The sequence below is a fragment of the Lonchura striata genome, chromosome 4 (genome assembly GCF_046129695.1).
Source record: "Lonchura striata isolate bLonStr1 chromosome 4, bLonStr1.mat, whole genome shotgun sequence".
In the NCBI taxonomy this organism is placed as follows: Eukaryota; Metazoa; Chordata; class Aves; order Passeriformes; family Estrildidae; genus Lonchura; species Lonchura striata.
Genome location: NC_134606.1, coordinates 72969601 through 73111391, shown reverse-complemented (window position 1 = coordinate 73111391; position 141791 = coordinate 72969601). Strand labels below are relative to the sequence as shown.

General features: G+C 44.6%; 4 protein-coding genes and 1 long non-coding RNA gene across 14 annotated transcripts in view; 3 read left to right on the top strand and 2 right to left on the bottom strand.

Annotated features, from left to right (window-relative positions):
• AREG (amphiregulin) overlaps window positions 1–2764 on the top strand; it is a 6931-nt gene extending 4167 nt beyond the window's left edge. Inside the window, exons 5-6 of the mRNA XM_021529578.2 lie at window positions 1251–1353; window positions 2280–2764. Of these exons, the coding sequence (XP_021385253.1) occupies window positions 1251–1338 (88 nt within the window). The 3' untranslated portion in view covers window positions 1339–1353; window positions 2280–2764. The remainder of the gene's footprint in view (window positions 1–1250; window positions 1354–2279) is intronic.
• A 60278-nt stretch (window positions 2765–63042) lies between these two features.
• USO1 (USO1 vesicle transport factor) lies at window positions 63043–87985 on the bottom strand. Of its 4 annotated transcripts, none has more exons than XM_021529539.2 (25): window positions 87874–87985; window positions 87561–87647; window positions 87389–87453; window positions 83154–83233; window positions 79943–80043; window positions 78943–79045; window positions 78731–78786; window positions 78404–78524; window positions 76935–77113; window positions 76367–76507; window positions 75487–75575; window positions 74802–74956; window positions 74346–74557; window positions 73566–73586; window positions 71789–71899; window positions 71024–71142; window positions 70636–70817; window positions 69596–69717; window positions 68524–68662; window positions 67656–67819; window positions 67343–67432; window positions 66511–66597; window positions 65050–65148; window positions 64384–64599; window positions 63043–64003 (listed from the first exon to the last, which is right to left on the bottom strand). In XM_021529539.2, exons 1-25 carry the CDS (start codon window positions 87937–87939, stop codon window positions 63896–63898), a joined length of 2913 nt encoding a protein of 970 aa, XP_021385214.2. In that variant the 5' UTR covers window positions 87940–87985; the 3' UTR covers window positions 63043–63895. The 4 variants fall into 4 exon arrangements, with proteins under 4 accessions (XP_021385214.2, XP_077639209.1, XP_021385217.2 ...); XM_077783083.1 differs by having other exon boundaries at window positions 74346–74551; XM_021529542.2 differs by lacking the exon at window positions 73566–73586.
• A 2100-nt stretch (window positions 87986–90085) lies between these two features.
• G3BP2 (G3BP stress granule assembly factor 2) lies at window positions 90086–113811 on the top strand. 2 transcript variants are annotated; one of them, XM_021529543.2, is made up of 12 exons: window positions 90086–90216; window positions 97177–97295; window positions 99458–99539; window positions 100653–100826; window positions 101702–101792; window positions 102735–102837; window positions 104365–104545; window positions 105484–105582; window positions 109375–109477; window positions 109728–109856; window positions 110033–110151; window positions 110891–113811. In XM_021529543.2, the coding sequence occupies exons 2-12, from the start codon at window positions 97201–97203 to the stop codon at window positions 111161–111163; spliced, it is 1449 nt and encodes a 482-aa protein (XP_021385218.2). In that variant the 5' UTR covers window positions 90086–90216; window positions 97177–97200; the 3' UTR covers window positions 111164–113811. The 2 variants fall into 2 exon arrangements, with proteins under 2 accessions (XP_021385218.2, XP_021385219.2); XM_021529544.2 differs by lacking the exon at window positions 105484–105582.
• Window positions 113812–116561: 2750 nt separating this feature from the next.
• Window positions 116562–141137, top strand: LOC110470137 (uncharacterized). Of its 6 annotated transcripts, XR_002465361.2 has the most exons (5): window positions 128576–128811; window positions 128905–128990; window positions 130514–130594; window positions 138049–138192; window positions 138654–141137. It is a non-coding gene; the product is annotated as an uncharacterized LOC110470137 (long non-coding RNA). The 6 variants fall into 6 exon arrangements; XR_013339911.1 differs by lacking the exons at window positions 128576–128811; window positions 138654–141137 and adding an exon at window positions 116562–116583 and having other exon boundaries at window positions 138049–138560; XR_002465363.3 differs by lacking the exons at window positions 128576–128811; window positions 138654–141137 and adding an exon at window positions 116603–116789 and having other exon boundaries at window positions 138049–138560.
• ALB (albumin) lies at window positions 117580–127895 on the bottom strand. Its single transcript, XM_021529545.2, has 15 exons — window positions 127747–127895; window positions 126943–127003; window positions 126005–126137; window positions 124970–125184; window positions 124211–124343; window positions 123941–124038; window positions 123029–123158; window positions 121958–122172; window positions 121701–121833; window positions 120794–120891; window positions 120497–120635; window positions 119648–119871; window positions 119003–119135; window positions 117997–118053; window positions 117580–117759 (listed from the first exon to the last, which is right to left on the bottom strand). Exons 1-14 carry the CDS (start codon window positions 127829–127831, stop codon window positions 118003–118005), a joined length of 1848 nt encoding a protein of 615 aa, XP_021385220.2. The 5' UTR covers window positions 127832–127895; the 3' UTR covers window positions 117580–117759; window positions 117997–118002.
• Window positions 141138–141791: the final 654 nt, after the last annotated feature.

Here is a 141791-nt window from a genome sequence, read left to right as displayed (position 1 = left end):
AGCCCAGAAGGAGCATTAATGCTGACGCAGCACTGCCTTCCCTAATCCTGATGGAGAAACCTGCAAGCAGCAGTGTGATAGCCTCATGCATGGCTATTAGCCAGCAGCTGCATGCACAGGTGGAGAGTAGGAAATTTGGTAATTTATTAAGCCCATTTGTTAATGGATGTTGCTGGGCTTAAATGCTTACACTTGGAGGGGAGGCAAATGCTGGTGGTCCCAAATTCTGCTTGCTGTTAATAGGAAGGGAACACTATTTCAGCTGAACCAGCTGCTGCAGGTCAATGTTGGTGGGTTGTCAGAATCTGGGGTCCTGGTGAGAATAAATTCAAAGAGCTTTCCTGGGTATGTGTTTCAAATCATATAACAAACTGAATACAAACAGTCCTGCAGTTCTGTCACTGCAGCTCCAGCACCATAGAGCTTGGGATATTATAGTAACTCCAAGGTTCAGTCTAATTTTAGATCTTGATGAAGCACATCATCTGAATTGGGTACGTGCTGTACCTTTTCCTGCAATTCAGGAAACAAGGAGCGCTTTGTCATTTCAGTGTTGCTTCATATTTAACTCTGAACTTGAAGAATGCTGGGATGAACACTTGTTCTCTGAACACTGCCTCATTCCTAGGAGAGATAACCAGTTCTGTAGTGCTCTAAGAGCCAATGATTATTGGTAGTTTCTGAAGTGCATTTGCTTCATGTTCTGAACTCTCACAAGGTGGGAGCATGCTAATCTGTACCCTCTCCAGAGAAGCTGCTTGGAATAGTCACTAGAAAACACTGGAGAAACTGGGAGGAAATCAGTAAGGGGCTTCCTTATTATGTATTCAAGGGACGAGGACCAGATTTGAAGCCTGCGGGGCTCTGCTGTGGAGAGGAGGAAGGCAGTGTGGTCTCTGCAGCTATAAGCTCAAGCTGCTAGGAAATCTGTCACCCAGAAAGTCTCCTCATGCTTTGCTCAGTCACAGCAATAACTTCTCTCCATCTTGCTCCCTAATCTAGTTTAAGACAAGAAGTTCTATCTTTGTGGCACAAGTGTTGACATCTAGTTCAGGGGTTCCTTGATTTTATCAGAGGATACTGTTTGATGCTGAATGCTTAAAAACTGTCTTGCTTGAAACTCCCTGATGCCAAGGAGTTGCTTGAGGATTCAAAACATCAGTCTAAATGCTGCAGAGGATGGGGAAGCTGGTGACAACAGGATGTGCATCAGGGTTCAAAATTATCTCTAACATGCCATAATTCCACAGGGTCAGGAAAAAGTGTCCTCAGTATGAAGAGAAAGAAGAAAGGAAAAAACTCCGACAAGAAAACAGAAATGGCCATGTTGGTGTGTAAATGGGGAGAAAACAGGTATGAATGCTGATTTCAAACACCTTTCAGTCCTTCCGGGTTGTATGGGAATTGCATGCTTGTTTTGCAAAGCTAGTGTTTGCTTTTCATGCTCCAGGTGTCTTGAAACACGTAGGTTACATGTGAGCAGCTGGCTTGGTTTTCTCAAAACCACCTTGAGTTGTACAAGTTGTTCAACAGCTCTGTTAATTTTCTGACTGTTGTTAAAGACCAGGTGAGGCTGGGAAGCTGTATTGAGATAAGTGGAACTGTGAAGAAAAAGTTTTGAATATTCGGACAGAGGCAGATGTAGTGCAGGAAACAGCGGTAGACTTCAGTAATGGAAGATGGTGCCACAGCATCATCACCTCTTAGAAGAAAAGTACTGAGCATTTTCATACCTTTTCTGCAATGAGAGTTTCAGGAAGTTTCTGGTGCTCAGAAGCTGCAGACCAAAAAGAAGCTGTGAGTTCTGTGAGCACTACAGATTGCCGCTCAGTCAAGTTTCATACTATCACAGTGACTGAGGCCCAGAGCTCATTGGCATATGTGGATTGCTCCTGGACGTGATCTAGTGGATTTTACTGAGCAGGCAAGTTGGTCTTTTCTGAGGCCAGGCGTATGTAACAGCAGACTCAAGGACCACTACTGGAAAGGAGTTACACTACAAGCTGAGGAGGAAGCCATCAAAGATAGTCCTGAAAAATTCTGCCACATCTGTGAAGTTTTGCTTTGCCACATGTCAGCTATAGATGTTTTCTAGCTTTGTCCAGTGACAATTGGGGCGTTTTGCTCAAAGCTTACTTGAAGCTGAAGAGTGTCTGGCAGTGTCCTTAGATGTGTGCACATCCTTAAACTACCTGCCTTGCTCAGTGGTTTGCCATGGTGCTAGCACAGGGTGCTTGTGTCTTGGGTGGTGATTAATGTGCCTGGTCTGCCCGTTACAGAGCAATTCTGAAGTGGCCATTGCCAAGCTGCAGGGTACCTCTGGCTACCTGACACATCCACCTGGACACTGTGGGCTGGAGCTGTTGCCACTAAGCCCTGATTCATCAAGAGAGAGGCTGCTGCAAGGAGATGTCAACAGGCCACTTGCTGCTGAATCACTTGCTGAGGAGACCAGTTATCACTGCATCTTGGCACAATGATGTGGAAGGAGCTGGCTCATTGGAGGACAGTACCTGTTATCAAGACCTGCTGGAGACTACTGCTACTGAGCCTTCTCTCTCTGCTAGAGCTCCAGTCTCAGCGGCTGTGTGGATGGACTTTGTTCTCTTAGCAAGTCTCCTTTGGCAGCTCTAACTCTGAGGGGGAGAACCTGTTACTGCTTTCAGGACCGGGTAGAAGGGAGAAAATTCCCTTCCTTCCCTCTACCAAAGTGAGAAAGGGAAGAGGTTGGGATGGCTTCTCTCCCTAGACCTCAGTGGACGAAAAACCTAATTCTGTTGTCACTGTGCTTCCTGTCCATATTGGCTTCCAAGAGCTTCATCTGTAGTTGTGACTTGCAGGGCGTTGGTGACAGATCTTTGTCAGCCGCACCTGGGCTGTGTTACTGTGTGTGTGGAAGTAATCCCTCCGAGTTCTGTGGGACTCGTGGTGTGAGTGGAGCTGTCCATTTGCGTGTGTGCTAGCCCAAGTTAATATTAGTCTCCTCAGGATGCTGGACAGTGGATGCAAGATTGGAAGCTTTGTATCTAAAGGAAAAGATCCATGCTCCAACCAACTGATAAGGCTGGAGCCATCTCTTCTAAACACAAAGCTACTTCTGTTAAACAGATACTTGTTGCTGCTTTAAGCAGTGCTTAAATACAAAATGATTCACATCAGATCCCATCAGTTTAACTTGACTAAGAACCTGTTCCTTTGAAGAATTTAATTCAGGCACTGATGCTTTGCAAGCAGTGGGTCTCCTGCACTCTACCTTCAGGCATGAAGAACTCATCTTACCTCAATCTTTTCTGACCCAGGTGTCCTTGGTTTCTTAACTGTCCATGCAGTCTTGAGTACAGAGTATTATTTGAGTTCAGTTTCTGCTTGGAAGAGTGACTATTTTCTGTATAAACAGAGCATAATTCTTCTGGTAGCAGAGAAACACCATTAATTGTCAAGTTGTATCTGTAAATGTGTAAATATTTATTACTATATTTAATATTTAATGTTTCCATAACAAACTTATTTATTTTATAATTAAACTTTTTACATAACCTAATAATGGTAAGGGTTTTTTTCTTGCTCTCAGGAGTACATGTAAACAGTTGAAATTAGAGCTTGGTTTCTCCTCAAAGCAAGAATTTCAACACTTGTGAGCACTAAGTACTGCTGTGAAGATCTGCAACTGTGTGCCAGGCATGGGCTTGGTGCTCTTACAAGAGTGCAAGCTGTTTGTAAACAAGAGGTATAAATGCAAGTACCTGTTTGGGTAAGAAATGCATTTCATTCAGCTAAGAGGGATCTAGTTCTTGAATTAGGGCGAGGCTAAGTCAGCTATCTCATTGGCAGTGAAACCTCAAACTGAGGTTTGAGCAAATGTAGCCCTTTGCACTTGAGTCAAGAGTCGGAATACTGAATGGCAAGAGCCTTTCATCTCTGTGCAGACGGAGAGAATTTGGTCAGCAGCTTGAAACCTGGTCCTAAATAAAGGAGGAAAAGCAGCATAGCCTCAGGCCAGTTACTCCCTAAGCAGAAAGGGAGCCTTCACCTCCACTGTCCGCTTTGAATTTCTTTTCTTCTTTGGTATTTATTAGTCCAACTTTGTGTTAATGTTTCATCTAAGCACTTCTAGCAGTGAGCTGGGGTTTAAGTTCAGATTTGCATAATAAAAAAGTTTCAAGGAGGAGAGTTTGGCTTTATACAGTTAAAAATAAGGGGATGGAGAAGATTGTTTTGAGGCCCTTTTTTCATAAGCATCTTCAAGAGGTGTTGATGGCTGGGACTTAACTTGAAGCAGAGCTGAAGAAAAACCCCAGCCATCAGTTTTAATTAGGATGCAGGCTGTATATCCAGTGTAGGACTAGAGCTCAGTCCTGCCTGGAGCTGCTGAGATGCCTTGGCCTCCTGAGCTCGCCAGGAAGTTCTCAGGCTCTGAGAGCAGCCTGTATGGTATGTACAGGTAAGGTATTGCAACACCTCTTGGGAAGATGGCAAGACTTCATTCCAGGGAACTTGCTTCATTACCAAGGTAAACAGCATTTCTCCAAGTGGCTTTTCCACAAACGTTTGCTATTAGAGCTCTGGCAAGAAAAACTGTTTCTGTCAGTCCTGCCAAGATTTTTTTTTTTTTTTGCTTTGGAGTAAACAAGCTTCATCTCAGTGGTAATGAAGCCATGGCCTAGTGAGACTGGGGATGGATTATAACTCCCTTTTAAAAGCCATTAGACTCTTTTCCAGAAACTTTTCTCTCTATAGTCTGCATTTTGGGGAAAGTAACAAGTTTTTCACTTATTAAACTAAACCAACACTAGCATGGGAGACAGAAGTGTTCTCCCTCTTTCCTCCCCAACTTCTAAGCCTGAGAGGAATGAAGATTCCATCTGTAGTGTACTTTTAACGCTTTTACTGAGTGGGCTGGAAAGTATTTTCCAAAGACGAGGAGATGGGAACTGGAGAGGCAACAGCGGAGGGCAGACTTCATAGAAGACTTTGTCCTCTCTAAGGATATAGGTTACAGCCAGGTTTTCTGAGAGGTTGTGCAGCTGGCAGTTCTACTGCAGAGCTCTTCTTTGTGCTTTGCTATCGGTCAGTCACATCCAGCACTGCTGTAGCTCTTGCTAGCAGAGCTTTGCTGTGCTGAAGAGATGATGCTGTCTCATGCAGAGCAGGGAGTTGCCAGTGTTCCCTGTGGTGGCTTGTTGAGCACTTGGACTGTTTTCTGTATTTGGTAAACTAAGTGGAGGGAGCTAAGGGCAAATCTCCCTGTCCATGAATGGCACAGATAATTATAAATCCAGAACTGATCTATGTAAGAAAGTAAAAATTCCCTTCATTATGCTTTAATCAATTACAAGTTCTGGCAAGCAATTATGTGTTTTTTCTGCTATGGCCCTGCTTAATAACAGCCTGCTCCAAGCTTCTGAACAGAAATATGATGCACAGGCACTGTCTAGACCTACAGTGTCCGGTGGGTTGGTTGCTTGAAAGAACCCACAATAGATGGGTGGAGCTGTGTGTCTGGAAGTCTCTTGCTGTCCAAGATGCTGTGCTTGTGTGACAAGAAAATCTGATTTGCTGCAAGGCAAGGGCTAAGATAATTTTTACTGTTGATCCTCCACAGCAAGGTCTGCTCTTCAGGATGTACATCATCTGGCCTTTGACCTTTTCCCCTCACCATGGAGTTACTTTGGTTTCACTGAGCATGCCTGGATTTCTGGTCGCACATCTTATTAATGAGTTATGCCTCCAGATTTTTCTTGACCTTCCATTGACAATGCTGCTTTGAGAGGAGTGCATCTGTGTCCTTCTCACTTGTAGCTGCTTCAGGTAAGACCTGAGGGAGGAGCCTGATGTGCTTGCACAATTTTCTGCACACAGGGCTGATGTGGCAAGGTATTTTTGATATCCAGATCAGTATCCAGGGATAATGTGATGGTCATGCCTTCTTGCACAATTCCTTCATCGTTCCTGAGTGTTTTGTTCTCTGTGACTGTTGTAGAAAGAATGATAGCTCATTGTGGTGTTTTCTATTGTGCACTCAATGGAGCTTTTGAGTGTTTGCAGTTGTCTATGACCGGAGAGCTTCCTGTCTGCTTCTGGACTTGGCTTCCCTCCTCCTGCCCACCTCCCAGTGTGCCCCTTTTCCCTCAGAGCAGTTGCAGATGTTAGTCTGAATTTAAGAAATTTTCCTTGGTAAATTCAGATGCACATGGACATCTATAGATGTGTTTGTACTGTCAGCGATCCCAGGTAGCTGTGCAGTGGTTTGCTTCACCCACATTTGAGTTGTTTGATGCCATTTCCAATAACTGGTGTAAAGGTTTGAGTCCTTAAAAGACTTTGGGTGTTTTTATAGCAATGTACTTACCTAGCACTACTGATACTTCAGGAAACTCCCTGAGCAAGTATGCCTGAAAACAAGGCTGTGAACTGGGACAGATGCTTGCCTGTCCTGGGAAGGGGGTTTCTTGATGTGCTAACAGTATGTCCTGCTTCAAGGAACAATGCTGCACTCACTTGGCTCTTGAGGCATTCTCTTGGATAGCGAGCTATGGCTGCGTGTCCTTGGTGACTGCTGAGTGCAGTGAGTGAGCATGTGCAAGGAGCAAGGGCTGCTTTTTGCTGTCACTGTTGGACTCTGTTCACATGGGACAGATCAGTGGACAGAAGGGTCAGACAGTTCTTAATAAGCAAACCTAGCTTCCTTCTCATTTTGTGAGTAAAGACGTGCATACCTATCATTCCTCTGCTGGTTACACCTTTCCTGAGCCAGTAATCCTCGCTTGCTGCAGGTCTGGCTTTGTCTATGACTTGGGAGTCGCTCAGCTGAGCCAGCTACGCCTGTGAGTGTCAGAGGGAAACAGCTGTTGTTTGCTTTCTCTAGAGGCCCACAGCCAAGGAAGCAGGATTTGTGCCTTTTTCAGCCAAAGAAGATCCGTGAGGACACATTTGAAGTCCAAAGCAGAGAAATTATTTCAAAATGTATTTTCCTAGTTAGGATTGTCAGTGCATAATTTTTTGAGAAAGAACAAGTTTTCATTTATAGGGTTTTTGTATCATTAAGATGTATCTTTTTGCATAGGGTTCAGAAAAATAGCCAATTTTCAGCTCAGCATTTTTTGACTGAAGTAATACATTCTGTTCTCTTTGCATATTGGGACAAAAAGCAAAGCTCAATAGTCGGGGAGTCTGATCTAATCCACCATTTCCAATATGTCTTAACCTAGACATACTACCCTCATTCCAGCACCATGTGCCCTAAGTCAGAGACCACTGTCATCACTTCTAACTGCTTTTGGGTTCCTGCCTTTTGATGCTTTGTTCCAGAACTTGGAAAATAGTTTCCTTCTTTGGGTGTGTTTTTTCTTTACACTGCTGCAGTGAATTTGTATTTGGGCATCAGACAGCAGTCAGAGGCTGCATTGGTTCATAACTGGTGCTGGAAACCTGCTCTTCAAGAGGATAAAAAAGTGCTGCTGATGTTGTGCCATTAGTTACATTCTTTTTGCTTAGGAAAGGAAATATTTTCAGCACTGCAGGTAAGCAGTTAAAAAAAAAGTGGAAGCAGAAATTACTTTTAGAAGTTTAAAGTGAGGAACATAATTTAAAATGTCTCTATTAGAGCATCCACAGCTCTTGTCAGTGCAGGATCACAGCATCTCAGCAAAATCTCAGGTAGACCAATGTCTTGTCAGGTCTCCCTCCTCTCCTTGCATCCCTGCTGGGATGGTAATGTGAATTGTCGGTGACTGAACAAAGACTGAGCCTGGTAGCTGTCCCAGGTTTTACCGGTAAGACCACCCTTTTCTTGCATTGTTTGCCTTTACCTTTCTAAGTTTATGTTCAGAAGTTATTGGAGGTCCACACACTAATTGCAGGTGAAGAGTTTCAAGTCAATCTTCCAAGCGTAATTTGGGTAGGTAGAGTTACTGTGGCTCCCATTGATACTTGTCTGCATTGCTTTCAGACCATATCTGGCTCTTGCAGTTAAAAGGCACTTCCCTGCCTTATGCCTGGGGATAATTACTGTTGGGGAAGAAAGGCAGACACCTCCTGGGTGGAGCAGAGCACAGCAAAACCAAACCAGGGCTTAGGGCAACAAATGTTCTCACAGGTCTCGGTCCCCCTCATTTATGATGAAAGCCTTTCAAATACATGCACAGTAGTGACGTATGAGATGTTCTAGGGAAGCCTATAACATATTTCCTGGTAAAGACAGCAGCAGTTGGGATTATCAGCCTGAAAGACGAGTGAAGTGGAGGGACAGGGTAGCAGGGCTGAGCAAAGTGGACCAGGGTAAGGACAGGATTTGAACCACTTCTCTCATACCACAGGCATAGCAAGAAATACTAAGGCATATCGAGGCATATTAAGGAATGACCCCTGTGCTAAATCCACATCATAGAGCCAGTGCATACCAGTTCCAGGGCCTTTCACAGGCTCAGCAGGAAGCCTCTCTTCCCTTTCTGTACCAGGGGAAACTGATAGAATGATGTGTGCTGTGTCAATGATAAAGCCAGAAACCATTCACAGAACCTTGGGGAAGCTTGCCTTCACAGCAGTAGGAAGAAAAGGATCCTCTTAGCATGGCTGCGCACTTATTTTTCTCAGTCACATTTACAGTCTTAGAAGGTTATGAGACATCACATAGGAAAGATAGGGTGCTGTTAGCTGTGTTTTATCTTTTAAAAGATAAAGTTAAGATTTGAAAGAAGACCTGATATCCACAGACAAAAAAACTCATTGGTTTTTCAAACTTCTAATTAGGTGCATAGAAACTGCTGTTTGCTGTTTTAGGTGCAAGCTTGGTGACAGTACCTGCAAAAAGGCAGCCCGTGGAATTTTGTATTTGGTATCGTCTTTCTGCAGATGTGAGGGGATTTCTGCTTATAGCAGAAGATAGACAATGGCTGATTATACACTTGGTCCTTGGTTTTCTGTTAAAAAAAAAAAAAGAACTTTAGCACTTCTCTGTTCTATGTCCATCCCAGCAATGCAGACTGGAATTGAACTGGTTTTTCTCTGGGCTGACACAATTTACATGAGAAATCACTTACTGCAATGCTAATGAGCAAGTAGTGCATGACTCAACAATGTGTATCTGTTAGGAAAACTATCACAGGAAAAGTTGGTACCGGGATCCAAAAGTGATGATGAGGTTCTTGGTCATCATCAGCCCTATCTCACCTGGGTCCTAGGAACATCAGCCTGAGTTTTGTCATGGATTTAGTGGGAACTCTAGGAAAACAGCAAGTTCAGAAGATCCCATCTTTTTTCTGGGGTTTGAAAAATTCTGCTTTAAGACATGACTAAAGCATTTCATAATTCTTTTTGTTGAGATGATCTTGGCTTGTGCCAAAAGGACCTTTCATTCAGCAGGCATCCATAGGTAACTGGGGCCTTGTCAGTGCATCAAGAATATTGTTTGAACACATGGCTTGAATTTGCATCTTTCTCTCTCCTAAAACCTTGCTTCTTGTTTTATCTGATTTTGAGTGTACTTAATGTTCACTTGTTAGGCCATTTCATCTTAAGGATGTGTTTCAGTCCCTGCTCTGGTGCAGAGCATGTGACATAAAGCTGTTATACACTGAATCCTGAGTGGGAGTAGGGCGAGTGCTGCCACTGAAATAACTCTGTGCTTTTCCATCTCACACCAGTGTTGCACAAGAGTCTCTAAATGAATCCCACTCAGACATCCCAAGTGACTGCACTATGGTTCAGCACTAAGATTCAACATCCACAGCCTTGCTGGTGCTGGGGAGATGCTACAGAGAATGGTAAACTCAGAGCAGAACTAGGCAGCTTGTGTTTTCTTGGGAGGGGCCAGTTATTAACAACATGATCTCCATCATGTGTTCCTACCATTAATGAAGGCTGAAAGCCTCTTGTCCCCTCACTCAAATTTCGTCACAGCCATCCCATGGGCTCAGTGTGCAAGCCAGTCTGGAGGGAGCTCTTTGGAAAGCAGCCAGCTGGTCTGCCAGGAGATTGGATCCAGTTGCATCAGCATGGGAGCAGGAATGCTCCCAGGGCAGGCAGGACCTGTCCTAACTGGTTTTCCAAAGCTCCTCCCACAGGAGCTCCTGCAAGGACATCCACTTACCTCACCAAAACCTGGGTGATCCGACCATCATGAAAGTAGAGCAGCTGTTAACTGGCAAAAGCAGAGAAGGTTAACCTTTCTCTGGGCTCTGAAGCTGGGGACAGCATGAAGTGATATGTGAAACAGCACAAAAGTGCTGTCAAGCCATACTGTCTTAACTGTAGGACTATCGCAGACTAGCATCTATCAAAACAAGGATGAGCCAGGCCCTTGTTTAGTAGAAGATTAGATCAATTGGTCTGTGATGATTAACAGTTGATGCTGCAGATAATTTTATGGAAAGCACTCCAGCCTTTCAGAAGGGCTGTCTCGGACAGACTGCTTTGTGCAGGGTTATCAGTGCTCATGACTTTACTGTGAACCTTTCTATCAGCCGTGGTGCTCCAGTGAGGAAACAATTGTAGCTTTTGGTCTTTTGCTTGAACAGTGTTTTGGTGTGAAGCTTTAAGGGAGCTTGAAGTTTTGGGTTTTTTGCTTGTGCACATCAGGTCTGTGTGTGTACAGTTGCCTGGTACTGTGAGGCACCCCCTTCAGGGGCCAGTCCCTGGAGATGTTTATTTACACAAAGGACTGACTTCTGGCATGGAGGCATAGCCTGGGAACCTGAAGTTTCACATATTTCTTTGGAGCAAGGGCATTTTTGGCCCCTAGGACCAGTAAGAATGGAGAGGATGGAGTTCAGTGTATGACCTAAATATTGCTATAAAGACTTTAGAAAATAGCAAGACTTAACTTTATTTCCTCTCCTAATTTTGAATCAGTGTCATGATTTGGGAGGTCTGTCTGCCAGCTGTAATGTGGCTTAAGCTGGGAGCCAGAGACCATGAGTGGAAGGCAGCAGCAAAGTTTCCATCTCTCATCCAGACAGCATGGGAGCAGGATATGGGCTGACATTCCAGCCCAGCTGATCTCGTGTGCTCTGAAGGAAGTAGGACAGGCAGCAGACAAACCCTCAGGCCTGTTTATGAAATATTCCTGTGCAGTAGCTCCCAAAGTGAAGTGCAGGGAGACTCACAGTTACCAGGGGAGAGGGGAGCAGGAAGCAGGGCTTGTTAACTAAAGCCACGACCTATGCAAAAAGAAGCCTGGCAATCCCTTCTTCACCCCCCTACCTCGCTAATGACTGCTGGAAAAGCTTTCTCCAATGCAAAGCATCTGGGATGACTTTGTAGCACAGAGAACAGGGATTAAACAGATGGTATCACCCATGAGCACGGCTGAGCGTGGCTTGTACATGTCTTGGGGAGAAACAGGATATGCCACACAAGAGAGTACTTTGCATTGGGTTGCTGTGCCCACACACCTTCTGCGTGACCTGGCGTGGTGTGTCTGCCTGGCCTCCCAGAGTGGGCTCACACGGCTCCCTGCAGCACAGAGGCCTGCCCAATGCCACAGGGGACACCGAGCACGGGGGTACACTGCACTGGAGGTGTTTTTTTCTGTGCTGCTCTGCTGTGAAGGTTTCAGCCTGCTTAGAGTTTAGCCTCTCTTGTTCTTGCTTGCTGTGTCTCTCTGTGGGCACTCTGTGTGAATAGCTGTTCCCCCCAATACATGTGCCCTTCTAAGCTGCGTTTCCTTAGGAACCCTGACCTTCTGCTTTCCCTTTGCTAAGAAGCTGAGATTGGTGGTACTTCACACTTTTAATCGTCCTTTTTCTCAGTACCCCTGTCAGATATATGAAATGTGCTGTGCTCTTCTCAGAGAATCAGCACAGCTGAGTGGGGAATTCATCCCTGGCACAAAGACCTGGTTCTTGCAGGATATCCTGTGAGCCTCAGGTCTGTTTGCACATTTCTAACTGCTGTGATTAATTTGTGGCCATTGACAGTCCTATTAGTGTAGCAGCACTGCTCTCATGTCCTGGCTCAACTGCAGTGGGATGATGATGCCTCTCCAGGATCTCTTTACTGTCTCCTTCAGGATAGTGCTCTCTAAGCTATTCCTGGCTTTTTATCCAAAGCTGTGTGCTCTTGGCTGTTGTGGTGAGGGATGTTTGGCTAGAGGTTCCAGCAAAGTCTAGGCAGTGTCTTGCAGTGTCTGAGGCATTACTTCCCCCTGTGGAGCCCTTCTTGAAGCAATTGAACAACCAAGACCTCACCACACTGCAACAGGAGAGCTTTGTGATATTCTTTCAAAGCAGTAGGAAACCAGCAGCAGGACAATGACCATTGCCTCATGCTTCTGTCAGTCTGCACGGCTCCATGGTTCTCATGGAATTTATAACTTCCAGTGCATAAATTAGCACTAGGTTGTCCTCTCTAAGCAGTATTAGGCTGATCAACTATTGAACCTTAAAGGTTTTTCCAACAGAATCAGAAGATACTAGGAGTACAGGAGTTTGTCTGGAGATTTGATCCTGCTCTGCACAGCCTTCCAGAAAGGTTTCTATCTTCCTCTGGCCAGGTGGGAGCCAAATTCTCCATGAGTGACATGCCTTCAATACAGAACTGTTTCTTCTCCACCTCCCAGCAGATGAGGTGTGAGCTGCAGTGTACAAAGGAGGCACTGAGCCAGGCTTGGAAAGCCGACCTCCCTGTTCTTATTGTCTTCCTGATGCAATCCTTCTTCCCAGTGCTGCTGTGACCAAAGTGTGGCTGCCTGCGAGTCTGAGCCGTATTCCTTAGAAAGGTCCAGCTGTCAGAATTTAGCCCCCAGAAGAGAGAGCCCAGGTGAAGGTCTCAGTCAGCTCTGGCCTTTCTCAGGGGTGTCTCCTGCAGCCCTGTGGGATTTTTGGTGAGTCACTGGAAAATGGGAGGTAAAGAGAATTTGCTGTGAGGAATGCCATGCAGTCATCTATTCCTAGCCTACTGCTGTGGGTTTGTTTCTCTCTGTGCTACCAGGACAATGTGTAGAGGCTCTGCAACTGGTTCTCACCCATCCACTATTTCAGGATCTAGGTGTATCTACTTAGTAGCAGAAATTTATATAGGTTAATTCCCACACTCCCAATGAATGAATCATTAAGGGAACAAAGAAAGGTGCCTCCTTTAAAGTATCACTGCCACCTGCATTATGAACATACGCCCAGGTTTACCTGTATGTATTTAACCCCTTATCAGAGCAAGTAAGTCACAGTCAGCTCTGGCACTGGCTGTGCCTCTGTCATGGATGGCCTGGAGGAAACATGTTCTTGCATTTGGGAGTGATGTGCAAAATGCAAAAGGAAGCTGAAAAGGACCCTCAAGCACCCATGTAGGGAGGTTGAGTATGAAACTGTACCTGGCCAGAGCTATGTTCCATCTCCCAAACCCTTTCCAGACATACTGAGGAGGAGGGATACCCTGCATCTGCTTAGCATCTGGTGGAACTCATCTGGAAAAGTGTCCCTCCCACTAGGAAACCTGAAAGCCTCCTTGCTAGTAACTGATGAGTACTTGCAGGGGTGTAGCTGATGGTCCAAGCCAAAGGATGCAGTAGCTTCCCAGTAGAGCAAATTATTTCCTTCTGGATGCAAGTAAGAACAGCATCCCTTTCAGCTGAGAGCTGCATTTTGGCTCAAGCTGCAAAGGGGAGGAAGAGGACTGCTCTATCTCCTGTGTGTTTTTTCCACTTGGTTGGGTTGTCAGTGTACAGTCTGAAAGAGGTGTGCACCAAGGATTCGAAAGGAGATAAGCCACTGAACTATATTAGCACTTGAAAGAAAAAACGGTGGGAGCTTCCAAAGGATGGCAAAGGTTCAAAACTTGCTCACAGAAGCACATAGTTGTGGATGATTACTGCAGCACACTCCTCCAGCTGGAGGTGTGGCGAGGTAGCATGAGATGAGAACGGAGCACAAAGTGATTAATGCCAGTGCCATTCTTAGTAAGGAATCCTATTTTTAGTACGGATTAGCTTGAAATATGCATGGCTTTAAAATCAAAGAGCCATTGAAAGGAGAACTCCAGAAAAAGATCAAAGTACAGCTTCCTTCTGAAGATGACCCTGAGATGGAGGATGGCAGATGCTGAATAGTGTAGGCCTTTGGTCCAGTGCTCTGTACCAGTGCTGTGCCATTCCCCTTCCTTTCAGGCACCATTAAGGGTAGGATCCTGGGCTTCTCTTTTGGCCTCTGCAATCCAGTAAAGTACTGTGCTTCTAAGGGACTCCAGCACTCAAATGAGAGCCACATAAATAAAACAGGTACTGTCTCTCACAGTGCCAAAGGAACTGATAGTTTGGCTGATGGTTTGTATGTGTGTTACGGACATGGCCGTGATTTCTGAAGAGTTAGTGCCCTAACTCACCTGTAGGACATCTAGAAATCCTGGGCAAAATATCCAGAGGCCTCAAATTCTGCATGGATGCCATTTTCCAGCAGAAGAGGAGGAACAAACTGTGGAAACCCTGGGAATCAGTGGCACCTAATGTGCACTAACTGCTCTGACTGTATCACTTTGCTTCTGTTAACCTAGAAGTGACTTTTCATCTTCTGGTTTTTCATGGTCCTTTAGTGTAAATAAGAACAACAAAAAAAATCTCTTTCTATTGTCATATTGGATCATGTCTGAGATCCAGGGCACCTTTCAGAATGGCCTTTGCTGCAGCAGAAGCTGTTCGGATGTTGAAGATAGAGGCATCTCAGAGGTGGTACCACTCTGGAAAGTCTGTGGTGGAGAGGGAAGGGCTTGAGATCTTGTTGTTTGGTTTTCCCTTTGCTGTACCAGAATAGAGGTACCATTTGGGTTTTCTTTTACTTTCTAATTTTGGGACATGGCACAAAACTAGGAAGTTTAGTCAGATGTGGCAGCCACAAGGCCTGTGGGGAGCACAGGCAGTGTGCTGTGCTGCTCGGGACCCCAGGTGACCTCCCTGCTGTCAGCACACGCAGCTGCAGGAGACAGCGAAGTTCACGTGAGAAGGTTCAGGTATGTGAAGCAATGGGTGTGATCTGAAGGCTTCTGTGTTTGTTTTAGAGGTAAAGAGAAACAGCAAATGTTTGCGTTATTTTTCTTTGATTATGATTAGCACATCATCCATGGGGAGACTGCAGGGGAAATTCTGCCCCAGGATCAGCAGTGAGGCTTATTGGTAAAGTACCTAGCTTTAGTAAAGTACCAGTGACTGCTGGTCTGACTGTGATTACAGGTGAGAGGTTTTTGGGGAGCATGCTGCTTTTCTTTCATCTGATCACAAGGGGTGTCAAGCAGATCTGTGAAATTAGTCCGAGGAAAAAGAAATGTTGCAGTAAAGTCTAATTTCAGTATTTTCAATAAAAAAATATTGTAATTATTTTTTAAATGATAAGTTTTTAAATTTTGTTATTTTTTATTTTCTGTAAAATGAAAAAAGAATCACTCACAGAGTTATTTGTTCTGAATAAAAGGTAACGTGTTGTTTGACCTGGAGTTTTGTGTTTGGGAGTGTTTTCACTTGGCTAAGGTCACAAGAGAATAATTACTGTGAGGTGAGAATTCTCCAGGCTGCCCAGTGGGGACAGGGCACCAAGTATGCGTATGCAGGTACCTGCCTGCTCGTCCTCTCTGCTTTGCACATTAATGAAGATATCTTTGTTTGCAGTGAGGTGACTTGGGTGCCTGGCTATGTCCTTGCTGCTTACCCACCCAAACACACCTCAAAGTACAACGCAAGTGACTATAAATAGTTTGGGATCCTTTAAGGCAAAATATAGGTGCAACGTAACCACATCGTTTGGTCCAAGTTTCACGGATGACAGCAGGAGTCCTACTGAAATCTACACTTGGTTTTCCAAAGCCAGGAGCACGCCCTGAAGTTACTAATTGTGGTGTTTCCCCATTGATCTCCACAGGGCAGAGTTGGGCTCATGCTGAAGACTTCTGAAAATGCTGTTCTGCAGCTGTGGATCTGCTGCCATCACCTCCTGTGAACTCACTGACAGCAAGATCTGGCAGCTCTGCTCGCCTCCAGTGTAAGTGCTTGACAGATACCCATTGGGAAACAAGTATACAGCATAGGTGCAGAAGGGGCCGGCGCTCTTACTAACAAATATGGTCAACATTTCATGAAGTTCTTGTTCTCCACTGGGGATGCAGGGAAATACAGGTAGATAACTGCACTCATGTTTGGGTTTACCTGGGCACTTTGCAGCCTACTGTGTCCTGATGTTTGTTTGTTCTTTGTTTTCCCTGTGATTGTGTCTGTGTACAAATCCCTGGGGTTTTTAAGATGTACTCTAGCAAGATGGTGAGTGAGAGGACCAAGTCCGGCTGGGAGGACAGAAGAAGTTTTAATGGGATCTAGGTTTCAGCAGGAGACAGTGAGGACCTGCCATGAGTCTGGGTGTGGAGGAAATGTCAAGATTCTGAGCCAGGGCTGAGTGCTACTGAAAAGCAGGGAAAGCAGAAGTAGAGTTGGTATGGTCTTGGGGAAGCCACCTCACAAGTACATCTGAGGTGGAGCAAAACAAGCACTGTAAGGCCAGCCCACAGAAAAGGAGTAAGGTAGTGGAGAGGTGGAGTCTACAGAGATAGGCAGAGTTAGGAATGATGCCTCTGCCTGCCAGTGCAAGGCTGCTCTTGTGCAGCCCATAGGTGGGCTTTTGTGCTGGCTTGAATTTAGGAAGTGGAAGGAGAAGGTGTTTTGTGCACAAGCAACCTCCACCTCTATATGCCAAAGCATTCAGTTTATGCTGGACTAACCTGGATGTGTCTATGTTGCTGAGGTACTGTCTGACCTTCCTCTGCTCTAAGGGTTAAACTATGCAGCCAGGCTGTTTTTGGCAGTGCTGCAACCAGACAGCTATGAGTGGTCTGAATGTCCTGCAAGAAGGAGATCAAAGGCTCTGTGTCAGCTACAGGTTGAAATAAGGCTTTTGTCCTGGTCAATCAAAACCATTTGTTTGGGCTCAAACTAACGCCAAACAAATATTCTGTGAACATTAGCATATTGTGAGGCAGTGAAGCAGTTGTTTGACTTCCTTTTCTTCTCTCCCTCCCTTGCCTATTTGCAAAAGAAGGTGTTACTCAGAAGAAAGGAATGAGGAAAGTGCAAGCCATGATCTCCTAATATTAATGACAGGGCTCATCCTATAGGAAGACTAATGCTTTTCCATTGGAGAGGTTGTGTGGGTCTTGGAAGAATAAGATGAGTTAGTAATTGTGGCTGGGGCTAGGCAAAGAATGAACTGTGAAACCCCCAGCCCCTTTCCTCATCAATGGGAAGAACCCAAAACTTTTCCTAAGTTACTGAAACGTGTTGTGAAGTGAGAGGCTGTTCAGAGTGTGGGTGATGGAGCAGGCAGGCTGTGGAATCCTGTTTTATTGCAAGTCTATGTACAGGAATTTAGCCTCTCTGGGGCCCACCTGAGCTGTGCAGGTAGGTAGACGTTGCTGAAGTTACTTGCAAGTAATCTCTGGGTTTTGTTGCTGTTTTACTTTCCCAAGCCCAGTAATTTGTTCATTGGCCAAGGACTCTACAGTTGTCCAGGTTTTGGGCTGTTTTCTCTTTCTGAATCTGAAATCTGTCTGCAAGAGATTTGCATGCAGTGGCACCTCTGTATCTCAGGATGCTTACAGGCACTCTCCATCATGTGTCTGCAGACAGGACTTGTCTGTGTCACAGATTGAACCCAGGGATGGAAAGGCCCTGTGTGCCCCATAACAACGTGGACACTTTCCTGCCCTGTCATGGTTCCGCTCGTCTGCCAAGATGCTTGGCCTTGCTTACAGAGAATGAGCAGGGAGGTGTGTGGGGACTAGCTGGCCTCACCCCTCCAGAACAGCCCCCAGGAGTCTCACAGAGCTGTTGCTAGCTCCAGTGAACAAAGTCAGGAACAGGTCCCTCGGTTCCTTTATCCTGTCTTTACTGAGATATTTCAGGCATGCATGATATAATGACAGTGTGCTGCAGCCCAAAGGTGTGGTGGAAAATCTGGTTAAGCATGCTGGCTGAGCTGCTCCGTGGATCCTCGGCTGGGGCATGCTGTAAGGCACAGCTCAGCACTGTTAGCACAGGAAAGACAAGAGCTGCTCCTCTCTCACTTGAGCCTGAAGAAACCACATTTTTCCATTTTGATTTTTCCATCAGCTCTTGTATCACTACGTAAGTGCTTGCCTATGTGTTTGTATTTCTAGCTGTAGATGCTATTTCATATTTTTACTATGAACATCTCTTGAAGGCCCATTTATACAGATCCACTTGTCTCCTTCAGATGCAGCCTTTGGAGGCAAGTCATTCTCTCTCAGCTGGACTGCCTCTCTAGGCTCAGACTGCTGTGTCTCACTTACCCCAACCTGACACACTTCAGTGCAAGTCAAGTCAAAATTAAGCCAGGTTTTCCCACAGTACATTGCCTTATGTGCCTTGCTTGCCTCCTTGCTATCCTCTCTGACCCAAGGCACCTGACCACAGCAGTCATAAGGTCCCCAAAATCACATGTTCCCATGCTGTACCTTGCAGAGGGATTGGCAGGGCACAGTCAGAAATAATGCCCTGAGAGGTGTATAAGGGATGATGGAGTTCAAAGAGGGGAATGAGGACTTTCCATGTTATTAAATTAAAGGAAAGTCCAGCAGGGAAATCCAGTGGCTTAGTTTGCTCTGTTGGGCAAAGGTTCAGAAAGGAAAAAAAGTATTTTCTTTTCCCAAAATCACAAATAGTTTGTGATTTTTGTGGAAGAATGACTTATGAATCTGCAGAAACTGCATTTGCAATGAGAGCTGCTAAAACTAAAGGATTTTACATTTAAAACCAAAGAATTTCTGAACAAAGGAGAATAAGTGAAACAGAGAGAAGCTGAATATTACAGCCTTTGTGCCTTGCAGTCTGACCTGGCGACTCTGATGTTTCCTTTGATAATGGCTGCAAGTCCAGCGTGGTTTGGTGTTTGTTTTGGGCCAGGGAGCGAGGCCAGCTGTGCCAGAGACACAGCTGCCCCCTTTCCTGCTGCCTGCCCTCTGCTGTCTGGCAGCTGGGGACTCGTTCCTGGAGGACATGGCAGAGGTGCCTGGCATCCCCGCAGACAAGGTTGTGTGGGGAGATCAGAGCAACTCAGATAAAGATTGCAGATAGAGCTGACTCCATTGACATCCGTAGGCTTCTTCTGAAGACTGCTGGGTCTCTGTGGCTCTGTGTTTTTGGGCTGCTCCACCATCTAGGAGTGAGAAATCCAATCATCCTCTCTCCCGGGATTTGGAAAGAGTGCTTCTTGTTCATGCTTGTGATTTTCCATGCACAAAAACCTTCTGGAGGAGGAGAAGCACAACTGCCAGGCCCACTGGCTGGCATGGGTTTTATTACTCCTTTCTTCTTCCTCTTTGCCTCAGTTTCTGTGCCTGCAAAATGTAAGCTCTTTCCTGGAAGAAGAAAAGGATGAGAGTGCAGAGAGCTGTTGATGCTGGAGTAACACACCTGGTGTGCAGCAAGGATGCAGTTACTCCCAGAGTCTGTGCTGGGACACAGGAGTAGATTCCCTTTGCTACTGGGTGCTGGTTTCATATCCATACCCTAAGTGCTACCCTTTTTGCTCTCTTGTCCTAGGAAGACTGTCTCCCCCTCTGTAAACACACCTAAGTTCTTGCATGGGGGAGAATGGCCCACATCAGCATTCCTTACTGTGTGATCTTTGTTTTGATCAGCCTTAATATTTCTTTACCTTCCTCTTCTTGAGCACTTGGGGCTCTTCCCACCTGGGCACTGTGAGCTGTTCCTGCAGAAGTGTTCATGCCCTTTACTCTGGCTTGTCTTCACTTAAGCCACCAGAGTGAATGCTTACATGGGTGACAGGAAAAGGGAAATGCAATACCCAAGCCAGGAAGGGAGAGTTGGAGGAGACCAAATAGCCCCACTTGCTGTAGTTCTGACTGCACACAGGCTGATCTGTGTTAGGGCAGCATTACCTGGTACTGGGAATCAAATTTTGTTTGCATTCAGCTTGGCAGGTGGAGTGCATCAAGGGCAAGCCTCAGAAAACCCTGTTTTAATCGAAGGGCTTTGGTTCAGGCCTGACTGCAGCATGTGACAGGGACTTAGAACAGGAAAGGCCAAGGCCAGCTGTGCACAGCCCAAGATTTGCCTGTACTTGTACCTGGGCGGAAGTTTCTGCTAATGTGAGCAGCAGGAAGGTGATTAGTGATACCAGCCTTTGGCTAGTGAAGTGGAGCAAAACCCCAGAGTCTTCTTATGGATTATATGCAAACAGGGAAATTTTCCTTAGCTCAGGTATTTGGAGCTAGGAATGTGCTTTAAATCACCCACTCAATACAAGGACAATTCAGCAACTTCAGCCATAAAAACTTGATTGAGAATGCTGAAACTGTGGTATAACTCTTAGAAACATGCTTGTGTGATGATTACAGGAGTGGCCAGACTGATGGACATCTGCTCCTATTTATTCCATTCTGGAAGTCACAGTCTCCTGTCACGACAACCATTTCCATAGCACTGCATAATAAATGAGAGCTCCTAGACTGATGTTAAAAGGGAAGGGTATGAACATGCAGGCTTTTTACAACAAATCCTGTGAAACAAGCCCTCTGAGCAACCACGGGTAGAGCAGACACGCAGAAGGGTGGTTTCACATCCAGAAGCTGGAATCGTAGCGTAGGAGCAGATAAATTCTGATCTATTGAGATAGATTTTCAGATATATTGAGACCTTTTGTGGGTCTGCCAAGCCAGATCATTAAAGTTACTCTCTAACCACATACTTGTATCCTAGTGCTGATGATCTAGGTGTTTCAGGCATGGGAGTTGTTCAGAAAAAGATCTCATTTTTGGTGGGTTTCTTTTAGTTGAAATTTCATTGAGGGAACAATTTGTAGGTGACTCCATCTCACTTTCATCATACAATGCCCAGGTACAAGGGGAGGACCCATGTGCCACTTGTAACAAGAGTTTCATTGTGTTACTTGCAGATGGCCAGACACTGGAACTCTTCTGTTGTTTAACTCTAAACTTCAGGTCACTGCTTCCTCTTTATAATCTTTACTAGGCTTAGCAAACATCAAAAAATCAGAGAATAGTTTCGGTTGCAAGGGACTTTGAAGACCATCCAGTTCCAACTCCCTGCCATGGACAACAACACTCCCTCCTGCCCTTTCACTCCATGCTCTTATCCAAAGTCCCTTTTCTCCTCTCTTGGAGCCCTTTTAGGTACTGGAAGATGCTGGAAGGTCTCCCTGCAGACTTAAATCCTGTATCACTAGGAGGAATAGTTATTAAAATCAGTCATTGGATTATTATAGCCTTAACAACATGAGTTGTACTTGTGCATGGAACACCAGTGTCATATTTACATACAAATGAATTTATGTTGTTTATATTGTCTTGTTATTTACTGTGAGCAGTGATAATTGCTAGGCTGGGCTGAAGCTGTGTGGGTCATTTTGAGCCTGGATTGTGGAGGAGGTGAGCCTGCACGAGTGTATTATCTGTCTCATCATTTATCAGTCTGCTCTTAATAACTTTTGAAGGCATTGACTAATTTCATCTGCATTTGACACAGAGGCAGAGGTTTTTGTGGTGGGGAGATTAAGGGACAAAGGACAGAAGTACTTGGTGAGCTAGAACTCATTAATTCCTCTGCTGCTCAAATAGCAGCTTGTTTGGAATTAACCTCAGGAAGTGCTCTTTCACTGGGCCTAAACCTTCCTACAATTATATGGTGATTATCACAATGTTTTACTGGAATCCTGCGAATCTTTCCATTTCAGCTTTCTGGACAAGGATGTTTGTGTTTACTTTCCAAAGCATGTTTCACTTACATGTTTGTTAAATTTTGAGAAGCCAAATCAGATCAAAATTTATGAGCTGCTCCATAGAGGACAGTTGGGAGAGTTGTGCTCTGAGGTGTTAGAGGAGGAACATCAGGAAGGACTTCTAGTCTGGTCTTTAGGATAGTGCAGCCACACAAACGTAACTTTGTCTTTAGGAACTGCCCATCCTGAGTGCTGTTTGTAGTTAGGCAGGACTTGTATAGGCCCCATCCCTCCAGATGAAATCCAATATTCCTCTTTGTCAGTTTGGAAGGTGCGGGTATTCCCAGAGTGGTGCTGCAGAGCTGCTCTCTGCAGTGGCTGTCGTGGCTGAGCTGCAGGATGGTGCCATGCCATCCATGCCCTGCTCTCCCAGGCATGGAAGCAGCCCTTCCCAAGGCTGGGACCTTGGCACAGACAGCCCAGCTGTAGTGAGATGCCTTTGGATGTGAGTGGAGTAGATACAGCACTCCATGTACAATAAAGAACTTGTTTCTGTGGCTCAAGGCTTCCAACAGCTTGCAGCTCCAAGGAGGAGGTTCAGATCACATTGCAGAGCAGTTTCTCATCTCAGGACCATGCAGTTGTCTATGGCCATTACCAGGACAGCAGACAATCAGGTCTCTAGACCTTATCCCTTTCTGTAGCTCTATAAATTCCCAAATAAATATGCCAACACGGTGACAGTCACAAAGTGGAAACTGAACAGAAGTAATGTGAAATACTTGCTTTTGAATGCCAGCATCACACATTTGGAATAATTTAATGAAGTTTTTATGTGAAGAATCTTTTATCTCTGTGTCTGTGGATGTGTCAGATAAATAAGATCGTTTTGACCAGAATAGCTGTAGTGAATGAGGTAACATCTCTAACAAAAACAGTTTTTTCAAGAAAACTTCTGTGCACACACCTGACATAGGGTCGAATTGGTTTGTTAGACAGCTCATGACAATGCACTGAATAGTTCAAATTGATTTCATTCTTTCAAATTCAAAACATAAACTCACTTCACACTTTTTCTTTATAGTTGAGTGTCCTTGTCTCAATTTCCAGTCTAACCAGAAGTGTTCCTGGATGGAAATAGCAGAAGACCAGAAAAGATTAAAAATGAGGCCAAATTACATAAGGGGAGGCAAGCAAAAGAGGGGAACACAATAATTTAAAAAAAAAAAAGCTTATTTTCTTTCCATAAAAGTATTTAAATGAAGTGCTTTTCCCCAACACAAATGTGTTCCCCATGATGTGAGGCAGAAGGAGGGAAAAGGCATTTTATAGGTAAAAATTATGTAAAATAGTTATTATTTATTATCTTGCTGCAGCTATTTTTGTGGCCTTCTCAAAGACGAGATTTGAATGCAGGCCTGTAACTAAATTAAATGCTCCCAGAAGTGAGCCTTTGCCTTGTACTTCTCATCAGTCTAATTCCAAGGAGTGTGAAGTCTATTATTTGACGTTGCCTTGAAGGCAAAGTTTTATGCCAAATTTGGAATAAAAGACTGTGATCTATATTTCCTCCTTCTCATTAGGAACAGGGAATGTGCAAATGAAACAGACCTTCCTGTTTCCAGTCTTCCAGCAAGTGCATGTTGCAGTTCGTCTTCCTCTCCCATTGCAAGAGTGGAAAAAAAAAAAAGGTGCACTTGAAAAAAGATGGATCCTTGCCTTCATATTATGTCTGCAAGAATAAGAATGAAACATGTCTGGACATGACAGGATCTTAGCAAGGGCTTTGATTCACAAGTGGGAGCACCGTGTATTGGGACAGCCGTTGTTATTCCTGCCCGAGCTCCCAGCTCCAGCCCTCAGAGGATCCTGCCTCCGCTGCAGGGGTGTCTCGGTCGGTCACAGAGCAGCTGAACTGCCACAGTTTATAACCAAACAAGTTCAAGTAGCACCCTGCTGGTTTCACCGACCTTACAGTGTGACCAGAGGCACAGGACCTTCATTAGTGTCAGATGTGCAGCTCATGAATATCCCCCTCAGACTTCAGTAGACACAGCTATTCCAGTTACACCAGGTGAGTATCTGGTGCTGGGTGGCCCACCTGTAACAACTACTGTGAGGAACTGTGCAGAAATTAGTTGCTGTAACTCATAGTGGAAGATGAGATTGTAAGAGAGTCAGTGTTCTCAACTGTCTGCTCCTTCTCCACTGTTGAAGGCACACCAGCATGCTAGCCCTTCATTTTAGAGTTGGGTTACCAGTTGTAGTTCTCTTGGGTAAGGGCAAAGTGCTTGGACACTCAAGGTCTAAGCTGAGCTGCCTGATTTTTGGAGTGCACAGAGACAGAAACATGAAGCATAATCGAGGGGGCAAGTCTTGCAAGAGAAAAGCAGCACCAAGTGTGACCAGACCTTGTGGTCATCACAGCCACAGAAGTGGTGGGGATCTGTCTACAGAATGTCCTGCAGCAGCTGGGGATCAGCAGGGGCTCTTAGTGCTTTCAGGAGGAACCACAGCTGATGTGCCGCCTCTTGGTTTTATTTTCTCTTTCAGCCATCCTTTGACACAATCCTGAGCTGCAGAGTTTCTGAGGTGATGTGGCCAAGCCCTCTGGGGCCCCTGCCAGACACTGGCCTTCGTGGCACGTCAAGTATCACCTTGCAGTGGGTCCCACTGCAGTGTGTCCCACAGTGCTTCTGTCCTCCACAGTGCCCTGGGACAGGCATGCCAGAGGCTCAGGATACCTGCTGCTGCTTCATGCCCATCCCAAACTCCAGTGGGATGTCTGAGCTGCCCAGCCAGGCTGTGCATTTCACTGCAGCCATCAGCAGTAGCATGGTTAATAGGCTGCTGTTTAAATGGCTGTAATTAGGCTTCAAAGTAACCATTATGATGAAAGGGGGAAATATGACATTCCTCTCCACTCTATCATTTCAGGGTGTCTGGAAGCACCCCAGAAAGACAAAAGCACATCACTTGATACCACCAGAGCTACCCGTTTGCAAGGAACATGTCACCTTTGCTTTATGAAGACCCTTTTTTCCTGGAAGAAAAATGCATTCACTTGTGAACTCATTCCTCTCTTCTCTCCATTCCTGTGGGTTTTTATCTACCCCATATGTAAGCACTTTGCAAATATTTGACTGGAAATTATGAAAGATAAGACAGGTCTGCCCTTGCTGCAGCAGGCAAGCACCTACCAAGCAGAATAGGAACTGCAGGGATATATTTCAGCTTATCGTATCCTAGAATGAGTATGGTGCTTACTGAGAGGCTGCCTCTTCTATTTGCTTATTTATCCACTACAAATTGTATTTGAATATCTGAAATGCTGGCATTTGTTTATTGCACTGGTCCTCTTTGTTCCACTTTCCGTGTTTCGGACAAACTGGGTTGTGCAGGAGCAATGATAAAGATGAGGCTGCTGATGTCAAATGCCAGCATGGGCTCAGTACTGTCTTATTCTGGAAAAGAACTTCTCCCTTACTGAGCCTTTCCACTCTGGGAGGAGAGCAGGTTGTGGAGTCCTAAGTGGAGTTTTCTGCGCTGTGCTGTTTGTTCCAACTCCATTTTGGAGCATATTAGCAGTTTCCATCGTCCTCCTAATTCCACTGCCATAAAACATCCTTCTTACTCATGAAGCAGAATACCTAGATCCACCTTCTTGCCTCCTGGCTAATTACTGTCATTATCTGGCTAGACAAACTTGTCATGAGATTAGAATCTCCTCACAAAACAGGGTCATCTCAGGAAGTTCTTGCTATCCGGTTTTGTGTAAATCAGTCACCTCTGCAGCTAAACAGCAGCTTGGATTGTTGAGAATTCACACGCTCCCAGGAGGGGAGCAGAGGAGCATTTCCACACCAGAGATGCTTCAAAAGAAACTGGGCGTTCCTACTGACATCAGTGGGGCAAAGCCTACGCCCACTCTTGCACCTGCTCAAGGAGTTCTCCTTTAAAGATACTGAAAAGAACTAACCACTTGCACTAATTTCATTGCCTGGATGGATCATTGCTGTAATAAAGTAGTTATATTCTACCTACTGTATCCTTCACTCCTCTACATTGGCAGTTCACCTCAACTCCACAGCAGACCTCAACATGGACAGAGTCCAGTAAGAAGCCACAAACCAGGCTGGTTGTCTTCTTGTGTTTTTTAAAGCTTCAGGAAATTCCACCTGAAGATCCCAAACTGAAATGAATTCTACTCCCCGTTTAAAACAGAAACTCGGCTTAGTGCTGTAGGCACTGGATGCCCTCAGCTCTTTTCCTCAGAGGCTCTTGGGGCTGGCTGTTTCCGTGCCTGGGGAATGTAGGTCTCCTTGTGCTTAGGCAACCGGAGAGCCAAGCGCCTCTTACCCAATGCCCTTGCTAAGTAGGCGAGCACAGCAGGAATCCTTCCTCCCATAAACCTCTGGTGACTTCACTTCGCACATTAGCGCACACAGGGCCTGCCGTGCCAGAGAGCTCTATGTCACCCATGCACTAAATAACTGTACTGCATTTTAACTGGCCTGTGGCATCAGGAAACCTGTGTTACCCCACCAGTGCTCCAAAACGGAAATGTGCGCAGTTATAGGTGACTGTAACCCTGGCTACAGTTAAACAAAACACTCCCTTCCTCAGCTATTGTAGCAACCTAAATTGCAGGTGGGTCTGGCTGTATGTAGGCCTGTGGTGCTCCTGTGCTTTTCCTTCTCATTCTCTAGTGAGAAACACACAGCTTTACTGGAAGGAGGCTGCTCTGAGCCTTCTTACAGCCTTTGGTGTAAGTTCTCTCTGAGCCTTCTTACAGCCTTTGGTGTAAGTTCTCTCATTTTTCATGTGACTGTGTCTTGAGGCCTTGCTGCAATCCACTCTTCAAATGGTACCCTGCTAACTAAAGCAATGAGATGGTTCTTGAGCTTTTCTGAGCCCTCCACCCCTTGATATCTGTGTATTTGGCAAGTCTTATTGAAAAACTCAGAGACACTGATCCATGTAGTGCAAACTGAACTGAGGTTGGTAAAACACTAAGCTTAAAACCAAACTCATTTCTTCCTTTTGGTGTCTGAATTTGCTGTGTTTCTGCAGGACCAGTGCAAGGCTGTGCAGATGTAAATTCAGAAAAAGGGGTCGTGCACACATTGTTAGTGAGGAACCCCCAACAATTCTGGTTCGTTCCTTTGCACAGCAGGGCAGGAGAGCAGCCAGATCCTCAGGGCAGCAATTGGCTGCTCTAATCCTTCCTCTTCCTACAGTTTCCTGCTTCACTTAGACACTATTGTCCAATTTCAACAGATGTTGAAGCTGGGATGCTACAGACAATAATGTTCTCCTCTGATTCATCTTTGGAGCAGGCCCTGTCCTGTGTAGGAAAGGAGGCAAAAACACAGTATTATCTATGTGTGTAATGAGTCTGTTTCATAATGCATTCACACAGGACAGCCAAATGGGGGTTGTACAGACATGCTATTTCCAAAGGGTACCCAAATAAATGAAACTTTCTATTTGCTCTTTAAGGGCCCTATTTGGACAGATTTGTAAACCAGCCAGCTCTGAGGTGATTCTAGGGTATGCTTGGCAGTCTGTACAGCTGGGAATGAGCACTGTGGGTGAGGGTGCTTGAGTCAGACTGCTGAGCTATTCCTCCAGTAGTCACACCTTTGTGTAGCAGTGCTGTGAATTGTTCTGGGGGGACACAACTGTAAAAGCCTGGACACTAGTCAAAGGATGTGTCAGGATCAATTTGAACAGCCCTAGAAAAGGCTTCTTCCAAACCACTGGTTCTTAAATCTAGTCTGTGTGCCTGGATCATAGCAGCTGTAGCAGATGTTCCTCTGGGTTAATCTCAGTTAAAATTACTTTTTTGTACTGTAGTAACTGGTCTCCAATGCACTATCAAGTGTGCTGGTACAGCCGAGAGGGAACAACATGTTCTAGATGGCTGCAAGGATTGCCAGTCAGCCCTCCAGAAAATGTCCTTGGTGATGTGCAGACTGAGGCCTGAACTGCCTCTTGTTTCTGCAGAGAGCATGTTTGTCTGCAAGCTGCTGAGACAGTGGGAGCCATATTCACATCTCCTTTTCTCTTGTTGAAGTGCTTCTGCTTTGGTGTCGTTTGCTTTCTGAGATTTGAAAGAGGCTCAGGGTAACTTGTGCCACGTTCTCTCAAACCAGGGCCACATGTATCTGAAGTGTTACCCTCAGCTCAGTATTAGTGAAGAGGAAGAGTTAGATTGGAAGACAATCCCCTGAAAATGCCACGTTTGTGAAAGGAGCAGGTTGGTCCTATCCTGTAGTGAGCAGGGACCGTGCTGGCTGTCATGCTCCTGGCAGCTCTGTTGGACTGTGGAGGCAGAGGGTAAAATAGACCCCTAAGCACCTATGGGGAAGGGCAGCTCCAGCAAAAGAGTCTGTGGGGAGAGAAAAAGACCCAGTTTACAGCTCATTGATCTGGGCACCTGTCTGAGATAAAGCACTGCTTCCAAGTCTTGTTCTGCTGGTTTTGGGTCTCAAGTGTTTCATCTCTCCCAGAACCACCTCTCAGTGACATGGAGCTGCTGACCTCCCAGGTTGTGGTGCCCTTCCTCTGTGTGACCTCCAGCTCTTCTGTTGGTGCAGTGATACCATCAGAGGGACGAGGGTTTCAGTGCTGGCTTCTGAAGTGTGTTGCAACTCCCAGCACCTGTGGGCTGTCGGGGCAGCAAGAGCAGGTATTTCATCCTGACAGGGAGGGAGAGGCCCTTGAACAGTGAATGATTAAAGAAAGATTTGGGATCTCTGCTTAGGCATGAGGGGAGACAAAACCATGAACTTAAGTCTTCCATCCTCCTTTAGACTTCTGCTAGCAACATGTCTTATTCCCTCTGATGCAGCTTAGGATGGTGAAGGAGATAGAGAAGATAGAGAAGATGCTTCAAAGTGACCTTTGTCAGAAACCTCCGGCCTGTTCAGCAGTCTCCATATCCTCTGTATTGTATCTCATGATCCATCCAGCTCTGTGACCATTTGGGAAGTCTGGCAGAGCATAAACAAAATATATTGATATACATAGTAACCAAAACCACCTGTAAGATCAACATGTAGGTTTTGCATTGAATATATAGAATAAATTAGACATCAGACTTGTAGTGCTGGATGCACAGTACCCAGATTATAAATTAAACTTCCTAGATATCCTTAATAATCTTGGCTATGACATAGCAATTAAGAGAAAAAGAGATCTGGCATTACTTTGTGTATGCTTGTTTGTGCAGAAGTCTCTACTGGTCTTCCAGTGAAAACAGCAGTTTCTTTTGGTTGCACACCTCACATTTTGTGGAGAAATGAATCATTTTAGGGTTTGCTTGTTTTGTTCAACAAATGCAAAGTAAAAGCACTCTCTAATTCCCTCCTACCTTTTTGGCTAAGCAGGCTCATGCTCACCTGAGAGCCACGAGACCTTGACAGGAAAGTTGCGCCCTTCAGCTGCCTTCCCTCCTCCTTTGCCTTGCCGAGGGATCGCTGCCGCTACCAGAGCCTTTTAGATTTGTGCTGGGAAGCAGCGCCCCAGCACAGCCAGCCTGGTACTGCATTCCCTGCTTTTCTTGCTTGTCTTCTGCGCTGAAGGACCTGCTTCCCCGGAGGAAAACCTCTGTGCGTGTTTTCTCTCCTGCCAGTGGGACCTTCTCGCTGCATTAGTACAGTGACTGAGCCGTGCTGAGTGCTGCGGGGCTGCAGCAGCCACAGTTGCCCTCGTAGCCACAGCACAAGCCTCTTGTGAATGTGCTGATTGCAGACTTGTCCTTCAGCAGCTGAGGGAAACTGCATCGAGTCCGCTCCTCTCACTGCTGAGGCTTCTCTGCTGCATCGAGCTGTTCAAGCAGGACAGGCACTGCAGGTCCTTCACAAAGCTCCTGTGTCTGATTTGTGGCGGAAAGCTCTTCTTTCACCCCTGTTTCTCTTTCTGCTGTGGTAAAGAACAGTCTTGTTTTCCAGTGCTGTCTCAGACAAAACACTTGAGGGTCTTATGGGGTTTTCTCGGTTTTGATATGCTACTTCCTTGTCCTGTCTGGAGGATTTAGAGTTTTGCCCTGGGGCAAGCAATCTCCCTGTGCCCTTTCCACCCTCTCTTATCACTTCCTAAATCTGGGCCCATCTCGGACAAACCCACGGGACGGTGATGGAGATGGCAAAGAGTTAATGTCACTGACGTAAAACCGAAGTATCTTTCAGTGTTTATTTAGTATTTCACAAACTATAAACCACTCTGTAGGGGTGCTGGAAACAGAGATAAATTAGTAACTTAACAAAGATCCTTGTTGATTTTGGTGGGTCTGTGAGAACTCTTCTGCACAGGAAGCCGTATTGCCACACAGCAGATAGCAGGTCTCCCATGTGCTGGACATGGGTGTCTTGTGTACCATGGATCACTTCTGGTAATGACCTCTTCAGTGCAGAGACAGTGGTCAAATGTTTATTAGTTTATGGATCCAGAACCAAGCACTTTCCGATTACATGGTCACATGCCTTTCTAGTGATCTGCAGTACTTGAAATCCAAGACACAGTGATGCACTAAGTTGAAAAATAAAGAAGCATTCAATGAACAAAAAAAACCTTGCAACCCTTAGGAAACACTTTGGACCTGAGCCCACCTGTTTGGGACAATTTATTCTCTCTATTTGTTGTCAATCCATGGTCCTGCCAAGCTTTCTGGTATCTGGAAATCTGTTTTCTGGAGAAAAAAATATCACATCCTAAAACCTCACTATTAACTCCTAACTATAGTGAAATGCAGTTGCACCCTATGGCTGAAAGGCAAAGAAAAGGAGACATCACCTCAAGACCAGGACTAATACAGAAGATGGCTCAGAAGATGGTATATAGTTTTAACAAAGGAAAATGGGAAGGCAGGAAAAGAAGTAGGAAAAAAAAGAAAACAGAAACAATAACATTACATTCACACCAGTATGTCCTCTAGAATTTGATGACCTGTCTTTGAATGCTTTCAGATAGTTTTTGAACCAGTTTATACTTTTGACTTTCACTTTGGACAGTGGCAATGAGTTCCACGGGCACATGGTGGACAAAAAAGGTGAAAAAGAATGCTGACTCCTGTGAACTCATTCAGGCAGCAGCCTCAGAACACATCAGGGGGTGAAACAGCTCTTCCATTTCACACCTGCAGTCTCATAAATACAATTGTTTTTTGCTTACTTCTTGTATTACAGGACAAACTGAAAAATCATTCCCACTTCATATTCTTTGCTTCATTGCAGATTCCCCAGCATGTTCCCCTTCAGTTGCTTCTTTTCAAGTAAAAGGGGCTTCATCTCACCTGCTGCTACAGCCACTTTAAATGTGTCACCTTAGGGTTCTGTAGTTCTGAAGGGAAAAAAGAGCAATGGGATGGGTAAGACTGCAAGTGGATTCAAGATAGTACCACATTATTAAAGTACATTGTGGCACAACTGGGTTTTCTTAATACCTTCTATTATCCTCCTGGCCTTTTTAGCCTCTGCAGGAGGGGGAGGGAGATTTATGCTTCATCCAGGCTGCACAGTTCTAGGAAGGTCTTTGGGGTTTACTGCCACAGTCTGATGAAACTATAAAGGAAGAACAGGCAAAGGTTTGGCAGCTTGGAGAACAGCAGTATCTAAGGGCAGAGAAAATTCTTTTCTAGGAAGACATTTGGGTGAGATTCACAAAGGGAAGGAGTTAAAAACTGAATGAAGCCTTTTGGTTTGGGCTAAAGTAGGGGCTGAACACTAGAGCTTGAATGGGAATGAAAAGCTCAAGTGTACCTCAGGCTCCTCCAGAAGCCTTGAGTAAAAGCTGCCATCCCAAATTGTCCTGTCTAGACTAGTGCTGCCAGAGCACAGCTTGGGCCAAAGAGTAAGGAGTCAGGAGTCTCAAATCACAAGTTACATTTGCATTTCTTTGCTTGTAAATGAAGTGTATTTGATAGGAAATTTCTAGGACAACAAGGACAGTTACACTGTCTTACAGCACAGTGTAATTAAACCCTCATACTCAGAAATCAAAAGTAGAGCCCTCAAAAAACTCTTAGGCTTGGTATAAACTTGATATAACATGGTCTCTTAGACTAAATATTTTGCACTGCATTTATTTGCTAATCATCCTTCAGAATTCAGGGGACAAGCAGTTCAATAGCTTTCTGAAACCCTGTGGGCCATCAAGATATTTCCTTTTTTTTTCTTTCCTTAAAATGAAAAGTGGTAGTCTCAAATAATTGCTGGAGTTGCAACTGTAAAAGGGAAGAATTGCTCCAAGAGCACTGTCACCATAGTCAGTGGCAGTACAGACTGTTCTGTACTACTTCTGTCTGGGAAGTGCTGGACTAGGCCCCTCTTCATCCTTTTGGGAAGCACAAGTTGTTGATTCCTGTTTTTCATTCTGTTTCAGGACACTTCTCTTTTGTGTCTGAAGCCCTGTGTTTTCCAGCCACCCCTGGAACTGGTGACAGTGTCAGCCTGACATGTGGGGAGCAGCAGTAGGCTCCAAGCAAGGTAAGGTAAGCAGACACCCCAATCTATGTTCATTAGTTCTGTCTTCCCTGGCACGAGGATGGATCCTTTCCTAAGGGCATCCCTTTAAGCTGCCACACTGCTGTACTTTAACCAAGAATCATTCCTGTCGTTATGATACCATCCTGCAGCCCAATACCCGGGGCAAGCACGTGTCTGTCTCGGGCTCCTTCTCTGGAGCAAATGAAGCTGCAGCTCCACCTCCATCCCAGGGAGATGTCAGCCTCTGGGAAGGACAGCTGAAGCTTCCCTGGTCACTCAGACAGCTGTCCTGCTGTTCCCTAACCCTCCCCAGCCCCACAGCATGAGGAGTTTGTTTCCAGCTCCTCTCTGTAGCAGAGAGAGTTTGAGGAGCATGGTGGGATGTGTTCTGTTGTCACACATGCTCAGCACCCTCTACAAAATGGGCAGAGTTAGAAACTCAGAACAAAACAACGGGCCCAAGGCTGGTTTCTCTGCAGACAGACTGACAGACATACAGTCTTGCAGAACAAAACCCTTCTCCCTGTCCTCTCAGTCAAACCCGAGCTTCCTCACTCAGCTGAAACTTTCCTTTGTACAGTCAGAGTGACCTCTCACCCGGGGCTTGCCTGTCCAATTTGTAAGCCCTTTAATAATGGTAATCCTTTATCCTACTTTGCACATCAAAACACATGCAGTCTCCTCCCAAACAAGAGAACTTGGCAGGTGAGCCGTGGGTAAAAAGCACAGTAATTTATACAAATTATGCTGTTCAAAGGTGTCATTTCTCTTTCTCCCTAGCAGAAGGGAAAGATTTCTTCCCATCCAAATGTTACAGAAGCAGCATTTATAATTAATCACTGCAGTGGCACAAGACACTCTGCTGTGGATGTACCATATTCTAAGGGTGCAGCTGGCAAAGCCTCAGTGTGTCCCAGTGCCTCTCCAAGACCAGTGCCTGGAGAGGGGGTCTGGGTCAACATTTGCCTTCTGCAGCGTTGCCTATGGTTGTCTGCACTGCATCATGGCCCTTTTTAAGTGCTCTATTTTGTTATTCTCTAAAGAAAGCACGTGCTTCCTGTGATTATGAAGCATCTCACACAAGAAGTCTCTAATTTGAGTTGAGTATTATCTAAGTGTCTGTGTCAAATTCTTCATGGAGAAAATGAAATTGTTGTAATGTGTTCCAGCTTCTCTTAGAGGTGATGGCTTCTGGTATTGTGGAGCGGGGCAGTGAGTTTGTGCACCTTGCTCTCATGAGCCACAAATAATGTTTTTGAGAGCTCCTTTACTTCTGGGTGTGGGGGAGATGCAGTGGATGTGCTGTACACTGCTCAGGACTGAGAAGGTTTGACATTGCAAACACGTGGGCCCTGCTCCACCGGCCATGTCCATTGACACAGCTCGTCATTGCCACGAAGAACCTGCTGGCATCTGTTAGACCTATGTAAATTATGGCATTAATTAATTCAGCAGCTTCCTCTTGAAAACCTTTATTGGGTGACTTTCACACTGCCTCCACAGAGCCTGTTCCTTGAAGTCAATGGGAGATCTGGGTGTGGTGAAAAGTCAAGATCAGACCTGTAAATCAGATGATAAAGAGAAGTGAATCAGTAGGAAATGCTTTTGGAGAGCAACATATTTCTCTCCCATCAATTAAAAGTGCAGGGAATGGCTCAGAAAAAACTTCCCGCTGACATGTAAGGGACTGTATTTCAACAGCTTAATGGTCTAACAGGGCTTTCTAGTAGGCTGAGGACATAAAAGCACATTTGTGCCAAATACTTTGTTCAGGCCATCTAACAAAATACATTTCTGAAGAAGGATATGCCAATCTATGTGGTTCTTCCCGGGATTCATTGAGGCCACTTGTGCAGTATTCACATATCCTGTGCCAGAGCCCAGTCCCCAGCAAACTGACGTGCTGTGTGCTATGGCCCAAAAATGTTTGATGTGGCTGTTCAGGCTCACCTCTAGGGAACATATTCTGCTGTGTCCAGATCTCTTAGGTTCTCTGAAAGCCTCCCTTATTCACTGGCTCCTCCTGAAACATCTGTGGCAGCTCACTGTGAAATTATGTGCCACTTCTGTTGTTTTGGTTGCTGAGTTTATTTAATTACTGCTTTTCCAACTTTCTTCTTGACTTTCTTCTTCCTTCATTGTTTCATAAGCCAGTGGTACCTAGCCTTCTGTGGGTCATAAGTCATCAAAAGGTTGCCTCTGACATCACTGCAAATAAAATAAAAATGCATTAAAACAAGTCTGTGCATGTGGAGAGCCTGAGTGCAGAGACAGAAAAGACAAAGGAACGTGCCAGCTTTCAGTGCTGGCAGCTGCAGGGCTCCTGGTGCCACGCTCAGGCGAGCTGTGCTGGCACAGGGCTTTGTCCCCAGAGGATGAGGTGGGCTTCCATAAAAACACAGACTGGGAAATGCAGTTGCCAGCCCTGGACATCACCACTCCCATTGTCTGTGCTCATAGCATTTCCCGAGGTACTCCCTTGCCCCTGCACCGTGGCTCTGCTTCTGCCACCACCCCATCCTGGCACTTTCTGTGCTTCTGGGGCAGTTTGAGAGCTGAGTGCCTTTTCCTGAGCTGTTTTGTCCTGTTGCTTGAACAACAGCGGAGCTAATAAAAGAACTTTTGAGTGCTCTGCAGATGGAACATGTCATACTGGGAAAATCAATCCACAGATCTGCTCTTTGATGGAATCTAGCTGCAGGCAGATGCTTTCATGTGAAGCAGCATCTTCCCAGACAGATTATTTCCTTGCTCACATTGTGTACAGACGTGCAACTCCTGGCATAAGCAGCTTTGCACTGCAGCACTTTTCTAAACACAACTAGAGTTCCTTTCTCATGCAGACCCTTCCCTTTAGGCGTGTTTTGGAATGGACAAAAGAAAAAACAGACTGGCAGCACATTGGGCTAGGTAAATGTAGTCCCAGGAATAACAAGTGGCAATGCACCAGGGATCACAGATCTACAGTCCCCTTTCAGCCAGCCTGAGCGCAGTGCACAAATATTTGGTGCATCCAGTTGCTCAGAAGAAAAGGCAGGAAGTTGGTCTGTCAGCATTTCCATCTCATTTCCTCAACATTTTTAAAGTGGAAAAAAAGTACAGACACCTCCATTGCAAGGAGCAAAATTATAAGGATCAGCTGGGAGCTCTCTTCAGACAGCTGTGCAGAAATGGTCTGGAGTTCTCCGCAGATGAGACACAGTGGAACATGTGATACTTTGTTCTATTACTCAGTATTGCATTTGTACCTAGAAACAAAGTCCCAACATGCCAAGTGTCCCACATGGCAAACTCCAAAGGACCTCCATAAATAGAGCAAAGGCTCCCTTTATCCATACACTTCTTATACTGCACACTGAAACCACAATAAACCCGACCTGTTAACTTGTTACCTTGTTAATTGTAACATTTTATATTTGGGGCAGGTGTTTCTTTTTAGTGAGATTGTATTTGGTATCCAACAGCTGAGACTAGAAATAGTAAATTGCCACCTAATCTAACCTTGCGTGACTCAGATACTTTCTTCCAGGTCTATTTAGTTTTTATCTCAATGTCAATTATTGACTGTTAACAGCTTTCCACAAGACAACTTCTAGCTAGGTCCAGGGTGAGCACGGAAAATTCAGGGCTTGTGAACTTCGAGACTTGAGCTGATACGACCTCTTGGAGCACCTCCCCACCCCTTCTGCTTTTGTAACTCTCTCCTTGCCATCCATAGTTGTCCTAAACAAACCTTGTGGCAACATGAGAAGTCATTTATTTACATGGAAAAGCAACACTGGAATAGTGCCAGTGTGCTCTGCCTTTGGTAGGAAAAGCAAGCAGGTTTTGGCCTTAAAAAAAAAAAAAAGTAATTTCTTTATTTTTTAAACTTTTCTGTCCTATTTTACACCTCATCACATGTTTTGCTCTTGTCCCTTGCAACCTGCAGCCCTAGAAGCTGGCTTCAATCATGAGGGGCCACTGTGCCTTTCCTGAGCTCTGGCTCTGCTACACATGATGCACGAGAAGGATGGCTAAAGAAGGACAGGCACAGTAAAATTTCACTCAAAGAAAGCAGTTCATTCAGCTGGATTCCCTGTAAGTTTTGCTAAAATTTACTATTTGGCATTTACCTCTGGTTGTGAGGCACAGCACTATCTGTCTATCTATCTATCTATCTATCTATCTCTCTAATAATCTGCCCATTTTTTCTACACAGCACTTCAGTGACTTCCTCATAACAGATTGCTCTCTTATTTGCTCTGCTGTTCATTCTTCCAAAGTGCAGAAAGGTCATTCTGCCTCAGATCTCAGAGTTAATGGCAGACAAAAGGAAGTGGGTGTGAAGTAGCTTATATGTACACTGTGAAAAGCTGGTGCCCTTTCTATTTATAGCCCTGCTTGAACTTTCATTCATTTAGTTGCTATTTTGGTATGGCAAACATTCCATCTCCTGGGGAAAGTACGTGAGCAGTGCACGTGAGCAGGCGGGAAAACACATTGGTCATGCAGGCAAATATGGAAAGGCCTGGAAACCAGTGCCGTTCCCAAAAAGCATATAGACCCAAAGTGATACTGAAGGGAAGCTCGCTCATTCAGCTAACAGGCACAGCACTGCTTTGAGGTAAACCCAGACCTTTTATTGACTTCATGTCTTTTATTCCATTTTCAATCAAAGGAATTGGTAATGTATCTCTTCTCAGTGACATAGATTTGATAAAAGGAACACCCTTGGTGACCCTTGGTCACTTATCTGCTTTCTGGGTAGAGAGCTGGCTGATGAACACTAAAAACCTCAGGGGGGCTTTCTAGTGCTGACCAAGGGGGTTTACTTAGCTGGTCAGTGTCTCACATCTGTCTGTTACAAAAATTTTTTATTCTCACCTCCTTTTCTCTTTTTTATCTGAGTTGCACCCACCAATACAGACTTTGTGCACAAAGTTAAATGAACCCCTTTGTGTATTTCACTGACATTTACCTGCTGAATGGGTAAACAGTCTGGCCACTGGCTTCAATTAAAGCAAATTGATGAAGGAAAATTCTGGGCATGGCCAGATGTAGCCTATACTTTGAGATCTTCCATGAGGCACATGTACAAGAAGGAAGAAGGAAGGTTCATTATGAATTGGGAGGGCTTGGTGTGACAACTTCAGTCTTGTGGAAGGCTGTTAATAGTCAATAATTGACACTGAGATAAAAATCAAGAAAATATGTTATTGATACCTAGTCCTAGCATACCTATCCTATCCTGTTGATACCAACCTAATCCTGTCCATCCTATCTGATGGATACTGAGGACACAGATGGAAATAGTATTTACTTCATGCTGTTAGGTGTTTAATAAAAGAAGTTGGAATCACTCAGTGGTTTTGACCCAGAGGAGGTGCTTTCTATTTAGTACAGGGAGGGTATCCCAGACATTCCATGGGACAGAATGGATGTGCTCAGTTCCTATGACCACTGGAAACAGTGAAGCCACGAGCCTCATTTTAAAGAAAATGGAGAACCCGTTACTTTGACCTCCCTCTAATTGCAGGTGAGTTTATCTGAGAAGGTGGAAGGTCTTCTACTAGATAGAATAACAAAGAGAATTTCCTGAATCCTTCTCTGAATTTGGTTTGCAGAAGCAAATAATTTTGCAAGCTGGTTGTTCAACAGGCATGGTGCTTTCCTTCTGTTCTGGGGTTAAGATCTGAGGGCAGCAGCATTGAGGAGAGTCCTGTGACTATGAAGGAAGATGTGTGTATTGATACTGACATCTCCCCTGGCTTGAGTAATCCTGGACGTGGGGCGAGGTCATTCACACTTTCATGTGCTAGCCAGCAAGCTGGATTCTCACACCCTTATCTATTATACTGGCTAAGGCGTCGCTCTGTTTTCTCTTCTATCTGCATAACCAGGTGTTGAGCAACTGGAATGTCATTCCAGAAATTCTGACTGGCTTGGGTGTGTGCTCCTCGCAGGAATAAGTTCTGGGAATCACTTTGGAGGGCCAAAGAATATGGTTTTCAAAAATTATGTTACTGTACCGTGTGAATTTAAAAGAATTAGGTAATTTACCAAGCACCATCCCTCTATTGCAGAGTAGCAGCCTCCTCTGCCTGCTCTTTCAGAGAGCTCCTAGGAGCTGTGTGCTATTCACATAGTTATAATGTTTATTCATACTGCCTATATGTGCCAGCAGGGAATTGAGATTTATTTCATATTTTCTGTTGTTTCAAATTTGTAACAGCATTCTTCACCCTCTCACAGCCCCACATCTTCATAATTCAGCCTCACCATTCATTTCACTCAGTTACAATCAGGACACATTCCCAAATGGAAGTGACACTGCAGCAGGCACAGAAACTGGAAGGGAGCAACCTTCAATCCAGCTGAGCACTATTTTCTATGGCTCTGGGCAAAACCCTGGCCTCCAGAGCAAAAGGATGATCAGAGTAAGAACAGGAAGGCTTTGCAAGCTAGGGAGCCACCTCCTGATGAGCCCTGATCTCAGGGGGACACGTGTGACAGAATCCCCTGCAAGGGACACAGTCAGGGACGGCTCTGGCCAGAGTGGAGGGCAGGATAAACCCAACATCCCTCTGGGTACCACCATGGCATCAGAGACTGGGGGAAGGTAGGGAGCATCCTCGAGCAGTCAAGTCTGTGTTGTGTGTTATTGCTGCATCGTGTCGAGCTGGCATGGTCAGCTCAAGGGTCAGGACAAAGACAAGTGTCTCCTGACACACTTCTGTGTCCAGGCCACACCTTTGCTGGCAGGGAGCAGGCGGTAGAAAGCTGATTGCTGTAGAAACTCGGGTCTAAGTCCTCCTTGTACATACAGAACTCCATTGGCTATTACCTGATAGCCCTGGGATGCAGCCAGCCTTGGATTTGAAATATGGAGCAAATCTTGTTTATCTAAAGACAGTCAAGGGCATTTCTGCAAGGCAGTGGCAGAAGAGAAACAGGACCTTAAGAAGGCATAGTTAATATTCTCATAGCAAGCCAGCTGTGGATGAGACAGCTACTCTGAGATGTGGGAAGTGACCAAAGCTGCAGAATATGAAATAAGTCAACTCTGCACCTGTATGCAGCACACCAGGCTATAGCAGTTTTAGTAGAGATTTCCATTGTATCTTGGTGCTTCAGGGCTCCCTGAGTGTTTGGAGATATCATGCCATCCTTGATGCTTGATCTCCCTTCCAGTTAGATGCAGTGACTGACCAAGGCCTTTCTGGACATCTGAGGTTTTGCTTCTGAGGTTTTGTACAGAGAGCAAAGACAAGGTGAGCTCACACCTCCTCCCAGGCCATGGATACTCATACAGTGTTTAAGTGGAGAATTATGTTAGAATTGGAAGCACAACTTTTTGATGTCTGGAAATTTGGCCTCTCCAGAGCATTTATCAAAGATAAATTCAGCTGGGATGGTAAGGAAAGCTGCCCATTAGAAACTTTGCCTGGCAATTTTACCTTGTGTAGCTGGGATATGTTTTTAGCTCACTGTACAACCTCATTTCAGCTGTGCATTATGCAACTGCTATTAGCATTAATGAGTTACAAGGCTCATATACCAGTACTGTTCCTAGAAACAGCCTGCCCAGGGATGTACTCCTTTGGATTAGTTTGGGGAGTTAGATGGAGCAGAGTGGCACTGTGTACTTTGGTCCTCTGTTGGATACCTGGATCCAAACCCAGAAAAGGGTCTGGTCTTCAGCTCTGGATTTCAAAAGTAAAAAATAAAGCTGCCTCTGGAGTCAGATTTGGATTCTGGTTAGGAATAGTGTCTCCTAAATGCTTGTGAGTTTGATATCCAGTCTGATATATGAATTGAGGGGACAAAAGCAACTTTTTAAAACCTACTGACTAAAAATCAAAATAAAATTCCTCCCCAGACCACAAAGATAACCTACCATGGAAACCTCATTAAATTCTTATTTTGAGTAAAATGAAAATAACTGTCAAATGCTAAAATTTCTGATACTGTTATATAGGAAATACACTTAGAAGAATGCAGAAAGATCTACAGGGGCTGTGAGTGCAGCTTTACCCATCTCTAATAGATCACTGAAGTCAAGAAATTAGCATTGATTTCTAGTGACTGAATTTCTTACTTGTTTTTGGGCTAGCACAGTAAATCTCAGTTATCTGGGACTGGTAGGCATGAAGTTTGGGTCTTAGGTTTGTGTTGTCTCTCCAGAGGCTGTGCTTGCTCTCACCAAGGACTCCTCCAGACTAGGAGGTGGTGTAGTTGTGGACTTAGCACACAAACTGGTACTGACTTTGCTGGTGCAAAACACAAACCCCCTCAATCACCCCTCGAACATCCTGGCCAAGGCTTGGGATTTGTGATCTGCTTGGATGTGGCACTTCCTATCGTGTTCGCTGGCAGCTGTGCCGGGCTTCCTGGGAGCCTGGAGGAAGACAGGGAGAGGATGTTCGGTGCAGTTGAAAGGCAGCTGGATCAAAGGCCGGTGATTAGCATCAGGACAGGGTGTCTGAGCACAGCCTTCCTCTGGGTGGCACCCAGAGGCGGGTCACTCCTTTGTTTGCAGGAAGCCTTGTGGCTGAGGGGCAGCCTGTGCATGGGGCACACATTAAACAGGCACAGGCAGGAGAGGCTGGGACCAGCAAGATGCCACTGGAGATTCCCAGGACGCTCTTGGCCAAACATGAGAGCAGGAAATAGAAGCCAAGGTTCTCAAGCACATAAACAGGACAAACCACAGAATAGCCACACTTGCTCTGGAAAATGGCACTGCCCTTTTGGGGCCAACAGCTGGCCAGATGCTCAAGCTTGAAAGGCAGTGACTCAAAGCCAGTACCAGCCTGGGATTCGTTGTCTTGCATCAAAAAGCCACGACATCCTCAAAGCTGTCGGAGAGAGGTGCTGAGGAGAAAATTGCCCCGTTGTCTGCATGCCAGGCTGCAATGCTGAGCCTAATGCTGATCTGTGGATATGGATCAGGAAGAGCTTGGGTAAACTATTATTCCAGAGTAAACTGGGAACAAGGAAGAAGTCTGCAGACATCATTCACGCGTTCTCACGGTGTTTTGCAAGCCTGAGCATTCCTGTTCCATAGCCAGACAGCAGAAGGACATTTAGCTGCTTACAGATAACTTGGTCTGTGCCACCCAAGGATCCTGGGCTGTTTTAGGATGTCTATAGAGATTTAAGGAGGAAGGAATAGCCAGGGGAGTCTTTGAAGCACCAGAGCAGGTTAGGCACTTGGAGGTTCATGAAGGGCTGTCTGCCACATCATGCTGTAGAAGGTGGTGCTTAGAGGAGACTCCCTGTGTATATCCACTGCTTCTTGCCTGTTCCCCTTGGGTTAGGAGAAGCATCTTTCAAAAGCTGTGCTGTAAGCATGGCCCCCCAGCTCTGCCTTTCTCCAATTACCTGCTTTAAGCCCTACAGTAATAGTAGTCTTTTCCATATTATTATAAACTGTTATTTATAAATGTGTTGTCAGCCTTAGCCACATTCTGTCACTGTTGGTGTCACCAACTGCTCCACTTTAGAGAGATCAGTGCTGCACCACTGCAAGGATGAAGGGAACTCTGCCCTTCATCATCACCTTCCCCAAAGCTGATTGCCAAAGCATTTAGTGGATACCCCATGATTTCCATACCTGGCACTCACTGTGAGGAGCCTATTTGGAGTTGCAGCTTTGAGTTTTTCAACCTGTGGTGGTAATACAGGGATCCCAGGCAAGTCCTACCACCCCTATTAACTTCAGGCAGCTCTTCACAGAAGTTGCTTCCCTAAACCTTGCCTATTTGTTGAATGCATGGTCTAGTAGTATCACCACTTTGGGGCCTGAGCAAACGCCCTTGCTTCAATAGCAAATGTCCTGTGACTAAGCAATCAGCTGCAATTTTGGAGTGAAGGTGTTTTAAAGATTAGGACTTGTTTGACTACACAGAACATAGACAAGTGTCTCCTCACTCATGGACAGAGCTGCATGTGGCAAATTCTTTTGCTTTGTGTCTCTTGTTTTCTCTTTCATGGTAATAACTGGGCATGAGCTTGTGGGTTTCCTTGTTTGTTTTTAAAGGCAGTGGATGGAGTTGGCAAAAGCTTTCAGTTTAGGAGGTCTGAGCTTATTGGTTTAGCTCTAAATAAGGGGATTATAGAGTCAGAAACATGGGGAAACCCTGTTCTGGTAGATCTTGTAGACATTCCTTCAGACTTGTTTTGGCATCTCTCCAAAAACAATGGTAAATTATGTAAGATGCTGTGAGAGAATGGCAGGAGCGTGAGTATACATATGCCTTTGGGTGAGGGGAAAATATGCTTGCTATTTCTTTCAAGCTCACTCAGAGGGAGAAAAAAAGCAGGCAGGTGTAAAGCTGAGTACTAAGGCAGGTTTTGTCAGTATCCACTGAAGAAGTCAGGATGCTTTCTCCTATTAGCAGTGGCTCCTTCTCTCATTTTCAGCTTGACAATGCCTGAAACAGTAAGAGCTCTGGGAAAGCAGTCTAGTATCAGAGCTCAAAACTGCAATCCTTGGGGACACCTTGGGTTTGCAGGGATACAAAGGCCAAGGCTAGGATCAGCTAGGCCATTCCAGCTGTACCACATGAAGAGGCTTCTGCCCCCGTCACTCAGCTCTATCCTACTCAGGTGGAGGATGCTGGTCCTCTCCAAACTGTTCCCTTGGCTCTAGGAGAAGGCAGGCTGAAATCAGCAATTTCCTTCACAGTCAGGAGCCTGTCTCACCTCTTCTGTGGTCAGATCCCACTCCCCTAGTTTCTCCTTCCACCTTCCTCAAAGAGTGAATGTTGATTTGCATGGTGAGGGTGTTCCCCTCTTTGTGGGCTTGTGAGTTATATGCTACATAAAGGTCTGCTACATTCTGTTTTCTTCCCAACCTGTCTTTGTCCCAAAACACAACTCTCATGGGTTCCATTTTCATCCCTGTACCAAATTTGTTCCCTAGAAAATAGGGAAAGACTAAATACTACACTGCTCCCTGTTCTTGCTTACCCTGTGTATGAGCAGTGATTCTGCTAATCCAAACCTCTTCCAAATTGCCAAACCCATTGATTTTGTCTTTTTAATTGCATTGGTTGTGCATAAATATCCTTTGGGACACACTGGAGTCGGAGAGGCAGTACCTCCTGGGCTGTCAACTGCAGCCAGCCCACCTCTCAGTTGTCCAGGAGGTCTGTGTCTTTTGTGCCCAGCAATCCCTCAGCACCTTTCTCAGGGTGACAGATCTCTGCAAAGCCAAGGAGAAGACTGCCACCTACTGAGTCCCCAGAGCTGGCTCTGGGGACACCTGGCTGTGCCTTTGGGGCTTCCCAGCTGGCAAGCTGCTGGAGGGGAGGATCTCTGTCAGGGTCCCTTGGATCTGAAGTTTTCACAAGCGGATCAATCTCTTGCACTGTATTTGTATTTAGACATATTGCACTTGGATAACAGGACTTTGGGATGAGTTTGCTCCATTGCCAGTGTTTTCTTTTAAGGAAGAATCACGTTCAAAAGCAACCCTAGGATGTTTCTCTATATTAATTGTTCATAGCATGGGGCTCCCCCAGGAACTATGGAAAACTACTGCTGCTGGGAACAATTAAATTGGGTCTGGTGCTGTCCATTCAGTGGGTAAATTGGGTGGGTGAACATGGTCTTAATTTCTACAAATAAGTCAATGTTTCAGAGCCCAGTGAAATTAGAAAAGGCTTCAAGAGATGGACTGATTGTGTTTAGCAGCAGAGATTTAGCAACAGAAGTCTCTAATAGGAGTGGTACTAGAGGCCAGATTTACTAGAATCACATTCTTAAAGCAATTAAGATCTGATTGTATAATGAATGAATTGGAGATCACCACAAGGCTGCGAGTTTCCCACCCTTGATTCAAGTTGCAAAGACCTGGGATCATCTCGTTTAGGCATCTGTTGCAAGTACAATTTATCGTGCTGTTGCTGGGAGGATTATGATAAGGGAACAAAGCTGCAGAGTTAATTAATTAATGGAAGTCGACAGAGGGTGGGGAGGTTCGGAGGCCACAGGGTTCTCTGTCTGCCTTCGTCAGGGCTCTTGTTGCTCTGGAATGTGCTCGTGGCTGCTGCTGTGAGGTGGGATCAGCTTTGATGTGCAGTCACAGACCTGCTCACAGCCAGTGGGTGTGTTAGCGCTCCCCTGTCAGGCTTGGTGGCAGGAGCAATTAAACCCCATTTCTGTAGGAGAGAGCCTCGAAACAAGAGAAGCCAACGCCCCAAAATCTGCGTGACATGGCCTGTGCTGGGCTCGCAAGGGTGGATGGAAGGGTTCTTGGTCTGCAGCTCACATTCACTGGGGGAAAACACACCATAGCTCTTTGTATTAAGATAATGTGTTCAGGAAAAGATTGTTTTCCTTGTTCTATCCAGTGCCTGTTTTCAATCAATGATTGAGTACGCCCAGATGAGTTTTAGATTCAGATGAATGGGAAGTTTAGTCTGACTACCTGCTGACACAGGCAAGGCTGCAGAGCTCTGAGTGACAGCCCTGAAAGGGACTGATAGTGAGGTACTGCCTTCAAAAACTTCAAACATGTCCCTTTTATCACAGTGTGATTCAAGGCATTACTCAGCAAGTTGCTACAGGTGTAAGTTATCATTTGGATACCAAGCAAATTCCAATAACTGCCTCTGAAACCAGAATTTCTCAATATTGGTCAATGTTTCATCCTTCCCCTTTTGAACAGATGGGAGAACCTTTTTGCTTTGCAGAGATGATAGCCCTGGGATCCTCTGCAAGTTCAGGGAACTAGCAGCAGTGTCTAGAAAAAAGAGATCAGCATTTAAATATGTGCCTAGTTGTTTAGAAAAAGAAACATGGAATATTTGCAAAAGCTCCAGCAGTCCAGTGGGGAGTCTGGAGTTCCAGAGGCAGAGGGGAGCCACGGGACCTGCTTCCTCACGAGTGCATATGGACTGGTTTACTTCCTGCTGCCTTCCAGAACAGTCTCCTTGGATTCAAAGCTGAACTGACCAGGGAGTGAACTACATTGGATGGAACTGCAAGAGCACTGTAAGTTCACCTCAGAGAGCCTGCAGGCTCCAGCTCTAGACACCAATCCAGAGGAAACCTGGGATCATGAGTTCCTGGGGAACAAGTCCTTTAAACAAGCATGGAGGGGACAGACAGACAGATTAGAGCAGATAAGAAAACGGTAGGATAAACCCTTTCTAAAGCTCAGCCCATGCTTCCTTCATTCTTGCTCTGATCCCAGTGTTTATGCAAACAGTGTGATAAGCCTCGAGAAGTTGAACCGGTTGGCTGTTGCCATAAGCAGCTGTCAGCGCCCTGTCTGAGGGCACCACTGCTGTGGCAGTGGGGAAGGTCAGTGTGAAACCAAGGGCTGCTGTCACACTCCTGGCCTGTGCTGGCAGCACAAACCAGAGGCAAAGCCAGTGGAGCTTTTCTGGTCACCTCTTTTATTTACAGGAGTCAGGCAGCTCATCTCAGCTGCAAAGCGCTGCTGAAAGAGGTCAAGAGAGCATTTAGCTACAGCTTAATGGACCACACCAGGCATGCAAAAAAATATATGACTCAAAATATTGTCAAACTAGCAACACCTAGAAGTTCTTAGTTTAATACCTTGGAAAAGTCTGCAGGGATTGTGCATCCATGTAGTTAATGCTATGTCAAATATTTTATCTCCTGCCCCGCTTAAAATTTAGTGATGCCTGGAATAGAGCTGCCTGCTCATCTCAGCACAGCTGCTTCAAACATGGCCAACGAGTCCTGGGCACCCAAGGCCTGCAAAGCCCTGGCAAACATCCTCCAGCTCCAGAAGTAGACTGGTGTGAGGTACTTCACCAAGGAACATTAGCTCTCCAATGCTTGTCTGGAGAAGGTACTGGAGCCTTGCTTGTTCTGCTAACATACATGGAAACCCTTGAATTCCTGGAGCTTGCCACTAGAGGCAGATTTTCTAGATCAAGGCTCTTGTCTGTTCTTCTCCTTCAAATTTATGAATAGCAGAAAGCAGCAGCATTCAAACTATGCATTTGGTGGGCGTAAAGGAATGACTCATTAACTTAATGGAGAGTTATCTGGGCAATAAATGCATGAATAAAGATTGTGACAGTGAGTCACTTTTATTGTATGCCTCGGTAGAACATGCAGGTACCATTTTGCTAGGGATTGGTGCAGGGCAGAGTTCAAGATGGGTTCTGGGGAGGTAGGATGCTGTTTTCAGTGCTTAACTAAAGACTTTAGATGTAAAAAAGTTGTCAAGCTTCACTGGAATCACACTTCCCAAATAGGATGAGTCTCACTGGATGGAAAGGTTTTGGAGCTGCTTAGCTGAGTGTGCCCTGCAGGGACTATCTGCAGGATCCCCCAAAGAAAGCCCAGTCTTGTCCAAAGCATGTCCAGAACAGAACTGGCTGCCATCAGACCCTCAGTGTTCAACCCTGCCCTGTGTCCACGTCCCCCTCACATATTGCCAGCTGGTTCTGTGAGCTTCAAAGCTTGGCATGAAGCTGAGAGTGTGTTTTGGTGTTGCCATAAGCCTGTCAGCACTGCCAGGACTTGTAAGCTCTGCCATGGCCCCGAGCGTTCCTAGGCTGTGCCCCTCATGCTTGTGGCACCGCTGCACCTAAAGCTTCCCGTCACTGAGGGAAGGGTGCATATGTTCTCTGAAGGGATCCTGAGCAGGGATCTTCATCTGGGGGTTAGAGCTGACCTTTTGGTTCAGCAGGACCTTTTGTGCCTCATCTTGAACTGTTACTCCACATTACAGCCTTGGTAGGGCTTTTGGGGCAACCCACAGTTTTGATGTCTGTTCTGAGGAAGAGGTTTGGAGAGGAGGACTCTGCATGCTGGCCAAGATGCCTCAGTTGAAATGTTTAGCAGTCATAAGATCCTAAGTCATTAGCTGCTCTTTAAAGCTCTGACCTGGAATTTTTGATGGATGGTAGATGCCAGAAAGTGAAATTGCTCATTTGATCAAATGAATCCTCCCAGTGTGTGAGGGAGTTACAAAACTTCATTGGCACCATTACACAACAAACAGCTGGTTTGGGGAGCAATTGCAGCTGGTTTGGGGAGCAGAGTCTCCACCCTGAAGTATGGTCTGTACCACTGCTCCACTCACATTTTTCTAGGGACTGAACTGGATTTGCAGGTGCTTCTCTATGTGAGGCCATACAACAGTAGGGCTGCAGCTGACCTGGCTGAGTTTGTGGGCCTTCTGAAAAGAGAGCAACCAAACCTGGTGATGCAGATGTGGATGTAACACTTCACTCCTGTAAGGTTACATGGTATTTCTTCCCTCAAGCTCACAGCTGACTTGTAGGACCCCATGTGTGGCCAGTACCAGGGGGCTGGGATGTCTCCTACCCTGGTGCTGTTATCCAGAATCACTGTGCTCCCCACATTAACCCCGTATCATGTTTGGACATCCTTCCCATCATTCTTTTTGGTGCAGCGACGTCATCTTGGAGGATGATCTTCCCCCAAAGCTCCGAGCCACTTGAATGGCAGCAGGGAATAAAGAGGCAGCACAATCCCCTTGTGACTCCGAGCACAGGTGTTTGATGTGGCTCTCGTCCCCAGGGCCAGCCAAATTTCCACCCGCCACAGCATTGGAGTAACAGGACAAACAAGCAGTACCAACACAGCAGCCCTGCCAGGTGTTTTGACACCAGGGAGTTGGGGGAGTTCACAGTGGAAAAACAAAGAGCACCAGTTGAAAAAAATATTTTGCCCTCTAACAGCTCTGGAAAAGGCAGCAGACTGTCAGTCCAGAGGACCACAAGAGTGCTAGGCCTTGGTAAGTGCATGAAATAGTATGGCCTCCTGATGACAGGACACAGCAGTCTAGGGGCACATTGCTCAACCCTCTTGGCATCTTTCTAGATCTGGAGTGGCTCCTTTTCTAGGGCAGACCTGCCAAGGGTATCTAGCAAGGAAATGGCCAAGCTAAAATTGCTTGTTGCAGCGAATGCCTTCAATCCAACCACAAAATGCGGGTCAGCATCTACATACAGCAGTGCTGTGAATTGTGATGTTAGTATAAATATCTAATGAGTAAACTTTGCATACCGACAGTTTGATTTTTCCCCTCTGTGCCACACCCATGCAACATCCAGGGAGATCAGGGAGCACTTTTCTTTAGAGGACTTAATAAGTACTTTTGTGTAGGAATACAGGACTGGAAAGTAATTCAGTGCATCAAGTCCAGGCACTGGCATGGCAAATGAATACCTTATGTAATCCAGTTAATTCATTTATCATGCTCCAGTTTCCAGCACTTAGTTTCGTGCCCCAGCTTCCCTGGCTGAAGGATCACATCAGGATGTCAGTGTGCATCCCTGTTTAGTGGCTGCACACCTCTTACTCTCTGTTGAACTGGGTTTGGACACAAATTTTGTCTTTAACCTATTTCCCATCACTTTGCTGGTTTATTATGGATTCAGACCCTCAGAAGGTTTGATCTTAAGAATTTGGAAATCCCTTAGGAAAAAAAACCAAACAAATTAAGCAAAACTATACAGGCCACAACTGTCTGTAAAAATTTGACACTCATGCTTATCAAAGATTCCATTCCAGTTCTTCATTCTCTTTTGTTATTAGCCTCATACTTTAAAAATTAAAAAAGACTTATTGCAAAAAATGAAAATCCTTAATTTCTACCAAGCCAATAGGTGAAACAGTTTCTGGCTGTTGTGGTGCTTTGCATGAGGCAGTGCCATAAACAGCATTTAGTCTCTGGGTAACAGCAGCCACCAACAAGATCTTGCAAAGTAATATATCAATAAATGTAAAATAAGCTTTTCTTTGTCCCCAGGGATTGTGAGCCTGAAAGCTCAGTAAATGTGGTTCTTGTTTAGAGTTTTGAGTATAAGAGTAATGATTCCCCTGAAAAGTCCTGTTCTCCTCTCCAGATCTGATTTTCTAGCTGCTTTATGTCTGTCTTTCATGATGATCCCTTCTCCCCTTTGTTTGGCAGATCATGAGCTAATTGTCTATAAGATGCTTGGTACTGAGAACACAAAGGACGTGAAATGCTCTTTTTCTGGCAATTATTTGGGAAGGTTTCTTCTTGTTTTTTGGTGGTAGTGGGTTTTTTTACCCGTTTTTATGTACCATAAGAGACATTGTGGTTTGTCATTGTAGGATCTTGTTGTTTCTCACTCCTCAAAGAAACAGTGATAGCATCAGCAGACTGCTAGGGAACAACAGCATTTGATGTCTGCCACAGGGCTGGTTGTGACTCAGGGTACAGCTCTCCTGGAAGTCCCTACAGAGCTCCCCACTCCTCTCCATGAGGATCAGACCAGGTGTTTTGTTCTTTTCTGAAAGACTGAGACCAGGGAGGGTTTGGTGTGAGCAGCACATGGATAAGTCATTTGTTTGTGCACACAGCTGCAAAGACACGTGATGGCAGAGGTAATTATAGGTTCAGATCCTGCTGCTATTCAAGTGGGCATTTTCCACTCAGGTTAAGGCTTCCATGTGGGAGCCAGCCTGAGTCCAGCAGACAGTCTTCCATCTGCAGACAAGCCCATTTCATTCACTCCTCTGCCCTTTCTCATGTGCCACAGAGAGGCCAGGAGAAGGAGAGAGAGAGGGAGAGCCACTGCTTGTGTTGCATGTCCAAAATCTGTAGCAAACCCCAACAACTTCAGGCTTCTCATAGTGTCATTCAGGCCCCTCTCCACGGAGATTGGTAGGTGCACATCAGCCCTACAGTAGCAGATGTAAAATAAAAATCAGGGCCCAAGTCTGAGGATCAGCACCCTTCCCAGAGGGGAAAAAAAAAAAAAAAAGATCTCTCCCAGTGCTACGCCCTTCCTTTCCAACCTCTCCCCTAAAACCAGGTTACCCAATTCCAGTATGATTTACCTCACCACTGCCACTTTGAAATGCTTTCCTCCTGTCATCCTTGTCTACCTCTCACTATTAACCACTCTGTCACATGCCTTGCATCGCATGACTTAATCATTTGAGACTTTGGACTCGATTTACATATACAAACAAATAAAGAAATACACACCTGTAGTTGCTGTGGCCAGCTGGCAACTGCCTGAGCAATAGCTGCATTCCTAGATCATGACATTGAACAGGGACACAGGTGGGACGTGCATGAAGTGCTCCTCACTGAGAGCCACTGGCAGCATCTAGTGCTTTGCTCCCTGTGGGCCCACTCCCACTGAATCCAGATCCAGCCAGGTCTGTGCCCTCTTGTGTAAGTAGTTTGCATCTGCTCCAACACACGGCCCAGGAAATGCAGCCAGTAGTGAGGGAGTGGTTGGGAATCTCCAAGCAGGAACCAAGATGCAGCTATATCCTGGTCATACACACAGGTAGCACACCAGGCCTAGTCCTGAAACCTGTCTGTCTCCAACCCATAGCTTGCAATGGGAAAGGAGAATTGCAAAGGCAGGATGAGGGAACACATTGATGTCAAACCCTGACCTCCTTTAAATAAACAGCAAACCTCCCTTTGCCTTCTGCACGTGAGCAAAAGATGGAAGGCCCCATAAAGCTTGTCACCGCCGTGGGCACTGCCAAACATCCTGATTGTTTCGTTTCATGTGAAAATGTCAAAGCTTAGCTCCCGTCTTGAAAATTTTGGCAAAAATAGTTCCTGATATTACAGACTCCAGCTGAAGGTAGCTCAGAAAAACCCAAAATCCAAAAGTTCTGGATACCTATTGCCCTGACAGAATCCAGACATTGCTTCCTATAGAAAGAAAAATGTACTCAAAGCCCTGCTTTGTCTCAGGGGCACATTAAATGCTCAGCCCTCCCTGTTGAGGGATTTTGGATAGGACATGTGAGAAGCTAAGGTTAATAAATGGTCAAACATGGTTTTAACAGTTCTTGGCATTGTGTGAAACCCATTGGTAGCTCCTGTGGCAGGAATGAGAATGCCCACATGTTTTAAATCAGGCATGTGTTTAAACACTTGAGTCAATTAAAACTCCAGGGCAACACAAGTTTCATTAATAATGATCCAGTGTTTCACCACAGGATACTCTAATTGTTCCTCATGGGGATCCCAGGGACAGAAGATTAATCTTTTAAGAAGCTCAAATGATAACTTTCAAAGCACTACTCAAAATGATAATGAATTGCCTGTTCATCTTGTAGACTTTGATGACAGCAACCAAAACAATGCACTGGTAGCTGGTTTGGGGGGCAGACTTCTCCTGGATTACAACATTTTTGGATAACAATTTATCACGGTCTAGTATGTCATGATACCTCATTTTTCCAATTCAATATTCATAAGACCCTTGGGAACTTTGTAACCCAATAATTAAGCCTCTCTGCTCTGTTGAGAAATAAGCAGGTAGGAGCAGCACAGCATCTCAACATAAGCCAGGAAAAGCCCAGATGATTGATGTGATTTGGGAAATCCCATGTTTAGATGGCCTTGGTGCCTAGTCCCAGGACAACGTGGGCCTCCTTGCCACATGATAACTGTGCAGGAGGCACTGCCTGTGGAATTAAAACAGCAAATTAAAGCAACAGAGATCACCCAGAAAGATCAAGACTGTCTCAGAGACACCTGAGGAACACTTTGTAAGTCAGGATTTGTTCTCTTCACCCAACCCAGAGCCACCCTGGCCTTCTCTCCACACTCTGCCCCTTGTGACTCAAACACCTTTAGCCAGGAACCATGCAGGACAGATGTCTGGAGCCAGTGTGCAACCACACAAGAGACCGGTGTGTGGAACCCATGGAGCACTCACTGATCCATGGAACCAAGAGAACACTTGGTGTGGCAACAACAAGATCTTAGCATCCTAGCAAAGTAATTAACTCTTTCCAAAATTCAGGATAACCACATGAGAGAAGCTGTTAGGAGCATATGTGATAGAAAGCAGATGAGACAGATGCAGCCTAGGTGAAGGTTGATCGCAGCATATACGCAGAGGAGTTGACAAATGGTACCCTTTCCACGTGCTGGTCAGTCATGGTTTTCATCTGCTGTGTCAGTCTGAATGAAGAGGCCTTCCTGTCCAGCCCTCTTTAGGATCTATTTTTATGGGTGGGCAAGGCCAGGAGCAGTTGAATCAGAAGCTGTCTCTGGAGCACTTGGGCTGCATCCAGCAGAGGAGCAGCTGCCTGCTGGGGTGATCATAATGGGAGGGGCAGCCCCTGGAAGCAGCACCAGCAGCACCTCGGCATGTCAGCACAAAGCACCCGGGCACCTGGCTCTGTTGACTCACTGTGACAGAAACGTGCCCTTGTGCACTGAGAACCACTGTGGGGAACAGGCCCCAAAGCCCAGTGGCTGCTGTCCCCAGAGCCACCCTGCCTGCTCTCATCCCTGCCAGGCGGGAGGCAGGAGCCTGGATGGAGCCGGGCGCTGCACGGGGCTCTGCCTGGGCCAGGGCCGCAGCACCGGGAGCAGAGATGTTATCCCAGGGCAGGTTAAAGCCGGGCAGAAAGTCAGCATTAAAGACAGATCCAAAGATAAAAAAGCTCAGATTTCCATCGATTTGCTTTGCCACATCATTCACAAAAGCACTTTGATCTTGAGTCATCTGTTGCTATAATTACTGAGCGATGGTTGGTGCAAACACACTTCCCACTGCGGCTCGGTCACTGCAGCAAGGACTCTCCTGCCTGAGCACTGGCCCAATCCTGTGTTCCCATTCTCTTCTCTCCTCAAAGGGCTCCACACTCAGGGTTTTCTTTTCTTTGGAGATCAGAACTTGTTGACTGGCAGTCAGTTAGCTCTCTGCCACGTGTATGAAGCAGTCACCATGGAAAGAGGCTCTGGTACAAGGACGGGCTGTAGAGAGAGCTCATCGCGGGCAGACAAGATGCTGAGCCGTGCCTGGGGGTAGCTCAGGATCAGACAGTTGGGGTGCTTATCTGTGGGTGATCGCTTCTACCTTTTGATGTTCCCCGGCTGCTGTTTGGACAAGCCCATTTGGGAGCTGCTCCAGAAAAGCCACTCCACTTTACGGTTTTAGCAGAGTAAGGCAGGATCTGATCCTTGATGTAAACACACCTTCAATAAAACAGGTGCATTTTATCTTCTGCAGCTCCCTGCCTCCATCAGCCAGGTCAGTCCTGTGTGCCTCCCTCTGCTCCCTCTGTTCCCTCTGCCTGTGTATGGCATTCCCAGGGACAGGCCACAGCTTGCCGTAGGTTCCTTTGGTGCTGTGTGTGCAGGCTGCAGAGGATGAGTCAATGCTGAGGACAAAATGCTTCTTCATGGGAAAGGGAGAAGGGAAATCACTGGGAGCAGGCACGACAAGAGAAGAAACCCCAAACCTCTTGGGGACAAGAGAGAAAGGAGGGACTTTAAAGATGGTGTCTCCCCTGAACTTGCTTGTAGACATGCAGAGGCAACTGGGATGCCACTGCCTTCCTCCAGTCTGGTGGGTGGCATCCCACTCATTTTAAGTGAGAAGCTGCCTTGGTCCTACATGAGCTTTCTACCCTTACTTTTCATGCCAGCAGCAGGAATGACCTCAGAGGCCCTGAGTCATGGATAGCCACATCAGCCCAAACCTGTGCCCTCTGGTCTTTAAAAAACTCTTCCTAGAGCAGGTCTCTCATCCATATTTAAAGGCCAGTTGAACCAAGTAAGCCATTGCAGGTTGGACAGGACTTTTTATTGTTTTACCAGTTTGCACTTTGCCATATCAGTGATTTTCATTTTCACTTACTTGTCCTTCTCATGTTCTACTTGTTCCTGGGGCAGTTACAGTCAGCTTCCATATCTTAGCAATTACCACATGGTGATTTGACTTAAACAATTAACGTAACAAGTAGCACAGAGGAAATGAGAAGAGAAAATATTTATGGGAAATGGAATTTTTGTGGAGCAGGCCACTTAGTGAAGTTTGTCTCAGATCTCTGCTTGGAGGTTCTTTTGCTTATATGTCACATAATTTCTTAGGCAGGGGATGGAGTGATTTCCCTGTGTATGTAAGTTCTTTATAACAGAACCACAGAAGGAGGTCAAATGGGAACGCTGACTTTGAAAGGCTAAGATTTCAGGGGCTGAAGATCAGTGTGGGAAGTTCCAAGTTAAGCTTTTTCATTGCAGTGGTGATACAAATTTAAAGAAGAGGAGCCTTTTCCAGGTTTCTTTTGAAATGGATCAAAATCTGACTGGCTCTTTCCAGTAGGTCACAGCCCACAAAGCCTGCAGCTTGTCCCAGGCCTCCAGACATCCTTGACATCCTCAGCCCTGAGCACCAGTAGTGCCTAGGCCAGGTGCATCTGCTCAACAGCCAGCCTTTTGGCTTCCCAACCACACTCTTATGTGAGGCATTCTCCCTCTTTCTTCCCTTCAAGTTTCCTTTACAGAGTGACTGCTCCCCTTCCCTTAGCATAACTCACAAAGATACCCGTCATTTTCATTGATTTCTTTGTGTTGAAATTTGCTTTCACAGTTATGTTTATTACCATCTCGTATCTTATATGCAATACATCATTATTGCCTTTTGACAAAGAAAGTATTGTCACCATTGGAAAATTGAAACACACTAATGTTATGGCAACAAAGCAATTGCATTGAGACAGCAAGTTAATGATCTTTAGGATTCCTGTCCTATTGCAAATTGACAGCTCTAGAGTTTTGCTCCTGCCCAACCATGGAAAAAGCTACAAAGTACTGCTGATAGAAAAGAGACTCAAGTGACTATTGATACAAATCATTCCCTAGATAATGGGAGATGATTTGGGGAAGGAAGGAACACCTGAGACCTCTCATACATGAGAATAACTCAGCATTAGCATCACTGAACTACGGAGGCATTCCAAGCTACATCTGACCTCTGTCCCATCAGCCTAGTTACCAGCTCCTGGGTGGGAAAGCAAGTGGAAAAGTACTGCCGAATACTTCCCTCACCTCCTCCTCAACAGCCAATGACCCGGCATAGCATGCCTGGTATCCTGCATTTCCCAAGCTTCCTCTGTGCTAGGGAGGGACCTCTGTGATATCTGCAATAGATGGAGCTGATAACGTGTGCCCATAGCACCGAGGAGGAGGAGTAGGTCACACGAGGCATGCCTCAAGATGGCAGCACCAGGAATTCTGTCACGTCTGGTTGATCCACCTTGATTGCAGAAAGGATCAAAGCATCTATAAATAGTTTAAGTAACCTGTCCACTTGTGAAGGAATACTGGGGTTTAGGTCACAAAACAAGCAACTATGTGCCAAGAGGAAATTGCCCAAATATTCGCAGTGCATTGTTGCTTTTCTGAAGCTCACCTTCATGGTGCATCAGTTTGAAAGAGTCAATCGTATTTCCAAAAGACACATTTCTGAATTACTCTGTGTGTCCAGTTAGTCCAGGCTGTGTCCTGCAATCTGAGCCTGACCCTGGGGAATGTGGTGGGTATGGGGACAGCAAGCCAGGTGCCCCTGGGTGTCCTCCCCTAACGCCTGACTTGCCTTTCACATAGTTGCTGCTCCAAGCCTCCTGCAGCTTGTAGTAGTCCTGCTTCTGAAACGAGTCATGCTGACTGAGAGAGAGGTGATAAGCAGACCACTCTGAGCCCCCTCCCTGCAGCCTTTTTGTATTTCATGAGGCTTTTCTGGTAGGAAACAAAGGAAAGAGAAGCCCCCCTGTTGGGAGAGTCCTGATGTCAGGAAGGAAGTGATTAATGGTGACATTCAGAGCTCCCACTCATAGCCAGCCCTTCCCTACCAAAAGGAAGTGCTCCTGCTTTGAAGTTTATTTGGAAAGGTTTAAAAATACTTACTAATTGAGGAACACTTTGCAATGTAAATATGCTCCCTTGGTACACTAAGAATTAGATAACAAGCTCACAGCTCTTTTAGGAGCACAGCTTGTCACTGCCAGAGCCTCCCTTGAAGGCCTTGGGGTATCCTTTTCCCTTCATTCACAGTGAGTGGTTTCTGTGCCAAAATAATGCCACGTGGAAGTGTGCATGCTGGGTGTCTCTCTGACCAGTTTAATGTCCCATCTGTAGCAACAGCCAAAGTATTCCAAAATTCACTCAGCACAGTCTGCCTTTGCCAGCAAACAAAATTTAAAGTTAAAATGAGTTCCCATTTCCCAACAAAAGCATACCTATGGATCCAAAGGAATTACTGGCCAGTGGGGAGACACAGTCCTTCTCGGTTGTATTGGAGGGCCTAACCCAGGTGTTGGTGCTGACCTGGAGCTGGGAGCCATGACAGTGTCTCCATGAGGACACGGAGATCACGTAACATGACAAACTGTAATGGAGCCACGTGCCTTATGGGAGAAGGTCAATAAACCACAAAATGTAAGTGACGGATTGTTTCTGAAAGATAAATACTTGTAGAGTTGGCTGGAGCCAGTGTGAGCTAACGGGGGCATGCTGGGGCAGAGGAGGGGGTGGAATAGGGAAATCAAAAATTGACCACTTGAAGGAATGAGTGGGGGTTCAGAACAGGCATGCTGCTCAAGCAGAGATTCAGGCCTAGTGAAATGGCATGCCAGGGAGAAAAGCATGGGCCTGTTGTCCCAGCCAACTTCCTCCTTGTGAGCATTGTCTATATTTGCCTTATTTGTAAAATACCCACCTCTAGGTTTTGCCCTGTAATCTTTCCAGCTTTTGGATCACTGTGGAGGAATAGTAAAGGTGGGAGCAAACATGTTTTATGCAAGCAGCAATCCTTGAGGCATTGCAGTCTGGTTCTACCAATAAATTTAGCCTTCCTTGCACCTCATGGATTTAATTCCCTTTGCACATCCCTCAGCCAGCCCTGCCCGTCCACAGTCACACAGACTATGGCCCAGCTGTATAGAGAGAGACGGGCTGGCAGCAGTGCTCCTTTGGCACTTGCATCATGATGAAGTGACTCAGGGAGGTCAGGAGCAGGTCTGCAGCATGTAGAGAACCTACTCTTGAGAGGAAACCGGTCGCAGGAGATAGCAAGGGCTGGTTTTTCACTCATTTGATAATGCCACTGTAGAACTAAGAATGAACGTCATTCACATTCAGTCATTTGCAAATAATCGATCTAAAGTAAATCATCCAGTTGCTTTTCCTTCAGGTGTAGACAACTTCCAGCTCCTGGCTGGGTGGGGGATTTCCTGTCTGCGTTTGGTTTGTACCTTTTCCAAGGCCTGCGGTTTGCCAGCTGGTTCGTGCCTCCCATTAACACCTGCTGCATGTTAAACTCATTTCTGATTTTATGACCGGGGGAGTGAGGCCTGCCTTCTGCAACTGGCAGAATCTATCCTGGCAGCTGAGTCTGTGCCTTCCTCTGCCTGCTGTGAAGCCAGAGGGTTTGCTCAGTTTTGATTTGGCAAAAATTGCCTTGAGAATATAGAAAGTATAGAAAGGGAAACCAAGTAGAAAGAAAGGGAGCAACACGGAAGCACAGCTTCCAAGTTTTCTCTGTTCAGCTGCCAGTGGGCCATGCAGAGCCATGCATTCCTCTAGAGTTTTCTTTGCCCCTTGGTCTCTTGGGCTGACACCTTTTGAGAGAGAAGCCATCTGAAATGGGGATTTTCATCACTCTCTTTCTTTCCTGAGGAGTCTAGGACTTAGAGGGTTCTTTGGAGGCCTAGATAGGTGCAAGACATAGACAGGCACCCCTGGAAATCTGCCTGGAAAACCACAGAGATGTAGGGAGAACCTGAGCGTGGGGTCCTCTTGCAGGTCCAGGTTACAGGCACCAGATGTGAGCAGACAGCTGAGGCAGCTGCAGGGCTCCAGGCAGCTCACACATTGCTGAAGGATGGGCACAGCAGGCACCTGGAAGCATGTCTTTGCCAGCATCCTCCAAGGGAAGCAGTACTGCTTTCCACTGCTGGCAGAGGGGACTGCACATTATGAGGGGCTTTGGGAAGCAGCTCCTGTCAATTCTGTAATCTTCTCAGAAGTGGACAGATGTGCTACATCATCCATCCTGTTATCCTTGACACTTCATTTGGGACATTCTTCAGGGAAATGCAGGCAAAAAAAATTATAAAAATCTGCAAGTAGCAGGTATTTGTAGACAGGTTAAACAGCGTGTACCTGAGAAGCACATATTTTGGCTAATGTCCTGTTGCATTCCCAAGCAGCAGGGAAGAAGGAATATGACAGTCACGTTATCTGCTGAATCAGAGGTCTGCTCCTCTGATGAGGAGCACCACCAGGAACATTCAAACAAGAGTTGAAGGTTGAAGAAAATTTCTGCATAGCCACCCCATTGTAAAAGCTCCATTGCGAGGGTAAAAGCAGAAATGCGGGGGCAATTTCTCCCTTGTTCTTTTCTGCTCTCTGTTGAGGTCAAAGCAGGAGATTTCTAGAGCAAAGGGCAGAGTGACTCAAGTGTACATGAAACTTTGCCGGGAAATTGTCTCAAGTCCCACAGTACTGACATCAGAGCACTTCACCCCGAGCACCGGGCCCAGCTCTGGCCCTCACACGCTCTGTGTGCAGGGCAGGGGAACTTGACTTTCCGTGGCCAGGTCAGGGATTATAGGGATGATGCAACCAGCCTCAGGGTGCCCCACCAGCACTCAACTTTGGCTAAAGGACACCTGACGGAGCTCCACTAAGTCCAGACACTGCTGTGGACTGGCAGAGCACACGATAAATGAGGGCAAGTGGCAGCCCCCGTGGCTGCCTGTTTCCCTCTCACAGGAAGGGGAAGATCTTGCTGGGTGCTGCCAGCAAGAGCAGGGAGCAATGGGGTACCTGCAGCTGAGTGCTCAGAGTAGAAGCCTTGTATCACTTGCCCAACAATTGCCCCCATCGTTCCCAGTGAAGCACATAGCGTGAGATAACATCAGCTGCAGGCAGCTGATGACAAGGTGAGTGTAGATGTCTAAGAGGTTTTAAAAAAAACAACAGAGAAAGTTTGTCCTTATCCAAGCAGATTTCCTGGAGTGATGAGTGAGTCTGGCATGTTTCCACTCTACCTTTGGCATATGCCTGCACATCTGGCAGGCTGACACAACCTCATTAATTTCTAGTGAGAAAGGAGCAATTGCCCTTAAAAATACTCTGTTAGAGCCTGCTCTGTTCCTGCCTCTGCTGCAGCAGCCCCTGGTCTTGTGGGGCAACTCAGTGGGAGGGAGCAGGGAAGAACTAACATCCATGGAGAGCATCTTGCTGCTGCCACCTTGGCATGCCATACCTCCTATCTTCACTTGCTGCTTTGGGCCAAGCTGGATCCACAAGCAGATCCAGTAAGTCAGAGCCTTGGTAACCCCTCATATTCCCATATTTATTTGCAGCTGTGACAGGACACAAGCTCTTTGCCCTTTTTCTCATCACCAGGCATCCTAATAGCTCTTCTTTGCTTTAACCACCTTGGAAAATGTTTTTTCTTTGTTTTAAATAAACTTATGTCCTGACACTGAGCTAGCTGCTAGAACTATTTTAGGATGAGGATTACCAGGATTAGATAGCAGGAGAGTAAATTGTATTATAGCTCTTTGCTGACAGCTCTGTTTAAAACCAAAAGCAGCCATCTAGTTAGCTTGGAAACCATTCCACTCACGCAACCTCTGCATCAGCAAGGCTTTTATTCCAGTTTGGTCCACTCGTGAGTAAGCCCTGACATCTGGTGGCCACACTCGAGCTTAGCAAGCTGGTAGCAAAACGTTCCCAGGATCAGTGTGGCAGGCTGTGATGGATACCAGGGGATAAACAAGGGCTACATAAATACCTTGGCAGCTTTCTCCCTCCCAGCTGCACACAAGTCCCGGAGCCACTGGGAGAAGAAGGCAGCCTGGGGCAAACCTGCTGGCCTAGTCTCAGTTTAGGAAATGTGGGGTCAGCATGATTGAGAAAGGCATAAGCACCAGCTCTGTCTTTGGCCCAGCATGGCTCCAGTGCAGAGCCAAGAAGCCCAAGAGCAAGCTGGGTTCCTGATGCTGAACTTACCTTCCTCAGTCTCATCAGACGGCTCCTTGGCGTAAGACAGGGTGTTTAGAATTTCCTGCCTTGCCTATAGCCCTGCTGCACCTGACAAGCTGTCAGGGGAGCTCTGGGAGTCCCTCTTTGGTGGGGAAACTCAGATGAAAGCCTTCTCACTCTGTGGAGTGTAGTCCTCTTGTGTTGTCTTAGATGCCCTCAAGCATCCCTTAGACGCTGGGAGCGCAGAGCCAAGCACACACCCGTGCTGCTCTGCTCATTTTCATGGGGACATTTTGAGACATAGCCAGGGACTTGAATAAGAGCCAGGCTGTTCTGCCCGTGTCTAAATGGAGGTGCAGCAAGAGAGGAGTCAGAAATGGCTCATTGCTGCAGCTCGGGCTGATGCTGTGAGCTGTGTGCTCAGTGCCAGCCCTGGCCGCTGGGAAGCACGGCTGGCTCTGCCCTGTCACGTAGCCTGGCCATCCATCTCAGCACAGAGATAGGATCTGGCTGCAGGGGCTGCCCCTGCTGACACGGCTGGGGGTGCCACTGTGCTGTGCCTCAGGTCTCCCCAGTGAGCAGGGCTAATTCATTTTTCTTGGTGCTGAGCTCATCTGTCACTTGCTGTCCCGGGGTTGCTCTGAGGCTGCTCTGTAACACTAACCCCGGAGCATGTTTTTTCTCAAGGACCTTCCCCTGTGTAGAGGCACCAGGCTGAAGAGCCACATCCCTTCTTGATTGGCATTACTGATTGCAGTATTTCCCTGCAGTCAGGAGGGCTGGCTGCCTTGGGGTCTGGTACAACACGTGCTGCCTGCCAGCAGCGTTAATGACCCCTGACTGTCCCCTCCTTGCCCAGTAGTGACACTTTCAGCCTCAAGGCACAACACTGCACCAATGGTATTTTCAGCCTTGGCCTGACCTTCACATCAGCATCAGCTGATGCCATTGCATCACCGTTTGCTCCCAGTAGGGTGTTCTTTATCAAGAACAGTGTCATAAGGTTATTGGTTTCTTATAAAGTGATAGGACATGATCACAAGCTTGTTCAGACCCAGTTCTTGTTTCTGAAATGTAATTTCAAATAAATGTCACGCTCTAGCAGTTGCTTCATGGAGAAAAGGAGCTGGTTATGTACAGTAAAATCCAGAGCCTGCACAGTGGAGCTATAAAATTAGCAAAGAGCAGCTTAGAAGTACCACAACTACTTGTCTAGTGACAGACTCACCACCTGCCTGCACAGAGAGGGCCTGTGGATTTTCAAAGGTTATTTTAGCTGGATCAGCATACCAGGTGGGCATGGGGACTCGAGCGGTAGGAACCACTTCCCCACAGCCATTTCTGCAAAGGGACGCTTTGAGGCTGCCATGTGGGTGTGAGGTACAAATGGGCCAAGAGCAGCTGAGAGGGGCAGTGAGCAAATTAGCAATCTATTGCAATTCTCTTTCCACAGCAGAGTTTGACTTTAGAAGCAAAGTGCAGACCTGGCCCCTCACAGGGGCTCTGCTCTTGTTCAGTGGCAGTTTGTCCTTCTGCTGCTGTCCATCTGCACATAAATTCAGAAAGCTGGTGTAACCCACTTCGCATTCTATTTAAAGGAGGTGTTGCTTGCTGAACACTTGGGCACTCATGAGGAACAGAAGGAAAGATCCCAATTCTCCTCCAGGTCTCTTAGGGGCTAAGGGAGCAACCCTGCAATGGGACAATGGCAAATGACACTACAGGCAGTACAGAGTCCCTTCACCTTTCCTAAGAGGTGTTTGCCAGCATTAAATCCCTCTCACCTACTAGCCACTCACAGCACTGACAGCTGTCCCAAGGGCTGTTTTGAGTAGCTGTGTTCCACAGATCCCCACACCTGCCTCACCCAAGTGCCACACAGGCCAGGGCTGATTGCTTGGCAACCAGCTTCCCCCTCAATTAGTCTCCAGTCTCTCCCCATTCAAACTTCTCCTCATTCCTATAGTTTAAAGGCAGACAAATCTTCCTAGCAAAGTATTCACAAAAAGAAGTATCTCTTAGGCTTGTATGCACTGCTGAACCCTTTGTTGAAAATACATTCTAGGAAAAACTTCACACAAATGAAGAAGGTTTGGCAGTTTTTGAGCTCACAGGAGACCAGCAGCTGGCAGAAGCTAATTTGGTCCAGAAAACAGTGTAGTGCCTGTCTTAAAGAAATGGCAAAGCCCTCCAGCGTTCAGACCATGCAGCACACGACTGCTCCTGGAATCCCATCATGGAAAGGGTGGACATGAAGGGACCTGCAGTGCCTGGTCTGGACATGCTGCCTAAGGCCCCAGCTCTGCCCTTAGCACATCCTCATCACAGGTACTTGCTCCTGCTCTCGTCTCCTGGTGCTCTCTGCAGCTCAGCACCTCCTTCTGTTTCTCTGTATGTGCATACATGCAACAGGAAAAGGAAAAATCTGTGATGGATTTCCCTTCTTGCTGGCAGCAGCTGCTTGCTTTGACAGAGAGCCCATGCAAGGGATCCAAACGCTGTGCAGAGTGAGGAAAAGCCCCCTGTGCTGATGATAGCCCAGTCACAACAGGACAAGAAAATATTCCAAAGAACTAAGAATAAATCTGTTTTTCGTGACACAGGCAAGAATGCAGACAAGTGAATACCTCCATTTGACAGTAACACATTTATCACCAGACATGTCTACCACCAGCAGGAAGACAGATCACTAGAACGGTGCAATGAAATAATCCACAAAACAGGTTTTCTAATTGGGAAAGGCACTTCAAACAGGCTTTTTTACAACCTGTTTCAAACCAGTTTGTCTGTCTGCTGAACTCCCTACTCCCACCTCATTATCTCTTCCTTCCTTTCTTGCAATTTCAAACATTTTGAAGTTGCATCCAAAAGAAAGAATTCCCTAAGCATAACACTGCAGAGGATGGCAAGAAAAAATACATTGCAGAGTGCCATCTTTTGGGAGGAGTCCAGGTCTGGCTGCCAGATGAACCAGTGCCCTTCAGGTAAGGCCAGAGCAGCACTCAAATGCCTTTTGCTTTCATAAACAGTATGTGGTGTATTACTACCTTAATCCACCAGGGTAGACTCATTGTAGATGCTCTTATGCCTATTAAAATATATGTTTTTAAGTTAGGACAAGAGAATTAAATGAGGATAAAGTAGACACATTCTCTTTATTACAAAAAGAAAAAAAAAGAATTTGATGCATTTATCATTCTGGGTTTTTTTAAAATTTAATCTTTTATTTACTCATAAAGAGCCAATAAGTTATATAAATCAGAGTAGTTTTCATTTCCTTACTGAAGTAGTCAATAAGATTTTAACTTGGATTTATGCTGACCCAGTAGCACTGTAGCTCTTTGAGTGTACTGGTCTTTGTTTTCCACAGCAATTCCTCACCCCAAGGCTACATTTCTTGCACAGCTTCCAATGAAAACTCTGCCATGGTGTTAGCAGAACACTGTGGCTCCCTGGGAGGGAGCAAGTGCAGCCAAGGCAGTGTCCAGGCACGCACCTGAGTGCAGGGCCCCAGCACCCCCAGAGCCAGACCCTGGGCTGGCAGAGACCACCCCAGCCTTTCTGCCTCCCACTGCTCTCGAGAGGAAGCCATAAACTACACTGAAGCTCCATGCAGAAGGCAGGGGGAATGACTCCATGTGAGAGATGTTAAACCAAATACTTTTGTATTTAATTATGTTAAGAACTCAAGGAAGTTAAAACCATAGACAAATGCACAGAACCATCAATGACAATGAACCAAGGCAGCAACATTGTCATTCCCTGCTTTAAACAGTGTCTGAAACAAGTTCTAAACAAGTACAACCTGGGATATTCATGTAGAACTGAAACCGTGATTGTTTGCTTTACCTAGTACAAAGGATTTTCCAACACTTGAGTAACTTATAACTAAGCCCATGGTTGTCATTTCCCCATCTGCTTCCCATAAGCAGATGTTTTCCTTTGTACACCAGTAATAGGTTTTTCCACAAAAACAATGCAATCTAGTTTTCATGGTAACACACAACAGCATTCTCATCTTGTTCCTCTTCATCTCCATCCTCATCTTCATCCCCTTGATCTCCAGATTCAGTATCATCTTCATCTTCAACCTGAAATACAAGATCTATTGTGAGCAGTAACATCACTTATTCTGATCCAACCTTTTCAAGCTAAGACAAATGCCGAGTGCAAAAAAACTTAAAGATAACCTAAAATAACTATACCACATCAATTAATGCTTATTAAATGCAACTGTCATCTTGCAATGTCCATAGTTTTTTACTTCTCTGCTGAATAGAGAAGTGGCTGATCACTGGGGACAACAGGTAGTGGTCAACTCTCATTGCTGGCTGCCAGAAGTTGTTGAAAAACTGATAGATTTAACTTCCCTCTATAGAAAGGGGCCTCACCCAACTTTTCTGGATTGAGGATTACCATGCCCAGGCCTGTATCAGACCCAAGAACTCACTGGATCCATTCCTTCGCTTACCGCTACACCAAAGTCCTTCAATTTCATCTTCTGGGCAGATATTGTCTGATCCTGGTCAGCCAAAAGCACCAGGAGATCATCCTGTTCCTTCTTGGATTCTGCAAGTTCTCGCTGCAGCTTAGTGTTCTTCTCCTGCAATATAGCAACCGTGCTAGTGGATGAGTCCAGCTGCTGCTTCAGTGATTCCTTCTCCTCAGAAAGGGATTTGACTTGACTCTGGCAACAGGAAAATCCCACATCAAATTACAATATAAGCATAGGTAAAACTGAAGCCCTGTATCCTTCAAACACATCCTACACACAACCTTTAGCAGCTCCAGCCCACTGTTGGTTCCTGTGGCCTTGTTCCCACACACACTTACACAAACTGTAACAGCTTGGATAAAGCAGGAACAAATATAAACAGTGGTTACCCTCCTCTCAAACTGGACCGTCTGTGCCACAGTAAAGCCACACCTTAAACTGTCCTTACCAAGGCCTTAAAGGCAGACAGATTTCTATTTCCCAGGTGAAAAATGAAGGAAACAACCAGCTTCCCTTCCAGAGCCTGAAACACTGAGGATGCTGAGGAAACAAACCACTTCCACCAGCCCTGGCTACTGCAGAGGCCTCCTAAGTGAAGGCTGAGTATCCAATGGCTTGGTTTGGTGCTCACCCACTACCTACCTTCAGCTCTTTGATTTCTTGCTCCAGTCGTCCCTCCAATTCTGAGCTTGTTGCTGCTGTTGCACCACTGTCTCCTAACAGGGGATCTGCAGTTGTATTCTGTGGACAAGGAATTCCCACTCAGTGTTGCACATACTACGACAGCAAGCTGAGACATTACACAGACTTTTTTTTTCAAAGCATATTCTCTTTTTACAGCACAGCCAAGGTATGGTGAGGACATACATCCCATGCTGCAAGGCATCAGCAAACACATGTGTGCTTCCTCAGGTCTCAGACTCATACACACATGTACACACCAAGAAGAAGACAAAGCAAAACCTTTATTTCATAGCAGATGCACTTGAAAGACTTGCAGGCTTTTTTCTAGGCAGACCCTATTACAGGCAACGCACCTTTGCTCTGATATTTCTCAAGTGACCCAAAAGTTTTTTTATTAGGCTAAAGATCCAATTCATTAGGCTAAAGCTCCAATGCTTTGCATAAGGCTACTAAAAATAGCAACAGCTGCATCTCAGTTCAGCCTTACACAAAGTTATTTCCAAAATGTGACAGCTGCCTGTCAGATACAACTGCCACATGGCACAAATTTGAGACTAATGCCTCTCCAGTTGGAGCACACTTAAACCAGTCCTCCAAGGAAGGGAGGCAGTAGGGTGTAGGGTGGCCTGACAGCTGGAGGGACACCAGGACACACCTCTGCCTCCAAAGGCATCATCACAAACACACATGGCCAGCACATGTGCCATGGCATCTTCCCTCCCAGCAGCTGAGTCTGCCTCTCCCAGACTGTGTGCACATTGAACACTTGTTTGCCAGCTGGTTCTGGGGCCCCTGTTCCTGCAGCATGATTAATTTGTTAGCTCTGCTCTGGAAGTGTCTGGAACATCTTCAGACAACTTGTTCAGGTTCTGCAGCCCAACATGGCCTTTCTAAAGTAGCTTATTCGTTTTGAAGACAGTCACATTTATATAGCCACAAGGCTTTACTGCTTCATCAGTTCAGTACACAGCCAAAAAAACTCTGCAGCATTTAGAGGCCTGCACAGACAGATGCCCCTATCATTTGCCCTTGAACTAGACATCAACTTTCAAATCACTACCCTCAACTGTTTGTAAGAATAATGATCTCTCTCATGTGTATGATATCACACTTTGTATCTCACAAAGGCTATTTCACTTAATTAGAGCATAAGCTTGGAACAGCCAGTTTATAATCGTTTAAAAATCCCAAGGACCAGTGCCATTAGAGAGAACTAACCTGGCTAAAAGTCCCTTCTATGCTCATGAAGGATTTGTCTGGGTAACTCGTGACTTAATTTAAAACCCTGCTGGAATCACTTGCCAATGAGTGCACTTAAAAAGAGCTTGGTTTAGGAAAGTGGCTACAGACAGTTAGCAGGAAGGCAAGTCTTGAAGATTTAGTTCCCATAGAGAGAAAAAATAATTAATTCACCAGTACCATCACTTGTAGCTTTTGATTCTCCATCTGAAGCTTGGAGATTTCCGCAGACTGTAGTTGTATCTGACTCCTGAGCATTTCTAACTCCTTTGGGAAACAGAGAAAACTTTTCAGTTCATTTGATAAAACTGCACATTGACATGAAATTTTCCTGAGGTTAAATGCTCCCAGACTAACTGCTTCATACTAGCAAATGTAACAGGAAAGCTGCCTCTCAATGAGACCACAACAGCTCTTTCCTGCAGTGACAAGGCTTGACAGCAACATGCACCATTGTCCACCCTGCTCTTATAAACCTTCTTCTGTGAAATGCCCAACCAAGGCACCTGTTTGAGCCTCAGTCACTTACAAAGGTGTTTCATACCACTTGCACTCCCCACTGGTGTCCTCTGTGCATTGCCCCTCTTGGTGCAGAAACCCATGATGACTTAGTAATCCAGGCACCATTAGTTCTCCAAACAGAGGAACTCAGCCAGCTATTTTTTGAGCAACATCTACCTTAAAGAACTGAATCTCCAGTTATTTATTCTGTGCTGTACATCTAATACCTGCAGACTCTCATATCAACATTTAAACATACATTCTGCACTGGATAAATACATTTTGCAAGTCAGTTCAAGTGTCTTCTGCTGGCTTAAGCCTGGTTACTGAAAAAAACCAGTTCATTTTCAGATGCATAAACTTGATGCTCCAAGATTAGGACCATCATCACAAAGATGTCCGATGAAAAAGAGCAACACATTCAGGAATCAATGGTCCTCCCTGAGGAGTAAATCTTCCTTCTCATCCCAAGCTACCCCCATTCAGCTATGCTTAAATACCACAAGTTCACCTTCTGGAGCTCATTACTGTGCTCCAAGCCACCAAATCTGCTGGTCTGTAAAGACTGCTCTGTAGCTCCCATTTCCAACTGGGAAGAATTCTGAAAGAAAAATGGGGAAAAAAATCAGCTTTAGTACTAGAATTCCAAAAGTAGTCACATTGTCAAAAAACTCTTCTTGCTGCTCTTGTATTACCAAATTTCCAGCAGAGAAGTCACAAGCAGGCTGAGCAATGCACATCAAAGCTTTCTGATGAGAACAGCTGGTTGTGACCTCTGAGGTGGGTGCAGAAGAACCTTTCACCAGTGCAAATGCAGCACTTACCAATTTTTCTATCACAGAATCCTTTTCCTTTAACTGCCCTTGCAGCAGCTCATGCTTGTTTTTCCACTCTTCCAGTTCCTCTCTCAGTTTGCTCACTTCTTCTGTCTGAATGCCATTCATCTGCAATGCGTCACCATGGGAATTATGATGCTGGGTGTCCTTTCCTAAACAGCAAGAGGTTACAACCAAGGTCAAACAAGCTCAAACAAGCAGTTCCATAACTTAGTTTCCAGCAGGCCAATTTAAGTACTTATTACCCATCCTGCTCCTGCCCCACAAGCCCTTCTTGTTCTAACTAAAGGAGCAAAGCACAGTACTTAAGAATTTTCTACATATAAAACAGAACCAACAAGGAAGAGCTCTCATTTGCCATTCCTTCAGGTCTTTGTGCTGGTGGCTGCTTCAGCCATTCTCTTCTTCCAAAATAACAGCATGCACAAATTCTGAAGGCAGTTTGGGTATTTTTAATCATGTCCTGTATACCTTATCAGGCCTTTTGACCCTGGGATAAGAACATGCTGCCCTGATTTACACACTAAATTTGCAATTTCCCTAGTGATAATAATAGGCTGCATCTTGCACACCAGCCAGACCATCTTCCCCAGTTCACACTTGCATTCCAGACTCAAACTGCAGCCCACTCCAAGGCCCATCTGGTCATGTTCTGAACCTGGACAGGCAGTAACTGGTTTGGATTGACTTGACCCAAGGCAGAGGCAGCCTCTCCAGGCAGTCAGCAGCTCCCACAGCAAGTGTGAGCTCTTACACCCACAAGGCTTTCTCTGCTGGAGCTCTGCTGCAACTTGCCAGAAGCCACAACATCTTGGCACAAGCAAGATGATTTTACATTGTCACTCATGAAGCCTACCCAGCTGTACTTTCAGGAGATTATACTGGTCTTTATGCTGTTGGATCTGAGACACTTGCTGTGTGACTGTAGCCTGGAGCTGTTCATTTTGAGATGTTAAAGTATTGATTCGTTGTTTTAGTTCTTCAAGCTCCTGGTCCTGTAAAAGAAAAAAAACCACCATACTATATACATACAGTAGTCATATATATATAGTTATACTATTAACTCTGGAATAGGAATACAATTCTGCCAGGAAGGTGAAGGAAAGCAGCAAAACCTGAGCTCCACCACTCGGTGCTACCCAGGACAAATAAGCAGGAAAGCTTCCTGCAAACCTACCTAACTATGCCTAAGAAAAACACCTGGCAAAGTCAGCAACAGCCTGTCATACCAATAACAGGAGAAAGGGAAAGGTGGGAAATTTGCTGATTGTAATTTTTATCTAGCATATTAAAACTTGCATTTGTTTTCTCTACTACTTCAGGAATCTTTAAAGAAATCATGCTAACTATAGACATCACATGTTCATTAAAGGCTCTGGTAGTACCAAAGCATCCCTAATGCCTCACATAGCCCATGCTTTGATCTCTGAACACAGAACACCTGCTTCAGTTTCCTATTAGCAGTTTAATTAGCTTTGTTCCTCTACTTCTCCATCTGAGCTGCAGCAACCATACAAGTTAACTACCCCTGGAAAAAGATTTTTAGAGTCCAACCCCAGCAGGTACAGCCAAACTTCCACCAACAAACCATTTTTTCATTCAGCCCCATTTGCATGTGTCCAAGTGAGAGCCCAGAACTAAGAACTGTATCTCTGAAGGGCTGCAAGTTCTCCAGTTCCTCATTTGAAATCAAAACACTCCAACACAGGTAGGAGCATGTGGTCCAAGGGAAAGTAAAGAAAGACCTGAACCAGTGTTCCAAACAGTGACATTTCAGTTGAATCTTGACATGAGTGTTGTTAGAAGTATTTCTGCATTGCTAAATTCCCTGTTATTTGTTTTAGAACAAGGGGGATCGAAGTGCACCACAGTGCCTCCAAAGACAAAACTGACTACTTTTAGAGGCACATATATGTGCTCCCTCTTACCTGCTCTCTAATGACTTTTTTGTAGTGAGTCACAATGTTGTCATGCTGTTCCAATGTCTTCTTGACCTCCTCTTCCTTTTTATCTTCCTCACTGGACTTGTAAATTGCTTTACTTATGACACCTGTCAAAAACAGTTTGTCAGCTAGAGCCCAGTTCACATCTTAGACCTCAAAACAGTCCCACAGTTTGAGTTCATTGCATTACAAACTCAACCTGAACATTAACAAAGGGATTGTCACAGATTTAATAGAAATGGTGACTTGATTGCAGTTGACACATTTACTGCTTTCCTCTGTTCCAGGTAAGTAAATGGGTGTTTTAAGTAATTCATATGAAAAAAAAAAGTGTTTTACTTGCACTATGGCTCCACTACACTGCAGCCCAAATCATTCTGTGAATAAGTTAAAGACTTAGACTGCAAGAGCAACAGGCAGATGAAACTGCTTGGGCAAACCCATCTTTACAGTTTCATCTTGCTCCAGACTGATTTAAATTCACTGCAATATTAATAAACAGGACACCAGTCAGATGTTAGACTGATGACAAGTAGTGAAGCACACACTAAAGCAAGTGTCCATTTCCTAACAAGCCAAGAATTTCAGCATTCACCTTTTTAAACTTATCAATTAGAAACAGCAACTATCTGAATTATGTACTTCAAAAAATGAAGCTTCTATGACCATTGTATGTACTCAGTACTTGAGTTTCTGTGTTAGCACAGGTAAACACCTCTTGGACAGTGTAATAACTCACAAAATCTATTGGTCATCATTCCACTGAAATACCAGGAAATCCAGTTAGAATATCTAGCTAAACATTTAAACTGCAACTTGGGTATGTGATTACTTACAGCTATTACCATAACCTTAAGTGTCATCACACTACTTTCAAGAGTAACACAACATGTTTAGCTACCAAACTGATGGATGAGCTACTCATCCATCAGTTTATGGATGAGCTACTCATCCATCAGTTTATGGATGAGCTACTCATCCATCAGTTTATGACAAAAACTGGAGAAATGAGTTTAACATCTCACCTTCCAATTCCTTTACCAGCTTTGTAAATTCATGGTCAAACATCATGTGGTCTGGACTAGAGAAACTAGGCTGTGGTTTCTGAGCAGCTCTGGAATAAAGTTCATGTTTGCTAATGAAGCCAAGCTTCTCAATGAAGTTCTCCCTGCCAATCCTCTTCTCAATCAGCTGCTTCAGTTTCTCTCTACAAGGAGCAGACAAATCAATGCCAGTACAGTAACAGGACAAGAAGAGAACCCATCATTCCATCAAGGTGGGTTCTGCAAACACAACTCTTATTATCTGTCTCAAGTCTTAATCCCACTGCTGTTCCACTTCAAAGCCTCTTGAACCACCACCTGCCTTTCACAGAACCTTTCCCTACAGTCCTGTTACTTCTCTCATACTTACTTCCTGTAATTCTCAAGGGAATTGTCATTGTAGTAGATGGAAATGCCAAGCAAAAGTGCACACAGGCCTTGGACAAGCTGCTCCTCTTCTCCAAGGTTTTCAGCTATCTGCCCTGTAAGCTGGAACTCTTGATAAGGATATTGGAGATATTTCACCATTACAACACATGTATCACTTCTCCCTGTACACAATCCTTTGTATTTACACACAAACCCAAGCTTGTTTAGGAAGAAAGACTAAAGAGGTGACCAAACCCTTGCAAAGTTAACACCTATTTGGAAGAACTCAGGTGATCAGTGGTTTCCCATAAAATTCTCAGTAGCTGTCTGTTTAACCTGAGATATTTACTTGCTCCAGAGCACACCTGCAGTGTAGATAAAGGTGCCAGTTTAGCTTTATGTGCTCAGGCATTTGACTAGTTTTTTCCTGAAAAGCAAGCAGAGAAGTTAACAGAAGTACAAAGCATTCTTTTTGCCTCTTGAGTGTAAGTTTAATTCACACTAAATACCAACAAGTTTGTTGCTCTAAAAATTCACTTGGCTAGCAGACTGAGACAGTTTTCCACACTACTTGGGTATGTGCATCTTACACACAAATCAGTGTATGCAGAGTGCTGACAACTAAAGGGTGATTTTGTCTCTTGGCCCCATGCATTTTCTGTTTTGCAGAATCCCCATAAAGTGATCCAAACATTTAACTTGAACACAAATAACCCAGCTCGTGGCTAAGCAGGGGGTTCCACTCTGCAAGCAGGCCAAAGGATACAAAAGGCACATTGGCTGGATTGTGAAGGAAGTGGGTGACAGCAATGGAGCAGTTGCTCAGCCAAGTACAAAGCAACATCAGTAGTCCAACTCTGGTCTGCACTTTGCTGCCCTGTGAAGAATGAACACTGCTATCATTACCTTTCCACAGAGAGGACTAAAATACAAACCCAGGCTGTACTGGATCAGAACTCACCTACTTCCACTTTATTTTTTCATAAACAGCAAGTCATGTCTTTCCAAACACCCATTTGTTAGTTATACTGAACACCTTTAATGCTTGGATAAAACAAGGATCAAACCATTCAGGTTGAACTGTCCTCAGAGCAAACCAGCAAGCCACACAGATGTGAAATATTACTCAATGCAAATCAGCACTAATATAAAATCATAACGTGTTAGTTCTGCATTTTTAATACAAGGGTGACATGAAGAAACATACACAAAACCCCCTTGAAAAAAAGGGAACAAGGTCTATATTAAGTGACATAAGGATTCCCTGGAAAAGGTGTATCACCAAGACATACCCTGATGACTTAAAACTGCCAGGTGGTCCTAGTATTATCTTCTGAGTAAAGAACAATAATCCTGTAATGGCATTTGGTTCAACAATATGCACATTCAGCCAGCAAGCTAAATGCTAACTGCAGCCTTTTATTTATCCTAGACAGAAAAAATTAGTTTTCATCTCTAAATCAGCTGTTGCCAATTGTGTCTCAGCTGCAAGTATTTGGGCCCAGCTGAGCTAAGGCAAGCACCCATCTCTTCCAACAGTCAACATACAGATGGCAACCAAGGAAAGTGTTCCCTCCCTCACTTACCAACACTGGCTCTAAGTGTCCCAACAGGATTTGCCAGCCCATGCACATTGGGAATAACCCCTCTAACTGGCAGTGCCCCTGTGGCACACGGCTGTACCTTCTCCAGCCTTGGTACCAGTGGCCCTTCCCTCCTGAGAAACATGGAGTTACTTCTGCTTGTGCAGCCCGACACTTCAGCACACCCACATGCTGGATGCAGCTGCAAACCACATTTATTCTCAAGCACTGCCTGCTATTCAGAGGTCAAGTTGATGTGCTCTGCCTAAGGATTTTCACACAGCCCAAAACATCCTCTCTAAAAACTAGCTATTTTCTAGACATACCATGATAATAACACCTACTCTGACAGATGAGAGCTGCTGTTCCACAGTTCAGAGCTGGTAACAACGCTGTGCTGTGATCAACAGGGTAAAACACAACAACTCCACAGCAGAAATACTTCTTTTTGTGCCACTAATAACCAACTCAGCTGTGTTTTAATTAACAGCCTGGAAACCAAACAACTCTGCAGGGATCATCTGCTCATAAGAGATCCCTGCTATTCACAATTAGGCAGGCTAACTGGTTTTTCCTCTAGCAGTCAGGACATAAGCAGCATATCCCCACTTCTGATGTTACAACCCCTTCAGAAAACACCACTCCTAACAGCTGTAGTTTTCCTTAGAAGAAATCCCAACTATTATGTGAACAGATGGTCCATTAGTCTGCCCCCCAAGAAAGAAAGCACCCATGTTGCCCAAGATACATATCCCATAGTTTTGGGAGCACCCCCAGAGATTCCCCTGGAGGCACCAAGAGTTTGTTATGCCAGGGAAAACCCAAACCACTGCAACACAAAGCTGTAAGTGGAAACACATCAAAAAGCAGTTAAAGCAATTCTCCCCAGCAGACCCCAGACAAGAGGAAAAGGCCTGCCTTTGGCAGGAAAATGCACAAGCTGTGCCAAAAAATACATACCCGTCTGTCGATCTTATCACCCTGCAAGTTACACACATATTACTTGAGAACCTTCAAGTGAAACATTTCAGAAATATCCCCCCATATCCGAGTCCCTTTTGTCATGTAGTTCTGAACAATCACAAGCATTTTTACTGACTCAAATTTACCTTACCACAGACATTCCAGGAATAGGATCAAAATGAATACTGCCTATTTTTGGCTAAAGCAGGAGAAAAGTCAAAGGAACAAGTTCTAAATTCCAGCCATTACTTTCACTTGCAGCAAAATCTAATTGCCATCAGAGTTAACCAACTCCCTACTAGCAGGCTTTTTTCCTTGAATGGTTCCAACACAAGGAGGCATGGGCCAGGAGGTGAACTTCACTCGCTTGACATTTGCCAAGCCCGGTATTAACATGTTGAACAAGATCAAAAAGGTTTCATCTTTGCATAGCAGAGCCAGCCATCAGTACATGACAGCCTGTTTTTTTCATTATGTTTCCAGTTAGCAGGTTCAGTTTAAACACCAAACAGGCACTTCTTCAGCAGAAAACATGAGTGGGGATTCTGCCACTTAGCTTTGTCCTTTAAACCAGGTCTAAGACCTGGATGCTTTGGGGCCACCTGAGAAGAGGCAGCATCAAGAAGCAATCTGATTGAAAAGCAAGATTTGCTGCTATTCTCCTCCCCTCGAAGGAGCTTTAAACAACAGCCTGCCAAAGAGAATTCTCCTTATCAAGCCAACACTTGTGTCCCTGCCATGGCCCTGCCCAGGAGGGACGCTGCCGCGGTGCCGTACCTGCGACAGGATGTTGGTGCACTGCTGCAGCAGCGACACGGGCGGGTTGCCGATGCTGGTGGCCAGCTGGACCCGCAGCAGCTGCTCCTTGAGCGTGGCGTTCTCCTGCAGGGCGTGGGCCAGGGCCACGGCAGCACACCAGTTGGACAGCGAGTCCGTGGAGAAGAGGCCCCCGCAGAGCAGCTGGCCCGCCGAGACAGAGTTACCTGTAGCTACCAGAGAGGCCAAGAGGTACGAGGGAGATTAAAGTAAGCCACAGAACAGGCAAAATATTTCAGACGGTACAGCTAAAACACAGAAAAAACTAACTAAGGAGGTTTTTGACAAATCGAAGCCCAGTCACTCTGCCCAGGGCAGTCACTGAACAGCAGGTAAATAACTTCTCACGAGACACCGGGTGGTGCACTGAACAGGTGCTAGCTCAGAACCCACTGCAGAAATGGTGCCCTTGCCTACCGTCAATAGTGGATGGCAGGAGCGTCGAGACAATTTCTCCTTGTCCTTTTTGGTTTTTGTACAGAAAGCACTGGAAACAGTAGAGAACAGCACAGCGGAGCACAAACGGCTGCCTCTCGTTTACCATGGACATGAGCAGCACTACGATTGCAGGCCTGTTGGGAAAGCAAGGAAAAGCAGAGAACTAAGAGCAAGGACAAGGCGAGAACTGAACTGTGAATGAAAACAGCTGTAAGTATGTAATATGGATCTATTTCAAGGGTAAGGAAAGATACTGTGGCCTACCACTGCAGCTATTACTATTTCAAACAAGAGTATTAAAACCCTAGGTGTTAAAAGTTGTTCAGTTATTTATACACAAAATATGAGATTGATAATCCATTTCCCTTGCCTCTAAGTCCTCTTTGGACTATCCTCTGGCTAACAGCAACAGCAGCTCATCCTGATCAAGGAATTTTTCAGTCATTGCTCATTTGTTTTTCGGGTGCCACATAACACCAGTTCTAGGCCTCATCTCTCTGCAAACATACCTGACACCTTAATGCTGTAACCAACACACCCTACATAAACTTGAAGCTGTTACTCCAGATCATAATTCCAAGTGTGGAATCAAAAAAAAATCTTTTGGATTGCCCATACCAATACCTTATCACCTAACAGAGTTAGAACACCTTTCTTGCTCTACCTTGGTGGATTAGAAGGTGCATTTACAGAGGCAAAGTAGTCTTGATTTGTCTGGCATCCTCGGATGACCTCCGACACAGTATTAATGGTCTAGGGAAAGGGCAGAGAAGAAAGTTAAATCCATGTTTAAATCTAGGTCTACCACCTAGAGCTTCCAAAACTATTCCAGTTTACCCTGACAGTTCAGTACTGACAAGCACATACAAAGTCTCAGTGCAGAGACTTAAGTAAAACCAGTGTGCATGAAATCCAAGCATTTAACAGCTGTAAAAGACACTGAGCAAAGCTTAAGGGACACAAAGCTCAGACACCTCCAGCTTCATTTTGTATGCCAGATCAGTTTTCCTATGACAGCAAAATAACAGCTAAACTGTACATCTTTAAAAAGTGAAAAGGTGAAACCTTGTAAGAAATTAACAACTGGAACAGAGGAGTCCACACTCAATCCAAGCACATGCTTTTATCAAGGGAAAAATCCCTCACCCTCCATTGCTGGCAGGGCTTTCTACAAGCTAAAATCCCTCATCACTGGAAACCTATCAAAGTAGACTATCTGTAGACTCTACCAAAAAATAAAACCAGCAATAAACCCGCCCAAAAACCTAGAAAAGTCATTACTCAATTCAGCTGCTCTGGGATATGCTGAAATCTAAAGGAAAAAAAAAATAGGCTGACCCAAATTCCTTCTGGTAGCAGAACACCAGAAATTCACCAGCATAAATGATTCTGCCATTTACACTGCCCACACAGGAAGCTGACACCTCTAGCATCTCCAACAGGTGCTTTGCAAATCCTCAGTCTCTGCAGCAGCTGGTTTTCTCTGCAGACTGCTGTTATCACCCATCTCGTCACTCCCACCCCTCCATCCACTGCCCCCTTACTTCCGTGAGGATATCGGCAGGAACGCCGGTTGCCATGAGGATGGTGCAGAGCTGCTGCAAGAGCCCACAGTGGAACATGGCCTTCTGACAGCTGCTGGTGGCACCAGGAGGGTTCGTGGGGGACACCAGGACCCGCACAAGCTACAGCAGAGGAAACATGACCATGTGAACAGTGCCTGGGGCCTTCTGACCACAAAACCAAAGGCACATGAGGTTTCACCATAAAACAGAATTGCTTCTTAAAATGGAGACTGCAAACAATGAACAGAATGTTTATCTCATTGCTACGTATGGCTGCTTGATTTTCAGTTTTATACCAGGGGATTCTTTACATAGAACACACCCAATTATGTTCTTAGTTTACATCAGTTACATCTCGGGTGACATCAAGTTATGCGATATGCCAGCCATCCCAGACTCGCCTGTGACAGGGTTTGTGCTTAAAGCAGCACAGCTCGTGAGCTCTGATGTCTTATTCTGAGCTGAACACCTGGATTTCACAGTTGTGACATGACACTTTCTGCTGCAAAAGAGCTGGCATTGGTAATTAGCTGTAATAGCACCTTACCTGCAGCATCAGGTGAAGATTAGTTACTTTCTGTGCAGACCACCCACAGTTGTCATCTCCAACCTCAAACCAAGGCTTCATACGCTGAATGTATGAACCTTCCTTGAAGAAATTCTGGTTGGAATTATTGTTCTTCAACAAGTTTTGCAACAGGATGAGACAGTCTTCCACCACTATGCCTGATGAGACAAAGCATCACAACGTGACTCAAAATGCACCAGATGGAAACAAATCAGCTTGTCCATACACTGAGGATGTTCTAGATGAAACAGAGCACGCATTTCTGAACTCTTTCTTAACACACATCAGGCTTGGATCAATAACTAGGAACCTTGTGAAACCATAGCTAGTTTTCTATCACAAGTACAAAGCAAATTCCCAAACCACGTACAGCTCATACCAGTTAAGTGGGTAAATGGGAAAAACTGCCAACAAAACCCGACCATCACCATATGTCCCAAAGTTCACCTGTTCCAGAATCAGACTACACTGTCCCTGTGAAATGTACTGGAAGTTCCTCCTGAACTCCATTGTGATTCCGAGGCAGCACCTCCTCCTGCCTCACATATTCATTCTCTACAATTACTGGCTACCATCTTCAACTTACATCTAATCTACTTTTTAGTTTTCCAATTACATTCAGCTAAAGGTTTCTCTTATCAGAGGAACAGATAAGTAGCAGGGGGGAAGGAAGAGATGTCTCAGCACATAGGAATTTTCATAACGAGTTTCCTAAAAATATTAACTGCCTAAAATAGCACCTTTAAATCAAAGGTTTGCTGAACACTTCCATGCCAACATATCTGGAATAATACAGCTGAGAGAGAAGCAGTAACTGTTCTTGCAGCCCACAGAAAGGTCATGGAACAGCAACCTGCCATACTACTGAAATAGACTGTAGTAAAGGTATCACATATTGCTAGCAAAAAAAAAAAAAAAACCAAAAAAAAACCCAAGCCCTCAAGTGCTGCATTGTTCTTTGCTCCTTGTTAAAATTCTTTTCTCCTCCCAACAGGTGACTGACTGCTCAAGAAGTTAACCAGAAAACTGAAGCTGTTGGTGCAGCTGAAGGAACTCAGCAAGATGTTACTTCCAGCTACTCCAAGCATCCAAGGATCCCGTGGGAAGAAGGCAGGTGCTTAACTCGGTAAGTGACAAATGCAGCACACACATCTGACACTGCCATTCCAAGCAAATAAATCCACAGGCCCAGGTCAAGCAGGAACACACTAACTCCTGCACACACGCTCAGAGAAGTGACCTGATGTTTTAACTAAATACACCAGCTTGTCAAAAGACACTGAAACACAGCTGCCTGGATAATCACGGTTTTACTTATTTTTTAAGAACCAGTCTGTAAATTGTGATCCTTTTACCCCCTGACCAAGCTCCAACCACCCACTAAGGTAAGTCTGGAAACATCAGCTCATAGTTGCAGAAGCACAAGGCTAAGTCAAAGTTCACTGTACCTCCATCACTGTTTCCTTCCTCTGTTATGATATCCAGAAGTCTCTCAAAGGCATTTTCAAAGGCAACAATCTTCTGTATGGCTGCATTACTTTTGGTCAACTGCTGTAACAACAGGACTCCCTTGACAGGAGGAGAAGAAAACAAATCAAACATGGGTTTTAGTAGAAATCCATTGTTTTTGACAAGTCTCAGCTCCTGGGAAGATGCCAAAACAGCAGCCCAAGCCTCTGGCAGGATGACAGGCACAGCCCCACGCCCTGCAGCTCAGCACATGCACACCCCCATGGACAGCAGGCACAGAGGGTGCCCAGGGGCCCTGCACTTACATCATTGCGGATAACCTCCCTGGAGTCTGCTAGCAAGTCCATGAGGCGGGAAACACCTGCAAGAAACAGTTTTTTAAAAATACACACAAAAAAGGTGCAGCTTTTTCATGCTGGAGCTCTTTAAAACATCTTGCTCAAGCCTCTTCTAGGCCTATGCCATGTCTGCTGAGCATCAAGCTCCAAATGTATCAGCAATGGATTCAGATACTCACCCATGGGGCTGACCAGAATGATCTGCTGCACTTGAGGCCCTTGCTGCTTTAAGAGAGATGTCAGCAGCTTCACTCCAGGCCAACGAACATGGAAATCAAATTCCTGAAAGGATGAAAAGGAGCATGTTAGGTAACAAACTCCTCAGTATTTCAATCTGATACACTGACAGTTCCTTAATACTGCTCAAAGCATGACATAGGTTCCACACAGGAAAAGTAGAATATCATGCTATTTACTGAAGTTGGACTACAAAGGAAAGGAAAAAAGAGTATTGTGTTGTTGTCTCTCTCAAGCACAGTCACAAGCTTAGTTTGGGTACAAAAAATTTTAACAGCTCCAGGTAAAAAGGCAGTCCATGAGGACAAAACCAGTGGAAAATGAGTCAAATATCACGCTACTGGAAAGCGGTCATCCTTTCCACTTCAACTGCACCTCAGACATAACTGTCTCTTCACGATTTAATGATCATCTAAAAAGTAATCCTTGTACAAGGGACAACCACTGCTGTTTGGGGAACAGTAATCTTTATACATTCTAATGAAGTAACTAAACCCCTTTTCTCAAGTAACAGGATGAGAGAACATGGGGAAGTTTAGAATAGCTATTCAGGGAAATTGCCAAAGGTGGTTGGGCATTCCAAAGACTGCCCAGAGCAGTGGTGGAGCCATTCCTAAAGTGTTCAGGAATCGTGGATGTGGCACTTTGGCATATAGCTTAGCAGTGAACATGGTGGTGCTGGGTTAACAGTTGGATTCTATGATCCTGGAGGCATTTTCCAACCTAAATGGTTCTGTGATTCTCTTCCATGCTCCCCTGCTTTAAAAGCTGCACCAGTGCTGTTCATCCAGGTCAGTCCTGACTCACCTCCAGCCCCACCTTCACTGGCTGCTGGCACACCTCAGCCCTGACACCAGCTTCACAAGGACAAAACCACGGCTCTCTTCATCAGGCAAAGCACCACCCCTCTCTCAGCAGCCTGAACATGACACAGTTACTCACCTCCACCAGAGTCAACAGCAGAGTGACATTTTCTTGCTGCTTAATGAAAATCTCTGTGAACTGACTCCCCAAATCATCAACGTGTTTTGCTGAGTTTTCTTCTGCAACAGCCAAAAACAACATATTGCAACACAACTGGAACAACTTCAGCAGCTCTGATTTTTATTCTTACTAAAATAAGGCCATGGGTGACCTAAAATTGTGAATCACTGTTATAAATGTTAATTGAATTATTTTCAAAACAAACACCAAAACAAGCTTTTAACAAAACAAAAACCCTACATTATTCTAAACGTAACTCTGCAATCTCAGCAGTTACATCCCCATATTGCTCCACTAATCCCTACTCATGTAGGGTACCCCTCATGAGTACCCTACATTGATGGGCAAAAACAAAGTACATGCCACACCAAGAGCCTTGAAGGGTACAGAATATAAATCATCTAAAGCTAATTGCCCTAAATATCTTAATTATTCTATTGGGTTTAGCAATAGAAAAAGACCTAAACATCAGCAAGGGAAAAGAATCACAGACAAGCATCAAAACTGCTTACTCTTGGAATCTGAATTGATTTCAAATGTGCCAAAACTGAGGGCTATTCTATTCTTCACCCTACAGTTAAATAGAATTGGGGTAGCACTTTGTCTTACCAAATTATTTAATGCATCACTGTTGCATGAACAAAAAACAAATGCTAAAGTATCCCATGCAAGCAACTTATCTGCACCACTATTTTTCTAGGCTGAGTGACAAAATACATAATTGTTCCACAAAACAGTGGCATGTAGGTACTACTGGTTGGGATAATTAAGGAATGGCAGGTGCAAAACTGAGCAGGAGCAACTCTAATTCAAAGGGAAAGTGTTGGTTTTAATAAAAATAAACAGTAAAGCAAGTCAATTTGACTTTGAATTTTCTCCTCCAAAAACCACTCTGTGCTAAATTTCTAGCTGCAGAAATTACAATACATTATAAGAAAAGTTAAAAGGAAAGACTGTTTGCACACAAAACTATGTGAAAAACAGCTCTAGCTCTGCCACGTAGCACCTAACAGGACAGAGTCCCACTGCGACCTCTCTGAAGCTGAGGGTCTTACCAAGTCTAGGCCTGACATATATTAATTTACAAAAACCAAGATTAACAGCTCCACACAACTTCAGCTTCTGGGCTTGCTGCTGTACAATAAAAGGCAACTTAGCTGGGAATCAATCACACATGGATTGCACATCCTGTAGCTGGCTGCAGGCCAAGGAGAGAGAACCCAGAAAACCTAAACATTTTGCTATCAAAATTAAGTCAAAACACTTGACTTACACTTTTCCATGGGCTGTGACTGAACATCCTTGTCCCACCCTCAGCTGCAAACAGCAAGCATTTGAACTCTTACTGCCAACTGTTGCCCTTGCCCAAGCTCCAGGTGCCAAGGCAACACCTGAGCAGCATACACACCTCGCAGCCTCTCTAAGGCTGTAGCTGGTTTTTCTTACTCTAGCCCAGTATTCTCCTATGAAAGGGCCAAATCACATTTTTTTCTGTTCAAGTATTTCTTCAACTACATTTAATAAAAAACCAATCAGGCAAAGGGAAACACTATTTTCCATTTACACTAGAGATCTTGCAACCAGCCTTCCACCCATAATTGTTCCTTACACCTACACATTCCCAGGGCTATCTCAAATTAAACCAACAGCTTCCATCCAGTAAAATCAGATCAATTCACTACCAAGCAGCACTGCAGACTAGAATTTAGTTTAAAAAATAAAATCAGTTTCAAAAAGAGAACATGCAAAGCATTAGTGGCAACCTAGGGTAGAAGTGAATACTGTGAATATTTTAACATGCATTGCTTAAAAGAGACACTGTGAAGGATGCTCATGTGCAGCTGATGCACTGGTGTCCAGCCTCAGGGCTTCTTGCAAACAAAAACTCTGTTCACTAACTTTGGTCCCTTAGAATCCTACCAGTTTGGGGCTGCACACCTTGGACATCCTTATCAAGAATTGACCATTACTGCAGTCTCTGGGATATGCCAAATCACAGGAGAAGTCAAATTGGAAACACACTTGAGCTCCCAAGAGTAAGGATAGAGCAGAAGGCAAAATGCCTTCCCTGAGCTCCAGTGCGAGTTCCTACAGTGTCCTTTTTAAACAGCAGCAAGTGTTACCAGCAGGAGTAGTGACTAGAGCTAAAACAAAGTGCCATATTTATAGAAGTAAAGGTTTTTTTACCTTCTGAGTCATCTGTCAGTGCAGATAAAATAAAAAGAAACAAGAGACAGGTTTACCAGTTGAACAGCTTTCCACACAGCACAACCAATTACAGCATAAGCTCAGGTTTGCAAAGCAGCCATCCCAGCTTCCTACAGCAGCTAGACTCCTGTGGGAAGTTCTGATGGAAGGGGTCAAACTGAAGCATCCCATAACCCTTACAACCCTGGTCATCTCTCACACACAACTCCAGCTGGACAATTCTTGGCTCTCTGGAAAAACTTCACAACACTTTTGGCCAGTCCATGATCAAGGCTTCTACCACAAGCACGAATTCACCAGTAATAAGAAACTCTGATCTTGTTCTAAACCTTTTTTATCAAGACAGGGAACTGGTGGAACATGGAAAAGCAAGCCAAAGAAGCCAAACACAATTTGAAACGTGGTTTAGAGTAACATTCATTGGCCTTGGAGACCTGTTTAATGGCCTTCAAAAATCAAACAGGTAGGAGTGGCATGGATTTTTCACAGCCCAGCTGTACATAAACAAGTAGAATCTTTCCAAGTCTCTCTATCCACTGCCACAGCAGGGTTGAAAAAGATTTTCACACTTCTATGTGGCACCTTATCGCAGGTACCTGAGTTATATCTCAAAATCCTTGTTAAATCATGAGATGGTAATGTCTCATTTGACAGTAACAGGCAGAACTATCCTTTCCCAGCAGCAAAGAAGGACTTGACTCCTGACTTACAAACTAGAAAAAAAGTTCCCCATTCCAACCTGGCTCCTGTTCAGAGAACAAAGATTTTTTAATTAATAAGCAAGAGAGCCAGTGTTACTTCTATGCAAGCTGCATCCAAGATCTTCAGCATTATCCTAAGAGCTACACACAATAACAAAGCAGGTCTAGGTGAGCATTAGTAAATCACAGTATTACAGCTGATAATTTCAACAAGGAAAGCAATGCCACAGTTAATACAACTATTACTACCAAGTGCTTACCTTGCTCCTCCTCTTCTAGGTCATTCGATATAACATTGTAGAGTGTGTCCAAAGCATAGCCAATTATTTCAGAATCTGAACTGCAAATGAAAGAACCACTTTTCTTTAATGACTTATTTCCAACTACTCTTACAACATTGCTCTTCTGCCCAGGCAGTTGCCTTGGCAGCACTAGGCCAAGTAAGAAGCACAGATTTATTGGAGTACCACATAACCATGAGCTATCTACTACCTGAACAAAGTCAAACTCCTTTTCCCAGTTCCATTCCCTCAGGTGAGCCTCAGGAAGTCTGATGAAACCAGATGACCACAGGACTCTTCACTGTAGGTGTGTCTTTAATTTCCAAGACACTCCCTCCAGCAGGGAGGGACAGGACAAGTCACTGTCCCAGCAGAAATTCCTAGCAATACTTCAGACTTGCCAGAAGATCACCCAGTGAAGATGCAGACAAGCCTCAGCACTTCCCAGGTGGGACCCTCCCTGCTGTGGATTGTGACAAACAGGTGGCCTCTGTGTCACCAAACCCACTAAACCTAATTATTACAGGCTTTTGAACTCCAGCATCCCCAGGAAGTTGCAGAGAAGCCCATTGCATTAGCTGACCTGCTCACACCCAGACCCTTCTCTCAGGAAAGACCTGTTTCTTCTGCATTACCGAGGCTGAACTATCTGTAAACCCTATGCTACAACCAAGACAGCCCAAAAGTTTATGGGGCAAAATATAACTATACCATCATTTCTGCTACTTGCTTTCTTGCTCTTAAAGCAAAACAGAATGAAAGCAGTTGGTTAAAAAAAAAGAAGGAAAATAGAAGATAAAACCACAGAGAAAGGCATATCCGAGTGCAGAAGGACAGCTCACAGAATTTTCATTACTCTATCAAGCATCTAAAAAGAAGACTGTCAAAAAAAGCCCTCTGACTCCAGCTTCTAAGTATTTACTCTCACTGATCTCCAAGGCATTCCAAGTAAGGTTTCCACACCAGAGATAAATTTGCATTTCACGAGGCTGCTAGGCCAGTTTAGAGCAGAACAACCACCTAACCTTATAGTCCATGGAAGCAGACTCATCTAGCAGGTATGACCACATCTCCAGCTGCTCATGCTTGCCTTTTACTGTCATTTTTTACTCTTGAACACACTACCACAAAGTCTATGCTTCCCTTTTCATAGAAAAGAAACAGATCCACATCTAAAAACACACAGAAGGTCTTCCTTGGAAACTTGAAAAGCAAGGCTGCAGCTTGGTGGGTTCTTTTCCATCCTTTGATAGGGAAATTACAGCAGCTCCAAAAGAAAAAACACATGAAATGTAAAAGCAGGCCTTGTTTCTCCGGTTGAAAGACAAGACATCACAAAATGAGGACAGCAGCATCCCACCTCTGCTGTTCACTGCCTTGCCACAGCTGCTGTTCAGCACATCCCACACCTCACTGATTATTCTGCTCATGCTGAACTGTCCAGCTTGTAGTGTACAGTAAAAACCATTCAAGAAACAAGACTTCTCAGGCATCCCTAAGAGGCAGCCTTTGTGCAAGGCAACAGTCCAGCACAAGGCACCTCAGCCAACCTGCCTCTGCTAGTGGTGATTTTCCACAGCACCCAAACGATTCCAGGGACCCCCAGGTTCCCCAAAACCAGCAGAGCAGAATCGTGTGGAAGTGAGGGCACCTGTGCATGGGCTGCCCTGCACATGGATAACCCAGGTTTGTGCCTTAGGGGAAAAAAAAGGCCATCTCTTAGGTCCACATATTAAGCTCCAAATTCTTTCAACTCCTTCAATTGTCACACTGAAATTCAAAAACCTTTTAATATATGTAGAAACAAAGCAGTTAAGGATCAAGTTGACTTCTCACTCCAGTGCCTTCTCCCGCACCAACAATTGAGTGGTATTGCTCCGTTCTACAGTCAAATGCCAAATTTTATTCAAAATAATCCCCAGTGGGATGTAGCAACATCTCAACAACAAGTCAGTAGAAGTCCTCTACCAGATCACTATTTCATATTACTAAATAAACACATAGCACAAGAATTCTAGTATAAGTAAGTCTGGAACATGTAAAAGCTGACTCAGGCTCCAGGATGCCAAATTCACAGAACTGGAAAACTTAAAAGAAATCAGTTTTCTACAAAACAAGTTTTAAGCCCTTGAGCAGGAGACAGAGCTTCAGACAACCTACAAGTAAATTGTTTAGTAAGTGAAATGATGTCTTCCACTTAAGAAGTAGCATGTTGCTGTTTCAGGGTAAAGGCTGTAACTAATTCACAGCAAGACCCCAGGACCTAAGGAACTGAGAACTGGACACAGGCAACATTTCTATTTTTCTAATCAAATTAAACCTGCCGTCATCTTCAACTTCACAGCAACACATGCAACGGGCCACAAGCCAGCACGTGCCCGGGGTTTACATGAACACAGTGACATGTGAGAAGACAACTACAGTCACTCATTGGCCTCTCTTCTTAAGCAGCTGCAGGCAAAAAAAAAAAAAAAATCCAACAGGTGGAAAAGAGCATTTTCCACTTTTGCATAAAGCTTCAGGGCACTTCAGATGGACACTGGAAAGGTTCAAAAATCAGACCTGTGGGCCCACACCAAAAAAGCAGCCTCCCATCACACTAGGCTTCAGGGACAGCTGAGCCTGTGACTTGCTTATCAACCCACTGAATCAGTTCAACTGGTTTTGATTTCATTTGAGTCCAGGAAATCTCATCTCCACCATTACTGACACCGAACAGTAACGCAAACTCCAGCCTGTAACAACTGCACTGATCACACACAGACACTACAACTCTTTCTCCAAGGAGCCACAGCAACCAACACTTGGCCCAAGCTCATGTGCTGGCCCACCAAACAAGAAACAGCAAATGACTTGAGCAACATCTTGTCAGAGCAACATGTTTTCTTCAGCTGAAAACCCCCAAAAGACCCCACGTATTTATTATTTTCTTTCCACTACAGCCTGAGTCACACAAGATGTGTGCAGAACCGCAGCATCCACAATTTCCAAAGGATCAACTGGAGCTCAAAAAACACTGCAAAGCCTTAAGTTCCTGCCCTAAAGGGTTCAGGTTGCCTACTCAACTGGATCAGTAGGGCCCCGCCTCCCTTCTCAAAGTTCAAATCTGCCCTCAGAGCAGATAAGTGGATGAAAGTAGGCTCCTTAACCTAGTTTTTTTTAAGGGCTTCCCCTTCACATCTGTGACAGTTACTCCTATAACCTTCCCTCTCACTGTTTGCACCAGGTCAGACATTCAATTTTAACTACCCAGCCCACAGAATAGGAATAACATGCACTTGCCTAGACCTTTTTCCCAGCTGGCATAACTGGCCAGGCAAGAAAGGCCTCAATCAGCAGTTTCCAGTCCTGTATCCATAACTGGGGCAGGAGGCCTCCTGGTAGACACTGAACTGCAGCTTTCCCAATTCTCAGTACCAGCATCAAAGGACACGCTCCTCCTTCCAGTCTATGCCCATCCAGGTATTCCACAGGCTCATGACATTCTCACAAAGTGACCAGCTTGAGATTCAAGTCCAGACTGAATGACTATCCCCTTACGGTTGCCTACCTAAATACCAAGTATGTGCAGTATTTGAAGCTGAAATGCAAGGACTGCAAACAGGCTCCATTGTACAACATGTGGGCACTGTCAGGTACAGCAGTGATTGCAAGGATGGATAACAAAGACATTCCAAGCACTGGATTGCATAAATATTACATTCTAGTCCACACAGAGCACCCAGACTCATGCCATCTGCCTCAGCAGCAGCCTCGGAGCCCGGCTCTCCTGTTTGCCTGAACCCAACTTGTTTTTAACACGCACAAGCAAAAACACACCCCTGCTGACTTCATTCTTTTTCTCCTAATTCTGTCTAGCTCACCTTTTGCCCAGTAACAGCTTGGTCTGGGTTATTCCAAACAGTGTGTTTAGTTAACATGATCTGTTTGGACTCACCTCTCTACAGTAGTGGAAAGATAACCCCGATAAGCATTAAGACATACTTTGGTAGTACCTCCACTCCAGAGTTTGTCTTTCTGTCCCTCATCCCGGTTCCTGGAATTCTTTCTTTTTACCTCCAAATAGCCTCTCACGACATTTACCAGCAGAAAAAGCCAAGGTGGCAGAGGAGCTGTCAGAAACGCAGCTGCCCTCCCGGCTTTGTCCGCACAGTGCACCAGGTCTGCATCTGCTGTGTCAGCCCAGCAGCCCAGAGCAGCTGCAGGATGCTTACCGGTCCGTCTGGAGAACGTGGATGAGGTGTTCCATGGCTTGTATGCCGACCTCCAACCGGTATTTCTGTTTGGACGACACACAAAAAAGTTCACGGTCGAGGCCAAACACCACAGAAAGACTGGTTCACAGCACCTGACAGTACGCCGCTATTCAGGAAGTTGGCCACGTACCTTGGATAACGACTTGAGAGCACGGACAGCATCCCTCCGGTCATCCAGCAACGTGGACGAAGCTACGCGGTCACACAGCTTCTGGATCTGGAAGGGCACGTACAACGCACGGGATAAGCCGGCGCGGCGGCAGGGGACACTCCCGGCACACGGGAACCGCACGGGAGAGCCGCTCCCTGCCCGCCGAGCCGGCAGCCCCGAGCGGCACCGGGCACCACCCGGGCCTGGCACGGGCAGCGGCGGCAGGGCGGCCCCGGCCGGGGCTGTCGCGGCGCGCCGGCCCTGCCCCGGCCCGGCCGCGTCCCCCGCTCACCGTGTCGGCTCCCGAGGGCTGCGGGCCGGCGCTGGGGCCGCCCATGACGCCCCGCAAGAAGTTCATGGCGGCTCGGCCCGGCCGGCGCTGCCGCCGCCCCGCGGAAGCGGCCGCCGCGCCTGCGCTGCCACGTGGCGCGGCCGCGGCCGCGGGCGGGGCCGGCGCCGCTCGGCCCGGGAGCGCCGCCGCTCCTCCCGGCGCCTGCCTCCCCAGCAAAGGCTCGCCCGGTGCCTGCCTCCCCAGCAAAGGCTCGGCCGGTGCCTGCCTCCCCAGCAAAGGCTCGCCCGGTGCCCGCCTCCCGAGCAAAAGCTCGCTCGCAGTGAGCAGCGGATCCGCAGCGGCAGAGGGCGTTCACCTGTCTGGGAAGTAAAAAAGCGCACGACTCGAGCACGGTTCCCCTCCCGCGTCTCGGCGTCTGTGCATCCTCAACCACCGCTAGGCAAACGCACAGGCTTGGCATGCAAGACATCGCGTTCACTGCTAAGGAAAAACAGCGAGGTGATAGCTACCGTGATCTATAAGTAGAAAACGTCCAAACACTTTTGAAACTGAGTCACCTCCGTGAGAACCAGAAGCTTACCTAGATAAGGCTGGTGGTTCAAGTCCAAGAGCACCACGAAGTTCTTAAATTACTTCCAGATGCTGAATGCCCCCATTGGGTGCTACTGCAAAATATTTGAGATTCCTGCTGAGGAGCATCAAATCCTTCATGCACTGCACCCACATATCAGCTTCCAGCCTAATGCTGCCTTCCTGATGGTTTCTGACAGGGTTTGACAGTGTTTAGCTTTCTGCATATCCAATCAAAGTAATTTTAATTGCAACCACAGCACAGAAAGGGCCAATGCCATCACTTCCAAAAACGACTTCACTTCCTTCCAGGGAGACCCCTCTCACGTGACAGTCTAAATCAAAAGCTTTGAGGATTTTATTTTCCTTATCAAGTATAGAATGAAATGAACCACCCAGCACATGGCCCAGAGGGTTTTCACCTTGTTGGGCAACAAAGAACCCTTCAGTGAAGTTTGGTCACCAAATGATGAGGTGGTTATAGCAACCATAGGCATGTCGGCACTTTCCTGATGCAGAGGAAGGCAACTCCAGCCTGCAGTCACCACACAGCCCCAGCTGTGCTGCAGCCTTGCTGAGCACAGTCATGCATACCCGGGCTATGCATTCCTGACTGCTTCTCCTCCTCCCATGCCTGCCCAGCAGCACGTCAATGCTACAAAACCCAGCCAGAGCTCACTCACAACAGCCCTAGCTTGTAAAGGTCCAGATCCTCTTACCCCTCATCCCCCACCAGCTGCAAAACAAGCCAGAGAAAAGAAAAAATTCCTACCAAACCAAAGATGTTGAGAGATTCAAATGTTAGGAAAAGTTCCCTCTCTTCCCCACAGTGATGATTCAAGGCCCATTCTGGGTCAGTGCAGATGCACAGCAGAACTCACCTGACACGTCCAAGTTGGTGTAATGAGATTCTGGTCCTTGGCAGAAAAACATCAAACAACCAACACCAGATTCTTCCACAAGCCAAAATTTATTTCAGTATTTCCACCCTCACATAGACAACCCCAGCAAACAAAGTGAGCTGCTTCCAAAAGATGTGTCTGACGCACCCAAACTGGCCTCCTGGAAACGTAATATACTCCAAGGGCAAATTCTAAAGGAGCTACCTGACATTCAACCTGCAGTCACAGATAGTTTTTTATTTCAGCATAAATCGAAAATGTTTCTGTTTCAACGAGAAGCTGCAAACCTCTAACGGCGCAATGTATGGGGGCACAGCTCTCCGCAAACCCCTGCTGTATCCCCACACTGACCGCCCCGCGGTTCCGCAGGCTGGAGCTCCGTCCAAGCGACACTGCTCCGGCAGGCAGCACCAGGAGGAACCGAGCTCTCCCGGCCACGCTCCACGACAGCCACCGGCGCCTTGGGGCCACGGTAAGGGCCGGAGCTAAGGCCCTGCCCGCCGCTCCGGCCGCCGCCGCTCGGAACCATCGGCCCTCCCCTCCCTCCCGGCCGGGCTAAACGCGCCTGGCTCCCGCCTGACGTCATCGCGCCGCCCGCTGCTGATTGGCGGAGAGCGCCGGGGGCCGCCCCGCCCGTCCCCCGGGCGTGCGCAGGCGCGCGCGCACGCAGGCACGCACGGGAGCCGCGGCCGCCCGCCCTCCCCCGCCCGGCTGTGACACCGCCGCCGCCGCGCCCCGCTCGCCCTGTGCTGCCCGCGCCGCGGGACGCGCCGCCCGAGGGACACGCCCGCCGCGCCCGGCTCCGCGCAGCTCCCGGCGGCCTGGGCGAGAACGCGCCCCGGCCCCGCGCACCGAGACTTTTGTCCCTTAGGTGAGCGGGGCGGGGGGCGGGGTAGGCCCCGGCGCGGGCTCTGTTTGTGTGCGGGGCGGCGGCTGCTCAGCGGCCGCTGAGGGCAGCGGCGGGGCGGCGCTGAGCGGGGCTGGGGGCAGCGCCCCGGGTCCCGCTTTGCCCTTCGCTGCCGGCTCGGAGCGCGGGGGGGCGGCTTTTGTTCGCCGTCACCTTGGCGGCTCTTCCGCCTCGCCCCGGGCGGCGCGGGGAGGCCGGGGAAAAGCGCCCCCAGGCCCCGCGTCGCTCGATGCCGGCCGCCGCTTCCTGTCTCACCTCATGGATCGATCCCTGTGCAGGGGCCTCCAGAGGTACGTGGGCTTCGGCATGGCCAGGGTGATGCTGCGGCGGCCTCGGTCGTGCTGCCGAAGCTCTCTTAGCTCCCCATCCTCGGGTCAGCGGGCCCCTCTGCTCTCCTGCAAATTAGTACAGCCGTGGTAACCTGGCTATGAGGGCTGCCCCAGCTCTGCAGACCTCGCCTTTCTGTGCTTCCCCTTTCCTCAGTCGTAACCTGGGCTACTCTGTTTGCACACGGAGTGATATTGCAGAAGTTGTTGTGAGCACCTTTTATTCTGCAGAGCTGGATACCTCGAGTAGGTCTTTTCTGAGCTGCTCTCATTTGTCACCTGAGTTGAGCTCACTGGGTTCTCCGGCTTCTGCCTCCCTTCTTCTCAGAGGTCATTGCAGTTGCAGTGTGGGTGCCCAGGAACATCTCCACAACAAATCTTTTAAATCCCTTGGGTAGCTGGGTGAGCCTGGCTCTTGAGCTTGGTTCCAGGTACCACTGCATAAAAGGACTATCACAGGAGAGAATGAGATGATATGACATTATTGTTTAATTTCAAGCAGAAAGTCTTGGTCAGTCGCGTAGACATTGTTACTGTGGCCTTCCGTACTGGTTTGGCAACTCTGAAGCCCTCTGTATGTTCTTCAGTTCGTTGTGCAAATGATCTACTTTCCTGCAGAAAGCAGTGTAAAGATGCCCAAGGTATTTTGGAACAGTTGGGAAATAGGGGAAGTTGTAACAATCTATACCAAATTTCTGAATGTAATGTGGCTCTGTTACTGTAGCACTGCAAGTGAGTATAGGATTTGTCAGCTTGGATTGTGAGCTGAGAAGTGGTTGCTGACAAACTGCTGTTGCTTTATCTCCATAGTTGACTTCTCGTGCAGGAGGCATTCTGTGTCCATTGTGGGTGTGGGTACAGGGCCATGCCTCCCCTAGGAAAGCTTGTTATTCTGAAGGATTCCTTCTTCTTGTGATCCCTGGTTGCTTGGATGTCAGAAACATAATCTTGATTTGCCATTGGAAGTGTTCTTACAGTTGCTGCTTGGCAGATGTGGGGTTACTGTGTGAAATTATGAGCTGTATTTGGTGACTTTTTTCATTAGAAATGGAAAATCTTTTCTCTGAAAACTAGCATTAGCTGAGGAGAAAATCAAATGTCCATCATCCATGTAACTGTTTTCCTTTATGGAACTGAGGATTCAGTTTAAGCATCTCTTCTCATGCTTAAGATTATTTCACAGCACTGAAAATACAGTGGGGATCCACTGTGCCTTAAGAGGCTCAGTGTTGGATTTGAGTCTTCTGCTGTGGTAGTTGTGGTGCTGGATGTCACTGCTTTTGAGATCATTTAACAAAGAAAGAACTGTGTTTCAACTCAAGTAAACATGAAAAGATGGATATGTCAGAGTGATAGATGTATCTGATGAGACACTAGGAGAAAGGCTCCGAACCTGCTCGTGGATGGTGACACAGAGGTGGAATGGCTCTCCCAGAGCAGATCACTGTTGTTACTGCTCTTTGGGTGCGTGTTGGCCCTTTTGGACTGCACAGCTAAATTGCCCAGAGGATGGTCCCCTATGGCAGCTGTGTGCCCAAGATACAGGGTGCTGGTAAACTTCTCCCAAAAAACCCCAACCACAAACCAAAACTAAACCAACCTCTCAGGAGAGCTTGCTTTGAAAGAACTGCGTGCTGTGCCTTTGAGCCCAGCCACTTGAGAATGTAGCACAAAGGTAAAGGAGATCATAAAGGAAAGGCATTCTGATAAATTACACATGGTTGCTGGTCTTTGCTGCAGAATGAGGATGCTCTGAGTGCTGACCTTGCTGAGCATGACAGAGGGATGGTCGTGCCAATACTGGCATGTTGTCTGGGACTTGTGTTGCCCTTTCAGGATGTTTTTCCTTGCAGTTGGTGCTGCTTTGCCTGTCGATGGGGTACCTGCAGGGCGAGCTGTGGCTGCTCACACGATGTGCACCGCTGATTCGTGCCTGCGGATTGCAGGAGCAAGCCTGTCCTGCAAGGCATTATCTTTTGCTTGTCTACAGTAAGAAACACAGATTAAGACTGATAAATCTGGGTTCAGGACAAATGTGTCCAAGATTGTGAAAGCTGCTCTCCCCTTTCCTTCTGTTTTCCTTCAGCTCCAGAGGTGTGCGAGGTGGCACTTGTAGCTTTTGCTTAGTGTGCCCGCTGTGTGGGGAACATCTTCCTGATTTGCAAGAATATTTTCTCAAACTTATTTTTGTTTTAAGTGTTATATTCAAATGATTAATGACTTGGACAAGAATTGCTAACTTGTGGATATACAAACAAGCCATGCTGTTGCAGATTTATGGAAAATAATAGCTTGATGTCTGTGTGCCTATAGTTACAGATAAATTGTTCCATGGATGACTTGTTCAGAGGATGAAATTTGCTTGTCAATAGAACAAAATGTTATTTGCTTATAGTTTTTTATTAAAACAGCTGGTGAGGCCCACAACTCCCTTGCCAAGCTTAGAGATTTCTTTTGATGGAGGTTATGTTCAAGTTCAGGTAGCTTTCTTCAGCTACTGTCAGAATTCAGTTCAGCCTTGTTCTGGTTTGTTTGGTTTTTGTTTCTTTTTTCCCAGGTAGAATTGGTGAAACATCCAGGCCACTTCACTATTGGTAGTTTGTCTTGAAACAGGATAAAAGTGGCTTTGGAATACCTCTTTTGGCACAACCAAAGACTTTGTGCCAAAGTTTGTTCTCTAGATACCTAAATTTGAGCATGTAGGCCACCATTCTGTAGCTCAGTCGTGGCCTCGGGTAGCAGTGTTTTGCCACAGATGACGAGTCATATTTTTGCTTTCTATGGGGCATGGGAAATAGTAATAACAATAATGAGAGTACTTACATATATTATAGGGGGGGGAAAGGCTTTGCTAATGTCAGAGCTGCTTATTGAGCAAAATGCATGCTGAGGAACATTTCACTACTCAACACGTAGCAGCCTTCACTGCTTGTTCAGAAACAAATTGCTGCTGCCCTCTCTTGCAAACTAATGGATGATGAATCGGGGTTTGGTTTCTCCTTGTTTTTTTCCATTCACTTAAACAAGAGACAAAGACAGCTTAACAAAGTTTTGTCTATAAAGATGATTACAGGTTGAATGATTTTGCATGCTCTTCCTGGAGCGTGGACATGAGAAGTGATTGTAGTTGATTCTCACATACTTCAACAGAGTTGTCTCCGTGTGGGCTGTACCTCATCCCATTAGCCCTGGCACCTTATGGCAAAGGCTGATCCCTTGCTTTATTTGTCATGGCTGTCAGAAGGTGTTAGGTGAATTTCAGTACTATGCAGTTGCTCTTTGTAGGAAATTATCTTTTCTGCTTTTGTTTGTTTGCTTATTTTTGCCTGCAAATTGCAAATAATTCTTTCTGTGCCAGTTCTCTCATTGTTTTCGTTCTCTTGAAAGAAATCCTCCTGCCTGTAGGCTGAAGTTATTTTTATAAACTTGAATCACACCGGTTGAAGTTGCAAGGAGTGTTTCACTGGCCCGTGTGCGCGTTCTTTAGTTTTGGAATCGGGTTCCTCACCTCTGAGTCTTGGGAAGAAAGAGATTCCATGTTGCATTGTGCATTTCAGCTAGTAAGTGTACTGCAAAATATTTTGTGTGGCTCCTGATTCTCCTTGGCTGAGGAAAGCATTGGAAATCCAGTGTACCTTTTTGGTAACAGAAGAATCAGAAGTAGTGGATAAGGTGGAAATTAAATCTTGTCCATGAGTTATGTCAGCTGGATGTAGGTAGGAGTGCCCGTGGATAAGCAGCAGCTGCATGGGTGTTCCTGTTACCCTGTCCCTGTGGTTTGTGGGTTTTGGCCATTGTGCATGGTGCAGGGATTTTTTTAACAGTACAGTTGTACCATAAAAGTGCCAGCAGATGAGTGTATTTGATTTCTGGTCGTTGCCACCTCTGTGCTGGAATCTCAGACTAACAGCAGTGTTTTGTTTCTGACTAGTGTGTACACGAGTGCCTTAAGCCATAAGTTCTCATTTCTCAGTGGCTGCTCAGGCTGATCTTCTCATTGCATTCAGCTGAGAAGAACACTCAGAGTCTTCTTTCTTAGTTTGTTATTCACTGACTCTTGAGCGTGTACTGATGGAAACTGGAAGCAGAGCTTTTATAGAGTGTTGGTATCAATGGGGCTTCCCTTGGTGCCCAGTAAGCCATGGACATATTGTTCTTTGTAATTTTGGCCTGTTTAAGTTGTTGATGCTCATGCCCTGACTTCTGGCTTAAATTTCACTGGTGTCTTTACCTCCAAACCCCTTGGGCCTGCTAAGCCTCAGGTCCTTGACTTTACAGAGGTGCTATACTAATTGAGACACATGCAGATTTTAATATTTTGAAAACCTGGTTTCATGGCACCCATATTGCTAGCAAGGAGTACCTCTGATTTTATTTCACTGCCTTTTAATGACCTGGGAGACCTGAACAGTTTATTAAGGCTCTGCTATCCCTATTGAGATCTTTGAAGAAATAATAAAAGGAAATAATACTGAGATGGGTGAAGAATTGTAGAGACATCCTGTAAAATTATGTGATGGTGTCACGGTGTCAAGCACCATGGTGCTCTCGTGAAATGCAGAAGAGGTGCACAGTGAGGAAATAGGACAGCTTCCAATGAGGAAAAGGGGCAGTGTGATGCAGATCTCCTGTAGTGTAATGACTTGTCACAGATTATTATGTTTTCTACCCAGAGACATTGTCAGTCTTCATGAGGAATTCCAGAAATTTGTTAACAAGTATACTTTGCTTATTGCTATAGTCATGTGTGGTGGCCATCATCTGCTTTTTAACAGGTTCTTCCAAAAAATCCTGATGAGGCTCCATCTTTGTGTATTTTCCCAGGTGCTCATGGTGAAGATCCTGTCACCAGTTTTGTTTTCATCATCTGCTTGTGAGGCAGGGAACAAAATAAAAGGATAGTCTCACCTGAAGAAATGGAGATGTTCTCTTCAGGCTGGTTTCTAAGTAGAATTTCCTAGTGGATGCCATTGCTGTAGTGTGAGTTGTGTTGGGAAGATCCTCAGATTGCTCATATTTTGTTTTCTTTCCTTTGTTCCTGCTTTGAGTATGAACAGGGCTCAAATGTTTGATGTCCCTTAGAATTCTGACATTTGGTTTTGTATGTCATTAGCACAATTACTTCATCTGGGACTTCCTGTGAGGCAAAACTATTACTGTGTTCCAGAGTCTTGTTGGGTTACATCAGAGGATTTATTTAAAAACCCTATATTATGATAGGGTTTTGGATAACCCTATCATAAGTTTGCTGATTTCTTATCTCCAGGTTCAAGACTTGTGTTTTAGGCCTTGCCTTCTGCTTTACCTGCACGTTTTTGAGACTTGTTTCAGCTGTGGTTCCTGACTAACTGCATTTGGGGGCATTTCTTGGTATTGTCTTGTGGCTTGGGTCGCTGGCTTGAGTTAATTTTGGTTGTCTGTGAAGTGTAAACTAATTGAGCTGAGTATGTGGGCTTTTTTCTTTGGAGTTCCATTATGATGGAACTCTGACATGCTCGTGGCGTTGTTCCTATGCGTGTTCTGCCTTTATTAGAGGCCCTTCTTAAACTGAGGTTAATCTCCCAATTTCACTTCATGTGCTTTATGTGCTGTCTGGCTGCAATTGCAAACAATCTTTTGTTTGGCCTTTGGTTTAGATGGATGGGTCAAGGTTATTTTGGTAAAAACCCAAAAATCCTACTCTAGGATTATCTCCCAAGTTGGAAACTTGGATTTTCAATTTGGTCTTTTTGCCTGTTTCCTTACATACACAGTAATTTTTGGAGAGAGAAATTAGATGAAGTGTCTGTGTGAGAACTGCAGAGAATTTCATGATCTCGGACAAGGGTAGTCTTAAGTGAGCTGGCAAAAGCAATATATTGGGTACTGGCAAGCCATAAACAAGTGTTTTAGAGTACTGAGGATTATTTTATGACATGGATGATCTGCAGGACAATGTGGATGGGTAGGAGCATAACAGGTTGAGGCAGGTGACCCCCTGGAAGTCCTTTCCAACTTAGGTGATGCTATGACAAAAGTGAAATGCGGTTAGGTTGGACAAGTAGTTCCTAAGGCTTTGGTCATCTCTGAGGCACTAAAGTTTCCCTTCCCTGTCTTCATGGAATGTGAATCCATCCCACATGGTTACTTCATAATGGTACTCCCATCTTCATCTTACAGATATGACAGTAACCTTTTGAAGCACAGGTACCAGCTGCCTTAACAAAGTGTATTCCTGTTTGCTTTGCAGGGCTGTTGAACTGGGCTTTTAAAATATTCATCAGCCGAAGGATAAGTAAATGGTGCAGGAGATTTTTAACAGGGTTTTTGTTTGTTCAATTCAGGGTGTTTTTTAATGTTTTTCAAAATACCTGTTCTGTAAGGGACTTCGTATCCATTGTTCCCTTTTCATCAAGATAATGCATGAATGGACTGAAATGTTTTTATTTACTCAAAATAGGTGGGAGAGGGTCTCCTGAGTTGGTTGAATATTTTCTGGTGAATTAAGGGCCTGTATGCATAATTGTTTCAATTCTAGTATCACAATGTTTATCCTTTTATGGGCAAGTTGTTATTCACAGGGGTGCCTTCCAAGTAACATGAATATTTTCAATTACAGCGTTTGACACTGAGTACCAAAGAAATGGTGATGGAGAAGCCAAGTCCCCTGCTCGTAGGGCGGGAGTTTGTGAGACAGTACTACACCCTGCTAAACAAAGCTCCTGACTTCTTGCACAGGTAACACTTGCACTCACCAAGTAATAATGTTTGTCAGCAAAAATATGTCCCATTTGTTGTAAATCAGACATTCGTTTCTGAGTATGGGAGAAAATGGACTTGGCTAACTTCTGGGATGTTGGAAAAACTGTTTCATCTTACTGCTAGCTCCCTAGGCTCTAGAACCAAGTCAGATCATGTGGATGTATGGCATGTTAACAAGATACTTCTTTTGTGGAAAAGTTTGCTGCTTCTAAGGTGATAAAATGGTATTGTGGACAGATTCCAAAAATACCTGCTGAGGTTGGGGAGGCTGGATAGATACTCTTGAGCAAGCTGCCCTGGTGCAGGTGTTACTCTGTGCTCACCAATGTTCTCTGTCCACTGGAAAGGTGGCACAAGTGTCACTAACTACAGCATCTGTGGAATTTCTCTTAACTACTTCTGCAGAGAAGAGTCCAAGAGGTTTTGCTTCAGTTTAGTTTAGTCTTACCCAGTTCTGGAGCTGCTTGTGTGACATGTTTTCTAGCACTTGCAGTCTCTGCCATTGCTGTCCCTTTCTTCTGGTCAGGCTCAGATATGGAGGACATTTGTGTTTGTGTTCTTTGGCTGTACCTTTCTTCTGACTTATGTTCTCCAGGGAGGGTGTTTTACACTTCCTCTTTATCTTGTTGTTAGTCTCAACAGCAGCTTGCTCTCTGCCACAGAAAGATTCAGGTTTCCCTGGTGTCCTGGTGCTTGATGTGCTCTTTGCAGCAGCGAGGGAGTTAGGACAACAAGTGTTATTTTTTCATCCTACTAAAAGCTTAAGAAGAGCACAGAGGATCCTCTTGGTGATCATTATCTAAAGCTTGCTCAGGCCTTAGGAGCAGCAGAAATCAGTTTGCCCTCTAAATGAGTGTTACTCAATGTGGTTGAATGCCTGTTGCATTTCAGTTGAATTTGTAAGGCTTTTCTGGCCCCTCAACCAAAAGTTTTAATTCCATTTAGTTGGGGGCTCTACCACCCAGAGACTTTGAGCAGTTCCTTAAAAGCAAGTTAAAACTCTTGGTCCCCTGTGAAGGCCCTTGGTAAGAACTGCTGACTTTCAGAGAGATTGCACTGGAATTTAGAGGGAAATGTTCTAGAGGAAAGATGTTTTCCTATCTGCTTGTGCTCTGCTTCAGCTAAGTTTCTGTATTTCCGTGCTGTTAGGAAGTGCTGGACCCTGCTCAAAATCATGATTATGTAGTTGGTACCAAAGAAAACAATCTACTATTTCCCAGTCTTTTTTCTGGACATAGTCAAGGGAATAAAAGTCTTGGGTTTGTATTTCCACAAAAGTAGAACTAAAAGGAGTTTCTAAGTTCAGTAGAATAAACCAAGAAATGGCAAATGTGGAAGTTCTAGGATTTAGTTCTGTATGCTGACCCTCTGCACTGGTTTGTTCAATGAAGGAGAAATATTCAGTGTCCTTGCCACTCTTGTGTGACACTGAGTTCATAGAAGTACTTCATGACAACTTCATATATACCATACAAGGGTGGATAATAAAGGTACACATTAGCATCTGGACCTCATGGTGATCACCCCCAAGGCAAAGCATGCTACTGAATAAAAACACAGGGTAATACAATGTTTTTTTATATTAATATAAATGTGCTGAAAATATAAAGCATTTCTCACATGCTTTATAAGCTGACAGTAACAATCCAAATCAAATCAGACTATTCTAGGCTCAAAATCTGGAAATGGAATGAAAGTACCAAAGGATCTCTGAAATGTAAGAAAAATATTGGAAGCGAGTATACGTATTTAAATATCAAAACCACACCTTCAGTGCTGGCCAAGGCTTTGAAGAGAGCAGCGTTCAGAGGAGTGGCAGGAGGGTTGTACCTCGCTGGGCTGATGCCTCTGTCAGAGAGGGCATTCTGAGGGTGAGGAACCTTCCAGCCAAAGTGGCCACCTTCCTTAGGTGGAGTTTGCTTCCTAGGAGTTTGCTACAACACCTTGGGCAGACTGCACTGCTGAATATTGTTTGTTTGTTTTGGTATTCTTGGAGCCTCTTGAATTTGGGGAAATTTGTGAAGCAGATATATATATATATATATATATATATATATATATATATAACTTTTGGCCAAAATTCTTGGCTTTGGTTCTATTTTTTCACTTTTGTGACTTTTACATCTCTTCGCTTGCAGGTTTTATGGCAGGAATTCTTCCTATGTTCATGGAGGACTGGATGCCAGTGGGAAACCACAAGAAGCAGTGTATGGTCAAGCTGTGAGTATTAAAATTTGTCCTGTAATCCTTGTTAATGTTCAGAATAAAACAAAGTTGTTTTTTTTTACCAGTGACTTTGATTCTCTTACCTGGTGAGTAATGGATTGTGATACTCCTTTCTGTTCAGAGAAAGGATATTCAAATTAAAATTAAAATTCAGATAGGAATTTGTTATCTTGAGGGGTTTTGTTTGCTTATTTCTGCTTTCAATGGCAGTTGTGTGTGATTCTTCAGCTTTGCATCTGGGCTGCAGAAAATACCTTTAGGATGGGAAACAAAACCAAGAGGTCCTGATAGATTTCAGCTTCCTAACCCTAACCCTGGTTTCATTTAGAAGTAGTTCCTCAGGAAAGGACTGATCTTTGTGAGTTTCATGAAATTCTCGTGTGAGCAGAGTTTTGTTGAAGTGGAACAAAACTGTCTGAAGAAATGGATGAAGTGAATTGAGGATTGCTTTGGTTGTACCACATTATCAGAATTGTCTGTCAGCGAGGACATCTCTTCATGTGGCAACCACATCTTTGAATAGTGTGGCTTTTTGTCCAAGGCAGGCTTGCTGTCTTCTCCCTTCACTGGCAGAATGTCATTTGTGGCACACAAATCTTGGCAGTGCAGATGTTCCTTGCTCCTGTTATGTTTGGTACTTCAACAATGTGTAAAGGGTTGGTTTGAGGTTGTATTTAGGGGGCTTTTTTTGTTCTATTTTGTTGGTTTTTTGTTTGGGTTTTTTGCTTTTGTTTTGTGTTATTTGGTTTTTGGGTATTTTTGGAGGTTTTCTTTATTTTTATTACACAAGCTAAATCCTTAAAAGCCCTTAAAAATTTAAAGCCTTAAAATAGGTAATAGATTTTAAAGCAACTGGAAAACTTGGATAGCACTTGTATGCTGTTTGACTACTCTGAGAAATACTTGAATCCTAGTGAAAAACTTCCAATTAAAAGTTAAGAGAGCTCAGGAAGACAGTTCTCAGAGAAAGGCACTTCTGGGTTCCTGTATTTGTCTTTTGAGCCTCAGGGAAGTGTTCTTTTGGGGTTAGTTGAGACTTGTGTCAGTAAAAGGTGTAAAGCTCTGTACAGAATTCACTGCAGCTGAAAAGTATCTGTCTCTTTGCAGGAGATACACAAGAAGGTGATGTCCCTGCAGTTCAGCGAGTGCCATACCAAGATCCGTCACGTGGATGCTCACGCCACTCTGAGCGATGGGGTGGTGGTGCAAGTCATGGGAGAGCTGTCAAACAACGGGCAACCAATGAGGAAGTTCATGCAGACTTTTGTGCTTGCACCAGAAGTAAGTATATGTAAGATTGTGTCACACTTCAAATAATGATGGAAAAAACTGACCTCACCTGTAGCTACAATTTGTCATACTGGGACAAAAAGTGGGATCTGTCTTTGAAACTTGGTCTGGAGAGTATCATTAAATGTGTCAGAGTGTGTGAGTGCAGAGAAACTAGTGTATTGGACCCATCCTGAGCTGCTTTATTTCCTTGAAGTGTTAGAGCAATAATACAGAGAATATTGAAGCTTGCATTTGGGAGCTGCTGTTGACACAGATAATTTTTTTGAAAAAAAAGGTTCAGCTGTGTAGATCAAATCTCTGCTGTAGTTGTGTTTCAAGTCTAATGGCAAAGGTGAGTATGGATTGTACAAGTTACTGCTCAACTTTAGCCCTTGGTGAGAACAAAGCTATGTAGAGGTAGAAGGTGTCTTGTGTTCTTTCTACTTCTTTCCCCCTGCTGCATCCTGAACTATTGTGTGGTTGGAGATTAATGTTTTAGGTTCCTGTTGAATTTCTTGATTGTTTCACTACACAGTGCTGTAAGCATAGGAAACCACATAAAGGTTCAGGGTTTTCATTGTCAAGTTTTTGTAGTAGAGAAAATTGAAATTCCTCAATGAAACTCAGGGGCTGTAGACTTAGTTAAAACCTATGATTGCTGTGACTTAGATAAAGTAGCAGATTTTATTCTGCTTGAGACTTCCTTTTTCAGTTGGGCAGAAGGTACTGTTTGATTGTTTGCTTAGAGAAGAAGAAAATAACTTCAGTGGCATAATCCTATTGCAAAATGTTGGTGTTATCCCGAAACTTAGGTCTGTGGTCCATCCTTTCGTTGCCTGCTGATACTCCATATATGCTAAACACTGCATGTTTCTCTTTTACAGGGATCTGTTCCAAACAAGTTCTATGTCCATAATGATATCTTCAGATATGAAGATGAAGTATTTGGGGATTCAGAAGGAGAACTTGATGAAGGTGAGAAGGACTGCATGCGTAGGGTTTGTGTCATTCTTGTTTCTCTTTCCTGTGTGCAGAGCTGGCAGAAGTGACTCGTGGAGATGTTGGAATGCAGACTGTGTTGCCTTTTCATAGGGCACAGAGCTGTTGTTATTGAAGCTCTGCTGGTCCAAAAGGTTCTGGAAAATGAAGGTCCTGTAGTAGTACTGTGTTCCCTGAAGGGCTGAACTGACTCACAGAGGGTGAGGCTTGATAGAGAATAGAAGCAGTGGGCAACTGGACTTCTGCTGCCATAGCTTCAGCAGGCACACTTGTGTTCTGTGTTCAGTCAAATTTGTATGCAATTTGAAGAAAAGTCTTAACTGGTTTTCAAATATGACACATAGTTCACTTTCACATCATCATCACACTCAGTAATTCATTGCTACTTGAGGGCTGAAATGGACCTCATTTGGTCTTTTTCCCCTCTGTTCAATGAGGCAGAGCAAATCAGAGTGTAGCCAGAACGTATGTACGTGTGTTCCCTGGGTGCTTTCTGGAATCTGTTCATCTCAGTTCTGTGGGACAAAGCATTTTAGGCAATCATCCCTGCATTTGAGGTTCATCTTCTTAGTCTGAAGCACTGAGATTCATGAGGTAATAGTGCAATCTTTCTCTTTCACTGCCACCATATGAAAAGTACCTGCTGCTTTAAAAGATCTTCAAAACCTCCTCCCAGAACTGAACTTCTTAGCAGTGATATGTCTCTGGTTTCCTCTTTTTGTGAAAATCTTAAACAGCCAAGCCTCTTGACTGAGAGGCAGCCCCTTTCATTTTTTTTGCAGCTCTTGTTTTGTTGGTGAAGCTTTATTCTGATTGCTACTAATTTAATATGCTTTTATTTTAACTGTGGTTTGTGTACACACATGTGGAGAACTATAAGAGATGACAAGGGTTTTGTTTTTTTTTTTTTTGTGTCAGAGTCTGAGGAAGAGGTGGAAGAAGAGCAGGAGGAAAGACAACCATCACCTGAACCTGTGCAAGAGAATGCAAGCAATACTTATTATGAAAACCATCCTGTAACGTAAGAAGTCCTTTTTATTATATGAAGTTGCTTTCTTAATAAAAACCAGACCGAATTGCTTTGGCTTTAGGTTCTGTATTCTGTGATTTAACAGGTAATTTAGGAAAATACACTTAGCTTGTTAGGGATCTGTGTTAAGGTAGCATTACATTATTTTGAGTCTTTGCTTCTTTATTGAGGAGAAGAAAAGAGGGGGTTTTTTTTATGTTTGTTAGTTATTTTCACTTCTGGTCTCAAAAGGGAGCGACCCCCATGTATGTAAACACTTAGTGGAATCTCTGTAATCCAAACTTAGAGCAGTAGATGTGGTATGATGTGACTTGTGTCACAGGTACATTAACAAAAGGATGGTTGATCACAGAATAGTTTGAGTTGGAAGGGACCTTTTGAAGGTCATCTAGTCCAACCCCCTGCACTGAGGAGGGACATCTTGATATGTTACTCAAATGTGGGTATCACTTGGAACTGAGAGAAATATGTACTTTTTGAAAGCCTACTGTACAGCTTTCTTGGAAGAATAGGTCTCTGTCCTGAGTGTCTGCAAAACTAAGCAAGATTTAAAAAAAAAAAAAAAAAAAATTTTTGTAAGAAAAAATACAAAAAACAACCAAATAACCCCGCACAAATACAAAGAAACAACGCCAAACCCTGTGCTTTTTTTGAAACATAGGAGTGGCGTAATGAGGGCCAGAACCAACTTTCTGTTTCCCCTGTAAAAAAAACCATGTATGACATCACTAGACATCACCTCCTGAGTGCATCACAAGTCACTTAATGCTTCTCATGAGAAATCTGATGGAAAAGTGGAATCTGCTGGAACTCTGGCAGGGGCTTGCTCAAGATAATGCAGTACTTTTTGGATGCCTGAGAGCGTGAAGTCAGGTGTTGTTTGGGGGTTACTGTGTTTTTTGGGAAGAGTCTGTAAAGGCATTGTTCATCATAGAGTCGCTGTGCATGTGGCGACCTGCGGCAGGAGCTGTATGGACAGAGGTGACTGGAGGTAAGGTAGGGTTCTGAGGTGGCTGAAGAGAGAAGATATTCACATCCCCTACCTTTCAACAGCACAGAGCAGAGAAGTTGCATGTGATTTTCTGTAAATGGGACTCACAGCTGCTTTGGTGAGGACACTGTGTAGCATTTTGGTAAAGAAACAGTAGGTTTCATTCCAGAATTGGCTTTGTTTATGTGTGTAGCTTCATCGTCCGTTGGTCCTCACTGTGTTTGGGTTCTTTTAGAAGCAGCAGTTCTTGAGTTGAGCACCTCTTCTCCAGGGTTAAAAGGCTGTGTGATTCTTTGCAGAGAACTGTAGAACATGTATTTGCTTCAGCAGAAGTAAAATCTGGTTTTGTAACCAGCACAGGAATACAGCTTCACTTCTCACTGTATTGTATACATACAAACCACGTAGTAGCAAATGGAGACACAAGGATCTTTTGCATAGCAGAGCTGTTGCCATAGCACAGCTTAGAAAATATGATAAAATGCAAACCAATTGATAAGCTCATCAAATGCATTTGACTATTGTAGCAATGGGATAGAGGAGGCACTGGAAGAATCTTCTCATGAGCCTGAGCCAGAATTGGAATCTGAAACAAAAGCTGAGGAGCTGAAAGCTGAAGTAGAAGAAAAGACCCTTGAGGAGCTAGAAGAGAAGTCTCCATCTCCACCTCCTGTAGAACCTGTTTCGCTACCACAAGAACCACCAAAGGTTAGTTACAAGTCACATCTGTGCTACTAAGTGCAGATGGAAACCGGATTGGCCTTTAAACTTTGCCTTTCTGGGTGGCTAAACTGGTACCTCTCTTCAGTTGTCATGCTGTATGAACAACTAGGCTTGACCTCTGAACTTGTAAAAATGTGAAGTTTCACTAAAAAAGGAAAAAACTGTTATTTTTAAGTGCTGCTCATCACCTATGGTAGATTTTAAGCTTTTTAAAAGTGTGTGTGTGGGTATATGCATGTGTAGGCATTTTTAATTGTGCAGTTAACATGTTAAGAAAACACTTGTAGCTACTACTGCCAAAAATCTCATACAATGGGAACCGCTGCTCTTTCCTTGAAAATAAATGGAACACACTGATGCTGGCGAAATTGCTGCAGCAGAGGTTCAAAACCAGTCTGGGGGCAGTGAGTGTCTCCCAGAGGCAGGATGCCTAATCTTAGAAACCAGAGTGCACACGGTGTGTCCTCTGGTGTGCTTGCACCTGCGGGCTTGCAAAGTGCTGGGAGCAGCCAGGGAGAGCTGGAGCGAGATCGTTTTCTACCTCCAGTGTATCTCCCGTATTTTTTTTCCCAATCCTTTTTCTCTTCTCCATTTTTGATTGTAACTTCAGGCATCCGCTTCCTTTCTTCATGCAAAAGACAACACTCCAGGGTTTTCAGTTCTAGGTTTGGTTACATCATGGAAAGCAGTTATCTGGGAATGCTGAAGGCACTGGGCTCACTCGAGTAGCAGTAGTGGGCACGGTACACACGTGCAGACAGCTGGAACTGCAAACCCTTCTGTGCCTCGATTGTAATGCTTGCACAACCATTATTTAATAGTCAGATATGAACCAAAAGTGTGTTTTTAGCAGACGAGTTTCCCTGTAGGAATGTCAGTGGTTTGCCGTGATTAGTAGCCTAGGTTTGTTGCATTTCCTGCAGGCTTTCTCTTGGGCTTCAGTGACCAGTAAAAACCTGCCTCCTAGTGGTACTGTTTCTTCCTCTGGAATTCCACCCCATGTTAAAGCACCAGTCTCACAGGTAACCCATCTGTGAACACCTTGGATTGTCTCATTACTTCTGCAAACTGCTTCAGTTTTTTAAATTAACAGATCAACTTGTTTGACTTAAATTGCACAAATTAATTGTGTCTTAAATGTTAATGCACTCACCTCCTTGTCGCAAGTAAAGGCACAAATGTGTAACTGGTGTAACTTTGGGTGATGGTAATGTTAAAATCTGGTCTTGTGGAAACAGGAAATCACTCATGGGTTTTTTTACCTAACTTAATGACATATGGTTTGGTTTAAAGGGGAAACACCAATTCCCCACAGAATGTTACTTTTCTGAAGTGTGTTTGAAAAGGGCATTGGTGGAAGTGGCCCAGCAGTAAAAAGAGTGTGCACCATTTCTGAGGTGCAAGATTGCCTTGTAAGACTAACATTCACAGGACTATGCTGGATTTCATTATCCATGGATAATCAGCTTATCAGAGAACCCTGTACCAACTTATGACTGTGGGAGAGATGGAAGGATTCACGTTTCCTTGCTTGGACGATGCTATCTTCCCATTCCAAGGTTGTCTGGGTGAGGAGGGAAAAGAGGAGAGCAAGTTTGACCTGGTGGCAGCTCTTCTCCTGCTCATGCCAAGGTGGTGTGAGACATTCTGAGACTCTCAATTCAGCTTCCTCCATCTGTATAAAAGCCCCTTACCCCTGTGCATTGATAGGGTGTGCTGGAGCTCTGTATCTTGTGTTGCTCCTGTCCTGTGCCTTTTTGAAAAGCTGCAGTTTTCAGTAGAATAGCTGGGTTGCTGCAGCTGTTGTTCTTGCACTGGTTTCTTCCCAATTTTGTGGTAATGGAGAGGTCTCTGTCTAGGACTAGCCTTCAGCCAAATGCATGTTAAAAAAAAAGCAGGGAAGAAAAAGGGAAAAATGAAAGAAAACTAACCAAACAAACCCCAACACCTTACGTGGTGTTGCTTCTGGTCTGCTGGGACTATCACAGACATCAAATAAAGGCTGTGTAATGAGTTGGGAAGTCTGTCTGTCTTCATCAGCTTAAACAGGGCTTTGAACACTTAGGTGGTATTTAACATGTAAAAACTGTGAGTTTTCTAGTGCAGGATAGATTTACCTTATGCAAAGCCAAAATTGGTTTAGATTTATTTGCCACAGAGAAGGTGGATGGTTGTAATCTGGATGCAAAAATAATTTCAAATGGTCTGCCCAAGAGAGCAGGAGATAGCTTATAGATGTCCCCATAAAAACTGCTCTGTGTTGCCTCTGTTGCTTGTTGTGCTTTGAGTTGTTTGATTTTTTTGCTTTGACTTTATGTCTTAAGTAATGGTGTGTGGAAGTTTCTGAACAAAACTGACATGTCAGGACATGGCAGGATTTTCAACTCTCAGCTCTTCTGTAGCCAGAATTAGTCAGTTCTGAGCTCCTTTTCTTAAAAGTATTTCAGGCATGGTGTGTAGAAATGGGGTAGAAAAGGCACCTGAACAAGGAGCTGCAAATCAGTAGCAGCTTTTCCCTGTTCTCAGGGATCCATTGCTGCCAGACAGTGTGGATGTGAACAAGGACAGAAGATGCCCGGGTGGGTGGCTCCTTTGAGATGCTGTTCTAGCTGGTGTCAGTGATGTTACAGAGAATAAACTGCCCTGCTCACTCTTTTCTCTGCACTACTCCAGTTCCTCCCCACCCCCATCAAGTTAAAAATACAGCCCCTGTAGTGTTAACTCCTGAAAGGACTGCATACATGGTGCTCTGGATAGAAACTGGTTCAGGCCTGTTTCCTTACAACTGTGAGTGAAACAGGTCAGCATTTCTTGCTCTTTTTCTAATTGTGGATGATTGGAAATCAACCTGCCTACATTTATAAAGTGGGACTTTTCCTTATAGCATTTTCAGGTACTTTTTATCTCCCATTTTTATTACTGCATTGCTTGTCATAGGGCTGCAGAGGGGCAGGGGTAGGCAAGGGCCTTTTGGGGTGAGTCCCTTTTCCTCCCCACATGAGCTCCTGAAGAGAAGAGACAGTGCCACCTTTTCCTTAATGGTTGTCAGAACTCTGCCTAGCTGAGGTTTGTGGCATACTTGGCTCCTGTGGTAATTTGGGTTTCTTGAACTCCTTACTCAGTGTCCTTCCATCCATTCTGTGCTTGCTGGAACATGCTGGAAGATGTGAGTTGCAACGAGCAGCTCTTGATCTGCCATTAAATCGTAGAGGGCATCTTGTGGTGCTGCCAGCTGTGGCAGTGTTTTGGGGAGCAGAGTTCTGTACAAAGGCTTTCCTCTTGAGGCACTGAGGCAGACTTTTTCTACGAAAAAGGATGGTATTCCTTAGAAAACAACCGGAGAGATCAGCTGCTTGTGTGCTGGGTGAGAAAATCAGTGACACACACAGCAAGCAGGTGCAAGGTCGCTGTTACTTGGATTTAACAGCAGGACATCAGTGACTTAGCAGGTCGTGGCTGGGGCTGACAGAAGGAGAGAGTTTAAGCCTAATAGCCATGAGTATCTAAGAAATGAGGGTCTGAAGGTATCAAATTTTGCTTTTGAGATGTAATTTATGATGTGCTTAAGATGTATGAGTGAAAGATGGCAGAAGAGCTCCAGTGACCCACGAAATAGAACAGGATTTAACAGGAAGGTTGGTTTTCCCAGCTTGTTCTTAGAACTGCAAAAGTGATCCTAGAAGCATTGTAGGGACAGGCTAATGCCTAGCTGTGTGGAGCACAAGTGATAGGAGGGCTGAGACATTCGTTTGGTGTGTAACACTTGCATGTTGCATGTAAAATCCATTTTTTTTTCCCTGGGAAGTGCTCTGTCTGGAACTGCCAGTTGTCCCGAGTCCTTAAAGGAAAATAAGGGAGATGTTTAATATAAACTACTTCGCCCCAGCAGTCTGAGCCTGTAGCTGTTCACCTTCTGTTTAATTTTACTTGCAGGCTACTTGCGTATTTTTGTGCTCCTAAGGATAATTTTGTTTTTCTAAGATAAGAACCCAGCACAACAGCAGCTGCTTAACTGTTGTACAGAAAGTGGAATTTTAAAAATGTTGGGAATTGCTTCAGTGACCAGCAGTCTGCATAGAAACATTTTTATTGTTCTGTCTGTTTCTCACGAAGCGAATTTTTAGCTTGCAAAAAGTTGGAATGGGTGTTTTGGTACTTGAAATTGAAGGGTGTATTTTGAGCATCACGGTCTTGACATCAGGAAAGTTGAAGCGAATCCTAAGAATAGTCTGTAAAAACTCATTTCAGGAAGTACTTACTATGCTTTCGAGGGCTTTTGTTCTCCTCTTTCTTTTTGATAGTTTTCATATAGTTGTTCTGCACTGGAGGAAAATAATTCCTCAGGGACTTGGACAGAACTTTGATTTGCCCATCTCTTTGTGTTCATCTTGGACTGCCTCCTAGTCCAGGAAGTTTGAGCTTGGCTTGAGGAAGCTTTATGCCCTCTACAATTTAAGTCAGGCTGAGGGATGTGTGAATAATGGAATGCTGGGGACTCAATGCCTGGTCAAACATGGAAAATTCACCTTAGCCAAGTTTTGGGGAGTTGCTCTGATGGAGAGACATTTGCTTTGCACCTTTTAACAGTGATAAATGAACACTGCAGTCCTGGATTGGTACAGAGGAATTTAGACAGGTGAAAAAACCACTCCCAAACACACTGACACCGATGTCTATCTTCCAGAGTTTGTTTTGTGCATGCCACTTACCCATGTCCTGTGTTGTGGGGGTTTTGTTTTGGCGATTTTGGGGGTTTGGTTTTTGTTTTTTTTTTACCAGGCCAGTGTTAAATAATGCACGTTCTCTTCTTTTAGCCAAGAGTGGAAACTAAGCCTGAAGCTCAGTCTCAACCTCCTCGCGTTCGTGAGCAGCGTCCCAGGGAGAGACCGGGTTTTCCACCACGAGGACCTCGGCCAGGTAACGTGGATGAGCTTGTGTGACTCCTTGGGATGGGTTAATGAGAAGTGTCTGCTGAGGCCTTGTCTGTCCCTGTGTCTTGCTTGGCTTATCGTGAGCTGCCTGTGCCTGCTGCCTTCAACTAGAAATGATTTGGAGTCCAGGCTGGCTGGAGTGAATATGCTTGTTGCTGCTCCTAGATGTATTCATAGAGATTCACACACATCCTTTAACCTCAGTGGGTCTGCCTTCCTCTTTGTGTTGATGGTAGGAAGGGGAGACATGGAGCAGAATGAATCGGATAATCGTCGGATAATTCGCTATCCAGACAGCCACCAGCTCTTTGTTGGGAACTTGCCACACGACATTGATGAGAGTGAACTGAAAGAGTTTTTCATGAGTAAGTAGTGATTCCAGCTGCAGGGTCTAAGATGGAAAACTGTGTCAAAAAGTCGGGTAACACTGATTTGGACTACATGGGTAAGTTTTTACACCCTACAGATGTCTGGAACGAGCAGAGGGTAGAGCTAGCACTGCGGGTTTTCATAAAGTGTCTTTTCCCTTATGTTTCTCCAGGCTTTGGAAATGTGGTAGAACTTCGCATAAATACTAAGGGAGTGGGAGGAAAACTGCCTAATTTTGGTTTCGTGGTATTTGACGATTCTGAGCCGGTCCAGCGAATTTTAGTTGCAAAAGTAAGTATTGCCATTGGGTACTGAGTATCCTGTTCCAGGGATAGACCAAAAGCCCTAAACCACATGTATTGTGGGTCATCCTAGTTTGCATTGCCATTGGCTCTGGCATGCAAAAAACAGCTGAAAGGAAAACAGTTTCGGCATAGCCTTTCTGTCGGGAGTGCTGTGTAGCTTTAAAAGCTTTGCCAGCATTCCTCAAACTGCACCATGTGGAATTTGGGTTTTTTACCTCTACACAAGTGCTTCACACAGAGCTCAGAACTTATTTTTAGAGATCCTTTAGCTGAAAGTGGAACAGGTAACTTTTCAAAGAGCATCACGTGGATCTCTGAATTCTGCACCCTGGGGTCGAGAGGAGGGAGCAGGGTTATTTGCAGTTTTGCTTTGAGGAGCTGGAGGGGAGAAAGCAGCAGTTTTCATTTCTGTGATGTGGGGATGAGACCTAGTAGAGCAATTCCTCAGGAGCTTCAACTCTGAAGTGAAAGGACAAAAGCTGGCAGTGAAGAGGCTAAAGACAATGCTGCTTTTGCTTGAGACAAGCACTTTAATTCCTTGCCTGCCCCAGCGAATGTAAAAATGGCGTTCCACAGGGCTAAGGTTGCATGCTGCAGGGAACCCCTGGCAGGTCACGTTTGTCTCGGGCATGTTCGAGAAGGAAGGCCGGTGCGTTTTTCACATGTACGGAACGGGCTTGGTGCCGTGGTGACTAACGTGTGCCTTGACCGCTTTTCCCCACAAGCCCATAATGTTCCGCGGGGAGGTGCGCCTGAACGTGGAAGAGAAAAAAACCAGAGCCGCCCGTGAGCGAGAGACGCGCGGCGGCGGCGACGAGCGCAGGGATATCCGCCGCAATGAGAGAGGCCCGGGGGGGCCCCGCGGAATAGTGGGTGGTGGCATGATGCGGGACCGGGACGGAAGAGGACCTCCTCCACGAGGTGGCATGGCACAAAAACTTGGCTCTGGACGAGGAACCGGGCAGATGGAAGGCCGTTTCACTGGACAGCGTCGTTGAGATCTCCACTGTGGGCAGACAGTCTTGGCAGTGGTACATTATCCATCGTGTTTGCATTCTTGTTAATTTTTTTTTTAGCTTTGGAATGTGACACAGCCCTTCTGATAATTTCTTTGATGTGAAAACATCCTTTGGTTTCCAGTTTAAATTGAGGTGGACATTTTTTCCCCAGTTTCACGACAGGAGTCACACTCTTAATTTATAAATGTATACGTGGAGAATTGAAGACTTAAAATAAAGAAAAAAGAAACAAAAGAAAAGACCAGTTAACTATCTGCAACAGAAGTTGAACTGAAGGACATGCCCAGTAGAATTCAGGTCCTTTCAGTCAAAAACCCTCTGCTGCACATTTTGTGTAAGTGTTACCGTTTCTGCCTACTACTGTTGGAAACACAAATTGTGCAATTTGTGCAATTGGAGAAGCTTGGCTTTTTTTTTTTTTTTCCTTCTTAGAACACTCGGCTCCAAACAAACTCGTGTTTACGCACTCATCAAAATGCACTAATGGGTCCTCTGAACTCATTTATACTGACAGCTGCAGGAGGCATCGGAGGGAAAACCTTCATCCTCTTACTCAGACAGAATAGCTTGGGGAACGATGCGGGCATCAGCTCTGCTTGCTGTGACCAACCTCTGTACACACACAAACCTTAATAAGACTACACCTTTGTTCCAGAAGGAATCCAGTTAGCTGTAACCAGAACCCAGAGTTTCCAAGTTGTAGCCCTGAGTATGCAACAAGTTTGATAGCTCACACCAGATTTTTCTATCTGCCCCTCTTCAGTGCAGGGATGGCTGCTCAACACACTCCTCCTTCCCCTTCCCCCTTCGAGAAGCATTGTACAGTGAAACTTGTCTTGACTGTATTTGAGTTCTCTGGTAATGTAATAAGCATGATGGTGCCTTCTATGAATACATCATTCCAGTCTTGCTGGTGATTTTGTACAGTATAGTGTATGAAGTACTGTGCTGCAAAGCCAAGCGGCTGCAAAGCATTTAAATAATTGGAAAATTGTATTAAAAAAATTGCAGTATCTTTCAATGAGTAAACATTGCTATAATGATCATCCACCTTGCTCTTCAATTAACAAGTTTGCCTGTTTTTTTTGCAGCGGGGGGGGAAGGGAGGATGAAGGCATCCAGGTAGTCTCCAGGTTGTCTCTTTTCTTTAATCAGTGTCAGAGTTAAAGAAAGTGGAGTTCTAATCTCTCTTGGACCTGAATTTCAGAAGTCAGTCCAGAATGGTGGACACTTCTGGCCAACTCATAATGGGTAGACGTAAGCATCCTTTGAAAAGGTGAGCTTGTCAAATGGGGATACTGCAATTTTCAGAGAACTAAACAGCAGCTCTTAAGTTCTTGCATTTTCCACTTGCACTTTTTAAAAAACTTGTACTCATTTTGCACATAACTCTCAGCTGATGTTGACACTGATGTGGCTCTGGCCTGACGGATAGAAAGGAGGCGTTCTCTTCTGCAGTTTGACTGGTGGGTTCTCCATGGAGAGGTGTGTTTCTGGACGATGTCCCGGAGCACATTCCCATAAACGGCCGCTGCAGCCGGCAGCGCAGGCGGGCCGGGGCCGGGCCCTGCGGCGAGTGCGGGCTCGGGAGCAAAGGGGCCTTGCTGCGTGCGTCCGCGCACAAGCGCGACCGCCGACAGCTGCTGCTGGACGTGGAAGACTTCAACTTGAAGAAGGGCAATTTCAAGCAAAAGCAGGGAGGGCATCCTGGCAGTCTGGCTCTGGATTATGCAATCATTTGCTGGTTTCGAGTAATGTGGAAGATTTTGCTCATCTTTTCTGATACACTAGGCAGGGGGAAGTGGCATCTGTGTGTTCTCTCCCAGACTTGAGGTCTTCTGTGTTCCATGGTAAGTCTTGCACTATTTTCATACACTTTTTTTTCTGGGACACATTTGTAGCATTTGGCAATTTCATATTTCAGTTTTTTTGTTGAAGGTCTTGCCATTTCAGCTGTTACCTGGAAATCTGTAGTACTTGAACTGCTCGCCACACAACTCCACTCCTTAGGTTTGAAGCCCTCGGACAAATTGCTGTCATCAGTTAGCAGTTTGCCACCAGTGTGATTTGTGTAGCCTGGAGGTTCTTTTTTCCTTCTGTAGTGCTGTGGTGTTCTGCTGCCACCTAATTTGTTTGTATGGCATACGGCACTGGAAATAACTGACAACAGAAACGGAGTAGTAAAAAGAGCTCCTGAGCCATTCTGCTTTTTGGCTTGCTTCTTGTTTAAGTGACACGAACCCTTGGAACATCATCCAGAGAAGTTTACATGGTGATAGCTCACCTGCTGTACTGTGGACTCTTACGTGTTCTTGACCCTCTTAATAGTCAATGTACCTCTTAGAGCAAAGGAAGGGATTCACTGACCATTACTGTTAGTTGCTGATTTGTGAATGGTGGGAGTATTTTGTCATTACGGTTCTACTTCAACAAACTTGGCCGACCATCTTGACTTTAGTAAGTATTCGAGACAGTGGATTACCATCTTTATTGCTGTAACTTGTCAAGCATTATATGCTAGTAGATTCTAGTTTAATTGTTGCAGGTGGAAAGTATTTTTACTTTTAAGTTTCCATTCTGAATGTGTTTTGACTAAACATGCCAATAAACTACTGATGTCTGCAGCATTTATCCATGTCCCTAATTCTCTTGCATGCAGGTGGCTGTAGAGCCCCGGCACCCCTCGCTCACAGAAAAGATTGTGTAAGAACATTGTTGCTGACCTGGCTGGTGACAGTGACAAGTTGTAGCAGCACAGTACCATGTGCTTTGAAGTGTTTGACTTTGGTGGTATCTCTCACCTTGGGGGGTGTGTGTGTCTGGTCCAGGGAGGATTTGAGCTCCTCTCAGACGTGTCCCAGCTGGGATCCCTCCACACCCTGCCAGGCTGCAGCATCTGGCTGCAGGATACAGCTTAAATAGTTATTGCAGCAGTGCTGGGAGGAATGTGAGCTGAGTTGTCTTTAAAACAAACAGACTAGAGTTGCTTACTCTCCACTTTAGTGTCATTGAGTTTTGATGGTGCAGAAGTAATTGCCAAAAATTTCTTGTTTTTTACTTCTTGTGTTTGTTGGCAGTTACCCAGAAGGGCTGGTAAAAGGGTTATTCTTGAACTGCTCATAGATGAGGTGTGGCCGAATCATGGAATCTCTGAAGTTCCTGTTGGCTGTATCTTGTTGAGGATATGTCTTGCCTGTAATATTTCCTGATAAAAGGCAGTTAGGAAGTGACTGAAAAGTAATCCAGTTGTGTGAGCTGGAATACTGGAATGAAAAAACTGGATCCTGTAGAAGTCCCAAAGCCAGAGTGGCCAATAATTCCTCAGAGGAGCATCCTCCACAGCTACAAGATCCGCTGATCTCCAGAGATCTCCAGAGAAACACGATGCCCTGTTCCACCCATGAGGGCCTGCAGCATTCAGAGCTTGGTGCCTTGAGTTGTGAGGTAAATTGTGCTGGTTCATGTTATCTGGGGCTGAGGGGATGTGTCACACTACAACATGAAATAACTCACGCACTCACACTAAGATCAAAAGAGCAAAAGGAAGTTAATTTTATTTCTGACCTCACAATATATAGAATTCCAGAGGTGACCGTGGATTAGAGGATGAAATTGCCACCTCTCCAACCACACTCTTCAAACCAGCAGTCCATCTAGTCTCTCCTCCCACAAAGAAGAATGCAAAACAATCATTATTTACATGAACAGTGTGTGAGAACTCCAGTAGAAATATGTAAACATCAGAAGGCATAGAAAACTTTTAAAGGAACTTTAAAACATTTAAAAGAACAGGGCAACAGGGAAGGGCAGGAGATAATATTGTCTGAAACTCCACAGGGTTAGCCAGGACCTGGTTTTACTTGTGCCAGGAAGTCTTGCATATTTCAGATTGTTCAAGAGCGCCTTCTGTCAGCATCAGAGCTGACAAGATTGCCTGTAGTGGAGGTAAGAGAAAATGCCAGGACAGCTGAGGGATGTCACAAAGCAGCCACCTCCTTGGTGCTGCAGAGGCCTGGCCTGTTCCCCTGGCAGTGCCCATGCTCCGGTACCTTTACAAAGCCTGGTGATTTTACAGAAGCCTCTGCAGTACAGGGATTGCTGGGGTTTTGCATGTCATGTGGAGAAATCCAGCTTGGAATGGTCATTTATTGGACATGGTAGAAGAAGATAGGCTGACTGGTAATCCCTGGGAAAGCCATTGATGTCTGGTCAAAGCTTGGCTTCTTGCAAGGGGAAGAAAAGCAGATTAGGAAGCCATTGTCCCTTTGGTTTGTGCTCTGCCTTGTGTTCCCTGGGCCTGAGCTAAAAGGAGACGTCTTGGTAATGGTGCTGCAGCACTTGCTGTTCCCTCGGAAGGGTGGGAACAGTGGGAAGTGCAGTGTCTGTGTGTAGGAATTAAAGCTTAGAGCAGCTCTTGCAGATGCCGACACCGTTCCTCTGGCTGCCTTCATTGTATGCCTGTCCCTAACTGGAGTCCCTGAATGTCCCGAGAGGTGACATCCTCTGACTAAACCAGAACTGGTACAACGGGGCACCGAGGACCTGGAGTTCCCTGCCCACAGAAGGCCCATATTGCCCTGCAGCCCTCACAGCAAGCCCCACAGTGCAGCTACACAAGTGCTGCTCTGGGCAATGTGTGGTCACAACGTGTGCCTTTGTCCCAAGGCAACAAGGACACAAATTTGGCTGTTGTGTGACCTGGCCACTGTGCCCTGGCAAAAGCCAGTATGGGGTGGGTGTGCTCTGGCTGGAGCACACATGAGGAGTTGTCTCTCTAGGATAGCATGGGTCATTGTTTGCACGATCAGGACCAAGTCCCCTCAGTGGCTCAGGTCCCCTCAGCAAAGAGAAGAAACACGAGCCTGTCAGGGCAAGTGCGGAGCACGGCAGCTCTGCCAAAGCCTTTCCTGGAGCATCGCAGGGGCAGCAAGAGCTGCTCCAAGAAGGAGCACTTGGACTTTGCCGGGCATGTTGGCCTCTGCTGATCTGCTCCTGCAGCCTGCACAGAGGCATTGCTGTGCTGGGGGCAGAGGAGAGGAGGTCTGTGCAAAGGTGGCTCAGTCGCTCTGTGCTGCAGCAGGCCTCTGGCTCCATTGAACTGCTTGCAGGAAAGAATAAAGAAAAAGACGAGGTAAGTGTCGACCAATGTTCGTGTTCCTGTGTAATGAAACACGCTGCAGAAATGAGCGTCCCAGGGGTGCTATGGTGTGTGAGACCCGTCTGTTGGTGCTGGGCTGCAAGCCCACGGAGGGCAATTCTGGACGGGGCCTGGTTTCGTGTGAGAGCTCCGAGCTGGGCGCGGTTAACGGGAGGCGTTTAGCGCCCGGTCGCGCCGCCCTCCGGCAGCCGAGCCGCGCGGAGCGGAGACGACTGCGGCCGAGGGCACCGAGCGGCTCCGGGTTAGCCGAACCGAGCCGAGTCCGGCCGCACGCAGCGAGCGGGCCTGGCCCAGCCGCTGCTGGGGAGAGCGGCTGCCGCCTCCCGTTACACCCCGGCCGCCTTCGGGACGGAGAGCGGCGGGAGCGCCATCCCCGCCTCTCCGGGGCAGCGCCGGGCTCGGATTCCCGCACGGAGCCTCCAGCGGTGAAGGCGGGAGTCCGCGCAGGTGTTTCGAGGGGCGGCGCGGGCCGGGGCTGCTCTGGGGTCGGGCCGGGGCTGCTCTGGGGTCGGGCGGGCTGTGCCGGTTCGCTGCCGGCGCCACAAAAGCAGCGGCCGCGGCGGGGTCGGTTCGCTGTCAGCCTCGCGGTCTGCGCGCAGAGAGCGGCGGCGCGGAGCAGGTGAGCGCGGCGGGACCGGGAGCTTGGCCGGGGCCGGAGCCTGCCCGGGCCGGTGAATTGAAATGTGCCGTAGCGAAAGGTTTTGTTGGCATAGGACCAGGAAATGTCTCTCCGAGGAGTTTCCTGTAGTGAAGGGCATGATTGAGGTGGAGAGCTTTTCAGGAGAAAATTTAAAACACTTTTTAAAAATCGAGTTAAGATATGAGATCTATCTCAAAGCATGGCCATTTGCAACTCTTAGCAAATGAAGAGATGCTTGATTTGTGACTGGTGTAAAAATTATCTGTTTGTTTTTTTTTTTCACAAGAGCTCTTTGCTAATTGTCTTCTTTAGATCAAACAGTACTTTTGTACCTTCTCTTAATATGTAATTATAATGGCTGAAGTCGAAAATCAGCATGCAATTGAATCAGGGTATTAAAGTCTCTCCAAGTTCTCATATTCTTTCGTAAAAAATTTCCAAGAGAATAAACATGAAAAAAACTAACATATACAGATACGTATACGAACGAACAAATACAGACTCTCTGCCCATATATTCTCTTTAGAATGGCCATTTGGTGTAGGCAGCACTGCTGAGCTTTGCCTTGCGGTGGTCACCAGCAGACAGGGACAGGTGTGGTTTTATAAAGCCTTTATTTACTTTTTTTTTTTTTTTTAAATGAAGGAATTGAAAAGCACATGGTGTGACAAAACACAGAGGGTTGATGAAATAATCATTCAATACCAAATGAAAAAGGGTAAGGGGTGGGAAAAGTTACACAGCAAGTTTTTTCTTCATGTTTTTCTCACTGGCAACCTGGATTGGAGAGACAAAAGGGAGTATTTTATAACATGGCAGCATACTGGTGGTACTTCAGTTATTTGAGCCCTGTGCAGTGGCATATGGTAAAGCAATTAGGGAAAGCACAGGTGGTGGTTAAAGGGAAGCTGGATGCTTTTTGGGGATAAAGAAGTTAAGTAAATGGAAAGTTGGGCAGGAAGGGGCAGACAGACTGACAGACAAAGGTATTTGTGCATTACTGCTGCTACCTACCTCAGGTTAAACACCAATTCCTAATGTAGCTCTACTCTGGACTATTAGGGCAGCACCCTAGGAAAAGGAACACAAACAGTTGTCAGAGAGAAACCAAAAAGAAAAGTAAGTTGTGCTTGAGAAGGAGCTGTTAGAAATTTAAACTAGTACATCAGTTATGGTTCAAAGGATAATTCTGATGGTACTTCCTGACCCTAGAACCCGTGAGCCCCTTGATGTGTGTCTTCCAACTTTGCCAAAGGAGGAAAGAAACTTTTGGAACTGATTAGAGACAAAATCATTCTTTCCTAAGTCTTCCCAATATATTTAACTATGTAACACTTTGGATATAAATAGAAAAATAATTCAATTAATAGGCAGTTTAAGATACTAGTAATAGTTCTGTGCCCTACATATAATGAGGTTGCTACTGCAAATTGTCATTTGTACTTCCTGGCAATGCCATGTGGCTCCAGATAAACCTTTTCTGTGACCTGATCAGCCAAACTCCCAGTATATCTGTATTTGCTGGGCAGTTCTGAGAATTGATCCAGATGCACTTTTTGCTGGTAATCACAGAGTTTTGTAAGGATCTGTAGCACAAAAGCAAGTTTATGTACGCTAGAGATAAAGTTCAATTCTACACATGGATATTTGTCAACTGTGGCTTGTAGGTGTTTGGCTCTTCTGACAAGGCTTGACAGAACTTCATCTAATCTAGGATGGAGATGTGCTTTGAGCAGGTGGTTTGACAAAATTGCCTCCAGACAACTTTTCCAGGTGAAATTGCTCAGTGACTATAATCTGTGCAGCCAAGATACACAGTAAGCTCTGGCCATTTATTGTAAGGGCACATGGACAGGTGACCACAGCACTTTGCTGAAAAACTTCCTAGTGCTCAGTTTCCAGGTTTCTGTATATGTGGTTTGGGGGGTTTTTTGGTTTGTTTTTGTTTGGGTGGCTTTTTTTGTGTGTGTGTGTGTAATTTGTGTTTGTTTGTTTGTTTTTAAAAGGAGATAGAAAGTACCTCTTCCCCAAGACACCCCTCAATATCTGACTGCTTGCAGCACTTTTCCATCATGGCAGTGAAGCCCCCAGCAATTGTCTTTAGTTGTTCTTCTGTCATCTGGGGCTTGCGCTTGATGAGGTTGACGAGCAATCTGAAAACAGAGCCACAAGAAACAATTAATCTTGCCTGCTCTAGTCAGAGTCCTGCTTTACAAGGCACTATTCCCCCCAGGCACAGCTCATTTGAGGGGTTTTTTGTCATGCCTAGATGAGCCCTGTGCCTGCTGGTGACTCCAAACTCCCAGTCTAACAGAACCATCTGTTTCTTTTGTATTAGCTCAGTTACAGCTGGGTAAAAACTTAGGGAGATGATCTGTATGTCATCTTAATTAAGTACATCTCAAGATTTGCACTGGCAGTGGGCCTTGATGAAACTGGTCAGTTAAAAGAGTGATTTTAAGTGAAGAAAAAAATCTCTTTTGCCTCTTCCAAACTACTTGATGTTGTATGCTGACCAGGTCAGTGCACACACATAGTTCTATCTGGTTTTCTCTGTCACTAGGGGAGCCCCAGTCAGGTTACAAAAGAGGCTGTAGCTTCCTTCTGCCCTCCCCAAAGTGCTACACTTCAAAAGCTTCCCTGCAAGGTATTTCTTGGAGCTTACTTCAGCTGCCCTGCTTCGCGCTCAGCCGGAGGAGCATTGCACATTTTCTCATCAAAATTGAACATCATGGGGTCAAATGGTGGAGGCACGTATTTGGTATCTATGCCCATGGCAGTGAAACATGGTCTCCTTTCAGAGTAGAGTTCATTGCAGCACTGTGAAACCTGGTCATTGATAGGGGTGCTCTCCTGTCTCTTGCACATGTCTTCAATGATGACGGTCAGCTGAAAAGGAAAGGGTGAAGGTTAGTTACATCTTCCAAAAAACACAGCAACTAGGTGATGCTTGTATCAATAGCATAGCTGGAATGTAAACCTGCTGGGATATGGTACATGTTTAAAATTTAGAATATATTGGTATTCCTAGACTAAGGTGTTTCTTCATCTGCAAACAGTCTGGGCATTGGGCTACAATCAGTAGGTTTGAGGGTTTTAGAATGCGATTTCGCTTTCCCAAATGCAACCTGCCACAGTCTCAAACCTGGAGCTCTGGGCAGCCTGGTCCAGTGGAAGGTGTCCCTGTTCATGGCAGGATGTTGGAACTGGATGATCTTTAAGGTTCCCTCCAACCCAGGCCATTCTATGGTTCTATGATACCCGATTCTATGAAGTCACTTTTGCTTCCTGAGGGGAAGCCCAGTTTAGCTAAAATTCTCACAAGATACTATCAGATAGCTATTTAGACTCTCACATCCATTAGAAAATGAACAGACTTGGAATTCTGTTAGGTGGATGCTTAGTGTGGTGTTTATGAAAAATCAGTGTGTGTGTTATCTCATCAGAATTCAGTATTTTTGCAAACAGGAAAAATATCCCAAGAGAAGGGAAAAGGATAACTCCATGTACTCACATAGTACTCAGAACAAGACATGCGTTGCTTCTCAGGAAGGTTGCAGCATTTCTTGCCAACAGCTGTCATTTTCTTCCCAATTTCAAGCAAGGTGTCAGTTGATACCTGAGGCATTTTCTTAGTGTAGCGGACCAGAATTCTGACAAAGTCAAATCAAAATGACTGTTAGTAGAGCATTCTTCCAATACAAGCACGTTAGCCCACTGAAGGGAAAATGGAAGTGAAGAACAAATCAATCTGCCCAAAGCAGCCAGTATAATTCATTACACTCCAGAATATTTATCAGGAATCACTCACCCTTTAAGGAAGTCTGCCTCGCCGTGGGTATTGAACAGCTCACAGTTGGTCTTCACAACATCCTCGGTTTCTTTGATGTGCTTGTTCAGTTCCTCTTGCTGAAAACAAGTACAGATTTATTGGAAATATTAGAGCAGGACTTGCTGGTAGCAGTCATACAAATGTGACTTCTGACCACTTCAGAAACCTTAACTACAGAATACTCATATTGCAAGGTTGATCACTTCCGTGTAGCCAAGAGGGTGTAGGCAGGATTTGATTCCCTAGTGGGGCTTAAGTTCTAACAGAAATTACCTTGAAAAAGGCAGCCACATTTTACAAATTTAATTTAAATTAATTACCTGTTGGACTTATTTTCTAAGCAGTGGGGATTTATGTTTATTTGTTTAAATCAAGTAAATATTTCAAATTGTTATCAACCATAAGGGGAACATCTCATGGCCAAAGCTTTCAGGAACTCAACTTATTCTGTGTCTTTTGTGTGACTGAGTTGTGGATCAGACCTAAGCTGAGGTGTCTCTGTGCTGGTCATGCACACTCCCAGCACGATCCATGAGCAGCCATACTCAGTGTATGAGTGGAGCTCAGAGAATAACTGAGCTGTGAATTGTCAGCCTCAGGACAAGCAGAATCACAATTGAGATACAGGAGCATCAGACAGTTGGGTGAGACTACTCTGAAATAATGTGATGTGACAAATTAAATTACTCTGTGATCTGAGATAAGCCTGTATCCTTGCCATGGGCCATGGACTGCTTCGTCTCCCACCAGGACATTAACCTCCCCTGGAATTAGCCTCTCCAGAAGCTTTCTGGCTGCTCTGCTGTAGGAGCTTTTCAACACAATTCTTTCGTGACAGGTATCAACCAAGCATTCTAGTTGTCTGCAAACAAAGCTTTGCACCTACAGCATTTCCATAGCACTCAGCAGGGTTGTCTGTCTTGCAGCACTTATCCAGGAGTGCTTCGTATCCCTTAGCAATCCTCATGATCAGCTGTGTGGAGAACTCAGGGTGTCTTCGTGAATATTCGTAAACAAACCTGAAAAGCACAGGATCAGACACAGCTCCTGAATAACGTACTTCTTTCATCAGCACAGTGCAGTAATAACAAGGACATTTCCTCAGGTGGACAAAGAGCTTGGAATGCTGTTGGCGCTACTTACTCTGACAGGAATGCATCGTGGTTTGGCTCATAGCTTTTACACACTTCCTTATCCTGAATGTATTTTTCAACTAGTGAAGGAAGATTGTCAGGTTTGTCGTCAAACTCTGCCTCCATGATGCACTTGGTCTGTTCCACAGCTGGCAGCTCGCAGCAGGGCTTGAGTTTACTTGAGAAAACGGCTTGTTTAGCACACAGAGAGGCCACCAGCTCTGACTGTAAAATTAATACATAAAATTACACAAGCTATGAAATAATCGAAAGACAGATAATTAATCTGTTCTCTCTGCTTCAGACTCTTTTCACTCAGGTCACTTATTTACTTAGCACTTTGGTAAAAAAATGCTGTCTTCACACGAAGAGAAATAACTGGGGCATGTGCAGGGTGAGTAGTTCCCTCTGTGATCCTAGACACTCTGAAACCCAAACTCTGGAAAGCCAGGGCACATCACTGAGTGCTCTGTCACAAGGATGCCTGATGCATCTTGTAAGTCCTGACAAGATGCCCAGCTCTGATAGAGGACAACATGTGGTATAACCCCAGAGCGCTCGAACGAGCTGGGTCAACAAGTGTCCAAGTTTGAGTCAGCCAGACAATAATGAAATCATCTCACTATTGCAGAGGTTTGTTAATCTGTTCTCTGGTATTCATTGGCACTCAGGAAGGCTGGATTAGTGGCAGTACTCTTGACAGGACTGGAGAAAAAACTGCAGCCTTTTTGCCTCTGCTTTTTTTTCCCCCTATATTTATGATTGAGTTGAAGTGAATACATACCATCAAACAACCTCCCTGTTAAATATTCTGATTTTGGCCAAACACACTGGATAAAGTTTAAGTCATAGGGCTTCTTGTCCCTATGATTAGGCAGGGCTAGATCCAAAGCTGGGCCAAAACCTGCTTCCAGTAAGAGTCAGCTGTGCTGGTCCTGAGCTTTTCAGTGCTTGAGGAACCTTTCAGCAGTGCTGAGTACAAGTGTAAGTTCCCTGGACTGTGAATGTGTAGCTGCACAAATTACTATATTTCTAAACATTTTTCAAATATGTCAACGTTGTTTTAAAGCAGTGAGCTCACCCAGTCATCTACACATTCCACCATGTCCCCATCACAGCACTCTTTGTGGACATCTGTCACTTCGTGGACCATCTTAACAAGTTCTGCAAATGGAGCCTTGGGGTACTTCTGGCTCATACGAACAAGTTTACTGCATAGAAAAGGAGAAAAAGACACTTGTTTTAAAGCACTGTAGGGAACAGAAACCTTGCAAGTCACTAACACATGATAAGGTAGGTTAGGATTGTTTCAAGAAAATACTCATTCTTCTCATCCAATTTCTGGTGGCTAAAGGAAAAAAGGGGCATCAACATCTGCACAAGTAAAGCCAGCAAGGAGCAAGTCTGTGGTTCTTCTGTTCTGCCTGAACTGTAAGAATCACACGTAGTATTCCCCATCACTGTTGAGCAACTGGTCAGTGCTCTAAATTGCTTGGCACAGATAGATGTAGTCCTGATTATACCTTTAAATGAAAGCTGACTATGTCTGTAAGATAATCCCAGTCAATGTTAATGTATCAGACTGGCCACAGAATCAAAGCACCTCTCTGTGCCCCAACAGCTGATCCAGTTATTAAATTGTAAAAGCTTTTCTATATCTTACAAGCAAATGTTTTAACAACTGGGATTCTGCCAAATCTGACTTTTTGGTTGGTTTAAGGTTCGAACTAGCAGCTTACTCTGCTGAGAAGTGATGTGTCCATCACTGAAACCTGTAGGCACTGGAATGGGGTACAGCTTTGGCAAAAGTGTGGATTAAGAGTACCCTGTGATCTCTGGTTCTGAGGGACATTCCAACATTTAATTCTCCATCTTCTGGACTGGTTCCAGAGATAGTTTAATTGCTCTGCAATTTTCACAGCTGAGCTTTTCCTAGGTCTCTCTCACAGGCTGGCAAGCCAACATTTTATCAAAAAAAGTGATGGCAACTTACCTTGCTTGGAAAGTCCTCTCACCATACTTGTGGAGGATTCTACATCCATGCTGCTGGTGCACATTTATCTTCTTGGCTCTTTCCTTGATGACAGCTGCCTGTGGTAACAGGACACACATTGTCACATTAAACTGTTTACATCCAATGGATAGGATTAATCCTGACCTGTCTCTCCAAGTTCTTCATGCAAAGCTTTGCATGAACAGGAAAATTCTGCCTGTTTCTCACTCAGTTGCTTAGTGTTTATCCACAGAGACAAAGCTGCTGTACCTTTTCATCCAAGCAAGCACCAACATCACTCTCTGGGCAGCAGGTTTTAAGTGCATTTTCATACTCAGCAGCCAGACCCAGGATTGCTGGGGCGTGCAGGAAGGGGTTTCTTCTTGCAACAGTATAGACAAAACTAGAAGGAAAAGGGAAGCATTAGTTCCATGTTCCAGTGACAACAGCAAATGGCCTTAAACCTCTTGCAACTTCTCTAACTTTTTTTCTAGTTTAGAAATTTAGAAATCTAGTTTAGCAATCTGCTTTTAGACATAATGCTTTAGACATTATGACATTTAGACATAATGCTTGCTGATTGGAAATGCTCTGCTAAATCCCACCCTTCCCAAGGCAGGACTCAGTAACTGTCAGGGAAGGGTGAACTCCTGATGTTGTCAGCCATCTGGTTTGATGGCCATCTGCTTTTTTAAAATGTGTTGTCAAATATTTGAAAGTTCTGGTTTTTAGTATGAAAAATTCATCTACGGCCCTTTCACCAACATTTTTTTGCCAATTTTTATTCTTTTCACTCTTATCTTTCCTCATTTTTGCCAATTACACCAAGAGTAGTGGGAAGCTGGAGCAAATAAGTTATTAAATCAATATTGGAAACACCATAATTTTTCAGCAGGTTTGGGGAAGAAAGGTCATGCAAGTTGTATAAAATGTGATCCTTAACCCCTGTTGGGAATGCAAAAACCTGATCTTGCATGAAATGATAAAATGTGATCAGGGTAAGAAAGCACCAGTGGCCATTTTCCTTACTTTCCCAGGAGCTGCACCCGATGGTCCTTGTACTCATTGCAGATCACGTCAGCAGCTGGTCTCTGGTAGGGTGCAATGAAGTCTGGTTGCTGAACTTTGAAAGACAGGAAGCACTGGTTTCTTTCGGGATCAGCTTTACCACAGCAGTCAGCCATGTCACCGTATGAGTCGCGGAGCTTTTCCACTTGGCAGATTTCATCCAGGAAAACGGTGGGCTGTAAAGGGAGATGTGAGGGTCAGAACTAGTGCTTATACATAGACAGTGCAATGTATTGGCAGTTTATCTGCAAAAGAAAAGCCAGGCTGAATAATAAATACATTTTTACTGAAGAATATTTAGACCATAAATCAAATTAGTCTACTGTTTTTCATTAATTTCATAAAATTTTATTTTATGTAGTCCAATATCAAAACGGTTTCAGTGCTTTACTGAAAGAAGTTAATTATAATTTAAAATACTCTATGCAAGACAGTGATCTCCTTTTACTTATAATCTGACTAAACTGAATTTTCAGATGAATTGAAGCAGGATTTGATTAAAACCTTGAGGGAGAACTTATGTCTAGCTCAAAGTGTTAGATGTCCAGCAATCCTAAATACCTGGAAACTTCTTTTGTTACCTCATTTTAGAGGAATTTTTTTAAACTCTCATAAACTAAATGCCTTAAATTAGCACACACACCTTTTCAAGTCATCCCAGTGTGAAAATCACACACTTGGGTCACTTTAATACCTAGAATTAGGCCTGTACTTCACAGCTAGGGTTTTGTACTTAGTGCTACCATTTATTTTCAGGCAATGTGCCAAAGTGTGGTATTTGGTATCCAACATAGGGATCCATGGATCATTAGGCACTTCTTAAAGGCAGAGGTTTAAAACCTGACAAAACCAAATTCTTTGTTTAAGCACTAAGATCTGAGCACTGGCCTGTGACAACAGCCACACCGGAAAGGTTCAGGTAAGTCCTCAAGGAGGGTGATGGTGGCAGCTCCACAGAGAGAGGAGAAATACAGCAGTGAAGGGTTTGCTGCCTACCAGTGGTTTTGAGCACTCGGGAGCGTCCTCGTTGGCCACGCACTTATGTGCCAAATCAACAACATCCTTCACCAGCTTAGACAGTCCTTCGTAGGAGCATCTCTGGAGGTACTGGGCAAATGTGATCATGGTCCTGAAACACAAGGCACAGTTTGGAATATGAGACTGAGAAACGTCAGGCAGTATTTTCAAGGTGCCTCTGAATTGAACTGGTTTGTTCAAATGACGTGCACAAAGGTTAATCAGAATACCTTGCAGAGCATAGTGCCAGATCCCACATCTGTCTTGCTCTCTCCTTTCTTAACATGTTTTTTAACCCTCCCAATAACCTTTTTACCTTCCCATTAAAAGAAGTCTTGAATATTAAATTATGAACAAACCAGAAAAGACTGTGATCATAAATGCCATGACCTAAGCTGGATTTGGCCACTGTTACGAATTATGATCTTCAGACTGCCTTCTGTCAGCACTTAGGTGTCTGTTAGGGCCCTCTGTCTTTTCCAAAACTAGTTTCCAATGAAGATCACTAAATTGTCTCAGAAAGCCTGTCACAGCCTTGTTTTTTGAGGTTAGTGGTTTGTTTGTGGTTTTTTTTCTGGCAATATTGCCAATGCAGTATAATTTCTCTTCATTCTAGGCATATCAAACCTGTATTCCTCATGCCTATTTTATTTTTAGAGAAGGAGCAGAAGTTTTTTTCACAAGGTTTGCAAGGAGCTCTTTTCCCAGAGAGCAAGAAAGTCATTGTGATGTTTGCAGGTCTTAAAATATTTCTAGGTTTTGCATTTTGCAGTACCAGTAAAAGGCTAAGTCGGTGTTTCAGTGAGACATACACACCCCCTGTGAGCTCATACAGTGTGTCTTACTCTCCCTTTTTGGTGCAATATGAAGAGAGACAAAAAAACAAATCAGAAGATGGAAGCTGAACGTTCACTTACACTGCCTTAAATGTCTCTTCCTTCAGGTCATTGAAGCGGTGGGCAATCGGACTCTTGTGGTCTAGGAAGAAAAACAAAGGGAGCAGTGATGCTCACTGTCACACTGGCTGTGCTGGACCCTGAGAAATATATTCTGGGCACCATGGGCAAGATTTTCACAAGTGTTCAGCATTCACCCGACTTTTATATTTAAAAACTTAAGAAACTGAACTTTGTCTTGTTCATTGGTCTACAGGTACCTAACTCTTAGGTTTGCTTCTCTTTCTGAGGGAACCCAAGCCTGTGATTTTTATGGTCCTAATAGAATATTTACCTCTGTAAGCAGCTAATTAATTCAGATATTCAAAATTACTGTTGGGGCTTAATATTTAGGGTTAGCAGAGGTGTCCTTTGGGTAACCACCACCCCCAGATGCTGCAAATAAAACAGTGCAGTTGCAGTTTGATTAGAGCAAACCTTCTTCCTCTGAATGCTAAGTTATTAACTTGTCAAAAGACAGAACTTCCGAAAGCAAAAGGAGTGCAGCTCCTTTTTCCATGCTTGAACAGATCCTGACTCATTGACATCTGTTCATGCACCACACAGATGTTGCCAAGGGATGGCACCACACTTACTCACCCAGTTCAGTTGTCCTAAGTGTCCTACCCATCTCCCCACTGTCTCTTAATTTTTTTTCTTTTCTAGTCAATCATATTTTTCTTTTCAATATAGATCAGGATCCCACAAATTGTTTGTGAAACCATATTCAAGACATTAAATTGATAGAACAAAGACTTCCAAGAGAACTAATTAATCCTTTCTTACCTGCATCTCGTGCAGTTCTTTGCAGATTCCTGGATCTGGCAGAGCTCAGGAGAAGAATTAATGAAATTAATGTTAGCCACTTCATGGTTTCAGATTATGATGTGAGCAAAGTTGCTCAAAAATGCTAGGACGATTGAAGGAAGAGCATTTGCTTATATACCTTTCACTACCTGTGCTTGTAAAATATTAACCCTTGAGCTGGCATTTGTGGCTTGCCATTTGGCCTGAAGAAGATTACGAAACTTCACCTTGACAAAAAATTAATTTGATATTAGTTATTTATTCTGTGTTGTTACTATGGGCCTTTTCGTCCTGAAGAGGTTGAACCTCCCAGCACCCAAAAAAAGATAAAGTTTTGCGTAAATTTCCTTATCAAATGACAAACAAGGGGTTCAAGGCATCAGACAAAAAGGTCATCAGGACTAATCCTATAGACTTTTTTTTTTTGCTACTATTTGTTCAAAAGCAAAGCATGTTTGTATTGTATAGCAACAGTGCACCCAGAGAGGACTCGGTCCACTTGAAATTAGAGAATTTTAATTTTAAATCACTTTGTTGAGATGAGCTTGCTAATCTAGACAGTTATGGCTGATTTGAGCACCTGAATTTGTTAGGTCCTGCTCTGGTTTTCCCTGGGTATTGCTGTTCACTGATATCCAGAAAACAGCCAAACACATGGGTAAACATATGCAAGAGCTCTAATTTTCAGAATTCTAGCAATTTCTAATTTGTACTGACATCCTCCCAAGAATAATCTTTTAATTAAACATTGCTCTCATCTCTGGAAAATTTCCCATTGATTAGTCAGTAACTTAGAAGATCAGACACAGGAAAAATGTGCAGTTTGCACAGATCCACAGGACATGAAATAAATCAAAATTACTTTTCTAGGACACCCAGTGAGATGCTTCAAAAATTCCCAAACGAGTACAAGGTTGTATCTTTACTGAGTACAAAGTGATGTAGCTTCCCAGACTACGATTTATTTTATTTAATTTATGTCCCCAGTGTGTGAATATCAACCCACACAACTGGAGGTTGTGTGCTGCCTTGCAACTCTGCTTTGTGAGTACCCACGTGGTAGAGCCGAGCATGTAATCTCCAAATTCTTCCTTGGTCTTTAAGGTTCCCTTTGTTCACTCTGTTTTTCTTCCTCAGGTGGGCAGTTCTGCCATAACTCTGAATTAATCCTAGTGGGGATAGTAAGAACAATTCCATGAATGGTTTTCTGGAAATTTGACTTAGTAAGTACATGCATAATCCTTCCTTTTGTTTCTGAGTGTGAGCTTTTAAAGACATTTGAAATAAAGCAAATTACATATCTAAGCTCAAAATATTTGCAGGCAGTTTTCATTCAGGAAAATGCCTAGGCAATACATCTTGTGTTGCAGAAAGGCTGTTCTTTTCTCCAGGAATAACCACATAAAACTGAGATGAGTTCACAGAATAGTTTCATACAATGAGATTTCTACAGTCTGCTGTTCTTCCAAAAAAATTCTGCATTTTCCTAAGTCTGCACCTGATACTTTTGTAGGTGAAAAGCAGCATTCTGTTAGTGATTTAAATGAACAAGGCTCTATTTTGGGAGTTAAAAGGTTATTTGGATAACTCTTACATGAAGGATGGTGCAGGAAAGCCAGGTTGGCAGAAGAGCAGCATTAGAAATGTCATAATGTTAGACATTGTGATTGCTTTCAGGTGGTTGTAGCAGAATCCCACATTTCTGGAGAATTCTGGCAACTGATGAACACTCTGGGCCTTTCAGCTCTGGGCTGGTTTAGACTAACAAAAGATAGGGAAAGAACTTGTTAATTCAGCATGTAATTATTTTACTGACCATATCCCTCTGTGAGAGAAGAGTCATCTCCTTTCAAATCTTAAGAGAGCATTCAGTGGACAAAAACACACATTTAGGTATTTTGTGGATATCTAAAAGGCAGTAAAAAACTGTGGTATTGATGAATGATGTCTTAGTACAGCTCTTGAGATGCTGTCAGGCTGTACCAAAGAAGTCTCCAGAAAACTACAGCTAAGGGCTGGGAGAGCAAAGCTGAAATTCAGCACCACAATTGCAGAGTTGCATCCTGAAAGCTCTCTGGAATTTTCCCTTGCAGCATTGTGCAGTGTTAGCAAGAACACTCCTGGTTCCCTGGAGTTAATATGTAAGTTTGGAATACAGGGTCCATGTTTATTTCTAGATATCTTCTGTTGTCTGTCCTGTGCTTCATGCCAATGGTTCCCATAACTGCTGAGAGCTGAACTCCAATGCTTATGTTTGTTTAACAATATTAAATAGTATACTGAGTTTCTTGTTGCTCAGTACTTTCATACTGCTTTGAGTTCACTCCAACAAAGTTGTCCTGGTGTTAGAAAAAGGGATTTATAAATAGCATTTTAGGATAATCCATTTTCACACTCATTTATACCTAAAGTTACATATGATAACTAGTTTTATTCCAGGTGTGGGGGACCAAAGGACAATAATTCCAAGAGTAATTGACTTGGAAATAAAAAGGATGAATACTTTTTAAATATTTCATCATACTAACCTGTGCAAAGTGGAAGAGTAGAAACAAAGTGGACCGAGATGTACTAATATGGACTAAGGCTCTTGAGAAACAAATGTGATTGTAAGAACAGCTGTCAGAGCCCTTTTGGGAAGTAAGTACTTCTCAAAATAATCTCTCACAGCCCAAAGGACATCAAGAAACCCTTTACTTTTGTGGCCCTCCATTTTATTTACTGCTGTTTCTTGCTTTTTTTCAAGACCTCTAGTTCTGTTTGTGGGATTGGACCCTGGTGCACACACCAAACCTAGAGACAAGACATTCCTGTGCCAGTATCTGCAGTGAGTAGCTATTTTTTCAGTGACTGTAATGATTAGTATATTTCTAAATAAATGTCTAGCTCTGGACACATGGACACAGGTATCAGACATTGCTTTGTTTTCCTGCTCTGGTGCAGGATGTTTGCCATTCTTATCACTGATGTCTGGCTCCTGTGCAGAACGAGTCAAACATCTCAGATATATGCCTTTTGTTTGAACAGAGATGGACTCATCAATACAAAACAAAGACAGGAGATCACTGTGGCAGAGCAGGCAGAGACCTGCTTAGGTGTAGCTAATAGCATTCCATGTCAGGTGTATCTCATGGGCATATCATCAGTGAGTTCTGATACTCAGCTGTGCTAGTGCTGTTGAGTTCCTGATCATTCAAATAAGGATTTTTGAATCGACAAGAATGACTGTTCTTGCTGATCTGTGCACCTGATTCCTGGGCCATTGTAGCATCCCTACCCCTTTGTCTCACAAGTCCACCCTTTTCCTTATTAATGACCATTTGCCAAAATCATTCTTTGGCAGCAGGAACAAGAAGAGTTTTGCTTTGCCTATTAAACATTCAATTGCCTGAATATATCCAAATATACAGCCTTCAGTGCTTTATGAGGTTATCAATTCTGAGACTTCTCAGAACTTGTCTCTACTTTCTATGTCCCTATGACATTTTGCTCTGCCAGTTCAAGTAGGTAATCTACAAGATAACCGAGTATTGGCTTCATCTATTGTCCATTTCTAAGGTCCCTCAACAAAAATCAGTTATATCTTGGTATGGGCCTATCTAACTGTTGTATCTAAATACAAAATAGACGGGGGAAAGAAATACTCGAGGTGCAGCATTGCTGTATTCAGAAGTCCTTCTCAGGAATATTTTTTTCTTCATTGTTTCTTATAATAGTAAGATAATTATTGATAATTGCCTTTGATAATTGTCTCTGGAACTGAAATTGTTGCGGTGCTGTGATTGGTTTGGCTCATGATAGGACTATTGGTGGAGATCTTTTTTTCTTCCTCTTACATAAGTCCCAGAGAGCTTTGGAATCCAGTGCATTCACTTGTGCCCTAGAAACTTTTTGGCACTCAGTTTCCAATCTCTGTGCTGCTCTGCTATGCTACCTGATGGCCTTTGTCAGCAGAGAAGAGCCATTTAATATGGTACAGTCAAGAGCCAAAGCTGAAAACTTCTGTTTGGCAAGAGATTGTTAATATTTCTTCCCTAAGTTTGATGTGCTTCAGCTTTAGCAATAAAAGAAATAATGAAAACTTTTGAGGAACATCAGGAAATGTATAGAGCATCCTTTTGCTTTGAATTTCTTTAGGCTGTTGATCCATAATCTTCTGTTTTTGAAAAAAATATGGCTACAGACTTTTTTGTAACTATAAGCAGGTGTATTTGCTAAAATCAGAAATAAGCATGTGTAAAATGAGCTAATGATTCTGGGAGCCACTGGGTTTGCTCTCAACTTGAAACACTTTTTTAAGAGTTGAAAAAAAATCCTGTATGTCTAGAGGGGCTGTAGGACTTGTGGAAATTTTTTGCCATTCTGCAGCTGCCCCCCACAATGTCACTGCATCACCTGGCAGTGCTGACACTCTTACTTGCCTTATTTTTTATTTTTCATGTAGTTTTATTGTAAACTTAGGGGTTTCCCATCCTGGCCTAAAAACTGCCAGGCTGGTAAATATTTTCTCCTTCATGTCCATCTCCATAGAAACAGAATCTGTGTTACTGCTGTAATTGTTCTCTTGTGCTGTTTTTCTGTTAGGCCCTTGGGGTTTTTTTGTTGGTTTCTTTCTTGGGAAGATCCTAATTCATCTCTTTGAGACAAGCTGTAAATGCTCAAGTGTTAAGGAGATAAAGGGAGTGATTCTTTTCTCAGCCTTTCCTTTATTCCTGAGCAAATGATTTCTTAAGATAAAGCTCTCAGAACTTTGAAAAATGAAAAGATAGTAATTTTAAATGAAGTCCTGGAGCAAGAATAGCATTTCCCACCTGGAATATCCCCTACTGTCTTTGGAATTTCTTTAGCTCAGTGTCAGGGCCTGAGGTGGCACCTCTGCAGGAGAAGAAAAGTTTGCAGAGCCATTTTTAGGTCCTTGTTACTGGAGCAGGCAGTACAAGACATTTTAAATGTTGGCACTGCCATTTACTTGCTGACATAAAAGGATAGTCCACTTCTGCATATTATGCTGCAATTATGAATTCTGAGGCTCCACAAATGAAATGTGAAGTATCCTTTCCCCACAAGTGAAATCCAAAGGCAAGGTGAAATATTTCCACATTTCTGCTGTAGCCTGTGAAACAAAATTCAGTTAGTCAAATGCAAGTACCTGTACTTTTCTATTGTCAAAATCAATTGTTTTTTCAAGCAGCATTCAAACAGACCACATTTATTAGGTGAGCTCTGGCTTGTAGTTCCAGATTCAGTACTTCCTTCAATGTAAATCAGATTGCCAGTGAGATTACTAGGATGTAATAATCTCTTAGAAGAGAACTGGATTTGCAGCAGCAGCAGCAACAAAAGATGGCCTTTCTTCAGGTTGCTGTTTTCCTTCCCTTGTTCTCCTTTACCTGGGTTTCTTGCACTATGACATGTAGTATTGGAAACCTGGGATTCCCAGAGTTAAGGAAGTGACTAGAAATAATACAAAACTGAGGAAATGTTGCTTGGTTTATTTGTTTCTTTTTCTTTAGAGTAGTGCTTATAAACTCTGATTTTTGAAGAGGTGAATAATTGGGGTTTGAAATTCAGTCTCTCTGAATTTGAGGACCTTCAGGATGACCTGATTTTAGAAGAAAGATTCCTCAGTACATTCCCAAGAAACTTTTGTCAGAGACCAAAAATTGTGATTGAACTTAGCAAAGAGCTGTATGGTTCATGTGGTTCTCTTAAATAAGTTACCAAAAGATTGGTACATACAACAGAGGAACTAAAGAGATCTATCAGGTAGATCTGTGGCTGTGCAAAGCCCAGATAGCTGTCATGTTGGGTTTGGGTTTTTTTTTAATTTGACCACTAAACTGAGATTCCTTCTCAAGCCATGAAAAGAAATATTAACAAACTCTTTGCACATGAAGCTTCTGGTGTTGTCTTTTGGATCAATTAGGCAGAGGCTACATTCCCAAGGGCATTCCTCTGTGGTGCTCTCTAACCCCATGCTGACAGTCCTTGACATTTGCTTTCTGCCAAAGGCCTTTTTTGCTTATATCAACAGTGCTTCAATATTGCCAGCCAGGCATATATCCACAGGTCTCAAAAATAACTCAGGAAATTCAATGATAACAATTAATGTAGTAGTACCCTTCTCTGGTACCTTCACTTTAGTGTGAACTTGGGTTTCTGACTTTGCTCCTTGACTCTGGAAAACAGCGTGGATGTCAAGGCACTGGAGCTATTCCCAGAGCAAAGAAGCTGAAGGCTTCCCTTAAAGTCAGTGCAGATCTAGGCAGATTTCTGGCTCCCTGAACTGGGAGATTGGAAGCTGGGCAATTTTTCCCAGTTCCTGCTGACAGAGAGGATAGCTTAGTGCTAAGTCAAGACTGAGGACACTGTTCCTGGTGAGCCCAGGAAGCCTTTAATTGCTGAGAGTCTGATATGAACACAGGTCTTATGGCTTCTGAGGTCCTGCTGTACTGATAGGCACTGCAGCCTCTTTGCTGTCAGCAAGGAGGAGTTTTAGGATGGATCCTTTGACATCCCAGAATACAAATGTTCTTGTATCAGTTGACAGAAATCTTTCAAGTACAGAGCCTGACCTCCTTGCAGGTTTGTCAGAGCCAATATGGAAATATAACTATGGATCTTATGAAAGTTTATCAGTACTCTGATATTTCCACTGAAACATTTTGGATTCAGTTAATTTACATGCTTTATTGGTGCACTTGCCAATGCTGGGTTATTGGTTGGATTTGATGATCATGAAGGGACCAGTTTGGTCAGGCACAATATGCCCTTAGAGGAGCTGTCCTGGATCACTCCTCTGTCTTGCATGTGCCTCAATATTGCTCCCATTAAGATCTGCTCCAAGATCCTCCCTGGCACAGAGGTAAGGCTCACCGGTCTATAGTTCCATGGGTCTTGCTTTCTACCCCTCTTATAAAAAATTTCCCTTTTCCCAGTCACTGGGGACTTCACCTGATGGCTGTGACTGTTCCAAGATGATGGAGAGTGGCTTGGACACCACATCAGCTGTTCCCCCAGGACCTTGGAATGTGTGTCATCAGAGACTCATGGCTATAGAATGTTCCATGTCATTCCCACTATCACAAAACAGAAACTCCACTGACATGGGCTTAGGTTATTTTGCCTGTCCACCCACAAGAAGAAAACTTCACACTCAAACTGGTCATAAAATTCAATCCAGAACAACATAACATCGGAATTCAAAATTATTGTGTGGAGAAATTGAAATTGGAACTAGGCTTGCCAAGGAACTTCTGTGAAATATGTTAGTTAGTTAGTGTTCAAAGAAAAGGAAGATTATTCCATTTGATTATTTGTTATCAGCTAGGCAACCTATCTGCTTCCCCTTCTGAAAGGAAAATCAGATTTTCCCTTCCTGCTTTTAGTATATGACTGCACTTTAGACAGAGACTCCTGTCTCTTGGGCACTGATATTGCTTAAGGAGCTTTTTGGCAACTCACTAAGGTTACCAGGTCCTCTGTGTTGGATTTTGAAATATATTCGGTTGGCCTAATTCTGGTAATGTCAAAGTCAGTGCCAAATGTTGTCTGATTTTTCTGGAAAGCGAGCTCGATAAAAGGGAGGTTATCTTGGATCTTTCCACGCAGATTTTCAACCCTCCCTACAATATTTTAAGGAAGTTATTTCACATCAAATCACAGCAATGTTTTTAGATTGGTTAGTGGATGAGTGGGACATGTACCTGCAAAAGCAGGTCTAGCTCAGGTAGTATCGAGATGACTCTAAGAATGATGTTCAAGCCTAACCTTTTCCTAAATGAGAGTTCTGAGAGGGGAAGCTGTGGTGTGTCCTGAATAAACGGGTATCAGCATTCCATAAGAACTAGCCCGATGAAGCATTTTCCAAGCTCTCAGGCAGAAGAAATATGCCATCTACTGTTAGCAAAACTATTTGCACAAAAAGGCCCTAGACCTCAAAACTGTGAAGAATTTTGTGTTCCTGTGGGCAAAGAAAGTGACAATCATAGGGAATTGCCACAATGATGTGTCTAAAAAAAGAGATGAGCCCTCACTGGGGTTGGATTAATAATGGAGAGAAAACTCGGCTTGTTGATTAGTAATGATGTGTGATTTATTTGGTGCTCTTATTGCATATTATTTGTGTAGTGCTTATGGAGGCACTTTTCTTGAAGAATATTTGCCTTATTCTAAGGGAGTCTTTTTAAATTAAAGAAATGCATCAGAAATACAGAATGTGAGAAGTTCCTTAAGATAAGATGTAATGTTGATAAAGCACTCCAAAAATCTGGACTGCTTTTCTGGCTTGTTACAGTCAGTATCTAACAAAGAGATGCGCAGGATTTGGAATTAGGGTACATAAATGCTACATGTAAAGTGCTTTGCTGAATCCAAGTTTAACACTCACTAAAATTAAGCAGCATTTAAGAGCTTTGGTGTACATGGAAACTGTAGTAATGTCTGAAGGTAAGCCTGGTAATTTGTATTCAAACTGAGTTCTGGAAAGTTAAGTATTGGAAATTATTATATTGTCTATAATTGAAAATTGCACTCCTGAGAAACAGAGTTGAGGCTGTGCATCAAAATTCATGAATGAGAATAAAAGATCCAGATTTACCTTTCAAGACATTCATAGGCTCACTCACCAGACAGTTCTAAGTTTGACATTTGAGATATTTTAAAAAGCATAAATGAAATCAGAGTCATAAAGAAGAAAGTAAGAGGATAATAAGTGACAAAAAGAAAATTCACCCCACCAGCACTTTTTCTCTTTATTGAAAAGGTCACTAATTGAGGAACACAGAGCTATTCATGGTAGCTCCTAACTTTGTAACTAGCTAGCAATAAAGTCAATGGCATTGTAAATGCCGCACACAGATAGAAATACTTGTTTAGCTGGAAATAAATGACACACAAAATAATCACTTAATATTTACTTGTCCACTAAAAAAAATTTCAGGACATACATATTTAAGAATCAAATGCTTTAGTAAAATTTAATTTCCAAAGCATTGGAAAGAATTAAAATCAGAGTAGTTTTAGCTGCAGGTGTGTTGCCGGCTTTTAGCTCCACCTGCTGTGTGCAACTGAAATAACAGGAACACTGAGCTCTGTTTTTAAAAAAACCCTGTCCCAAGGGCCCCTAAAGCAGAGCAGGAACCCACAATATGTAGCTGATAAGTGAAACAGCACACAGGGAGCAAGTGTGAGGGCAGGTTCTGTTTGAAAACAGAGGCTCCAAAGGACCTTGGGGGTTAGGGAATTTTAGACCATCAAAAACTTGTAGACAGTTTTTCTAGTTCTTCTTTGAACTGTAAAATATCTTTTTTCACTTTAAGTGCCTTTCTGAGATATCAAAGGCATTTCTTACACTGCCTTCACTGAATCCAAGGTCTTACAAAGTTTTACACAGAGATTCCCACTCCCCTTCTTATCCCGAGATAAAACTACCCCCAGAGGATAAATATTTTCAAGGCACACTCTATATGAGGAGAGAAAACGCAGCCTGAGCCTTGCTCTGCATGCCAGCAGAAGGCTGCTTGCATAGAGATCTTCCAAGCTGCTCCAGGAGAAGCCATTTTAGGGACTAATTTCAGAACTAATCAATTGTTTGCTTAAAAAAGTGGTTACTATAGAAATTATCATTATGGATTGGCTGACCCAGGTAAAACACAAAGTGTAAGAAATGTTGATCCTTCTAGCTGACTTCTGTGCAGCCTACAACTGATGCTGCCTTAAATGTCAGCAGTTAAAAAAGGAGAAAAAAACAACCAGCAAAACATTAATTTGACAAGTAAACTTTAATATTCAAATATAGGTGATGCGGCTTTGGCTTGAGAGGTCTCATTTAGAGTTTTGAGTTACAGATCCCTTATACATGAAATACACAAAAAAATGCACTTCATCTTATGATTTGTGCTGCCTTTGTTTTATCTTACCTGTGATGACACTTGAAGAGAATGAGAAAGCATCCAGAATCTTGTCCAGATGCCCTTTGCCTCTATTTGCCATGGTGTTTTTCAGGTTTATACTCACAAAGGATAATAATTTTGAAAGCTTATCAAGCAAATTAGGAGCCTGAAACACACCTTTGGAATAATTTATGCATGTTAAAATGTAAGGATCACAGAGTGCTAACGCATTTTAGGATTTCAAGTACTTAAGCCATTTCTTAACTAAGACTCCCAAAGTACTAAATATATTATAGAACAGATGTTTTTTAACGGAGCACTAGCAGATTTATTAATTGAATCACTTGTTGAAAGGTTTTGCTTTCTGGACTTGTTTTTCCTTTCACAGTTCTCCCTGTGAGGAAGTGGTCAAAGCTGGCATGATGTTGTAAGTGTCACTCATAGAAATGCACCGTCAGTATCTGAGAGGACACAAATGATTCACAAGGCACTTGAGCGGGATGTCTGTGTGTTTCCAATGAATTGATCACGGGTAAGGACAGCCAAGGCAAAATCACCTGACTTGCTGCACCAAAGAGGCAGAAGTTGATCCCAAAGGGACTTTCAGACTGGAGGCATCTGAGTGTGAACAGTAATGTAAATTTACCTTCTGCTGTAACTCTAGACACTTCTCCTGGGCTAGTGCTTCTTCTCTTAAATTCTCCATCTGTCTGGACTGTTTTTATTTTCTTTACTCACAAGGCCACACCACCTGAGATACTCACAGGAAACTCGCTGTATTGAAGAAATACAGATAGTTAAAAAATGTAATTTAAAGCAAATGATATGGCTACATAAAATCTGTTTCATATAATTCTTTTCCATATGCAACTTACTGGGATTAAAAATGAGTGGTTTAGACAGGGCTTAAAATGTGTATCATGGACAACTGCACTTCTCTGAATGTTCAAACGTTTGTGTTCTTTTTCTTCTTTCTCCCTTTGCCTTGGACAGCAGTCATTGCATACCTGCTGAACAACTTCAGTTCTGTTACTCCTGTTTAAAGTAAGTCATGGTGATCTAATTGTAGTTTATCTTACCTCCCATTTCACATGGATCTTCCATGCTAGGCACCAAGGAGGTCTAGTGAGCAAGTCCCTTTGGTATGTGTGTTGAGACGATACAATCTGGGGTTCACAGTTCCCTGAATGATACAAATAAAAACATTCCAGCACATATAGAAGCTGCGAAGATGACAAAACTGTACATATCAAAGACAACCAAAGCATTCAGCAATGAGAATGGCAGGCTTGGGGTTTGGATTAAAGTTTATTTGGATGATCAACTTGTTAGCCTTGTGGAAGTTGTAGCAGTCCTGAGTTCAGGTTAAAAATTCAAGAAGTTATGAACTTTTTTCAGTCCCTGTATTAATTGCAAACAAAAGTCATGCTCCCTTGTTCCCTTGCTTCCTGACCTTGACAATGACAATGCTTCCAGCAGCTGTAAATGAAACTGAAAGCAGATCTTTGAGGCTAATTAAACCACAGCAGAGGTTTCAACACATTGTTTGTCCTGTAGAACTTTTTAAGGACTCTGGCACACAAGGAGACAGTTCCTGAAAGTATTCACTGAATCCAGACCCCAAGCTTTCCCACTACACCTACGGAGTGCTCAGTGGAATGATCAATAACCTGGAGGAAATAGAATAAATACAGAAGCAGAAATCACAGATGAAAGAGATAACAAAGGATTGTCATTTTTCTCCATGTTTAGGAGGGTGGTGAGGCCCTGGCACCTGTTGCCCAGAGAACCTGTGGCTGCCCTGTGCTTGGAAGTGTCCAAGGCCAGGTTGGACAGGGCTTTGAGCAACCTGGGATAATGAAGGGTGTCCTTGCCCATGGCAGGAAGCTGAACTGGGTGATCTTTAACATCCATTTCAATCCAAACCAGTTTGTGGTTCTATGATTCCATGATTTCCTGCAGCTTTATGCTACCAATAACCCAAGTGGCCAAAGTTAACCAACTTCACAGACTCACCAGGGAAGGAAATGTGTTTTTTAGTTATTACTGCCCTATTTACAGTCTACACTGACTTTTCAGTGATGTGCAATCCATTCCCTAAGAGCCCTGTGTACAGGAAACAGCTATAGGTCATACACCCTTCTGGAAACCGGGACACAAAAAAAAGCTAATTAAAAAATATGGATTCTTTACTCCTTCATTATGTCTTGGTGATTATCATAGTATTTACAAGAATGTTTTAGTTTGGGTTTCTAAAATACAAAGTGCTGGAGAAGTGGCACACCTTCCCATGGTATTCAAACCATCCCAAGATTAGGAGCAGACTTCAGTTAACAGCTTTTGCCCACAACAAAATCAAATCTTATAAGCCCCATGGGTCTAAAACTGAGTTTCTCTGAAGAAGTGCTTTGCTCGCTGTTGCACTTGCAGAATCTCAGAGTCATTTTAGGTTGGGAAACACCTCTGGGACCCTTGAGTCCAACCTGTGATCAATCTCCAGCTTGTCAACCAGACCAGAGCACTGAGTGCCCTGTCCAGTTGTCTCTTGAACACCTCCAGGGATGGTAACTCCACCCCTTCCCTGAGCAATCCCAGTGCTTGACAACCCTTTCTGAAAATAAATTCTTCATTTCCAACCTCAACCTCCCCTGGCACAACTTGAGGCTTGTTTCTTCTTGTCCTATTGCCTGTGACCTGGGAGCAGAGCCCGACCTCTACCTGGCTGCTCCCTCAGCCGCTCCTCATGATTTCCTCTCTGGATCCGTCCCCAGCTCCACTGCCCTTCTTTGGAAGGGCTCCAGCACAAAAGGCTCAAGCGAGGGTGGCAGGGAGAGGGGGTAACCGAGCTGCTGTGAAATGGAGGAAAAGGACTTGCTCTGCAGTGCCGAATGAGGAGGCGCCACTCTTTGAGCAGAACAGAGGTCACCTCCATAAAAGAAATGGAACAGTCTCCGACAGGCTGCCCTGCCTGTGCCAACACAAGCGGCGCTGCTCACTGCGCTCCATCTGACCCTGGGAGTAGGACACACAGAGATAAAATACCACGGCTGCCTTCATTGGCAAGAAGCTGGAGCCTTTCCAAGTCTAGCAACCTGAATGGACGCTTGCAATGAGGTGCGAATGCACCCAGCATCAAAGGCAGATTTGTGATACAAGGTGGCGGAGAGTAACCGCAGCCCGAGCTCCGCGGCACAAGCGTTCACTCGAGGCCATTCCCCACCTCACACCAGCCTGGGAAGGGGCAGAGAGGGAAGCAAACAGCTCCAAGGGTAAAACCCAGCTCTGCAGCCACCCTTCTACACCATTGTAGGGCTGAGATTACCTATATTCACTTGCAGTTCTCTTTTCTGCCTCTTGTGATGACAACAAATAATACAAGAAATAAATGCTCAATAATATATATGGTATATGTAATTGTAACAAATAACAAAGATTTAATCTGTGCTTGCACCCCAATAAAAACTAGTAAAAATCAAAGCACTTGCATTCATTTTAATGCAAAAAAAAAAAAAATTATAAGAGGACAAAAGTATTGTTGTCACTGATCTGCCACCACACATCTCATGCTGGTGTGGTTTGGGATTTCTGTGCAGTCACACCAGGAAGTTGGAGGTAGGTCGCTAGAGTATTCAGTTTATTCCTCCTGGATCACATCAAACTGTCATCTGCTGAGTTATTTATAAAGAAAAAAATAATAATATATACATATCTAATATATATAATAATATATATAGACCTTGTACCTGATGATTAATCTTCTGAATTGGAAGGTGAGGAGTCTGTGTCAGTTATTTCCAGCTGACTTGGAAATAATTTAATTTAACAGTGGGGCTCTTACAACCAAGGCAGTCCTTTTATTAAGAACATACAGAGGCATGTATCAGGATGTTTTGGTGGGATTTCAGCAACACAAGGATTTGGGGGGAACTGTGCAGACTCCATGATGAGTGCCAGTTAAGGATTTATTTAAAAAGTAATGTGTGATTTCAGAGGAGCTGCAGATCTGACCAGGGCTCTACAACATCAGCCAAATAAGAAAAACTATCTAAGTAGTCAAATAACACGAGTCTCTTTTCTTTTCTATAAAATATAACCAGAAGAGGCATTGTTGGTTTGAAACACCAGTTCCAA

Coding starts and splice junctions, on each gene's coding strand:
- USO1 (XM_021529539.2), bottom strand. CDS start 87,939: ATGAACTTCTTGCGGGGCGTCATGGGCGGCCCCAGCGCCGGCCCGCAG. Junction 87,454..87,560: donor CTCTCAAGTCGTTATCCAAG/GTACGTGGCCAA, acceptor TCGTCCAAACAG/AAATACCGGTTGGAGGTCGG. Junction 78,525..78,730: donor GGGAGGTTATCCGCAATGAT/GTAAGTGCAGGG, acceptor CCTCCTGTCAAG/GGAGTCCTGTTGTTACAGCA.
- G3BP2 (XM_021529543.2), top strand. CDS start 97,201: ATGGTGATGGAGAAGCCAAGTCCCCTGCTCGTAGGGCGGGAGTTTGTG. Junction 105,583..109,374: donor TTAAAGCACCAGTCTCACAG/GTAACCCATCTG, acceptor CTCTTCTTTTAG/CCAAGAGTGGAAACTAAGCC. Junction 110,152..110,890: donor AGCGAATTTTAGTTGCAAAA/GTAAGTATTGCC, acceptor TTTCCCCACAAG/CCCATAATGTTCCGCGGGGA.
- ALB (XM_021529545.2), bottom strand. CDS start 127,831: ATGAAGTGGCTAACATTAATTTCATTAATTCTTCTCCTGAGCTCTGCC. Junction 125,185..126,004: donor CCGAGTGCTCAAAACCACTG/GTAGGCAGCAAA, acceptor CTCCCTTTACAG/CCCACCGTTTTCCTGGATGA. Junction 120,892..121,700: donor CTGAGTGCTATGGAAATGCT/GTAGGTGCAAAG, acceptor ACTTGTTTTCAG/CAAGAGGAACTGAACAAGCA.